Source organism: Pararge aegeria, chromosome 21, assembly GCF_905163445.1.
Source record: "Pararge aegeria chromosome 21, ilParAegt1.1, whole genome shotgun sequence".
Classification (NCBI taxonomy): domain Eukaryota; kingdom Metazoa; phylum Arthropoda; class Insecta; order Lepidoptera; family Nymphalidae; genus Pararge; species Pararge aegeria.
The window spans coordinates 8,025,710-8,147,898 of NC_053200.1; the positions used below are offsets into that span (position 1 = coordinate 8,025,710).

The 122,189-nt window shown below is 35.5% G+C and overlaps 4 protein-coding genes across 4 annotated transcripts; 2 read left to right on the forward strand and 2 right to left on the reverse strand.

The window, feature by feature from the left end:
- Window positions 1–4,750: 4,750 nt before the first annotated feature.
- Window positions 4,751–21,775, reverse strand: LOC120633376 (putative glycerol kinase 5). Its single transcript, XM_039903578.1, has 11 exons — window positions 21,574–21,775; window positions 20,921–21,014; window positions 20,023–20,192; window positions 19,248–19,337; window positions 13,825–13,939; window positions 12,391–12,593; window positions 10,482–10,713; window positions 10,046–10,140; window positions 9,225–9,388; window positions 7,876–8,009; window positions 4,751–7,154 (listed from the first exon to the last, which is right to left on the reverse strand). The coding sequence occupies exons 1-11, from the start codon at window positions 21,673–21,675 to the stop codon at window positions 6,907–6,909; spliced, it is 1,647 nt and encodes a 548-aa protein (XP_039759512.1). The 5' UTR covers window positions 21,676–21,775; the 3' UTR covers window positions 4,751–6,906.
- A 580-nt stretch (window positions 21,776–22,355) lies between these two features.
- LOC120633046 (CREB-regulated transcription coactivator 3) lies at window positions 22,356–55,043 on the forward strand. The gene is made up of 12 exons (XM_039903103.1): window positions 22,356–22,536; window positions 25,868–26,043; window positions 32,253–32,416; window positions 33,246–33,345; window positions 34,089–34,257; window positions 34,997–35,140; window positions 36,379–36,426; window positions 38,952–39,062; window positions 39,932–40,027; window positions 47,684–47,779; window positions 49,513–49,771; window positions 50,645–55,043. Exons 1-12 carry the CDS (start codon window positions 22,423–22,425, stop codon window positions 50,806–50,808), a joined length of 1,641 nt encoding a protein of 546 aa, XP_039759037.1. The 5' UTR covers window positions 22,356–22,422; the 3' UTR covers window positions 50,809–55,043.
- Window positions 55,044–57,082: 2,039 nt separating this feature from the next.
- On the forward strand, window positions 57,083–61,834 carry LOC120633045 (protein starmaker-like). Its single transcript, XM_039903102.1, has 4 exons — window positions 57,083–57,197; window positions 57,856–57,943; window positions 59,267–59,374; window positions 59,952–61,834. The coding sequence occupies exons 1-4, from the start codon at window positions 57,109–57,111 to the stop codon at window positions 61,824–61,826; spliced, it is 2,160 nt and encodes a 719-aa protein (XP_039759036.1). The 5' UTR covers window positions 57,083–57,108; the 3' UTR covers window positions 61,827–61,834.
- A 1,795-nt stretch (window positions 61,835–63,629) lies between these two features.
- LOC120632980 (titin) lies at window positions 63,630–121,570 on the reverse strand. The gene is made up of 4 exons (XM_039902989.1): window positions 118,593–121,570; window positions 118,241–118,500; window positions 73,274–74,838; window positions 63,630–72,907 (listed from the first exon to the last, which is right to left on the reverse strand). The coding sequence occupies exons 1-4, from the start codon at window positions 121,341–121,343 to the stop codon at window positions 63,849–63,851; spliced, it is 13,635 nt and encodes a 4,544-aa protein (XP_039758923.1). The 5' UTR covers window positions 121,344–121,570; the 3' UTR covers window positions 63,630–63,848.
- Window positions 121,571–122,189: the final 619 nt, after the last annotated feature.

Here is a 122,189-nt window from a genome sequence, read left to right on the forward strand (position 1 = left end):
ATAGTAGCATGCAATTTATAATTGTTGCGAAACGTTCCGAAAACAGTTACGTTCTCAGTCTTTTTTTTTTTTATACTAGAGCTGTAACCATTTTTTTACTGAATATCGAAATTAAACATTGTGTAGTTATCTTTACTGCAAAGAATAAGCTTGGTTCTCAAAATGGGTTCTAAATAATGAGTCTGAGATGATGTATCTGACCAAGCGGCACATGACTGAAGCGTCCCCGCGCGCGCTGCGCAGTTTTGCGTTCCTCATCTTGTAAAGTTGACTGTGCGCTCGTTTAAGTTTGATATATATTGTTTACTATTACGTTAACTATGGCTCTTCTATTTTGGACATTAATTTAAACATAGTGATTTTACTCGATTTTTGTGTTTGTTGTTATATAGTACTAACTCTGTTTCAAAATGTTGAAAAGTGGACGTATAATCAACAGCCAGTCACGCGTATTGGTTGTGAAGTTAAAGGAATACTTTGAACGAACGAACACTTTACAATACATAATAATATCAATCAAGTACTGATCCAAACTTGAATTGATTTATCGTGAGTATCGAGTACAGAGTCTTATAGTTCCATAACTAGTTACGTCGCAATGACAAATGTCAAAACGGGCCTATTACATTTTTACGACTATAGATGGTCATAAGTTATTAGCTTTAACTTAACTATTAACAATCGTCACGGCTCTAGTAGCATTATAACTTTAGGTTCTTCATGGATCAATAATATAAACAATAGGTCATGGATCTTTTCGTGACCATGTTTTGTTTCAATCGATATATTCGTAATAAAGTAGTACTTTGAATATCTTGACTTTGTACTGGTCGGCCATTTTCTTCTTCTTTTGATTAAATAGCATCCACTCAAACAACGCGTACGAGTGAATCAATCGGACAGTTGTTTTAATTACTCGTAAAACTAAAATTAAACGTATAATAAACGCGTAAACGCTCCAAAGTATTGTTTTTCGTTCTAAAAGAATATACCTGCACAACATAAAATACTTATTAGCTTAAATTGATGGGCACCTTGATCTCTTCTTGATTTAAACTTTTACCATTAACTGCATTAACATAAAACAATATTTCAAAGCCAATTCGTAGGTTTAACTTTAATCAACACCACTGAAAAGCACCAGTTGAATTTTACATATCGGAAAAAAATGTTCGACAATAGTAACTAAGTATAACATAGATAGTTAAAAGTTTTATAGTTTTTGAGGAAATGGAATCAGAGTACCAGGTTCAGGTTTTTTGTTGTCCAGTGTAAATGTTTGTTATATTTCAACACTTCATCACACAAAAAAAACATTTTATTGTAAAATAAAATTATTTATATCGTACGACCTTCTTAAAATTAAAGACAATTGTTTTTATAAATCGTATTGCGTAAATGCGGCTTAACACACTATCGATTTGCCGATGTGCTAATAATATGTACAATAATTGATCCATGATCATTATCATTGTACAATGTACATATTAACCAACCCTAAACAAACTTTTATATCGCACTATGTTTTACCGTTAATGGACATATTGAAATAATCTTATTGGTGGCAAATGTGTATAAAGTAAGTCAAATGAGTTGAATGGTGCACAAGTATATTTCATAAGGAATCAACTTGTAAAAATATTAAATAAAAAGAAGCCTTTTTATTTTTTCATAGAAACTAATTCAAAACATTCTGAGTATTTACTTATGACAAACCTATTGAAGATAAAAGACCGACGCGCGCATAGTACCTACGTACGCGCTCGTACCCAATAAAGTGGCAGGAGACACTTGATTTTACTTTTACATGTGATGTTAGGGCTGTATCTGATTTTTTTCAGTAAAAATTATGGCAATGGTTTACTCAAAAACTTTTAGCGTTTCGGTTTCACAGATAAGTCTCAGAGACAGTAAATAAACTACCTCTAAAGCCTCCGAAGTATTATTTCGGTTTTCATTCCCACGTTGTATAGTGAGCCGACTCGGCCGCAAGACAGGGCTAGAAATGGGTGCGGTGCGGAAGCCGTTTAACTTACAATTCCGAACAAGACAAATTACCTTAGTTAGTCTATACACAGAAATTAACCTATAAATCAAAAACTCTAACTAACAATAAATCATCGTCAATCTATTACCGGCCCACTATAGGGCACGGGCCGCCTTTCAGAATGATGGCCAGCGTGGCCAAACGTAGATAGGTAGACTTCACACGCCGCGCCGTTGAGAACTTTATAGATAACTTTCAGGCGTGCAACTTTCCTCACGATGTTTTTCCTCACCTTTAACGGTGAAGAAAAATATCGTGAGGTTGCAAATGATATTTTATTTGCTTAAATTAAAAACGCACATAACTCAGAAAAACCAGTGGTGCGTACCGGTTATCGAACTCGGTCTCTGCGGAAGAAAAGCCTTACCCACTAGGTTATCACCGCTCGCAACATTATAAATAATAAAAAGTAATAGAACAGCTATTGCTAGTTCAATAAATCAATAAATATTGTTAAGACCCTTAATTTATACAATTAACAATGTATATATAAATATGCTATTTTTGTTTATAATGATAAGAGAATAGTTTACTGTACTTCCTAAAAAGTATGATTATTTGACTCGAGTGGTCTCATAGTTAACTAAGCGACCATATGTTTGTGCATTGGGATTTAGTTCAGCTTTTGTGAGTAAATATCAAATATTTGCGCCACGACATATCTATGTAGCGGATTTGTATGAGAAGTTGTTGCATTTAGGAAATAGTAGATTGAATAAATACTAGTAAATCTGAACCATCAGTCAAATTGCTTGAGTAGATTTAAATTAGTTTGACTTTAAATTAAAGCTGCGTCTCGCGGTTTCATCCACGTCAGGCCTCTTCCACTCCGAGCGAAGACATGATCTAACCTAGGCCTACTGTTACAAATGTGAATTAATTAACGACTGGACTCACGTGTGATTTAGGATACCCGTTCACTGTGACAGTCTATAATTATTAGAATTATATTATTATACTGTCATATGTTATAAGCAAAAAACCTCCCTTTGGCATGTTTAAAACATGTGGAGTACAGTTATAGTTGACACACAGACCGCACTTTTTATTCCCATTTGTCCCCCTAAGGGCACAGAGCAGGCGGGACAGATAGGAATAATCCATATAGATGTAAACCTAATGGGTATAGGTTAACCGTAATTCATAATAATTATTTAGCTAAAACTAATCTTGAGCAAAATAAAAAATTATCTTTACTAAAATCAATAATAACAATACAATTACGACTACATTACATACTATGAGTATTGAATACATACTAACCCATGTGTTACAAAATAAAGGCACACTTGAAAAACACTATGGTAATAATTATATTATAATTTAGAACATATTTTTTTTCTCAATAGCATTCCTAGTAGAATAGGTCGTGTTAAGTCAGACTGAGCAGTTTGACGCTTGTAGTTTAGGAATTCGTCTTTCGTAATTAATAAAAAATTAAGCGTACCGTATGAAGCGTAGCTTATGTTATGGGTTAGTACCCATAACCAATATGGATAACAGATGAATATATTTTATGCATAATATACTTCAATACTTACAATATACAGATAAACACACAGACACTGAAAAAAGGGTCACCACACATACATTTTCCAGTTGTGAGAATCTAACCCTGCCCACTGCGCCGAACGACAGTCAAAGCTCATATTGCGTTATACATGGCGACACAGCTAATGTAATGCCATAAGTAATTTTATAGAAAATACTTGGTGCATTAAGAACAAGAAGACACGCTAAAGCGAGTCCAAAAGCGACGCCGACAAAAGAACACTTAACTCGACCCGCTGTTTCGAAACTGCAATATTTTTATCACTACTGTAATAAACCGAATAGATTTAAAAATTACCGTGGGATATTTTTGATAGATTAATGGATAGACTAGTGCTAGTGGCGATATAACATGAAAAATCCGGTAATCCGGTACCTATTCTACAGAGTTGTTATGTTTATTAAACTAAATCCACACTCAATCCACAACTTACTAATAAACGTTGTAAAATGTTTGCATAATTATGCATTTTATTGTCTTTTTCTTTCGAGATTCAACTTACTATTTTAAATAGAGAAAAAACATAATAAAAATAAGCAACAGCAAAACAATGCAACCTTTATTAGTAATGGCCTCGTATTATAAATGCGATGAATTTTGGCACATCTATAACTCAACATCACGTAGATAGAAAACGAAAATTACGTATGCACGGCTCAATAACAAAACCGATTTTAATATGACGGAGGTTACATTTATAGCCAAAAAAGTAACGGTTCGGGATATAAAACACCCAGAAAATGAAACAGATGAACTCAAGTATTTTATTTACTGGGAACATAATAATTATAAAATCGTTTTCATTTAATTTTATAAAATGCCCACTGTATTCCGGCAATAGCGGTCCTTTTACATGCCACGACTTATTAAATTTACTATTTCTAAGATTGCATTATACAAGAATGATATACTTACTATCTTAGCATGTAATAGTTGATTTGCCCTCAACATTTTAATTTCCTCTGCACATATTATATATGGCATTTAATTTATTATTCCACATTATGTGTCCACATACAAAAAGTTAATCTATTAATAATTATGATTAACTACGATTTTCCTCCAAATTATGCCTCACTTTTAATTTTTAAATATAACCTTTAGACAGTATAGAACATAATCTAAAATAAATACGAGTGTTGCTAGTTTTTTATTAGAAAAACATTAAAATGAGTATGATAAAATGTAACAACGAGGAAATTGTATAATAAATGGAAATTGAAATTGAATTCATATAACTCACCGTCGGCATGGCTGGCTTTCCCTAATCGAAATCTGATTATAATATATGTATAAAATTTACATTAGTATTATTTATAAAACCCATTTACATTAAAATGTTGTTAATTGAAATACCCGTACTCGCCCGGCAAAACACATTAACAAAGTGACGGAGGCATGGCTGAGTTGCTGGAACCAAAATCTGGCTAATCTACTGGTTTACATCATTCTATATACAGTAAAATACCCGTATTCAATTTAGATTCATATAAACTCCGTAAACATAAAATGACTTGCCAATTAAAAAACCCGTACTCACTTTAGTGGCTAACTATTTAGTTGAAATCGCTTTATGAGACTCAGTACCAGTTTTCAATTTAGGTTCATATAAAATCCATGAACATTAAATGGGTTGCAAATTCAAATACCCGTGCTTGATATGTGTGAAAAACCTTATTAAAGCTAGAAAATTACGGTTTCATGATAAATATTAAAAACAATAACGGAATGTAGGCAATACATGAGCAAAAATCGACGCTATTACTACATTAAAGATCTTAAATTTACGCAGTACCGTCTAGTTTTCTAGTTTTATGCTTAATAAGAACTCGTCATTCCTAGAATAGTTACACAAATAATTATTACTTAAAACTGTAATGTCTTCTTTAAATTACTCATTGCGACTACATAGTCAGATCACTTATACTAATATCCTCAAAAGCGACATACATTTATGTAAGAAATCCACAACCCTTAGAATTAAATCGCACTTGTGACTTTTCCATTACAAAAAGTAGCTATACCATTTTTTTTCTCTAAAAAGTTTGTATAATACACATGATTAAAGTACAACGATTAGTCCCTTATTTGACGTGGAAAATATACAATGATATTTAAAATATACTTCATTACACATTTATCTCCTTACTCATAACATTTTCATATAAATACTGAGATTATTTTCGATACTTACGGCAAATCGAATATATTTTGAAATCGATTCAAAAGGTTTGCAATTTAATGTTAATGAATAATAACTTTTGCCCGGCTTACATTGAACAAGTGTTTAATGAAGTAGATAAAGACAATGGTTTAAACTGATCAGACAGTAGCGAGACAAGTTGCACACTCACTTTTAACTTGCTCCAAATAGAATCGTTTTTTTTTTGGGAAAGGAAAACCTCGCGGATTTTGGCACTTCACTCGCCATTAGCTTATTATAAAAGTCTTATTTATTATATTACACAATAAGTGACCTGCATCAACATGGGGTTTCATGTTTCTTAGGAATATTTACGCTCCGATATGTGCTGTACTAGTCCCATAGTTTATTTAATTAGAACAACACGCCTAGAAAGGAGCTTGCGCAACATTGTGCGTATTTTGACGTTGCTCGTTCATTTTGACGGCAATATAAAATGAACAGATACAAGATAGTTTAAACAATCACTGTCCAGTTCTATCGCAGTTGTGACTAGCACTAGCACTCAGTACTCGCCACTGTCCTCGACTAATGTAAGTCGTACATTAGTTGAAGTATCAAAAATAACGATGTAAGATTTTTATGAAAATGCTAAACGTGTGAAATAACACCCGTTTTCACTAACGACGGTCAAGGCGATGCCAAAGTAGGAAGATTCCTAGGCATACTTTCACCAATGAATTTTCACTACGCAACTCATGTAACCTAACTTGTTTATGGTTCTTGCTACATGGTGTGGTACTTTGTCTTTGTATTGTCATTTTTATAATTTTTCATATAATTTATTTTTAAATCTAATTTATATTTTTTTAATCTATTGTAACTTTACACGGTATTTAACGTCGTGAGAGATCACATAAAAGCTTGTAGAACATTTTTTTCCTCTAAGTACGAAATCTAAATCACTAGGCATCCGTTAAAAGCGGATCCTAGGATTAGTGAAAACGGGCATAAGAGTCCAAGTATGATGGAGCGCTTAACCTAAAGTTGCATTAATTTATAAATATACCAACAGTACGTCTTAAAACTAGCCCCAAGGCTGGCTAAATATCATCTGTATATCGGAATGCACGCGATAAACAGAAGCAGGAACAAAAGCCACCGTTATGTGTTGCTACTGTTTCTTTTTAACTTGGTGGCCTTAAAGCTATTCTGTGGAGTTACAGAGTCACTAGAGTCCTGAACAGAGTTCTGTGAGGACTTATTCCCTAGATACCATCCGCACATTCTCTTCACTGCATCTTCCCATCGCGCTATTATCTTATCGTAAGACTTCTTCACTTGCGGTCGCGGTGAAAAGACAGTGCCAATTTTACGCAGCGACTTTAATTCGTCCTTTGATTTGAATATACCTGAAATGGATACAAAATGTTTGTAAATTTAAAATACATATAAAAATTTTCGGAACTGACAGGATTTTAAATTTTGAAATTAGTATATGGCTTTTACGTCAGTCTTATAACGACTGTAGCGCATTTTCGTGTTTCAAACGTGTCTTATTGTAATATAGACCTTCGAAAAAGTAGATCGAAACTGCAGTGTTTCCTAATAGATGGCGCTACAGTCGCTTTAAACTACTTACTAGTCGCTATAAGTATACTAATTTCGCCATTTACGGTATGCGAGCCGTAACTTAATTGGGAAAACGCTCAGGCCGCGATTGCCAGAGAGACGCAGGTACAAATCCTGTCGGTTCCAAAATTTTTATATGCATTTTAAATTTATAAAAATTGATAATTCCTCCTAGTGTAGGTAAAAATACTAATAAAAATTATTCCGTTTTTAACAATATCCTGAATCGCTTGTTCGCTTCTCATTTTGAACAAAGCTGCCGTCCCATTGGACAGTGACAGTGAGGGAATAGAGAGTGCACCAGTGTTTGCGCACACACTTGTGAGCTACAATATTTCCCGCGAAGTTTGAAAATCACTGGAGATTGATAACTGTGGCCGGAATAGTACGGAGAAACTGTGTTTAAATGGGAATTTCCTATATTTTTATTCCCGTAATGATTGTAAAGTTACAACGCGAAAACATGAAAATAAGGAATATAAATAAAGCTATTAACATCACCTAGTTGAAGCCCAACTATATGTGCGCAGCCTAGTGAAGACATTTCTACTTGCACAGGCCGCTCCACTTTCAAACCGGTCAAATCTGCTACTAGTTGTACCACGAAATCATTGTTCGATACACCGCCATCTAGTCTGTAAGAAAACCAAGCATATATGACTGTTTCTTCATATTTAATAGTTCTGATGACCACTTAAAAAAAAACATCAGTGAAGCATTTTTTAACCACTACAAATTAGCCATTGAATTCAATCTCACCTGCACGGCTAGCAAAGACAGGAGACAAAAATTATGACGTACGATTATATAGAATTTACTAAAAACTTACGAAGAGATAAAATTTACTTGTTCGCCTGCCAAAGCACTGCAACAGCGGTACAGAAATATTTCTATATAGAAGAGATCTTAGAATTTTCAATTCGGCGTTTCTACTGTCATGGCGGATCGCTAGATTTAGCAGTTTTATTCATTAGAGGTGAGTACTCTAATGAATAAAACTGCTAAATCTAGCGATCCGCCATGACAGTAGAAACGTTATATATAAAAATACGTTTCAAAATACATTAATCATATATCGATATTTTAGAAATTCTTTACCTATTATCAAACATCAATCTCTGTAACTACTTTTTTTTTTCTTTGGTGTATGCGTATTAATGAAAGTGTATTCATTCATTCGTTCATTCATCAATACACTAAAACAGTCTACTGCTTAACTAGGACTGGATAAAACGATGGGAGAAGATAATCACTTCCTTCCCCTGGGGAGAAAAATGTCTTCTGTCCATACATGATGATGCAAAGATGTTAGTGGGGTTACCTTTTAGGCGTATGGCAGTTATATAAAAAACGTCCGCGGTTTTTTACAAATCGCAGGAACCATCAGTTTTTCCAGGAGTTTTGTAAGTAAGTAATACATTTTTGCTAATGTATTAATTATAGGCAAAATTTTACTAATTTAGATAACACTGTTGCAATTTTCTTTTGATCACTTATATGTTTGAAAAAAATATAGCGTCTATGTTAATAGGTGATAGTTTAGCTTTCAATTAGTACAAAAATGGTTAAAATTTGTGCAGTATTTTCCGAGCCTATAGAGTACACAAATAATTAATCTAACAAAATAATCTTTTTCTTCCTTCTCTCATAATATTGGTATAAAATAGTATAGATATAAATAAACCGACAGTTTGAGGCCGAGGGTCTTTTCCTTGCTACGCACTTACCTCACGATTCCGCCTCCGTGGCATAATACAACTATCCAATTTTTGACGACCTTGTAAAGTGGATACAATTTTTTTTTTCATCCTGCTTTCCGATGCATATCATTAACTAAAAGGGAATGTTACCTGATAGTGCTAAAGTTGTACGTTGTTTCAGCCTGCACGCAAGTGTACAGCTGGGCAGTTCGGAAGGCCAACGATTCGAGGACAGCTCTCACGAGGTGGGCTTTCGTCGTAGACGGCTTCATACCGACGAAACCGGACGCTGCCGTGAAGTCATTATACGGCGGCTGTGAAACCGACGACTGAACTAAGTTTTTTATTTTGACACTAGCTTATAATCATAGAGATTCTAGCTCGAGTAAACGAGCTCTGTAGGAAATAATTGATGATTGTAGTTCAATAAATAAATTGGCCTCAGGCTAGTAACGACATACCACAAACAAAATGCATAATTTGGTTTTTTAAAAATGCCACGGTAACCTTTTTCATTTTTACTATATCATGTCTATGTCAGTGACACAAGGATGCAAAATCTCAAAAAAAAATTGACAATATTGATTCTCCTGCATCTTATAAAGGTTAAAGAAGTTATTTTTTAATCCTGTGGGAATAGTTCCCGGATCCTTTTCTGTGATATATACGTAATATAGATTTAAAAAAACCACACACAGATAAATAACAACACGAATCTATGCGTTAACCTAACCTAACAAAGCTTTAAAGAAGAATTCTGAAGGTCTAAAAATTATTGACTTGTCGTATGTTTTGGGGAAATTATTTCTTGTAAAGAATTAATTCTCAGAGAGACATTACAGTTTCCCAATTCGTCTCCCCAGGCTACATTTATAACACCAAATAAAAAAATAATAACACACAAAAATCTACAAATCATCTACTGTTGTTCTTAAATAAATTTTATTTTTCTTTTTCAAGAATAAACTTACCCCCAACCCACTGAACGCAGGTATAAAGAAGACGCCATCAGAATCCGGCACAGACATCGCGATCTCAGCTGTGTCTTGTGGATTATCGAACAAACCTATACATAACAATAAAATATAGTTTCTATTACTTTACAGGGTTTGTCAAAACTGCGAACGGAGAGAGAAGAATAAATGGGATGCAGATAGTAATGAAAAAGGTTTTACAAATACTCTTGATTTCCCCTTTAATTCATCTGTCATTTAATTTATCCCAGAGCTACCATCCTAAAATACCTTATGTAAATGTTAAGAATATTTATTATCCCGAATACGACTCCAAAAATCAAATGTGTTTAATAATTGCAAAACGCTCAACTCTGATATCAGAGTCCATTTAATATTCACTATTCAATTATATAAAATTACCAAAGATATAGGAAAATCCAGAAAATCTCACCAATATTTTGAGCCCATTTAATAATACTGGCAGTATCATTATTCGCTCCTTCCGCTGAGAACACAATTTCATCCCCAAGCCGCCACCCTACTACGGGATAGAGGCCCGACGCGGAAGCGTGAGGCGACCTCCCTGTGTTGATGTTGAAGAAAGTGCCCGTGCCCATAGTCAACTTAATATCACCGACGTTAAAACAACAAGAGCCCCACATTGAAGCTGTTTGGTCTGCTATCTGGAAATAAATCAATCGTTATTTCTATCTACAGGATAATGAAGGTTGGCTTGTAAGTACAGTAATAAACTTTAAATATATAGTTAACTAGCCGTACCCTGCCACGCTACGCTGTGGTACATTTTTATAGAATGGTTGATAAATGAGAAGCAAAACAAAGAATACATTACATATAAGTTTAATTTTGCAATACAATATTTTTTTATTACCACTGTCTGCGTAGATATAAAGACTCGCGGATATGTGAATGATGCAAAAAATAGATAAAAACAATCCTTGATGCGGATTATATATCATGCTAAAATTTCAGCTCGATTGGTGCAGAACTTTTTGAGTTTTTGAAGCGTACCCAAACCAACATAACATTTTTTATATATAAATAAATAAATAGATATACTACGACAATACACACATCGCCATCTTATATACATCATATCATCATCATAAATACTTATAATATACATGTAAACACCCAGACACTGAAAAACATTCATGCTCATCACACAAACATTTTCCAGTAGTAGGAATCGAACCCACGGCCTTTGACTCAGAAACCAGGGTCGCTGCCCACTGCGCCAATCGGCCGTCAAATAGATAGATATACATAATTATGCGTATTTATTAAATTATGTTAAATATATATAGTTTTTATCGCATTATGGTAAGCTTGGAAACATGGATTAGGCTTTGTACATAAATAAATAATAATGATGGCCACCGGAACTGCCTCAATGGTCTAGTGATTACCATATTAAACTATGGATCCGAGCAGTGGCGTGCAAAGAGGGTATGCAGATGATATAAAATATTGCAGATGATATCTTATATTCTTCAGTACGAGTTAAAAACTTAAAGAGTTTTTATAGCCTGTCCAGTACAGGCTATAAAAACTCTTTAAGTTTTTAACTCGTACTGAAGAATATAGGAGTATTCTTCAAGCTTTTTATAACTCTTACAAAGCCTTAAGTTTTATATAACTTGTACTGGAGATTTTTTCAGTTTACATTATCAGACCGCTTAGTGCATACCCTGTATGCACGCCTCTGGATCCGATTACCGAATCGCTATCCGCGGTTTGAACCAAAAATTAAAAAAGTTATTGTGTATTTTCTGTGAAATATTTTTTAGTACCAGTCAAGAGTTAGGAAAAAGGCCGTGGATCCCGGTTACTATCGCTTACTTGTAGTTATAGTCGTTAAAGCCCACCAACCAGCATACGAGTAGCGTTGTGGGTCTATGCTCTACTGTGAGAGACGAAGCCTGAGACCAGCAGTGGGACGTAAATGGCCAGTATAAACATTTACAATAATTATTGTTAAAATGTGTTTTCATTCATTCATTAAAATTAATGAAAACACATTTAATGTACACCAAAGAAAAAAACTAGTTACAGAGATACAAACATAGAGCAAGAGAGTACAATTTGGTGGCCTTATCTCTAAATAGCGATTTCTTCCAGGCAACCAAAGGCGTATTTTTGTATTTTCAACCAATAATTTCTAATCTAATGTAATAACATTATGGTTTATTAACCATATATCAATAGTATACAGCTACTAGCGATCCCTCGTGACTTAATCCTCGTATAACTTATATAAAGTTTCCGAAAATACTTCATTCCGCTACACCGATTGATTTTTGATATCAAGATAGATAAAGAAAATGCAGGACACTCACACAACTTCGAATAGGTATTGGATGCCCCCATATTTCAGGTGCAGTACTGGTGAAATGGTCGCCAGCTGTGTCCACCACTTTCGGTAAAGCCCGCATCGGTATCCCAAATAGGGCCATAGCCCATCCAGCCCATTGCATCGTAAAAGGATCGAAGAAACCGGTCGCCGAAGCTGATGACACATCTGACATATGGATTTTGCTTCCTAAAACATTAATTTATACATAATCATTAATATCGGATACTGAATTTATTTCTGTAAAAGTAATTCAAAATTCAAAATTCATTTATTTAAAGTATGCCTAATATGAGCACTTTTTGAAACGTCAAGTCTGTCTGTGTGTAGTGACTCTACCACCGGTTCGGAAGGCAGATTTTACCGAGATGAAGCCGGCAAGAAACTCAGCAGTTGCTCTTTTCCAATATCAACAATTTACATTTTACATTTTAAAATTCATTTTTCTATCTTGTGAGAGATGAAAGCGGAGCCGAATGCTTCCAAGCAACCTTGTCATTAAGAAATTCATCTTTTGTATAATAACCTCGCTAATGATCGCCGTAATAAGTTGTGGAACAAAAGTTTGTGATGAACACCCAATAGGAGTTGGAATTTAGTATGCAAAGTCCTATGTTTTTGACGTTAGAGACACAAAAGTTGCATTTATACATTTGTTTTTTAGTTTTTCTAATTCTAAGGTTGCCTGGCAGAGATCCCTACTTAGCGATAAGGCCGCCTTTTCTATCCTACTACGTACTCCGAGACAAACAACAACAATTATTCATTTATTTGTAAAGTCAACATCTCCCGAGGAAGCTCCGGTTTCGGAGCGAAACGTGCGTAGAGTACATTTTTGGCAAGTAAAGATTGAAGAAATTATAAATAACATCATACAGATTCTCCTGTTTTCGCAGCGTATACATAGAATTCCGCAAAGTAACGCCTGCTCCTATTCAAATATAAATACAATTAGGTTAATAATTAAGGGTGGTAAAATGGGGGATGAAGATTTCTGCAGTTATTTTTTAAATTATATCAATTCAATTATCAAGTTAGGTATGTCCATGAAACTAATATTTCGGCTTTTGGATAAAAAATAAGAAGCATTTGTGCTGCTGCCCCGAAAGGGGTGAAATATGGAATGAAAGTTTGTGTTTGTGAAATATGGTGTGAAAGTGTGTTTGTGTTTGTACTAGTCTTTCATTTTTTAAGATGTTTTTCAAGTTGACAATTCCAGAAATTTGGTATTTTGTGTTTTAGCAATTATGCTTTGAGCTTTGCCTGTAGCTTCCTTTCTGGAGATGGGCAAAGGCTCCAGGCCGCGGGAGTATTTCTTAATCTCACGGGATAAGAAACTACGCAGACAAAGTTGCTGGCATCCTCTAGTTCTGAATAATCATTTAAATTGCTCGTCATAAAGTAATTTAGCCTCCATTACCTGTCATTTTATATAATAGCCACGTGTCCAAAGTCCCGAACATAGCGTCATTGCTTTGAACCGCTGACTTGAACTCTTGTATGTTATGTAAGACCCAGCTCAGTCTCATAGTTGTCTGAAATAATAAAATTATAATATCTTACGTTTTTGTTAAAGATATATAATAAATATATGAATTTGTAATTGCCAAATTGGCAATGGCAATTACAAATTCATAATTCAAAATTCATCATTCATCATCATCATTAACAAAACCATTCGCCCACTACAGAACACGGGTTCCCAGAATGAGAAGGGTTTTTCAGGGCGTAGTAATTTTTTTTAGGGTAGGTACTTTAGCAATAACGGCTCGACCACCTTGAAGTTGACTCTACTATGGGTTCGAAAGACATATTCTACCGAGAAGAAAGCGGAAAAATGACATCTTTTCCATACATCAAAAATTTACAATCATTTTCCTATCTTGCAGTAGTTGAGAGCGGAACCAAATAACCTTGTCATTCCAAAAATCATCTACTGTATAGTAAACCTCGCTGTATTTATTGTGTTTTAACACATTATTTAAACTTATGCGTTGGTAGGACCAGAAATATTTTTATATCTATTCAATCTTGATTATAAGGTTTTCCTATTGTAAGTAGCTGGGAAAACGGAAGTTGGAAAGGGAGGTCATTTTAGAACTTTGCGGCATGTATTATAAAAAATTATGCAAAGCGCTTCCTACTTGTGCAGTACAGTGTAGATACCCAAAGTTCCATATCGTTGTTACTAAACAAAAATGTATTCTATCATACTAAGTCTTATGGCATTGTAACGGAAATCAGGAAATCAGTTTTGCTTTTTTAAATTCATTTTGCCGATAGAAGTGACAACTAAATCTTATAAATAAATACGCAGTATACATAACAGCTCATAGGAAGCGTGCGGTGAAGATGATTTGACGTGAGTTTCACGCACCATGTTATCCCAGTAAAGCTAACTGTCCCCTAAGGATTTTTTTTTAAAAACCGTAATAAACGCGGGCGAAGGACGCGTTCAACAGCTAGGCATATACCTAATATTCGAAAAAAAGTATCTTGTTAAAATACAGTTGTGTGGCAAGTGATAATAACTTAGTGTTACTTAAATATTAGCATATTATCCATAAACCTCGAGGCCGGAAAAAAATGTAAATTTGTCAATGCAATGTAAACACGAAAATAACTAAACCTATTTTGAGTATTCGTAAAAACATTGGTAAACATGAAATGTGGGAAATAGAATACACGCCTGACGCCTGTTATGTTATGTCAAGTTGAAATCTGTTTATTCCTTACAAATAGAGTAACTGCTGAACAACTGCTTAATAAATTTATGTACACATGGACTTATTATAAAAATCATCATTATCAACCCATAACCGGCCAGTGGCGTCAATAGGGGCTTTAACCAGGGCAGGCAAAAAGCAGGAAGATCGTATAAAATTATAAAATTCTAAGTTGTATGAATTTTTTAGGGTAGACATTGCATTTGTGCATATATGAAGTGCACGCCACTGTTACCGGCCAACTACAGGGCGCGGGTATCCTCCCACAATCAGAAAGGTTAAAGGAGTAGTCATCCACGCTGGCCGTGAGCAGATTGGTGAACTCCACAGGCCTTTGAGAATTCTTAGACCATGCAGCTTTTCTCACGATGTTTTCCTTCACCATTTTAATTGCTTAAAACACGCATTACTGAAAAAATTGTTAGAGGTGGGATTCGAACTCGGCCTCCCGACAGTGGAGCCTAGCCTAACCACTAGTCTATCACCGCGTTTTATAAATATAACCTTCATAAATCTTTGTCATAATGTCATTACATTCAAATCTGACCCTAGACTTCTGCCCTGACTTTGAGTTCAATATTAATACGTACGATTAAATTATAACAAGACTAACTGTTCCCCGCGGTTTTACCCGTGTTAACTATGGATCGTAAAGAAATCTAAACTAACATCATTAATGCAAATGTATGGATGGATTCTTATTGCTCAATAACGCCAGAACGGGTGAACTGATCTGGATGAAATTTATTACAGAGATATAGCCTGTAATAGCACATAGGCTAACTTTTATCCCGGAAAATGTACTGTTCCCGTGGGATAGATTTATTTTTGTTTTTCACGTAGTAAGAAATCGAAATGTTTTTCCATATTCGTAGTTCAGGGTTCAGAGGCGATAAAGAAAAACATAGTGCATACTGAAAAGCGTAGTCAGACCTATATACCTACATAATTGCAACATTCGCGTGACGAAGCCCCGTTAATGCAGGCGAGCATGAATGTGAAGCCATAGGTATTTTTTTTTGGTATTTATGCATACCACACATTGCTCGGATTTAAAGTTATTCTATTTAGGGCTCGGAAACTGTTACCGGTAAATTTTGGTTACAAAAAAAACAGTAGTACTACAGCTTTTTGTGACAGTACTCGTCCGGGGAAGTACCTTCTACCGCCACGCTTATTTATTGCCGCAAAGCAGCACTGTTGCAATGTTGTGTTCGGCTCTCAAGAGCGTGGTTGGTCGTGTAATTACAGGTACATCAGGCTAAACACCTATGCCTCAGGTTAATGGACACAGGGCGGCACGTTACAACTTACAGCAGGGCTAGCACGGGCGGGAGATAAGAATGATATACCCTGAAATTAACGTGCCCACCTGATAAATCACTGGAACATGGAAACGGAGAAGTTTACCCCCGTTTATTATATATTATTTGATGAAACTACCAAATTGATTCTTCCGTCTTGCTCCCGCTCATTACTATAAATACTCGCGTTAATACCAGATTAAAATATTTTAAACCCTTTGCCCTGAGTGTCTACAATAACAATACTTCCTTTTACAATCCCATCGTTCGCATGTGCCGCCTTTATAATGATTTAGTATCAAGTAATCGTAATATTGACATTTTTAACAAAAGGATAAATATTTTTAAAAATCAAATTATTTAGCACTATTCCACATAATCTTTAGGGAAATCATATATATATTATTTTTTAAGTGTTTCTTTTTTGTTTCAACTTAAATTTTATCTTTACTTTCTGTTTAATTTAATTCCAAGTTGTGTACACATACTTCTGGTTGTAACTTAGAACAAAACTTGTTATTACTTATATTTAGATCTACTTTTAGTTATTACCTGTTTTGTGTACCTAATAACAATTAACAATTATTTGGATATTATTTCCACTTGTGCGCCGGTGCTCTGAGAGTTCATAAAGCAGTGGAAGAAGAAAGATTTATATCCTTTACCCGGGGAGATAATTGTCTCCTGTTCATGCTAGCCGTCCAGGGACGTGTTTTCTACTTATTCTCAGGTGGGCCACCTGCTTGGTCCGGCAATTATTACTTTAAAAAAAAGTTTGTCTTTATACCTACAGGTTAATGAATTGAACCTTACCTAAGAAACCCAAATTATTATATCGGTTCTAATCTTAACTTATCGAACAATTTCATAAAGAAAATCAAATAAAAAAGAATAAAATAAAAATGATGTCACACAGCAAGATTATTCAATCTGCATCAGGGTGCCCTTGACCGCACGCAACTAATACTTAGTTACAATTTTATAAAACAGTTTACCTACTACCCGTTACTTCTACCCACTTACTCGTACATATATAAAAAGCGGTCAAGTACGAGTCATACTCGTTGTGGTATTCCGAAGGTTTTACATAAGAAAAAGAACAACGATAACTTGTGTAAACAAAAAATACATATTTTTAAAAGCCACGTTACTAACCTTCGTAGAAGTATATTACGATTATACGGTTTAAGCGGTGATAAGTAGGAGGACTTTGACTTTAATTTCGGGGGCAGGGTTCGAATCCCAGCACGTTCTTATTTGCGTTTTAAACAATTAAAATATCACTTGCTTAAATGGTGAAGTAAGAAATCCTGAGGAAACCTGCATGCCTAAATAAATAAATAAATATACTACGACAATACACACATCGCCATCTAGTCCCAAAGTAAGCGTAGCTTCTGTTATGGGTACTACGATAACTGATGAATATTTTTTTATGAATAATATACATAAATACTTATAATATATGGATAAACACCCAGACACCGAAAATCCTTCACGTTTATCAGACAAAAATTTTTCCAGTTGTGGGAATCGAACCCACGGCCTTGGACGCGGAAAGCAGGGTCACTGCCCACGGCGGCAACCGGCTGTCACGAATTCTCACTAATGTTTCTCATGGTGTGTGGAGTCCATTGATATGATGATACGGTTTATACAATTTTTACAACAAATTCTAATTAAATAAAAAACTAATTTTCAGTACCTAAAATACCTAATGTTAGTAGTTTTTGGCCCGATTACAAAGTAGAAACTAAACGTGTTTGTTTTTATGTTTGGCATAGAAGTTTGGACGTTTTTAAACTTTGAAACAATACAAACAATTATCTTCTATTCTAACGTTACAGACTAACGATAGTCTAAAATACATGCGATTAGTAACAAAATTTTACCGGCGGTAGAGTCACTACAAACTGACAGACTTAATGTTTCAAAAGTGCTAAAATAAGCCTACTTGGTGTTATACAAAGTTCAAAAACATATAATTTTGAATTTGAACCTATATTATATGTACTGCAAGCGGCATAAGCCCGTCAAGTATGTGCATCTCTAAAAAGGCAATGTTCTGAATGTCCATCGAAAGGAAAGATACCGACGGCCGACCTATCCTTTCAACCTAATCCGTAGGTACTTTAGTTCCACCTGTTGTTACGAAAACGAAAACTATTGCCATTACAAAATGAACGTCAAATTACGACATAAATTGTTGTGTTCGGTTAAGTTAAGTTGAAACAAAAGAGCAGTACGATCAATAACGAATAATGCATAATTATAAGCTTGGATCACGCGAATCCTTCCGTTTTTAGGTATTCTTTCATTAGCTATCCAATATATTTAAAGTAATTTACACTTTGTAATACGAATTTCTAAGTATTTATAGAAAAAAATGTAGATATATATGATCTGCCACGGGTACAGAAATAATTTTGTGACGCTTTTACGAGCTAAATTTTGGACCTACCTATCATTGTATATTAGTATTTCAATTTTCTGTGTGCGTGTGTTTGTGTGTTTGAAAAAAACTAAAATAAAATTGTTTTGTGTCGTTGCGGTCACCTCCTCAGTTCTAGGTTGTAGTACGTATCATGGCAGTACCGTTGAGAAATACTGTAATGCTGTTTTCAGCGGGGTTTTTTTTAGTTATAAATTACGATACGGTCTGGACCTAAGTGACATAAGACCGTGGTATTTCAAACTCTTTATATAAGACTATTGTCTTTCTATGTATTTTTCTTTATCGACCATTGGACGGCGATCGGACGACGACATTATCATCACAATTAATTAAATATAAATTAAAAAGAATTAAATACCTGATTGTTTGTAAATTTCAACACACTTCCAGCTCTGAACCTCTTGCTCCTTGATAGCATGTACAAGACATATGAGCCAACTTTGATGAGCTGCAATTAAGCTGCACGTAAGAAAACCATTTCACTCAAATATTTAACGCACCGGACTGTTTTTCCGTGCTAAATATATTCATTAGTAAAACCAAAGCAATCGCAAATGAAGTCACGGGAAATTGCTAAAATTATAAGAAACTGTCATTAAAAAGGTTTCGGGGAATGCTCCCGCCATAGAAGGACTCCGTCCCAAACTGTGTGGTCGAAGTGCAGTGCTTAATTAAAGTCCGTTAATGCTTTTATAAAACTAGCATAAATCGTAAAAGTAAGAAAATAAAAAAAGTAAGTAGTTGTCTCTACGGAACCAATTTAAAAAAACTTATTGCCTGAATTAATATTTTCAAACGAACTTTTGTTGACTGCTAACATGTTGTTTCTTTTTGCTTATCTTATGCGTCAGAATTCGTAACCCGTTTGAAGATATTTTTAAAAGGACTTGAATAAACCGTTTGGTTTAAAATAAATTAGTTTGATTTTTTCGTACATTTAAAATAATTTTTCATTAAATGAGATAAAAAAACAAATTTCAATAAATATAACGGGAAAAATATAGATTAGCTGTCGTAAAAATAGCAATCGTATTTATTATTCTGTCGCGAGCTACGAATTCTGATAATTATTATTCGGTTTTTTTTATTAACATAACCAGCGCAAACATTGGTAAAAAAAAATATTTCAGTACCCTCCAAGTGTAAGAATCATTCCATTGTTTCACTAATTCATCCGCCCTAAGGTCCTTCCACGTGATAAACCGATGAAAGGGTTTCCCAGTTTCACGTGACCATGTTATAAATGTGCTCCTCTGTGTTGATATACCCATGGCAGTTATCTGAGAAGCTGTGAGTTTTCCATCTAATGAAAAAAGAAAATATATAAAGTATTCCTTTTCCTTTTCTGTGGTGTATTATAATTTTACATTTGATTGTAGACAAACCCATAAACAATAGATAATAAACGCAAAGTTGTTAGAAATCTGCAAACTTGTTACAAAATTGCACTGTAGTATGAGACAAATATAATTTAACACTTAAGTATAATTGTAAACTTGCTGTTGCCCGCATTCTTTGTCAGTGGATGTTACTGTATGTTACAAATCCCATGGGAACCGTTTGTTTTCCTGGGATTAAAAGTAAGTTAAAGTAGCTCAAGTTACTCTCCAAACATAAAGTTAATTTGTTGTTTAGTTAGGATGTTAAAAGAGGATAAACAAAAATGATTGCATATTTATAATATTATAAGGCTTAGCTAATTATATATTACCAGATCCCTGCACCAATTCAATAGGCACATACTTTATTTATTAAAGCAGAAAGAAACATTCATAAGACAAACTTTATTCACCTCTAATTTTGTTATCCGCAAAACATCCATCAAAGTTTTAGTTTAAGGATGAAAAAAATATGAAGTATGACCATCAGCTCACAATAATGGAAAAAAAATTTGAAAGCTTTTTAAGTTAAATGTAAATAACTTATATAGTTGTGTACAGAAACTCATATTGTTACATATAATTCCTATTTCAATAAAGAATTTCAGATTTTACTTGATTCAATAGCAAATTTTTCGAAACTCAAACTTACTTTGCAAAGCTGTGGCCACAACGCCTACTATAGATTTCCATAATTCATCTGGGTCAATTTCAACATATCCAGGAATTGGATAATGTAGAACAACCTAGAAAAAATTAAAAGTTATATCTAAAAAAAATGTTATGTTATACTAGCCACTAGATATAGCATTGTCTGGATATCTTCTAAGTAATATAGTATAACAGATAGATATTTTATTTATTATTAGTATCATCATGAAATGTCACTTGAAGTAAGTACATTTAAGTGATTTAATTTGTAATTATTGAATATAACCAATTAAATAATTTCAAATTGAAGCACTCAATGTTAAATTATAAACATACTTTAGAAATACATACCATAAAGATTATGTTTTAAAAAAAGAAAAAAAAAACTAGTGTATAAATAAAAAAAATCTCTGTAATGTATGTATGTCTTAATAATTAAATAACTAGTTATTTTAATATTTAGAATAGCTTGAAAAAATATTTTTTTTAAATTTACCATAATATAAAAGAAAACAAAACTTGTATTACTTGAATATTGTTCTTTAGAAGGTGTATATAAATAAATAATTCATTATTTTTATCATAACTATCAGCTGAAGATTAATATTATAATACATAATAGATAATTTACAAAGTTGATTAAAATGAAAACACCTGATCAACCGCCTTGCCAACAATTTCAGTTCTTGAATTGTATATAACTGAACGAATAGTTGTTGTTCCTATATCCAATGTTAATATGTATTTTTCCTCCATATTTCACACAGTTCCGACTCTCACGACGGATAAAATTAGAATGCTGTTGCCGTAGTATCACTAAACATTATTGTGGATATTTAAAAACTTTGGAGATTTCGTTAGCTTTCTTCAGTTCACTGCTCAGTCAATGTTATGACTTTTCGCGAGAAATGTCAAATTATAATCAATGACAAATGACAGTTGACGTTGACAGTATTCCGCACAGATAACATAAAACACAGAATGAACGTAAATCATTGATTTAATATGTTAATACTTCATAACTACAAGCTGTATGAGCTGGATCCTTCGCCGCGGTTATTACGGTTTTTTTACAAATCCCGAAACCATTTCTTTTCCTGGGATAAAAAGCAAGCCTTCATCACTCGTTGTACCGTCCTTTCAATTTACTCCAAGCCAAAATTCAAGTTGACTGTTATCCCGCCAGTTGACCCAGTGATCAACTTTTAATTAATTTAAGTGTTTTGTTGTTAGACGACGCGACGAGTTGGCAGCTTGTTGCAAAAGTACACTGCCTACATACTCATAGCATGCATTGAGTTTTTAACATTATTATAAGTATGCTAAATTTAATAAAAGTATCATCATTGAATTTATCATTATATGTTTGCTATAGCCTGTATCTTTCCAAGTTTTTTGCAATGGTAATATTGAGTTTCTGTCTGACAGGAAGGCGCGTTTTGGTTCTATGAGTGTAGAAAATTGTGATGTAAAAAAGAGAAGAATAAATGTTTGTTGACCATCATGGCGAATCCTAGGAAATTTAGTGAAAAAATAGCCCTCCATAATCAAAAGCAGGCTGAGGAAACGGCCGCCTTTGAAAAAATTATGCGTGAAGTTTCCGACGCAACCAATAAGGTATGTCGCGACTTTGCTATTTACTCAGGCAATCGTTTCCTGGCCGTCAAATGTGCTCGCCGACGTAAACAATAATCATTACAATATGCCTATTGCGCCTCAATTACTAACTGAATATTAATCTCTTACGAATAAGTAACTATATTGTTTCCGCGTATTCAGTTCTAGCAATAATTAACAACTGTCATTGTCGAAATTGTTTTATTATTGTATATCCTTTGAGTGCACCAAACAATAACGAGATTAAGAATATGATTACTTGAAGGTTACTGTTCATAAATGATATAATATTTGTTTTAAGCACCCATTACCATCAAATATTTCATTCACTTAATAGACTTTACATCCACAGGCTTTGTAAGTTTTCAATATAGTTAGGTACCAAATGTATAAGTATTTTATTGGAATTGATAGGATTTTATATGCATCACTAATATCTAATTATTGTTATTATAATATTGCATGATTTGTTAATTTATTATAATTTTAGTACCAAAATAATTAATTCCACTAATATTATTTATATATATTCTTATAATAATCTGTAATATACCAATAGGTACGATAAAATATATGAGCACCCAATATTGTAGTGATATAGATGACTTAACCATTATGAATATAGGTATTAAAATATTGTTACCAAGTGAGATTTCACTTTATAATTAAGATTTTTAGTTTTAGTATATAAGACATTTCCACAAATCCCATTTAAAGAATAGTCATTGAAGATAGTGGTTACAGGTGAACAATAGTAGCCGTCATGAAAAAATCAAACCCCCTGAAACTGAGATAATTGAGATCTTAGTGCCAACACAACAGAGCTTGGGAACATTCCGGAGTGGCTCTCTCCCTAATGTTGCAGCACCCCAGCCGCAAACAACAGAGCCGGAAGCCACTAAGGTTCCATTTCGAACTCTACTTGTTGACTGCCCTCTATTCTTTGCGAGACCCTGCTATATTCTTATTTATAGTAGTGGTACATAGAAACATTTTGTTATGCTAGATTTGTAGTGGTTTATTTTGGATGTCAAACATATTTCTATCTCATGGCCCTTGTAACCTCGGTTCATGATTCCCCATTAGTTAAAACCTTTATAGTTAATAATAATGCCCATTAAAATATCATCATCCCACCGTTTGTTGGATTTGCTCAATTCAACAAAACCAGCTTTCAAAACCAGTTTGAGTTTTAGTGTAAAGCAACATAAAAATGTCTATGAATCAATCAGAATCACAAGAATAAAATTATTACAATACAGTACTACAGTAAATTTACATTTTGATCCAAATAGAATCAGTTATTTTGATATATTCAATAGTTTAAATCTCTGCGCTTGTAAGATCAGTCCTAGCGAAACTGTGTTAATTTTTTAAATGTAAATATATATTAAAACGAAGCATATATTTGTACATATGTATAGATTTTCTAATATTAAGGAACAATTTATTTAGGACAGTTATGGGCTACTATTACATTAGGCTAAAACTCATAAATAATGAGAATAAAACTAAAAACAGACAATTTATAAAGTTTCAAGAAATATATACTTAATATCACTAATATAATAATCAGCAATCCTCTATGCTAGTATACACATAGAATAAAGCTAAAAATATAATGTAGTTTGTAGTTATAGGAACTGTTTCATATTAGATGTTATACAAAGTTGGATATAAATACATATATGGTTTTTCTAGGCATGTTACATATTTTTCCTTGTAGAGCAGTGCTTTAGTAATTTACTATAATTATTTCAAATTCTGCCATTGATAAATGGCTCTAGCATTTGTATTTTAGCATGAATAGCCTGTTTTGTTTTTTTGTAGAGTACCATTAACCTCTATTGTTTGTCTCAAATAATTATGTATTGTTGGTAATTTATATACATTAAAGACAAGAATAGTACCATTTAAGTAATATATGAGGATATATTATTATCATTTTACCTATAGAGACAAATATACAGATCGCTTGAGCCTGTAAGTCCCAGTAGTGTAGAGAGTAGCTAAAAAAGCTTTTCTTACTAGAGTTTATTATAATAACATTACATTTGAAAGATATTTCAAACAATCTATAACTTTATTATTTTAGCCCTGTAATTTATTTTGTTAATACTGTAACTAATAATTATTTTCTTGTCTTACAAGAACTTAAAATAGCTGGACAGATGTTATTTTTTTATTCTGTTTTGTTTGTCTCAATATTCAGAACTGTATTCAGATGCATTAAGATCTCATTTAATTACAAACTGAGTTTCCATGTGATGAACACAAGGAACTCAATCAAAAATCAAACCCAAGTTTTTTTATATAAGTTTTGGTCACAATCCTTATTAATATTATAAATGTGAAAGTGTGTTTTTTGTCCTTCCTTCTCGTATGACTAAAAAACGAATCAACTTGGTTTTGGCAAAATTGATTTTAGATATAAGGATGGAGAGTAACAAAGGCTCCTTTTGTCCCAGGAAAACAAACAGTTCCCACAAGATCTGTTACAAACCGTAAACAACGCAGATGAAGAACGCAGATAACAGTTACTAATGTTGTAATGGACTACCATCTGCGAACTTCTGCAGCTCTTATTTTGACGGACTGTTGACATATGCATCATCCAATAAAATTTATGATGGAACTAAGGTTCATAAGGATGGGATGGGACTAGGTTCATAATTGGCAGGTTTACAGCAGAAGTTATTGGGTCTTAATTGTGAAGTACATATTTTTAAAGTGATCTATAATATAATATTATTTATCATTAATGAATTGGGTTTTTGAATTACTGGTACATAGTATTTCAATGTTTTATCCTGTTTCCTATCTATATGAGAATGTAACTTATGTAAGAGCAAACAATATATAGAAATCCTTTTTTTTTATGTAATTTTATTATTATAATGGTTGTTAGTACATATACTAGATCCTTAATACAAAGAAAATGAATCGTAATAAACAAGGACTGAAGTTATTTGACCTATTAAGGTAACATATAGATAATATGTTAAGTTTTTGAGATGAGGCATGAAGAAGTTTGCATAGTTTGTTGTTCAACAATGGAAAAAATTGTTTGTATTTTTTTGAATTAAGAAAATTTTAACATATAGCTGATTAAGATTTATGTTAACATCACAGGATACTTTATTAGCAAAATTTTTTCATCTACAAACAAAACCCCCTCGTTTAAAAAAAACGATTTATAAATATATATCCTCCGATCCAGCAATGTGCAGTTTAATATAAATATAACCCTATTTATACCACACAGGGGATCTGAGAGAAAATTTCGGATTTTGCGCCATTTTATTTAAGCTAAATAACTCTTTGTTAACAGCCAGAAGAAGCCTCGCTAGCGACGCAGTATGGCCTCGGTGGCAGAAGCGGGGGTGCTTCTCCCACACCCAGGTCACCGGGGCAGAGGGGTAGAGCCTCTTCATCAGGGGGACCGATGCGGAGGCCAGCGGACCGGAAACATGACACCAGTCCGTATGGAAGTAATGTTTATCTTAGGTAAGAACATAACTAACGTTATGCCACGATTTCGAAGTTTGTTTTTTTTGTATTACTTCGAGACTGAGAAAGGGGCTGGCAAAATAAATTGCCAAAATTCCTTAGTGTTTATTGCACTGCATTTCTTGTCGGCTCTTCTCAGTAGAATCTGCCTTCCGAACTGGTGGTAGAGTCACAAAGAGACTGAATTGACGTTTCAAAGTGCTTTTAAACTAGGCCTACTTGAAATAAATGAATTTTGAATTTGTGTGTACGGAATAACTGTAGTACGGAATCCTCCGAGTGGAAGTCCTACTCGCACTTAGCAGGTTTAAAAAAAAATTAGAACAGGAAGTTTAGAATCCAAATTTAATTTAATTAATTTAAAAGGTATTTTAGTTTTTTTTTGTATTACGCCAAAACGTGGGACTCGTCGACTCGACGAAATCGTCTAAATTTAGCTTCGGTAAAAAAGTTATAATATTATTGTTTATAGTCGACGTCGTACAGCGAACGATGAAATATACTTAAACTCGTTTCGGTAGGAAAATATTAGTGACGCCTAATATATTCACTAGAATATTGATCACTTGAAACTATCCATAATAGGAGTTTTTATGGTAAATTGTTGTTATTAACTACCTTTGACAGTATTTTCGTCGTTCTAAACAATTTTAAAACGAAGAGATGGTTATTTTACTAGCTAGAGTTCTTGCCTGCAATCTCACCTGGTGGTAAGTGGAAATGCAGTCTAAGGTGGTAGCGAGCTAACGTGTTAAGGGTATGGCAGTTATATGAAACCCATACCCCTACCCGGTTTCTACACGTCATCGTACCGGAACGCTGAATCGCGAACTACGGCTAGATAAATATATCCCACTAGAACCGACCAGAGCAAATATAGAAAGTATAATTTCCCAAAATGCTCACCACTATGTCACAGGGAATGAGTGAGTAAACTCAGTGGCGTGCATAGAGGGTATGCATACCCTGCAGATGATATAAAATGCAGAAAATCTCCGATAAGAGTTATAAAGTACTTAAGGATAGGCATTGTAAAAGTTATAATAACCCTAGCCTAAAGTATTTATAGCTCCTACTGGGGATTTTCTTCATTTTATATCATCTGCATACCCTTTATGCACGCCACTGAGTAAACTGAATACCAGATATTAAGTCGTAAGTTTTAAAAACAAAAGATTTGATCGAAATTGAACCAGACCCGTAACCACCAGTACTGTACCAGTAGTGTAAAATATAATAAAATAAAATAAAATTTTTTGGTTACACACGAACAATCAAGTAGACAAACACACAAACAAAAATCCAAGATGTTTTATAAAAAGTTGGTTTGACTAACATACCTAATAGTGAATAAAACTTTTACCGGAAATGCAATCAAATTTAAACCCAAGTTAAATCATTATACCTATATACTTTGGTGATCTTGAATCTGGCCCTTTACTTCCCTCCAGCGCAGACCTTGTCTGCATCAATTATTATCAAGAGACAACAAGCCACGACACGTTTGTGCACGTATGCAGTTTGTTACTTTCACTGCAATTAAGACATTCTCTGGCTATACATTTAACTTCATTTGATCAGATTTCCGATTAATTTCAATAACCTAACCTAACGTGTAAGGAACGTGTTTCATTGCATTTCACCTCCCTAGCGCAGTGGTGAACGCTAAGTAAGAGGTATCGGGTTCCACCGCCCGTGAGACCAATTTGCCTACCTATAACCGACAAACAGTGGCGTGCATAGAGGTTTTAACCAGGATAGGCATAAAACAGGAAGATCGTATAAAATTGATAAATTCTCCTTCTATACAAGTTGTATGAAATTTTTAGGGAAGGCTTTGCATTTGTGCATATGTGAAGGGCACGCCACTGCCGACAAAGCCGTGCCGCCAAGCGATTTAGCGTGCCGATTAGAAACCGATTAGAGGTATGGGATATAACTGCCATACGCCAACAGAATAGCCCGCTACCATCTTAGCCTGCATCGTCGTGGTCGATCGTCGACAAAGAGATTGTCGTGATAGGTCTACGGATTAAAAACCTGGACCATTTGGAATATTCAAGCATTTAAAAACCTTTAGATGGATGGATGTGGTATAGTGTAGTATCAGCTACACACAAATTAAAAAGCACACGAAAATACTTCTTATTCTACGTTGGAGCGGCATGCGACGGATATGATCTCATATGTGACGTGTATGCACGTCCAATGCAAACCTTGCCTTAAACAGTCTACCGTCCTGCTTCGCCCCCGAAACCTCCTGTATACTAAATTTGAAAATCGTTGGAGCCGATTCTGAGATTCCAATTATATATATGTATATACAAGAATCGCTCGTTTAAAGATATAAGATAAATAAATAAATATACTACGACAATACACACATCGCCATCTAGCCCCAAAGTAAGCGTAGCTTGTGTTATGGTTACTAAGATGACTGATGAATATTTTTATGAATTACATACATAATATACAATATTATGTATGTAATTCATAAAAATACTTATAATATACATACCCAGACACTGAAAAACATTCATGTTCATCACACAAACATGTTGCAGTTGTGGGAATCGAACCCACGGCCATGGACTGTCACAAAATTAGGTGGATTTTGGAATAGAAAATATCCAGTGTATTTCGGAATCGAAAATATCCTGGTCGTCCTGGTCTAAGAAGTGCCAACAATGAGTATCTATGTACCCCATTAGAAGGAAAAATGGATTTCGTTAAATGCAATAACAAAAGCTACCTATTTTCCGCATCGAAACAATAAATCGAACTTGTTCCACTTTTAATGTCATAACTCAATCGATTAGTTTTTTTGGTTCGTTACTAAAAAGGTAAAACGTAAGTCATATATAATGCTTATTTGAAATATAAAATAGTAATAAAATAGGCAAAATTTATAGCAATTGGAACAAAAGTTTAGACGATTCGATGATTTTTTTGGATGAGAATTGACATTAAAATTTGAGGCACACGTCACGGTTTGGCACATTTCGTCACACAAGCGAGGTTTATCTGGCTGGAGTCTTCGGCCGTGGCTAATTACCACACATCCGATAGAGACGTGCCGCCAAGCGATTTAGCGGTCGGTACTATATATATTCATCGTAGAAACCCATTAGAGGTTTACTAAGCCCATCACCAAATATTATAGAAGTTAGTCGTGTTGCACTCTAGTAGACCTTAGAGCGCTTCTCAATGACCTCAGCAGAGTTTCTAAACAGGTGGGCCTTCGTATGAACATGAGCAAGACGAAAATTAAGTCTAACGCACATATACCGACCTAGGACACACGATCCAGTTAGGTAGGTCCAATTTCGAGAAAGAGGTGAACCGCCGAATCCAACTCGGATGGGCAGCGTTCGGGAAACTTCGTGACTTCGAGTGAAATGAGGAGACCCGTAGAAGAACTTGAGTTACCGACATAGCTCAGCGAGTCGCGAAGCTGAAGTGGCAAATGTGGCAAATGTGGCAAAAAAATGTCCAGCAGTGGACGTCAATTGGTTGAGGTGATGATGATGATGATGATGATGAGTCGTGTTTAAACATAAAACTAACTCTATCATTAACAAATAACTGTATCGAATCGAAAGTAAATAAACGTTTCACTCAAATCTTAAATTGCATGACATCTAATTTCCCTGAAAGTTAGATCAATAAAATTATTTTTTACTTATCGCGTGCCGTGGGCAAAGAGAACGCTGATAAGTCAATTGGTTATTAAATTAAAACTGTGTTAGCATTGCTTAGGCTAATTAAATAATAAAACGAATTTTAAAGTCGCTGCGAGCAATTTTGAAGACGATGTTTTGGAAGGAAGTTCCATAACGCGGTTTACGATAGGAGTTTACTGGTTATAGTCGTTAGGAAAAATATTATAGAGCATATACCCACCACGCTGTTCGAATTTTGGTTTACACTTTCTCCGAGGTAGGAATTGAATGGATTTTTATTTGCACTCAAGTTTACATAGGATGTGAACATCTCCCGTTTTCTTACTCCGGTTAACTGGGGTCAAAAAACTCATTAAGTACCAGACACCACCCATTAATCGCATGCATGCTGACCAGTAGACCAAAGAAGTTTAAAAATTATATAATAGCAGTTACGCGCGTTCTTTGTCCGCGTTTATTACGTTTTTTTATTCAAATCCCCTGCAAACTGTTAGACGGCCGACTGGCGCAGTGGGCAGCGACCCGGTTTTCTGAGTCCAAGGCCGTGGGTTCGATTCCCACAACTAGAAAATATTTATGTGATAAACATTAATGTTTTTCAGTGTCTGGGTGTTTATCTGCATATTATAAGTATTTATGTATATTATTCATAGAAATATTCATCAGTCATCTTAGTACCCATAACACAAGCTACGCTTACTTTTGGCCTAGATGGCGATGTGTGTATTGTCGTAGTATATAGTATATAGTATATATATATATATATATATAAATATATAAATTCCTTGGATAAAAAGTATCCTATTACATTTCGTCCTTTCAATCAACTATATGCAAAAAAAATCAAGTCGATTGGTTGCTCAGTTAAGGCGTAAAGTAAGGACATATAAACAAACCAACACACTTTCGCATTTTTAATATAAGTGTTGTTTAAATTGAATATTTTAAAGTGAAATATACATTTTTGCAAAGCATTATAAAATTAAATTATTTTACTAAGCTCTATGAAAATTTGTGTTAACAGGGTTAGGTAGTTCGATAGTTGATTTATTAATAGTTAATTAAATATTCATACTATATATATTATGTATGAGGCGGGTGTGTCACCGGCAATATTAATACAGGTCTTATTATGATCCGTTCTGGGAAACCTCATTCATAATCAATAAATACATTGTTCGATGCAAAAGGGTAGCAAACGAAATACGAACTGACAATTATTTGCATTGGCATTGGGTAGGCTGTTTTGAAAGTTGGCTTGGAGTGACGGTTTTTTAATGGGCTTTAACATATCAGTTATATTCGTGTGATACCGGTGTAACCTATTAAGTTTAATGATATGATAATTACACCGGGTTAATAAACTGACGACTAGTTTTTTTTTTACGCCGGATTTCACGTGCCACGTGACCTTCGTAATCGGTTAAAGATGAACTAGTTTTTCGAGCAAAGAATAATTATATCGCTCGTAAGACAGGGAGTCTTACAATTCAACTTTATTTTTACCCGACTGCGTTAGGAGTAGTGTTTTCTCGAAGTTAACAATGACATCAGTGATTTTCAAATTTATTCCTACACTAAACTATATATTTATTTATATAGACAGAAAAAAAAAATCATTCTTATCCACGGGGAACATTGTGAAAAGCACAGCACTACTCTAAGAACCACTGCCGCCAAAACTTCAGATCATCGATCAGGATTCTGAGGCGATTGTCCATTACGAAGTTTCGCTCTAAATTTGTATGACATTTTTTTTTGGGTTTGTGGTAACAAAAAAAAATTGATTAAGCTCCGTTATTTAAGGCCTGTGTATCTTTTACCACATATACAAGTTGTTGCAGTAAAAATATTATTAAAAAATTCTATACTTAAATCCAACTTCTATTCTACATCACCAGCCTGAACCCAAAATCCGATTCTCACTCTAGATCGGCATCCTGTGGCATGAGGATGCCGATCTAGAGTGAGAAGTGAATCTAGAGTGCTGCTTGGCACAGTCTCATGAGACAGGAGGTCTCATAGAAGATAAAGTTTTAGAGCATGTAGGTCTATGCTCTAAAACCTTATCCCAAATGCGGGGTGGCATGCTTTACCGATGTATGTTAGTGATAATACCCGTATGCGTATAAGATGTTGGCTTTGAGGAAGCAACATGGAATAGTTTTTGTGACAACATATTAATAATACTAGCTGACCCGTGCAACTTCGTTGCACCAAATCGGTTATTCCGGGAAATAACAAATAAAATGACATTTTCTAAAAATGAATCCTAGCTAGATCGATTTATCGCCCCCGAATCTCCCTGCATACTATATTTCATGAAAATCGTTTGAGCTGATTCCGAGATTACAATTATATATATACAAGAATTGCTCGTTTAAAGATATAAGATAATGTGTGTCTAAAGAACATGCTCCCAAAGCCCCAAACGCAAGTGCCGTAAATTAAAAAACAAAAACTTTGTGAGAGGCAATGATCAAAGACCATGCTGCCTATTCAGTAGTGAATTTTCTCTTTTAGCCCCCCACCGGACAGCAATTGGCGGCGGACGAACTCAGACTCGGCGTTACACCAATCGTGCGGCAGTGAGCAACAGGTGGTTGCGCAGCCGCTGTCGCCGCATCATCACCCCATGCATTCCCACGCCCACCCACACTTGCATCCCCATCAGAACCATCGACGAGGTAAGGATAAAGAAACAGGGTTCTTCTCAGGGAAAATACAGCGCTAGTAGGAAAGTGGTTACTATATTAAACATTATCATGAATGATTTTAGAGAACTAACTGTACTAAGTTTTCATCAAAAAATTACGCGGTGACAACCATAACAACAGTAGTGTTCCAATTTAAGGTAAATTGGGTGTCACATATTAGTGTTGAGGTCCACTTTCAAATTTATAATTTTAATAAGAACTTATTGAACTCTTATAAGACTCCTCTTTCGGAGGAACCGAATTAAACTAAGTACTAGTATTGCGCTCACTTTACTCTCGCTCACTATAGCCTTAGTGAAAGATTGCTCGCTCGCAATCGAGGAGGCGTTTTCTTGTATGGAAATACTTGAAAATTAGAGTAAAATGGATCTGATCAGCGCAGATTAATGTTCAAATTTGCCTACAACTCCTTATGCTCAGCTTTTTGACAAAAGTTTGTTAAACAAAAATCAGGAGTACAGGATTTGCGACTCTAATGCCCGTTTTCACTGACGACCGACTATACAATGCCTAGAAAACGTGTATTCAAAGAAGATACCTACGCATATATTTACCTTTCAACAATTGATTTTCACTAGGCAACTCATATAACCTAACTTAGATAGTTCTTGCCGCAAAGATTTATTTTTTTGATTAGAAGACAATCTAATCAAAAAAAGAAATTAAATATCTAATGTTTTTTGATAATCGAACAGGTTCATTAACCTCATCCCTACTGTGACCTGTCAAAATTATCATCCTAAATTTATATAAAGAATTACATTTCTTTATTTATATATTATGACTTTATTACTTTCAGGTGCAAATATCAATCTTGACGTGCTAAACACGCTGGGAATGAATCCCACTAACCGTCCTCGATCATCATGTGAAATACCAAGAATACCTAACAACAACAAGTGAGTGACTCATACGATTATAGTGCAACGTGTTATACAAAAATGAATTAAATTCGACCAGACCAATCACAGTTTTGGTACTATCATATGGTGCCCTGAATTTATTATGTGTCATATTTAATTGCTCGCTCGTTTCGAAATTAAGTAAATTTATGGCTAATTAATTAACATTTCATCGAACAGTTTACTTGACCCAACTTCTATAGCCATTCTTATTTCTGCCGCCCAGCAGCATTGTTGCAATGCTGTGTTCCGGTCTGAACGGCGCCATTGCTGGTGTAATTACAGGCACATGAGGTTTAACATATTCACCTCAAGTTGATGGGCACAGGGCGTAAACCGTACTGTCACTAGATAACGCTCTTTTGGTATCATATAAATCTTTGTTTTCTTTCACGCAGTCAAATGAGTAAACGACGTCGAAAATAGAATGTTAAAATATTTAAATATTTACGTGTTGTTCTTATATGTATTAGTTTATTTTTATATTTATTAATCTTATTGTGTACTTTTGATGTTTACACTAGTTTATGTATTAGTATGTAGTTATTCGCATGTAAGTATTTAAAAAAAAGTCACCAGCAGTCTATTCTCCTCTTATTATTTCCTAATTCTAAGGTTGCCAGGCAGAGATCGACAAGGCCGACTCGTTTATTCTAATAAATAAAAAAATATCACACTTGGCACTCTCACTCTGCATTATCGATATTGAAGTTAAACGTGGATAGTTATTTGTCTTGCAGTGTATACGAAAGCGGGGGGGACGGTGGGGGTGGCGGCGGCGGTGGCGGACTGGCGTGCGGCGAGCTGCAGGTGCCGGGCGGCTCGCTGCCCGACCTCACCTCCGTGCACTTCCCCCCGCCCCACTACATGCCGCACCGGACCTCGCCCGACTACCATCAGCCCAGATACGTACGTGCCTCCGTGTCATAATATCGTAGCGAGTACGAGCTGCCGGTGCCGACCTCACCTCCGTGCACTTCCCCCCGCCCCACTACATGCCGCACCGGACCTCGCCCGACTACCATCAGCCCAGATACGTACGTGCCTCCGTGTCATAATATCGTAGCGAGTACGAGCTGCCGGTGCCGACCTCACCTCCGTGCACTTCCCCCCGCCCCACTACATGCCGCACCGGACCTCGCCCGACTACCATCAGCCCAGATACGTACGTGCCTCCGTGTCATAATATCGTAGCGAGTACGAGCTGCCGGTGCCGACCTCACCTCCGTGCACTTCCCCCCGCCACACTACGTGCCGCACCGGACCTCGCCCGACTACCATCAGCCCAGATACGTACGTGCCTCCGTGTCATAATATCGTAGCGAGTACGAGCTGCCGGTGCCGACCTCACCTCCGTGCACTTCCCCCGCCTCACTACGTGCCGCACCGGACGTCGCCCGACTACCATCAGCCCAGATACGTACGTGCCACCGTGTCATAATATTTTAGCGAGTACGAGCTGCCGGCTACGGCCTCACCTCCGTGGACTTCCCCCCGCCCCGTGCCGCATCGGAAGTCGCCTTACCAGCGCGGATACGTACGTGCCACCGTGAAAGAAAGTAAAAATAGGCGAAAGCGATATTTTCTGTTTGAGTATCATAGCACAAAAATAAGGTTTAGTATAAATTTTATTAATCATTGTCCACAGAGTCCCACGTCACCCGGTGCGTCCCCCGGGGGCGGCAGCGTGTCCCCCGCGACCGGGGGCCTGTCCCCCGCCTCCGGTTCCCCGGTCGGCGCCACGGTGCCGCTGGCCACAATTCACCAAGACCACTCTCTCTACGACACACAAGTACGCTTAATAATACTTAAGATGTACATAGAGTTCCAAGTGGTTTCCCCGGCAGCGGCAACCGGTTCCCCGCCTCGGTCTAGACAGATTTCACACACTGTCTATGTATGAGTCACCGTAACATGGAATGGAGGGTGTATTAAAAACGGTAGTCGGGGATGTGATTTTTGAGGTTATGTTTTATAGAATATCGAAATGTATTGGAAAAAAACATAGACGAACATCTCTATCGGTTAGAACCTGGATTGATATAACGCAACGCGCCGTAACGCAAAAATAGTCGAATTTTTAATTCACTAGAGTAAACTGACGTTTACGATAGAATAGAATAGAAAAACTTTATTGCAACACAACAAAAAAAAGGAAAATACAAGGAAAACAGCACGATGTTATCAAAGTCCGTATGAACAAAGTGGTGTTGGGAAAAAGAGACATAAATCTCTTAAATTAGTCAGTGATTCTTTACTACTTATAGATATGAGACTTTACTTATAATAATATTAATCTCTTACTCACAAGAGTAAGTAATTAATATGATTCGTGACTTATCTATATTGCAATTAGTTATTTATTAATACCTATTGGCATATAACTATAATTTATATTCAGAATTAATTATTATTATTATTATAAATATTAGGAATGTTCTCATTTGCTCATATGCAAGTGAACTGAATCACCAATGAATAAAGTGTCAATACCAACTGTCAGTTTACTCCAGTGGATTAAGAATCCAACTAGGTGTTTTGTCAAACTTCAACTGACAGAACCTTTCTAATGTCAGATTATGACACAACACAGTGTAACTTGTCAAACGCTGCACGACGTTTATTAATAGAGGTGTTAGAAGCCATATGTGTTATATATTTAAAGCTGAGGTCTAATTATTACATTTATTTGATATATATCACTGGATTGATTGGACAATAGAAAATGTATTAATTTTTTTTCCTTTTAGCAATAATAAAGCACGTTAAATTACTAGTTGTAATAAATGTAATGATACAAATCCATGCAAGTTCTCCAAAGTTTAAAAATAAGATAACTATGTTTTAAACAGTCACTTTTATTTGTCTTTAAATAAAAAAGATTATTTCAACAAGTGATCCAAAGAAAGACACATTACGATATTTCGTAGAATCCCCAATTCCTGTTAGATGTTTAACATTTTTGTTGTTATATTTATGTTGTGTTTATTTGCTTCCAACACCCAGTCATTTGTTTTTTGTTTATTTCAGAATCACTTATCTGTACCAAACACAAATAATTATCTTCATCATAATAAGGTTCGTTTTCTTTTATAACCTTTTTTAATACTTTTCTTCGATTACTTTTCCATCAATCTCGAGAACGCTTTCGTGCTTACGGTCAATATTTGGCATCAGAATCATTAACCTTAACTTATCCGGCGTAACTCTTCCGCTAATAAATTACGCTCAAATATTTTTTCTACATCCTTAAATTAACATTTTTTACGTCAATCTTTTAATTGCTACAAATTTGCATGTTTTTGTTATTGTTGCGTTACAATGTATAACATGAACATAAAAACAGCTTACTTTTAACTTATATAAATATCTTATTTGAAATAACAGCTTAAATGAGTGCCAGAATATGCATTCAATTATCATGCTTCTTAAATATAACTATTTACCATCGACCAAAATCAGAAATTACTAGAAACAAATTGATTTTGCACTTAAAATTTAATTACGCACGCCCGACATAAATACCACTTACTTTAATAGTATCGGTTACAACATGTCACGTGAACACATACATGTCATTTTTGCCACCAAATTTTTGTTGCGATACTAAAGTGGTCATTAGTGAAGCGCTTAGCTCTGATGTCGGAGTCCCGAAGTCTTTGAGTGGTGACGCACAACCAAGCATTGGTTGTCTCGTTGAGCATCTCAGCACAATACATTCCTACAAAATGTACATGTCCACCATTGGACGTCCATCGGTTGAAATTGTAACGATAAACGCACAAAGTTTACATGAAACGCATTGTGCGTTGAATGTAAACGTTGTGCGTTTACGTGCAACGCACAATGCGTTTCATGTAAACGTCTTGGTTGTACGCAGCTCGACTGCTATATAATACAGTAATTTTGTTACGAATGAGAAAGCTTGATACTCGATGTATTTCTAATTCAAACATGCAAAGCATCTCGTAGAAGTAGATAACATGTCGTTTTAGTCGGCGTCAGACTCTTTTCTGCGCTAATGAATATTGTCGATGTAACTTATAAAAGTGATGATAAATGATAACCACTTTTAAAACTACTTACTTATTATGTACTTTACCCAACCCAAGTGTCGTTTGTACATTATGTAAATAAGCTTTTTTTTTATCCTCGCCATTAATAGCATGTCCTGCGCTCATTATGAATAACCTGCTGGTATAAAATTAACCAATATTCCAGAGATATATAAGTCATTGGTTGTTGTAATAAATTGTTTTTTATTTAATATTTACTAATAAAAACGAAGCTTTGTCTTCGGTGCCAGTAGCAAAAGTTTTCTTGCAAATATGTCATAACGGCTTCAGTGTAAATCTGTTTTCTATTCGGTTATCTGACAACTCGATAATTTGTATCGAGTTGATTCAAATATCTTAACTTTGGCATCTCGTTTCGTAACTTGAAAACTCCTGCTAGGGGCACGGTCTATGTTGCATGTGGAATAATTCTTGTAAAGGTTTAATTAATATTAGACAGGGCTTGAAAGGAGTTTAAAAATTCCGATATGTATAAAACTGGTATCGTCATTTATGTTTTTTTTGAAGAAATTTATATATCGCTATATCAAACCGCTTTTGAAGCGGTTTATTGCATGTGTAACCGTGATCTAAAGCGTGCTTAATTGAACTTATGAAGAAAATTCGCGGTCCACCCGCTCCATGCCACATTTTTAACTGCAAGATCGAAGACTATCGATCAACGAACCCAACAATAACAACAGTCCACTACATACAGTTTCCTATTAACCAGTTACAACAAACTGTTTTAGAAACTATATCGCTATTATCAATATTGTAGAAAAACCTTTTAAGCCCTTGTTTATAGACATAAGATTGATTGTAGTCGTACTAATGTTATTGTACCTCTGGTAGGACTGGGAATCAGCCCGCCCTTTCTGAGGATAATTTTTAGAAAAGGATCGTACGCAAGTTTATTGTTTATTTACGATAAACTTTTTTAAATGAGTTCGCGTCTTTTTTAAGTTTATTTTATAAATAATGGGGTTTGTGTAAGATATGCTTTTACTTGACCACAAACATTATCTAGATAGTCTAGATTGGAACGCGGTCACCTACATTACGCCGCATATAATTGCAAGGTCGCCATTCCGTACCGTTCCACTTATAGTGAAATCTTATATAGGACCAGGTATGAAAGAAAGGGGATGCGACTCGTGCACCCATCTGCTTCTCCGACCAGTGGGTGCAAGTAGAATTCGAGCCTTACATAATGTATATATTCCTCAATATGTACATTATGTCAATCGTATCGTGCCAGACGTGAGTCTTGTGTCAGAGTAGATACATACGTACTCGGAACCGTGTGCAATGAGGAGATATGTGGGCATCTAATGAATAGATAGAAAAATTTCCCGTTCATTTGAACTAAAAACATTTTTATTTATTTATTATTTATTACATAAAGTTTCCAAAAAAATAAAAAATACATATATACAAACATCTTTGTATATTTTAGCTTTAAAGCTTATAGCAGCTTACAGCTATAATATGGTATGATCGTAATACCTATGCTCAGTAAAGTGAAGTCATTTTATCTGTTTGCAGAATATGTCATCGTTAGACCACGGCTGGATAACGTCGAGTCAATACCAATCACACTGTAGTCCGCCCTCTCAATATTCATCCACGTCGAATATCAACGTACCTTCCCCAACGGTGAGAAATTTTAATTTACAAAAGACTTAATTTCAGGAGTTGTTCGGAAATTGATAAAGACATATTCAGATAATCGTTGATTATAAATACGAAAATAAAAATAGATTAGAAAAACTTTATTGCAAACAAACAGAGAAGGAAAAACACAAAGGAAACAGTAATAGTACTTAGTGCTAGGGTGCAAAGGGCCTTATCACTAAAAGTGATCCTTTAAAGGCTACCCGAGCGTGGGAAGCCGATATAGAATTATATTTGTTTGTTTTATTCACTTAGTTACCTAATTTTAAGATCATTTTTTTATTGTTTATGTTCTCTTTTATATGTTTTTGTGTAGCGTGTACTCTATAAGTTGATTCCTATGTGTTCTTTTTTACTCAAATATAAGATTTATTATTAATATTATATAAAGGTGGAACAAACATGAACATACATACTATGTTTACGTACTAACTACAAAAATACATGTATAAACCTATATATTATACTATAATAGTATATTTATGACATATGCTATCATAAACTTTCACAATACTTAATTACATAGATAAATGCTTTACTTTTTGAGTTTCGTCCTAAGTTTTTTCGGCTATTTAATGCCCTGGGATAAATAAGTCGCAAACAAAACTAATGATGTCACAGTTTCTCAATGATCTTGGGAAACGCTTCTTATCGCAAGCCTAGCTTAGATATTCAGCTAATTTTCATCTTTCTATACAAGAAATAAAGCTTCGCTGAACAAGTTTCCACTAGTATAGCTATAGTATGAAAATAAATATTAGGGTTCCAACCTTAGCCTCTTCCTTTAGCATAAACCTCGAATGCGGGTCGGCAGGCTAACTCAGCCTTACCAAGAACATTTTTTTTTATAGATGGTGCACAGTCCAGGCAGTCCAGTAGAATCGCCGCAGACTGACTACAACAACCTTCATCAAGCGCTATTACAACCCTTCGAGCAAATCACAATGGTAAGAAAACATTACAATAGCCCTGTAATTAAGGGTAACATTTGTTCGCGCGCAATAATAGTCGTTTTCGTAAAGTCAAAGTGAAAGAAATCTTATGACCCTTATTTTAAAGTCGTTCATTCTGTGCTGCCGATTTTTATTTTACAAACTGGATGCGGAGAGCTGGCTGCAGAACTGTAAAAGAACTGAAGCTTTATAACAAGACATGTTAGGTTTATTTTTCTCTGAAGTGTCTCGATCCTCGATAACAACTACGATTGCTGCGAGTATTATACCAATGATACTCATACAATAGCGCAGAAATTAAAGTACTAAAAAGATGATATGGAAAAAGCTGTCAGTAAATAATACAAGTGTTGAGAACAGCAATCAAATTTTTTTCATCCAATGAAAAGTATGGGACTAATAATGACGCAAAAATTGCGAATATTTAGTTAGCTTTTCACCATAATAAATGAGGCGAATATTTTGCTGCAAATATTATTATATAACAAATTCTTTTCTCTTAATCATAATAAAAATCAGTGACGGATTTAGGACAGTGATAGGTTTTTAATCAAATAGTAATATTTTGGAAGCAGTGTTACATACAATGAAAAATCCAGAATTACGCAGGATGATGATTCATATATCACCTATATCATTAGGAATACCGTTAGATTATAATATATCTTAATTCTTAATCTGTCTTGCGAAATAATAAACCGTAATTGCTGCTTAAAATTTGCTGGTTTTAGGTTACGTTAGAACATTAATATAATTCGTAGGTAGGTATGATAGTTTCTAACGAGTCGTATCATTTCTTCCTTGTAAGCTACGATTTACAATCTCGCGAGATAGATTATATAATCGCTATTAATAAATTTACGTAAATTATTTAGTTACGTAAATAAATAATAAATAAATTCTTCTCGAAAATAAATAAGAGGATAACTAGGGGAGCCAGTGCTTGAATGCATATATGCAGTGCACGCCACTGCTGCAGTGATTGCAAACGTAACACACTATATATTTTTCGGTTCTTATGGCCAACCGATATGAAACTATTTTTCTACTATGTGGAAGGTTGTCAATAGACACTTGCATTTGCTATTAGTTTTATAATGGAAATATATGTAGTTTGGGATTATAGCGGTTAACCGCTAAATCTAACACACTAACGAAACACTATGAAGGTCAGAAATACATTGATATAATTAAGGGCTTTATTAATAAACGTTGCATAACGAGGGAATAGTTTTGTCACACTTCAACTGATCCACTTCCAGATGTCAGATCGTGAAAAAACACTAAACAAATATTCAGACGTTACTCCAGGGTTATTTCTAATCTGTTATTTTGAATGTATATCAAACAATGCGCCATTGTCGAATATACCATTTTCGACAGCGGCGAAGTTATAAAATAATACGAATATTGAATAATGGCATGCCTCTATTGTGGCTGCAGCGCAAATATTTTTATGAAACGCAGTTCGATTATATTCGCTGTCAATCTCCGCTTCCGAGATTTTATGGTGTATTAAAATAAAGCGCTTGCAACTGAGAGGCTATTAAATGTAGCAGCGTGAAGCGATATCCAAACATGCAGTTAATCTTATGAAATTAATATTTTTAAGAGTACATTGTTGCCACAGATATACGAAGCCAAACTGTTTTTATTGAAAGTTATATGGATTAAAAAAAAAAGAAGGTTTGTTCCATTTAAGTATTGAAAAACAAGGGTGTTATTATATATTACACACATTTTCATTTTAAACATCGGCATCCCTATAATAATGATAGTGTTTCTTTTTATAACAAATACATTGTCTTTGAAAATATTACAACGACGACGTGGTTATCGCAATGATTACTTACAATATTGTCTAAAATACCCAATTTGAGAGCTACCAGAGCGAACTTGAGGGTACCATAAAAGCAAATAACTGAATAATCTCGATAGATACTTTTTTTGAATAATCATAAAATGGGAGACAAATGAGTCAGATACATGTATAATCATCGAATTAATATCTCACTTTCATAGGAAAGTCATAACATCCATAACCCTGCCCTTATGCCGGTTGACGGGCTTAGGAAACGATCATTATTAGATTTTTATGTAAATAAGTGGGACCACTACCTATCATACTTTCCGGGGCACGGGAATAAGGTTAAGGTTATATCGACATACAAATTCGGCCATGCATCTAGTCGTTATATACTTAAACAATAGATTTATAAAAGGCGGCCGATTTAGTACCATTTTTTTCAAACGCCCGTATATGTATGAAAGTGATAGCACGACATATGACTTATAAATCTATTATTTAATCGTACGGGTTATACTTAGGTCGACATGCAAGCAGCCAGTGCAATCGACTGATTTGCACTGCCCCAGGCAACACTAACCTCACCTTTATTTGTATGTCAATCATGAAATCATAAATCTTACCATTTCAATGCTTCAATGGAATAGCAAGGAGTTGTGAGTAAATTTAGCTATAAGAAATAAACGTGGCTTTTCCATGATACCCCAATTAGTTTAGTTCATATTTATTTATAATATATATAAATTATATTTAAAAGAATTGCGAAAATATATAACATACAAAAATATAGTGAATTTATGGCACTCGCTGTGAAATAGCGGCGAACACTTGATATATAGAATTCAGCACTTAAATATCGTAAAAAATGCACCGTTTAGTAATATACAATGAAATATACATATATTTAAAATAGGTTCCACGTTTAGAATTAGGTAAATAAATCTAAAACACAGTTAAACATTGTCGATAAAAAAGTGGTGCCCTAAATACCAATCTTATAAAATCGATTTATATACCTAGTTGATTATTAATATATTTGTGCTATCAACCACAGCTTGAGGTTACTGTTTGTCTTATAACGTTTATTATAATTATTGTTTTATCTGTTTATATATGATTTTTAATAAACCATATTTATAATAAATACATGTTATTCATCGTAGACAATATACTTTTTAAATTAATGAATATGGATGGTTGAATTTTTTTTTTATCTAAAAGTGAGTAAATAACCGGTTTTTTCGTATTTTATTTATTGAGTATTTGCGATAAAAACTAACATTTTCTTCAGCTACTGCCTTAACTCAACACTTTTAGGGCCTTACAAATAAACGTAGCAAAACGTCGGAATAGTTATGCAGTGTTTTTCACGCTCTTGCATTTTAAAGGCATGATGACAATAACAGATAATCTCTAATACATATATTGTATTTATCTAATTAAATTTATTTTCTAAGTATTTATATAATTTGCAATGTTTACCAACGATACCTTTAATTTCTTCAAAAATAACATCATAGGGCAGTTTTTCAAAATTAGTCTTCATGCTTATTAAAGTATAAAGCATGACAGAATACTGCATAACTATTCCGATGTTATGCCACAATTCTCAATGCCCTCAGAGAACTAACTGTAGGTACTTTTTTAATACAAAAAAATGCCTGTTGATATAAGCTATGTTTACATTTAAGGTCAAATGGGGTCACGAAATAATTTCGTCATAGATAATGTTTAAACTGTATATGTGTAATTACAAAACACGCACACACAAACACGTGCAATTGTGATGTAAAGTCATTACAATTAGTTAGGGTTGTCTAGGGTATTATGTATGAATGTATGTATGTATGTATGTATGTATGTATGTATGTATGTATGTATGTATGTATGTATGTATGTATGTATGTATGTATGTATGTATGTATGTATGTATGTATGTATGTATTAGAGCTACTGTATATCGTGATATCCTAATCATGACCTATTTATACTTAAATCCAGTCAAAAATAAAAAGACAAGCCTTTCCATTCTAGTGGTACAGATAATTATTGAAGGGTAAGTATTTCTATTTCAGGCACAATGGTGCTGATTTTGCTATGTTTAAATCTCTTTAGTGTTAAAAGGATAGTGCAAGTATTAACGATAATGCAGGCTTGCGAGGGGACTAACAGTCAAGTTGCTAATTGAAATCCTTTGGACACATATAAAAGATATTTATTATTTTGCGTGTTCGAAAGTTAAAACCAGATAGAGTGAGACAATGACGGCCACATAGATGACAATATTAACTGGTCAAAACATAATTGTATGATAATTATTTTTTGATAATGTTGCATATAAAATAATATAAAACAATCAATCATATGACATATACTCTTCTATATAACATAGTATTAATCTGTAATATTTGGGTATAACCTTTAACTATTTATCACCCAATCATGTTATACATAAATTATTAATAATTGAATATGTATTTTCGGTTATTTGGGCTGACCGAAAATTGGATGCCATCGTTTAAGGGGCCATCCATAAATTATATGTTACATGAATTTCTCAATCGTTATTATAAACAGCACTTCGAAAAGGATTTATGTAAATTTATTTAAGTTATTTACAAAACATAAGAAGTCAAATGAAACTTTATTTTATGGGGGATGCTAATAAACGCTAAGTTACGGTTTGCACTATACTTGGCGTGTGCGGAAGGCTCCGGGTTCTAACGCCGGCGCGGGCAATTTTATAATTTTGAATTTTTAAATTTTCTCTTGTACAGTTTAGTAGGAGGCTTTAGCCGTGGCGTATACCACCCTATGGACATTAATTTAAGATTCCTCACGTGCGGCCATATTTATACGTAATAGTGACGGTTAAGACAAACATTAACCTTATCGCGTGGTTGTATATGCCTACGTATATGTGTGTAACGTTGGTGGATGTTGGCTAAGGATTGGGCGCAGCTGGTGCAGAGTCTCGTGGAGTCGGGATGGACCGCGCACGTTCAGGTCGCGGAAAACGTACGGCACCACATACACACCATACTGTCTCAATATACGTGTATATACAGTTTGGTAGACGCACATCTGATCGAGAGCGACAACCCTGACTCAATAAAGACATTAAATCACTCTTATATTTATTATTACACGGTGACTTTTTTTTGGTCTTACGAATGCGACGCAATGTGTCCAATGGCAAAATAAAGGACATTAAAATAAGGAAAACACCAAAAAAAAACGTGCATAAGAAACACCCTTGAGCGAGTGCGAGGCGCGGCGGAATCATTCGTATACCAATAATATTACTAATCCGAATTGCATTATTATTTCTAGTTAACTAAACAACTTTTATAATATCTATAGTAATACGTAAGATCCGATGATTTAAAGAGGCCCCCAATGTCAGACCATAAAAAAGTCGCCGTGTGTATACAAAACTATCCGTTAAGTACCATATGAAATATTCGTATATGACGCTTTTGTCGTTCGCAATCAGACTATCTGAAAACATAGAAGGTCGCACTTATTTTTCTTATTAGATCTCAGAATAGCACAGTTAGTTACCTCTTGCAAGTAAAATGAAATGAGTATAGTTATGATACCTATTGATATTAATACCATTTCGTTTTACATGCTTGCTTTATTTAAGTAATTCTATAGAATAGTTTTATTACTTATAAGCAAATTATTGAGTTCCATATTTACTTACGTTATTTTCCTAAACGTACAAATTGTGCACGAAGTTTTCTTATATTCATAAATATATCAATATTATAGTTTTCTATTCTATGGTGTTATAGTTGTCACGAAAAATGACGTCTGACGGTTTCACTGTGTATTGGACGATATTTACAATAATAATATGCGAATAAAAGCGTCATGCGCTTGGCTATTGTTTAATAACTTTTACCTAGTGTGCCTTATTTCATATGAAACTTACTTTCACATTTATAATGAATGAAGGGTTTGGTATTCGGAATGACAAATATTTTACTTATTTATTATTATATAATAGACTATACAGCTTTCGCTGATGCGTCTATATCATTTCTTGTGCTCTTTGTCTTTTTGATGTTGTCCAGTCTATTCTTAAACTGCTTCAGTGATACTGCAGTCACTACATCTTTAGGCAAGGCATTCCACATTTGTATAACTCTATTGCTGATAAAATGCTTGAAAGGAATAGACGATGCCTGCTGAAAACCAAGTTTAAACCATAGCCCCTTAATCTGGGGTTACTCTTTTTTGAAAATATTTCCTCAAAATTTAGAATGTTGTAATACTTATTTAATATTTTATAAGTTTCTATGAGATCGCCTCTTTCTCGCCTACTTTTGAGGGTGCTGAGTCCCAGGTTTGCAAGGCTTTGCTCATATGAAAGGTTTCTTAATTCTCTTGGCTGTTTAGTGGCTCGTCTTTGAACCTTTTCAAGCATTTCTATATCCTTAACAAAATAGGGACTCCAGACCTGAAAAGCGTTCTCCAACAAAGGTCTTACATATGTCTTATATATCTGTATTATAGTTAAGACTTTATTTACCAAAGTATATTAAAATCCATTCAGCTATAATTAAGTGAGAAGACGTAATAACACAATTACATACACAGGACAGTGGACAGGAACAGTGCATAGTCGATTCGTTGCTCTGTTGATGCTAAAATATAAAATTGAGAAATTTTGATATTTATTTTATATTTACAATAGTAGTAATTATTATTATCTCTAAGCCGCGTTCATTCGCATGAAATCGATCGAATTATCCACTGCACCGTTTGAACATCAGCGCTTATTTTTCGTGACACCTAGAATACTATTTAGTGCTTTGAAATTTAAAGATCTCTTCTAAAACTAATTCATAGCAGCATGTTTCACACGACTTATTTTTATTGCATTAAGGTTAAGTCTCGTTTTTAATTATTTATATATTATATTATTACAAATACGAAACAATCGTTTTAATTTGTATAAGTATAAAGAAAAGCACAAGCATGGCTTTACATATAATATAGTTTATTTAAAAGCGGCGCATGCTAAAATTTGTTAATAGTTTTCTTTGTCAACAGTCAAGATATTTAAATTCACATACGTTAAAAACATCGCTTATTTTTAATTCCAATTTTTTAGTTATTGTTTTGTGACTTGGTATTTTCAGGTTTAGCAATTTTTTATATCTTTTTCCAATGATTTTAAACTTATATATGCCCTGGCCTTAATTTTATACAGGCGTAATCTGGTCTCTCAGAAATGCGAGAGTTTTCATAACGTGTTAATGACTGATTAATTTCTTAAAGCAACCCTTTATAAAAAAACGCTAAAAGTTGGTATTTGAGAGCGATTTGAAACGAAATCTAATAAGTGGGTAATAAAATAAGCAGGTTTTCATGTATGAGCATTGACTAAGTTCATTGACCACAAAGTTCGATCTCGCACTTAAAATCGCCGCGAGGATTTGTTTATAGTATGAGTTTGATAGAGCGTTCGCAATACGATGTTTCAAGTTGAATTTTAGACAAGCAGCTGTTAGAAAAATTTACTGGGTTTATTGACCGTTTGGGTTCAATCTCGCACTTAAAAAGCTGCGGTGTGTTGATTAAAGAGCAGTTTGCGTTCCTGAATCAAACCAAACTGGTTTCAAGCCCAGAATTTTAGAACCTCGGCTGTAATAAAAACGCAACCTTGCCTACTGATCTTATACCAATTGACATTTAACATGAAAATCCGGGAAGTAATTCGGTGGCGGGGCATATCTACGATTGAAATCTTTGTCTTTTTGTTAGCTTTACTTTTGCTCGTATTACTCGATTTAGGACTGTATCTTTTAAAGTGTGTTTCATTGTGGCAGCTGGATTCCCCCACGTCGAACTACAACACGTCGTATATCAATCACAGTTCGCCGCATTCGCAGCAGACAACGAATTCAACGCACACATATTCTCAGGTAATCAAAAGTAATCTTAGGAACAGCTTTTAACCTTTTTTTTAATAGTTATATTTGACGGACCTAGCAGATGGCACACCTGGTAAGTGCTCAGGTAATCAAAAATAATCTTAGGAACAGCTTTCAAACTTTTTTTTAATAGTTATATTTGACGGACCTAGCAGATGGCACACCTGGTAAGTGAAAACCATGGTCTATAAACAGAGCAATAACCCACAGGGCATGCCCTGCAACTTGTCGCCCTGTGTCCATCAATTTGAGGCGTAGGTGTTAAGCCTAATGTACTTGTAATTATATCGGCAACTACGCCCTTCTGGCCGAAACACGGCGTTGCAACAATTCTGCTTTGCGGAAGAAATAAGCATGGCGTATACTTCCCTGCTCTTGGCACTTGTTCTCTTGCTGTAAGTCCTTTCTACAAAGGTTGCCTTTGCAACTGTATACTCCTTAATGTTTCTTTTCCTGTGTGTTTCCGTGCAATAAAGTGTTCCTTCTTCTTGTTCTTCTTCTTCTTCTTCCCTGTACGAGCTCTGTCACAAAAAGCTCTACTACTACTATAAACCGTACTGTACCACTGTCCATAATAGTTAACAGTATCAGCGAACCTATTTGTTTCGGTTTTATTAAATCCGTTACCGTTTTATTTTTCCGGAATAAGCTGTATCCGCTGTCCATCTCCAGAATGCTTTAGAAGCTATCATAATTTCGCTAAGATGGGTTTTTCTGATTTTCTTCATTAGATTAGATAACAAGGACTATTTTTTTTTAATCTACGGGAATTTTACGTTACGGGACATAAAAAGGAATAAACCTGGGTTATTTCTTTTCTGTCCTTCTGCAGGATGCAAGCTAAATAATACTATGTGATAAATTTCATGAAGATCGCTGCAGTGGTTTAGCTTAACAAAGGTAACAAGCAAAAACACAAATAGATTTGAGAGACATTTAATTTTATAATATTGGTATGGATTTTGTAGGGATTTCTATTTTATTGTTTCTATTTTTGATACTCTAACTATAGCCATCTCATTTATCTGTTTATTATTCGAGATCCAAAGACACCAGCGGCCCTTTAATACAAGAGTTATATATTAGAAAACTGAGCAAAGTAGTGAGTTGTAAGAAAGTAGGTATAGAAAAAAAAACCTAAAAGTACACCAGCAAAATTATTATGATCTTAATAATATTGTGTCTGTTTTAACTTTTCCAAAGAGGGTTGTGCCGACCCTAATAACGTTGGATAAGGTCAACTAACAAATTTCTGTACTAGTATTTTCAATAGCCCATAACAGCCCACTGCGGGCTAAAGGCCCAACTGGAGGGATTGCCCATAACCCACGCTGGGCAGACGGGTTGGTGATCCACTCTATCCCCATTGTCGCTTCGGACGTCACCCGCGGGAGGAGGATGGGTGCGGGCAGTGGCGTGCACTGGGTTTCTTACCAGGGTATGCATACAGCAGGAAAATTGCATAAATCGGCAAAATCCTCATTTTATACGAGTTATATAGAAATTTTAGGGTATGCAGTGCTTTTGTTCATGTATGGAGTGCACACCACTGGGTGGGGGTTTATCTGCCAGCACCACACTTCACAAAATGTAGAGTCACTACACAGACAGACTTGACGTTTCAAAAGTGCTAATATTAGGCCTACTTGAAGTAAATGAATTTGGAATTTGAATTTTGAATTTTTTGATATGGTTTGATAAATTGGTTGTTCTTTCACTTTTAGGCTTATCACAGTAATGTGTCGTTGCAGTCGTCGCACGGCGGTCACAATATGCACGGGGCGCACCACATGGCATACAGCAGCCACGGGCATCCGGGGCACGTGGACCACACGCAGTCGCAGGTGCCGGCCCCGGAACCGCGGAGGGCGCGTGACCCCGTGGCAGGGGGCGGGGCCTACTCCGCGTTACAGCCCCTCGCCTCCCCCTCTCAGCCTGCCACGCCCGCCACACCCGCGTCGATACCCGATATCATACTAACAGGTGATAACTCTTTGCAACTCAAGGGACTTACCATCGGATTTTCGGAGCGAAACGTGCGTAGAGCGTACATTGCCGAAGATCTGTTTAGTGTGGAGTATAAGGATTGAACAAAATTATAAATTACACCATACAGATTCTCCTGCTTCTTACGGACAATAGCAAATTAACCTTAATGTTAATAATATATCATGGATTTCGGCAAAGTAACGCTTGGGTCTATCCAATATCGAAGATTTACCATCGCTTTAAACAGTATTTTAAAGTGCAGCTTTTTTAGGCACTTCAAACAGTATTTAGGCACTTCAAGCCACCTATCTACCTAGAAGGGGGGTCTACCAACGCTACGTTTTGCATCATCCGAGTAAACTCATAAACCTGGTTTTATAGCTCAAATTGGTGCACCACCAGCATTTTTGTTGACAGATATTTTTTACTCTCAACAGGGTAACTTTAGGTTCATTTTTTTATCCGAATAGTATTTTTACAGTTCGATGTTTCCCCTTACTCTCAACGAGGGGATCAGATGAAACTAATTATTTCGCATCTCACTAATCTGTTCACATTATCATAACATTTATTTGTGGGATCTTAAAGACATACTTGTTTGTCTGTTGAAAATAGAAAGATAAATATTCAAAATTATTTTTCTAACAATAATTCCAATATGCCCTAATGTCCCCCAAAAACACCAAGTAAAAAGCGGGGGACAGCCCGGAAATAACTAGTTTGATCCGTCTCCTTGTCGGAATCAGGGGACAGATTGAACTTTTTATATACATGATTGTTCTTAAATAGAGCTCAACCTGCATCAAAAGTATGAAGTTTGTTTCGTAGCATTGTTATTTAATTTAATAAAAATACCTTGTTTAACAGATTATTCGGGTGAACTAGACCCCGGTATATTCGGCGGTGAAGAGGCGCAACTTCGTGCGGGATTAGACCTCGATGATCTTACGCTACTGGAGGAGCCCAGCGCCCTTCTACCCGATTCGTCAGTCGAGCACGAGTTCCGACTCGATCGACTCGGCGACTTGTAGTAGTGCGCCCGTCCCCACGTCGCGACCCCCCTCGACCTCCTCGATCGCCCCCGCTGGTGCCGCGATCCCCGGACCCCGGGTAGAGCGCCGAGCGGATGCGCCTGACGTAGGTTAACGAGGTGAGCGCGATGACTCCCTAAACTTCATGACAATTTCTATCGTTTCAAGTCTGAATTAGTGGTTATATAGGACTCGGTTTAGCCGTCGTTTAGTTTAACGAGGGTCAGTGGCAGTAAGTTTGACCGGAGATGCGATTCTAGCGACCCGACTCTTTTGGGTCATGTAGCTCAAAATGATGCAATGAAATAAACTTTTGCGCTTGAGAGTCGGAAGAACTAAAGGTGATTGGACAAGCTGGACTGTATAAAGATCTTTATAACATATCGGATAAGAGCTTTCCGGAACCCAGGTACGTGCAGAAAGTTATATGTCTTCACATTCTTCAAGGTATGTTGGCATCAGTGCTTTCTGTTAGGATCAAGGTCCACACATTGTACTAGGGCATCATAAATCCCGAGAGCACTGATGAAGCGTACGTACGTTCGATACGCATGCCAATGATACGGGCAAGAGTAAATTCATTCATACAAGTTGTATGTACCCTGACTGGGCTTTGACCTTGACTGGTCTGGCCAGGCCATAAGGGAGCGACGGCGACGCGACTCGTCACACATTCCCAGCGCGCGGCGCGAGCGTGTGCGACCGCGCCGCGCGCGTTTGATCGCGTGCCGATACTGGCACGATGTGAACCAGTTAAACTGTAACATTTATGAGTGCGAGTGTTCATTGTGGTTTAAAATGTTTTAACTCGTGTTTTTAATTCGGAGGGATAGCGGTACGTTTGTAGATTTAGATTTTCTAAATGGTGATCGATCGATTTCATCGACTACTCGTGTACAGATTGTTTATTTTTTTAATAAGTAAAGTATTTGTGAATATGTACTCGAATATCATTGGTGAATTTATTTCGGATTCGATTAAAAAAAAGTTTTGCGATTAACCGATCGACCAATGCGGTCGACCCTGTAAATATAACTCGAAAGTGTTCACTTTATAAAGTTGCATTTAAATCGCTAACGTTGCATGCTAGTTTAAAAAGCGAACGTGTCGTTTAAACAATCGTTGACGCGATTAAATTTTTTCTAAAGTTTTTAATAATATCTCTCTCGACTTTTTTATATTCTCTATCGTCTTTCAGCGATTGCTCAAGCGTTGACTGAAACTTTATCCGAATAATTCTTACCGTAGATAGTTCCACAATTTACCACAATTTTTAAATATTAAATATTCGTCAGCACAGGCTTACAAACCTTACTTGGCATTTTAAATGCTCCGTGTTACCATTTTGTATATTGTATTCGAATTTAATGTCCCAATAAGGGCTTCTTTCCTCTAGAGTTGTGCGAGGTAGCTGTCAAAGCGATGATCTAATGTAATCTGTGAAACTATATGCCCTGCCTACGGCTTTTACCAAAACTAAGCGGATCAAGTGAGATGTGCAGCAGATGCGCAAATATCCTAACAAAATTCAAAATTGCATAGCTTAGCAAATTCACCAAAAACTGCTCACGAAATACATTACGTGAGGTAACTTTTGACATATGTTTATAAATATTAAGTCAAGTCAACACGTCACAAATTAAGTCAAGAGTGGATTCGCGAAATTACCAAGGCAGTAAAGATTACTTTTGACTGTGATTCAGCAAATAAAACTAGTGTGGAAAGTACAATTAGATTGATACAAATGTTAGAGAAGTTATTAAATAAATCTTTGAAAATAATGTTTGTATCCCGTACAAGGTTTTATTAAAGTCTATACGAAATAAAAAGTAAGCCAGTAAACTGATCTTATCCATATAAAAATTGAAGATTTGTTTCAAGGACACTCCTCGTACAGCCGTGCTGAAAAGACGCCTTTATGTTTGTAAATAAAAAAAGCTGTTAATGTAAATTTTACTAAGCTTTTGTCGCAAAACATATCTGTGTATGTACGTGCGCGTGGTTGCAATTGGTAATTATTCGGTGACGTGATTTCGTCATTCGTTTGTTATATAATTAGACAATGGTGCCGATTTTGTTTTACACGAAACTCACAGGGTTAAAAGTAATGCTATCATCCTTCTCACAATGTTACTAGTATAGGATAGGACTGAAAGAACTGGCAATTTAGTCTAAAAAAAACCAACGATAAATAATTAATGTAAACACACTAAAGCTATTTGCGTGCAGGAAGAAAAGGATGGATAGCTTTGCTTTTCTTTCTCACGCAAATCAACTAACCCTTTTCGTTGACATATATTTATTAGAGCAATCTATACAACAGAATTAGCACCATTGTATACAAATTTCGATTATTATCTATAGATGTTGACGAATATTTGCATTTTCACAGTAGTAGAACTACATCTGAAGTTAAACTTTATAGTGTTTAAGTTTCGAAATATTTAGTTTAAGTTTTCAATGTGCTCGCAAACTCCGAGATTCGTGTCTCAGCACGAGGTTTTTTTTTAACATTTGTACAAATTATCTATAAAATATTGCGAGTACGAGCGATTAGTTACGTGTTTTATTTGTTTCTTTTGTTAATGCTCATTTTATTATGTTTTAAGAGTCTAGTCATCAAGTTATATGAGTTTCAAAGGAAATAGAACTTTTTTTGCGCCTCTGTTGAAATCGAAAATGTTCATTTATATACAGATTTTATGTGTCTATCTGGACAATGTTAATGTAAGGCTTTCTTGTTTACTTGTAAAACTGTTTGAATTTACGCATAAGGGTGTTTTTTTTATTGAAAAGAGTGTTTGGTTGATTTTCTTCCTAATTTTCAACAATAAAAATAAGGTTTAGCAAAGAACTTGTTGATAAATCAGCAGTGATCGCATTAGATACAGATTATTTACCTATATTTAGAAGATCACAGACTTCCTTACGTTAAATTTATTAAATCAAAATAATAATAGAATTTAAAATCTATTTCTGTTGACCAGAATTGCCAAACACAAAAGACATGTTTTTGTAGTTTTCATTAACAAACTACAAGGTCGGTATTTAAAATGAAGTCAATAATTTTTAATATTATCTTTAAAAGCGCTCCGAACTAATGAAACAAAGGCTAATTTGGCATGTCAACATAATTTACTATTTTTCATCTTAGAACTGCATATCTTTTGAATTTTTCTTGTGCAAACACTAAACCAATTCGATTATTTTGCTGTTTTGATAACATTATTAATGCAATTAACCAATTTGACATATATGATAGCAGGCGGTTGAGTGATGTTCTGAAATGAGACACAAAAATGTAGTCGTAAGGTTTCAACTATTGGCTAGGTTCTTCGAAGTTTAGGTTTAGTTTACTCTACCTATTCCGATCACTGCACATCCTTTACCAGGTGAGTGTTATATATCTTTGCCGTCAAAGCGACTGCAATGGCATTTACGAAGGATTAAGTTTTAAACTACTTGTAAAGGTTCGATCGATTCGATCATAATGTGAAATGGCGTTTATATCTTAACCCATTTTACTATATTTAAAACGAAATTTTTTTATAAGTAAACAAGTAGCCACACAATTTCAAAATGCCAAATTGTTAAAATATTATATCATTCGAGTATTTTGTTCAATTATTACAGATTTTTATAAAGGAGATGCAATCCGTCGCTTATAACGCAAGACGTAGTATATCTAATATTAAAGTATTTTTTTATACCAAAACTTAACAAACGTTAACCATTATATTTGAATCTGTTGTTGTTCATTATCGTTATTTACCTACAAAAACCAATACAATAAATAACGGTTTAAAGTTATTTTTGTAAAGGTTTTTAGCTTCACATTTTTAATGGTTGCCTTGTTTTACATCGTGAACTTGTGTAAACATAAGTGAGTATAAATTATGACTTTTTAATTTGTAAATATTTATTTTATTTTCATTATTTTAAACTGATATAATCGTTTTGCGTTAACAGCGATAAAATAGCGATTTTGCGCACACAACATAAATCAAACATGTGAAAAATATATATGTTAATACTACGACAAGATTTTATTTTTCTGGATATGCTTTACTTGTTAAGTGTACATTGTTACAATATTGCCTACAATGTTGGTATATTTTGAATATTATTTTATATTCCACCTCTAGAGTGTACTGTATGACAGATGTAGAATGTATAATTGTAATATATTATGTGATAAAGGAAATAAGCACAAGATAAATCATAGTGAAGCCTAAGTAAATGTAACTTTTTATTTCTTGAAACCATCATATCCAAAGTAGTCTGTATATAAGAAAGGTTTAACCGTAATTTTTTAATGGCCTCTGACCCTTAAAAATTAACGTTAAAATAATATCAAACAAAATTGTCTATATCATTCATCGCAAGACATCGCCCTGTACCGCTACTGCGTGTAAGAAGGATTAAGTAAAACATCATCTTGCATTTATGACATGTATCTATGGGTTTGTAACCTGCCAACCCGGATTGTAGCAGCGTGGTGGGTCTATGCTCTAAAACCGTCTTTCGTATAAGACGCCTGGCCCAGCAGTTGGGCGGAAATGACAGAAGATGATAATGTTTGTAGCTTATCTGGATTTCTTATGTACCTTTTATTGGTCAATAATAAATCAAAAATCCGCATAAAATATATTAATTTATGGTATATTATAATTTATTTATTTTTTACGCATTATTATAAATTTCCTTTCAAGGTACTGAACCCTCAGTGTGCTAGTCTTACTCGCACTTAGCTGATTTATTGTTAGTGTATTAAAAGTTTGGTTTTTGTAAATACTCTGCTACATCTTTATTGATCGTCACACTCGCTTAATTGACTACATTTATTTATTAAAAAGTGGCTTGAAATTTGAAAGTTCCGAATACCAAGTGCTGTGAGGGCCTAGACCTAGACTTAAAAGGGTTGTAGGACCATTATATAGTTTGTTTTAATACTCGTCTGGTCTCCTGTTATTTGTATTGGCCTCAATTCAAAAGCAATTGATACAAACAAAGATTTTATACGACTAACACTCATAAGAGGAAATAGAAGCTATAAAAACTGGTGGCGCAGTCAGTGTTTATTTACAACTTAAACTAAACTTACAAATAGGTTCTAAAGTAATGTTTTCTATTAATTAAATTCAAGATGAACCTTTAAAGCGTAAAGGCGATTGGGATATAAATATACCTCGAAAAATGTGTGCGTTTTCTGTATGTGGAATTGTATTTCCCGAACGGATGAACCGATTTTGATTTTGTTTTTTTTTTATGTCGAAGGTAAATAAGTCTGGAGTGTACTTTAGCTATGTTTGATGAAAATCGATACAAAATGCCGGATAGCATATTTTTTTACAACTTCCCTAATATGTTTATCAAATGAAAGGGGTTGACTAGTAGAATACTACGCACTATGACAAATTTTCAAAACCAAGATGGCCGCCACCACTATATGGTTATCAAATTAAAGGGCTTGACTAGAAGAATAATGAACACTTTATTGAATTTCGGGGATTGTTTTCATTTTTACTATCTATCACAATGTTTTTAGTTAAATTTTTATTTATCAAATAAACAAAATATAAAATCACCGAAAAAACCGCAGGGGTTTGTCCTCGCTGCCTCCTCAGTCCATTATCGGTAGGAACGTTTCCTACAAGTAGCCTAGTAGTTCCTACTTTCGGTTCCATTCCAATCGTATTCCTGGCAGATTGTGACCTGATAACATATAAATCATCGAAGTGATTAGAAGTTCCGAACGAAGATGGAACGAAGCGCAGGCGGTCCCGGCATATATTTTTTATTTCGGGGCTAATAAAAAATTTCATCGAGGACGAAGTCGCTGGCAATAGCTTACCATTAAATATTTATTATAAAAGACAAAATATCTATATAAAAAGAAATTAGTCCATTGAGTTTGTATGTGTGTTAATCTCGGAAGCAATAGGTGCTTTTATTTGATTTCCACCTCGAATGTATAATTTGCGATGGTTTACATATAGGTATGCACACATATATGAACTCTGTAAACTTTACGCTCCTTTTTTGAGCAGTCGCTTTAAAAATATAGCTTACCTCTGGAATATTGTAGCTATTTTTTTATAATCAGTTCTGTTTCATATTGTAATGAATTACATTTCTTATTTATAAAGTAATTAGAAAAAATATACCTTTAAAATGTCTTAAAATAATAGGCCACTAATAATAACTCTTCTTTAATTAAGGCAAAAAAAAAAATCAAGTGTTACTTTTATATGTCACGTTTATTGGAATTTTATTGTCAAGTACCGAAACGGGATAAAAATGCAAATTTTCCTGGTACTTTTGTTGCTCGGATCCCGCTTGATGCTGACCAGGAGTAGGCCCGGCTGTCTGGTGCAAGGAAACGACAGGTTTGAGAATTCGTCCGCCTAAAAGAAATATTCGAGTCCGCCAACCCGTATTACAGGTTTTAAGGTTCCTTAACTGTGTGAAAGTAGACCCGTTGCCTAAAACAGGACATAAATAGGATGAAGATGGAGGCGTAAATGAAGTCTTAGAGCATAGTCTTAGGCATCATGGAGTGCCCAGGATGCTTGCCGTCTAAAATTGCGCCGCAGGCTTTGCACGCCTGAAAGTATTCATAACATTATTAAATTGAAAGTGTGCTTGTTTGTTTGTCCTTCATTCACGCTCTAACTAAGCAACCATTCAACTTGATTTGTGGCATAAAGTTAGTTGAAAGGACGGAAAATAACAAGTTTTTTTTTGTCGAGGTGGAATAGCTTTATGGCTACCTCTGTCCTGCCCAGAAGTTATGTGTGAATCGTTTACCCAAACTAAAAACCATCACGGTATGTCCCATGTTTGCTTTAGTAGACGTCCGGGGAACCCTTTGTATACTTCCCAGACATCTACCAACCGCCCCAACCGATTGCCAGGGCTACTGCGCGAGTACTGAGGAGAGGATCAGGATAGCTTTATATATATTATTTATCTATATAAACAATATACTATATTGTAACAATATACTATATAAACAATGTACTATATTGTTTCTCTATTTTAAAGTGATTCAGCGGAAGCGGAATACGAAGGTAATGACGACACGGCTGCTGAGGACTACCTTCGCGAAGACCAAGAATCTACTATGGACGAAGTTTGTACCCGAGATATTTATATAATTCGATACCTACCTAATGTTTCGAGAGTTTAAAGCAATCTAGCACATTTGTGTAGCCCTATTTATTCATTACTAGTTTTAGTTCTAAAAAAAATTAAAGTATTCAGTATCGCTAAGCCTAAATGTGGGGTTTGTTCCTGTCCGCTGAGGAGTTCTGTCCTCTATCTCCAACAACATAGATCAGATCTTCACAAAATTTGGGGAAAATTAAATACATATTATAACCTCTATAGTACAAAAATAATTATTTAAATCGGTTATAATTTGTCGGGAGTTACTGTGTAAAATCGTCAAACACTTTCATCCCCTCTCTTAAAGGAACCGAGCTTAATGTCGAGATCAATCGAGTTTATTTGAGCAAAGTCTATTTTGTTTTTTTTATTTGTGCACTGCTGTCTGTTGCACCTAATAAATAAAATAAAACATTTAAACATTAAGATGCAAATACAGTACAGTTGTTTTTTTTCCTTTTCTATAATTAAATCAGTGTTGTAAAAGCAGATAAATAGTCATACCTATCAAACTTCTAGTTAAAGCCGAAGACTTAAATAATCTCGGGATGGGATTTTTGGCTCTGCTCAATCTGAGATAATTTATATTTCCTTAATTGGCTCAGTTAAGTTAACATGACCATGACCACGGGATAATTATGTTGACCCTCTGTTGTCGTCTTATTCCTACGAGATATGACGAGAAAATGGGTATAACTTGGCTTCGGAGAGTTTCCGGTTAGATTCTGGAAAAGATTGATTTATCATTGAGGTGACTATAATGCCACGTTGGAACTGATTTGGAGCGGGTTAAATAAACAAGCAAATTTTTTATTTATTTTTCATTTAACTACAATTTAGCCGTTGGCTGCAATCTCACCTGGTGGTAAGTGATGATGCAGTCTAAGATGGTAGCTGGCTAACCTGTTAGGAAGTATGGTAGTCATACTCCTAATAGGTTTCTACGCGACATCGCACCGGAACACTAAATACTTACTAACTAAATCGCTTAGCGGCACGTCTGTCGTCAGGGTGATAACTAGCCAAGACGAAAGCCTCCCACCAGACCAGACCTGATTCAGAAATAATAAATTCCCTCTGTCGTGCCTTGCCTTGTCATACTGCCAGATTAGCAATCGTCCATGTTAGTCTTCATTGACTCTTACCATTAGAGGACAATAGGATAGTTTGAGGCACAATTAATAGATAGGCTATGGAATAGATATTCTAGGTAAATACTGGCAACATGCCAGATCAAAGATAAATGCGTGATGCCAATTATTAAACAGCGCTAACTTTTTTGACTCAGCACAAAAGTGGGAGACACGAGGAAGTATTGAGGGAGCCCCATGAACAAGCTGACTCAACTGACTCTGAAGTTGCCCCCGATCGTCAAGATAAATATAAATATGAAATAGTAAGTATCCATAGAACACTTTAAAGTATTGTACTGCCTACATAATATTATAATAAAGGCAATAAGTACCCTTAAGGTAATTTTATAAACTGTCATATTTAGTTGTATATATCGAGAGCCTGATTGCATCAAGGGTAGAAAGGGTAATATTTTTGGATTTTAAGAACCTATCTTATTAAGTAAATCGTCATTGTCCTAAGAGTACCCAAAAAGTTAGGTAATAATAATAAATAATGATATAATAAAGCATTAGCACCTCAATATTCTCTGAGTTGTACGCGTTTTAAGTACCTAATTAAAATATCACTTGCTTCAACGGTGAAGGAAAACAACTTGTGGAATCATGCATGCTGAGAGTTCTTCATAATGTTCTCAAAGGTGTGTGAAGTCCACCAATCCGCACGGGGCTAGCGTGGTGGAGGCCGTACCTTAACCCCTTCATTGTGGTAGGAGACTCGTGCTCTGTAGTGGGCCGGTAATGGGTTAATGTTATGATGATGATGATATTTTTTGCATTAAAGTTTATTGTCGCGATAAAAGCCAAAAAGTTAGGTACTTTAACTTCATTAATTTATAGTTTTCAGCAAACGATTCGGGCTGCCGAAAAGGGAGACAACGTCACGGAACTACTGACTTTAAAAATGAGAATGAAAAAGACTATTCATCAGAAAAACAACGCCCAAGAAATTCCCCACAAATTGAAGAAGCTGGCAATAAAGTTCGTAGTGAAATCTATTCTCGTTCCGATATCAACCAAATGAAGCGACCACAGAGTGATTCATCCTTAAACGGGAGATCCGCTAATACCAATCCTGAATATGGTGAAATGCTGTTTGAAATGAAACCCGCTCAAACAGACAGGCAAAATAATTTAGCTGAAGAAGCTGGTGCACAATCTAGGATGCTTAAACGATATATGCATTTGAAAAACCGGGAACAAGAAAGTGTAAACCCATTAAATTACGACAGAGACCGACGTCATGCACAAAATGTTGAAGAAAAACTAATTACTGATTCCACTCGCACGCCTAATGAAAAAGAAGAGATAAATATTACAAACGAAAGCAGTGAAAATGCTATTTTTAAAAATATTAAAAAACTTTCGGAACAGGACCTAGAAGAATTACTGAATTCTCTTCCCGATGACAAAAAGGCACTTTTAAAGAAAATAATGGACAAGAGAGAAATTACTAAAAAAGCTGGTGCGGTGGATGAAAGCAACTATTTGGAAGGAAGTCAAGCTGATACTAGCAAACTAGAAGGAGGTTATTCTGTTTACTGTAACACAGAATCTTCCGTGACTTCTGATACTCCTGAAACTAGTAAACAACCTGAAAATAGTGAAAGTTTGAGCTCTAAAACTCCTGACAATGAAAGTGGTTCAAAAGGCTCAGGGAGTAAATCTGAAATTATAAATAACTCTAATATGAAAATCGATGAACCAGTTATCCTAAAAGAAAATTCTAATACGGGCTTAAAAAATGACGCTAACATTTATTCCGATGCCGAAGAAATTTTTAAAAACGAAAATAAACGTGAAACTAATAATAAAGACTTAACAAATGATAAAGCATATATAGATGATTCGAAAATCCAAGATTATCAAATAGAAGGTAAAGACTCTCACGAGTTTTTGTTAAATCAAGAGGACTTGAGTTCTGAAAATGAGGACTGGCTGAATGAGCCACAAGAAAGTAATACTCATGTTGAAACAGTTAAGAGAGCAATTTCCGGAAAAGATTCATCAGCAATACAGGATAGTATAAAATCATTAAAAGACTCATTCCCTGCTTCAAATACTTACGAGGACAATAATGTGGAATTAGAAATGGTTCCTTTAAAAAGAGTGAAAAGAACGGAAAAAGAACATCAAATAAAAAAAAGAGATTTGTCAGTTTTATCTCACGCTAATGTGCATTTTTCTCCAGAAGTTCAAAGTGAAAATAGTGAAAATGACGAGAAAACCGAATTTGAAGATTATGGAGGATTAGATCGTGAATCAAATTTGGTAAGAAATGATCAGGAAGTAAATTCATACAAGGACGTTTTAGGAAACGGTGAAACACAATACCGATCCTCACAGTTTGGTAACAGAAATTCCGTTCTATATCCAGCTATTCTCTCTGAAACACAAAAGAAAAATAAAGTGAGTCTCGGCTCGGATACTGATAGCATACTTTCAGGAATAGAAGGAGTTGACGATAACTTAATGTATAACAGTGGATTACGTGGAAAAAGAACTCTCGAAAGCTCTTATAGTAATGCTGAAAAAATTAACCTGAACCGTAGTGGTCGTACAGCAGGACCAATGAACGTCGACGTGGTGTCTGACAATTCCATTAATGTTTCGAAATACCAAGACGATGGTTTTGGGCCGGTTGCAGTGAATTCTGAAGAAGACGTAAATAGGTTTAAAAGAATAAGGCAAACTAAACAAGATTCCCTAAAGTAAAGATTGAATATTACCATTGCCTATTAAAGCATTTAATTAAAATACTTATTGATTATTTATATAAGAATTTTAAGACTATTTGAGATTACTAATAGATTTAATTAGATTTTATAAATAAAAATATACATTTTGCTACAATTCATTTGTTTTATTTCCTTATCTTTCTTTAAAATCGGTTTCACGGAACATAGTTTCAATTCGTTCTAACCGAAGGTTCCACGATATTTATAAATAATGTTACTCTAACCTCACTGATAATAATGCAGAATGACAGCTGAAAAAGTGGCGATTCCAATTATTTCTTATCTTGCTATTTCTTCCAAGGAGTATATTATTACTGAGTTCTTAACTGAAAACTGCTCAATTTCAATTAAAGCTAGTTTACTAATACTTTTTATCTACAATTTCGATAGTCGCAATGGGAAAGGTTAACCCAACAACAACAAGTGGGAAACGGCCTACTTTTAAATTTTTTATAGTGGTAGATACTCCGGGTCAACATATAGGCTACTTTTTATCCCGATGAACAATAAGCTTCTCCCGGGAAATGAGATGAAAACTTTTATCAATTTTACTTCGACGAATCGAAACGATCGAATCGATCGAATGCATGCGTACCATCCTACTTATATTATAAATTCGACAGTTTGTGAGTATGGATGTGTGGGTGTATGTATGTTTGGATGGATGATCATGTTTAAAGTAATCATTATAACCTAAAATAAGTCCGCGAGGCTAAATGTCTAACTGTTAACGACGCAATAACCGATTTTTGTTAAAATTTGTCAATCAAAACACGGGTACAATCTTAAGATGGTGACGTCCCTATCAGATCCTTATCCAAATAAATAGTTTTATAGTTGAAATTGATTATGTACCTGCAAATTCCTCTTTAAATTATACAAATTGGACGTATCGTTTAGACGTTACACCGGGTATAGTTGTTTTTGATACGGCTTTTTGCCTATTCGTAAAGATTTACACAATATTTTTACAATTTGAAATAAAATAGTTGCTCAATTCCGAGTTTGAAAATACGAATAAAATACGAAGCGTTTTGCTTCTTCCTTTCTGATCCGCACCGCAAAGGCCTGGAATGCCCTCGCATCTTCCGTCTTCCCTGATACCTATAATCTGGGTACCTTCAAATCAAGAGTGAATAGGCATCTTCTAGGCAAGCGCGCTTCATCTTAGGGCTGTAGCATCATTTACCATCAGGTGTGATTGCAGTCAAGCACTTGTCTAAATATTAAAAAAAAAAAAAAAACCTATTAGATAGTAAGTATTATTAAATCAATTTTGACTATCTCCCTGGCGCGATAGTGAGTTAGTTACCACAGCGAGTTTTAAGTTGGAGGTTCCGGATTCGATCCTCGGGCATAATTTGGGAATTTATAATTTATAAATCAGGCATGGTTTACTACCACCCTATCGACAAAGTCGCGCCACTAAGCGCTTTAGCGTTCGGTACTATGTCGCGTAGAAACCGATTAGTGTTTAATATAACGGCCATATCTCCTACCAGGTTAGCCCGTTAACGTCTTAAACTGCATCATCACTTACTAGCTGAGATTAGTCAAGGGCTAATCAGTGCAATTTCACCAAAGTAAACCAGCTATATAATTAAATAAACGATGTTTATTTTGGTAGGACTAATCTTGTTGAGTAACTAATAACTGATTTAAGTTAAAAATTGCCTAATTAAATAAAAAACACTCATTAATTTTATAAAAGTTTATTACATGGCAATGTTTGACGAACTAAAAATACAATTTAATTGTCATTGTTATATAAAATAGTCAATATAATATAATTTATTATTATGCGTTTATAATATTTATTAGAAGAATATTAAAAAGGCACATTACAATAATGCGAAACGCAAAACTAGCTATGTTAGCAAGTTACATTAAAAAAAAAAATGGTTATAAAATAAAATTGTTATTTAAGAAACAAAGTTCAAAGCTCCAGTAAATAGGGAATGAATGATATTGCTTCACGTTAGATAAAATTAACTTAATCTTATTGAGATGTTTGCTGAGTTATTTTCGATGTGTAGAATTTGTGCTCGCGGGAATCACGAGTGTGTTTGAATGGCGTGCGGGGTGATTCGATCAGCGTAGCCGGACATTTCCCATGAACGTGGGTTGTAAATTCTCGCTTGTAACTTGTTCCACCTTCTCCTAAGACGAATTGCGAAGTGTTGCCATGACGAGCGTGACGTTCTACTCTTTCTACACGCTCATTCCGTTCAGATCGGTCCACTTGGTTCGATCTGGAGAAGTTACCATAAGAGCGAGCTTCAGAGTTACCATAAAAGTCACCCCCAACTCGAAGATTATCTCTTAGAACCACACGGGGTTGCCGTTCTACAACCATTGTAGACTGACCATCTCTTTTTTCCTGACGTCTTGTATCAATATTTTCAGTATGTTGTGATATTACAGCCACATTATCTCGAGTAGAACGATGCATAGAGCTTATACTTTTTCTATCAGCACTTTGTGTTGAATTGCTTATATATTCACCACGTTCATTCAAATTAGTTATGGCTTTACGTTGCGCAGCAGCAGTCGAACTTGTTGAATGTTGAGCCTCTGTCATCGATGTGACACCCTTGCGATGAAGAACGGCATTTGTGCTTGACGAATCGGATACTAAATCAGAAGTTCGCTTATGGTGACCAGTACGCGATGTGGTTGATGCAATTGGATTATCGCCGCCACCGTGCATGGCTCTCTGAAATTCAATGCTTGTTTTCGTAACACTGTCACTCAATTGATTTCTATTAACAGTGTGCGATTGATTAACCGATGATGTTTTTGAAATATTCTGCTCCAAATGGCTCGATGATGATACATTAGACGATGAACCCATTGTACGTTGAATGTGGTTATCAGTTTGACGCTGCTGTGAATTCAAATCCTGCTCTGAAATTACATGATGCCCCGGTGAAGTTTCGGTTAACTGCCTATTTTTAGTATGTTCACCACTCACATGTTTGTGTGTTTGTCTATCATTTATAATTTGTTGATTTGATAGAGATGTAACATGTTCGCTACGGCTCGATTGCATTGTACTACGTACATTTTCTTGAGAATTAACATCAGATGTGTGGCTGAGTCGTTGGGTTTGATTTTCTGAAGTAGATGAATGCTGTTCCGGCCCCAAATTTCTTTGAGGTGTTCCCCTCCTGCTAACAGACTGTTGGGTTAACCGATCTCTATTATTTTCATCGTGTTTCTCATTCACTATGTAAGTAGTATTACAGTCATTTCGCTCAAAGTGACTATCTGAAGTATTGCGTTTGTTTATAATATTATTGCTAGTACTAATTGCATGATCTGACATGATGTTTTCTGTTGCATTTCCAGGTTGCTTATAATAGACTCCATTACGATTTTCCTGATCATATTTTACCGAAGGACTTTTTGAATCACCAGCGCTAATTGTAGTAACTTCGACATTTCGTGTTACATTTACCCATTTTCCAGCGATCAGTTTCTTCTCGGTTATTTGTTTAACAGTTTTATGTGTAGATGATGAAATATTCTTGACATTTTTTGTGTCATTAACTTTATTTTGAACATTTCTTTCCGTAGAATGCCGAGATGTTGAACGATCTGATATAGCACGGTCAGTTACGTCTTGAGAAGAACGGTTAATCTTTTTGCTTGAAGTGGTGTTAACGTTATTCTGCAATTCGTTTGCAGAGTGACTAGAGCTAGACTGTTGGATATGGGTTTCAGATTGAAAATCTTTCGATGCCTTACTTTGTGTGTCAGTGTGTTGAGTTGTATGTACATAAGATTTCTGCAACCTGCTTTCGTGATGTTCGTCAGAAGTAGATTTAGTAATATGTGATTTAATATCATGACCTGTTTGAGTTTTTACCATGCCTGTGCGTTCATCTCTAGTAGTAACTTTTGATCCGTATCTTGAACCTGAGACATCCGTTATATCTTCCTTTGATTGATGAGGTTTTCTTTTATCTCCAGTACTAACATGACGAGGAGAGTAACGATCAGTCTCATAATCAGACCTTGGACCGTCTTTAGGGTGATAAGCATCTGGTTTACCGGCACCTGGATACCCTTTAATGTCACCCTTAGTATACAGGTTGTCTTTAGGTCGAATAGGACTTGGACGCTCGCTTGGTTGCCATTGCGACTGCTGTGAGTAATCAAAGTCCCCTTCTGGCCTAAGGTTGTCTTTAGGCCGAACTTGCTCTGGTGTATCGCCCGGCTTCCATTGTGGTTGCTTAGGTCGATGAAAGTCGCCCTCTGGTCTAAGGTTATCCTTTGGACGTATTTGCTCTGGCGTATCTCCCGGTTGCCATTGAGGACGCTTAGTTTGATCGAAATCACCTTCCGGTCTTAAATTATCTTTAGGACGGATTTGGTCTGGTGTTTCTCCTGGTTGCCATTTTGGTTGCTTAGGCCGATAGAAGCCGCCTTCTGGTTTAAGATTATCTTTAGGACGAATTTGCTCGGGTGTGTCGCTGGGTTGCCATTGAGATCGTTTAGGTTGGTCGAAATCTCCTTCTGGCCTTAGATTATCTTTAGGACGGATTTGCTCCGGTGTTTCCGCTGGCTTCCATTGTGATCTCATAGGGCGATCGAAATCACCTTCCGGTCTTAAATTATCTTTAGACCGAATTTGCTCTGGCGTATCCCCTGGTTGCCACTGTGGTCGCTTAGGGCGATCGAATTCACCTTCCGGTTTAAGGTTATCTTTAGGCCGAACTTGCTCCGGCGTATCCCCTGGTTGCCAGTGTGGCCGCTTTGGACGATCAAATTCGCCTTCCGGCTTTAAATTATCTTTAGGACGGATTTGTTCCGGTGTATCCCCTGGTTGCCATTGAGATTTTAGTCGGCTTTGCATTTCACCACTTGTATGTAAATTGTCTTGAGGCTTTACCCATCTTGGTCTACCAGTTTCATCGACTTCATCAGTAGGACTTCTATGTGGTATACTAGAATCGGACAAACGTTGGTCGTTTTCAGGTCCATTATTTGGTCTTGCCAATTTTGATGTGCGGTGAACTATATACTTTGTAGTATCGTCTTGTGTACTTTTAATTGTATTATCTGTTTCTGTAACCTCCTTTATTGTGTACGACGTCTGCTTAGAAATTGGTTCTTTTGGATGTCTATCATGATAACTTTTTGGTGTGTCGCCCTTAAGCTCTCCAGGTAATTTATCCCCCTGTTCTTTTGGATACTTACCGCCTGGGTAGTAATTGATTGCTGTTTTCACACCTTTTATTTGTTTGTAGTCATCTCTACGTGTATGGTCTTCAAATACACCCTCAATCTTAAGATTATCCTCCCTTCGAGTAAGTTTTACTCTTTGTCCTTTGACAACGCGATAAGTATCAGAAGTGCGAACAGTATCCATTTTCCCTTCCATTTTAAGATTGTCTTCGTGCTTGACTATAGCCATTCTATCGCCGGTCACAACGCTATAATCATTTCTCTGTTTCATATCTATAAATTCACCTTCTATCTTCAGGTTGTCTTCTCTTCGAATTATATCAAGTCTTTCTATTTTTTGCCTGTGACGCAGATCTACTTCTCGGTCAATTGTAATGTTGTCAACATGTTTGAAAGGCTTTCTTTTTTCTGCTGGTTGAGATGGTACAACTTCAGGCTTATAGAATTTACCATCCGGTTTAAGAGTATCTTGTGGTTTGACTACCGGCGCCCTCTCTCCTTTTGTAGCACTATAATCATTTCGAGTTCGCAGATCAATAAATTCTCCCTCTGTTTTCAAATTATCTTCATGCTTTTGTATAACTATCCGCTCTGTTTTCTCTATTCTTTTGAAGTCATCTCTCGAACGTTGAACGTTGATAACACCTTCCATTTTCAAGTGATCTTCATGTTTAACAACTTCGGCACGATCACCCCGAGTTGCTGTGTAATCGGTACGTCGAACAACATTCATCTCACCTTCTGGTTTGAGATTGTCTTGAGGTATTTTCTGTACAGGTCTTTCTCCTAAAGGAGAGGATCTCGGTTTTTCAGGACGAACAAATTCACCTTCCGGTTTGAGATTATCTTTAGGTTTCTTAACTTCAACCTTTTCCGCTGGACGCCAGTCGTCACGCTTAGGAGTATCAATACTACCCTCTGGCTTCAAATTGTCTTGTGGCTTCTTTGGCGTCTGTCTTTCAGCTGGTTTCCAATCTTCCTGTTTAGGTTTCTCGAATTCTCCCTCAGGCTTTAAATTATCTTTTGGTTTTCGAACTTCAGGCTTTTCAGCAGGGCGCCATTTATCTTGTTTAGGAGTTTCAAACTGGCCTTCTGGTTTGAGATTATCTTTAGGCTTTTTCGGTGTCTGACGTTCAGCAGGCCGCCAATCGTCTTGCTTGGGCTTTTCGAATTCACCTTCAGGCTTCAGGTTATCCTGTGGTTTTCTTATATCTGCTTTTTCAGCTGGTCGCCACCGCTCTTTTTCAGGTGTTTCAAATTGACCTTCTGGTTTCAAATTATCCTTAGGTTTTTTGGGTGTCTGACGATCTGCAGGCCGCCATTCTTCAGACTTTGGTTTATTCTCGAATTCACCTTCTGGCTTAAGATTGTCTTCAGGTTTCTTTTGTTTGGGACGTTCTGCTGGTTGCCATTCATCGGGTTTTCGTTGTTCAAACTCCCCTTCGGGTCGTAAATTATCATGTGGTTTTTTCACTATTGGTCGCTCTGCTGGCCTCCACTTACTTTTTTCTGGGGTTTCAAATTCACCTTCTGGCTTCAGGTTGTCTTCGGGTTTCTTTTGCTTGGGACGTTCGGCTGGTTGCCATTCACCAGGGTGTCGTTGCTCGAAATCGCCTTCTGGATGCAGGTTATCTTGTGGTTTCTTTTGTTTAGGGCGCTCAGCAGGTTGCCATCTTTGTTTATCAGGAGTTTCGAATTCACCTTCTGGTTTAAGATTGTCTATAGGTCTTACTTGCTCAGGTCTCTCAGCAGGCCTCCATCTTTCTTTTTTAGGCGACTCAAATTCACCTTCTGGCTTAAGATTGTCTTCAGGTTTCTTTTGTTTTGGACGTTCTGCTGGTTGCCATTCATCAGGTTGTCGTTGCTCAAAGTCACCTTCCGGTCGTAAATTATCTTGTGGTCTCTTTTGTTTAGGCCGCTCAGCAGGTCGCCATCTTTCTTTATCGGGCGTTTCAAATACACCTTCAGGCTTAAGATTATCTTTGGGTCTTATTTGCTCAGGTCTCTCAGCAGGTCTCCATCTTTCTTTTTCAGGGGATTCAAATTCACCTTCAGGCTTTAGATTGTCTTCCGGTTTCTTTTGCTTGGGACGCTCTGCTGGTTTCCATTCATCAGGTTTTCGATGCTCAAAGTCACCTTCAGGTCGTAAATTATCTTGTGGTTTCTTTTGTTTAGGCCGCTCAGCAGGACGCCATCTTTCTTTATCGGGAGTTTCAAATTCACCTTCAGGCTTAAGATTATCTTTAGGTCTTATTTGTTCAGGTCTCTCGGCAGGCCTCCATCGTTCTTTTTCAGGGGATTCAAAGTCACCTTCGGGCTTGAGATTATCTTCCGGTTTCTTTTGTTTGGGACGTTCTGCTGGTTTCCATTCGTCAGGCTTTCTATGTTCAAAGTCACCTTCGGGTCGCAAGTTATCTTCTGGTTTTGTTGCTTTAGGTCGATCTGCAGGTCGCCATCTTTCTTTCTCAGGAGTCTCAAATTCACCCTCTGGCTTGAGATTGTCTTTAGGTCTCTTTTGTTCAGGTCGCTCAGCAGGCCGCCATTTTTCTTTTTCTGGGGTTTCAAAGTCACCCTCTGGCTTTAGATTATCTTTGGGTTTCTGTTGCTCTGGTCGTTCGGCAGGTCGCCATTTTACTTTATCAGGAGTATCAAAATCACCTTCTGGCTTAAGATTATCTTTAGGTTTTATTTGCTCGGGTCTCTCAGCAGGTTGCCATCTTTCTTTTTCAGGGGATTCAAATTCACCTTCCGGCTTAAGATTGTCTTTCGGTTTCTTTTGTTTAGGACGTTCTGCTGGTTTCCATTCTTCAGGTTTTTGATATTCGAAATCACCTTCCGGTCGCAAATTATCTTCCGGTTTTGACGCTTTTGGTCGATCTGCAGGTTGCCATCTTTCTTTTTCAGGAGTTTCAAAGTCACCTTCTGGCTTGAGATTGTCTTTAGGTTTCCTTTGCTCAGGGCGCTCAGCAGGCTTCCATCGTACTTTATCAGGAGTTTCAAAGTCACCTTCTGGCTTAAGATTATCTTTAGGTCTTATTTGCTCAGGTCGCTCAGCAGGACGCCATTTTTCTTTTTCAGGTGATTCAAATTTACCTTCCGGTCTGAGATTGTCTTGAGGTTTCTTTTGTTTGGGACGTTCCGCTGGTTTCCACTCATCAGGTTTCCGATGTTCAAAGTCACCTTCGGGTCGCAAGTTATCTTCTGGTTTTTTAGCTGTAGGTCGTTCTGCCGGTCGCCAACGCTCTTTTTCAGGGGTTTCAAATTCACCTTCTGGTTTAAGATTATCTTTAGGTCTTATTTGCTCAGGTCGCTCAGCAGGACGCCATATTTCTTTTTCAGGTGAATCAAATTCACCTTCCGGTTTGAGATTGTCTTCGGGTTTCTTTTGTTTTGGACGTTCTGCTGGTTTCCATTCATCAGGTTTTCGATGTTCAAAGTCACCTTCTGGCCTAAGATTATCTTTAGGTTTCCTTTGCTCAGGTCGCTCTGCAGGTTGCCATTTTACTTTGTCAGGGGTTTCAAAGTCTCCTTCCGGTTTGAGATTGTCTTCTGGTTTCTTTTGTTTTGGACGTTCTGCTGGTTTCCATTCATCAGGTTTTCGATGTTCAAAGTCACCTTCTGGCCTTAGATTGTCTTTCGGTCTCTTTTGTTCAGGTCGCTCTGCCGGTCGCCAGGTTTCTATTTCTGGGGTTTCAAAGTCACCCTCTGGCTTAAGATTATCTTTAGGTTTCTTTTGCTCAGGTCGCTCTGCAGGTTGCCATTTTACTTTGTCAGGGGTTTCAAAGTCTCCTTCTGGCTTAAGATTGTCTTCTGGCTTCTTTTGCTTAGGACGTTCTGTTGGTTGCCATTCATCAGTTTTTTTCTTTTCAAAGTCACCTTCAGGTCTTAAATTATCTTCCGGTTTTGTTGCTTTAGGTCGCTCTGCAGGTCGCCACTTCTGTTTGTCAGGAGTTTCAAAGTTACCTTCTGGTTTAAGATTATCTCTAGGTCTTATTTGCTCAGGTCTCTCAGCAGGTCGCCATCTTTCTTTTTGAGGGGTTTCAAAGTCACCTTCTGGCTTGAGATTGTCTTTGGGTATCTTTTGTTGAGGACGTTCTGCTGGTTGCCATTCATCTGGATGTCTTTGCTCAAAGTCACCTTCAGGTCGCAAGTTATCTTTAGGTTTCTTTTGCTCAGGTCGCTCAGCAGGCCGCCATCTTTCTTTTTCAGGAGTTTCAAAGTCACCTTCTGGCTTGAGATTGTCTTCGGGTTTCTTTTGTTTAGGACGCTCTGCTGGTTTCCATTCATCTTGTTGCCTTTGTTCAAAGTCACCTTCAGGTCGCAAGTTATCTTTAGGTTTCTTTTGCTCAGGTCGCTCAGCAGGCCGCCATCTTTCTTTTTCAGGAGTTTCAAAGTCACCTTCTGGCTTGAGATTGTCTTCGGGTTTCTTTTGTTTAGGACGCTCAGCTGGTTTCCATTCATCTGGATGCCTTTGCTCAAAGTCACCTTCAGGTCGCAAGTTATCTTTAGGTTTCTTTTGCTCAGGTCTCTCAGCAGGTCGCCATCTTTCTTTTTCAGGGGTTTCAAAGTCACCTTCTGGCTTGAGATTGTCTTTGGGTATCTTTTGTTGAGGACGCTCTGCTGGTTTCCATTCATCTGGTTGCCTTTGTTCAAAGTCACCTTCAGGTCGCAAGTTATCTTTAGGTTTCTTTTGCTCAGGTCGCTCAGCAGGCCGCCATCTTTCTTTTTCAGGAGTTTCAAAGTCACCTTCTGGCTTGAGATTGTCTTCGGGTTTCTTTTGTTTAGGACGCTCAGCTGGTTTCCATTCATCTGGATGCCTTTGCTCAAAGTCACCTTCAGGTCGCAAGTTATCTTTAGGTTTCTTTTGCTCAGGTCTCTCAGCAGGTCGCCATCTTTCTTTTTCAGGGGTTTCAAAGTCACCTTCTGGCTTGAGATTGTCTTTGGGTATCTTTTGTTGAGGACGTTCTGCTGGTTGCCATTCATCTGGATGTCTTTGCTCAAAGTCACCTTCAGGTCGCAAGTTATCTTTAGGTTTCTTTTGCTCAGGACGCTCAGCAGGCCGCCATCTTTCTTTTTCAGGAGTTTCAAAGTCACCTTCTGGCTTGAGATTGTCTTCGGGTTTCTTTTGTTTAGGACGCTCTGCTGGTTTCCATTCATCTGGTTGCCTTTGTTCAAAGTCACCTTCAGGTCGCAAGTTATCTTTAGGTTTCTTTTGCTCAGGTCGCTCAGCAGGCCGCCATCTTTCTTTTTCAGGAGTTTCAAAGTCACCTTCTGGCTTGAGATTGTCTTCGGGTTTCTTTTGTTTTTGACGCTCTGCTGGTTGCCATTCTTCTGGTTGTCTTTTTTCAAAGTCACCTTCAGGTCGCAAGTTATCTTTAGGTTTTTTCTGTACTGGGCGTTCTGCTGGACGCCATTCTTCCTGTTTTGGAGTTTCAAAGTCACCTTCTGGTTTAAGATTATCTTTTGGTTTTTTAATTTCAGGACGTCTCGGTCTTCTTTCCTCATAAGTCTGATATTCTTCTTGTGTAGTAGTAAGTGACTCAACATCTTCAGTTGAATAGAATTTTTCAAAATCTTCCTTTGTCCAAGTTCGACGCCTCTGCGGACGTTCGACTGTCATAATTTTTTCGGTAAAGTCTTTTTGATTAGACGTTACAAAGTCTATTTCCCCCTCACGAATTAAGTTATCAGTTTTCCTTGAAACCAATGTTGTTCGTTCTACAGTATCAGTATAATCAACAAATTCTGACATTGATGTAGTTTCTGTTGTCATATCGCCCTCGATCTTTGTCCACGTATTGCGTCGAACTGGTTTTGGTCTCTCAACAGGTTTCCCAGTGAACTCAGAGCGAGAAGTTGTTGTATCTGCAAAAATCAGAAACTCCATTATGAAATGTATATTGGCTACGACCGATCAATCTTATACATAATAAATAATAATTATTCTATATCTAAAACCAATAAGGAATGTTTATTACCCAATCATGCCAGAACGGCTGAACTAGATAAAATTAAGCACAGAGATAGTCTGGAAAGCTACTTTTTCCAGAAAGATGGTTATGGTTGCCGTGGGATAGATTTGTTTTTAGTTTTTCACAGAGCGAGATGATGTTCTTTGCATAGAAGTAGTTCGGGGGTCAGTAAGTCCCGGGCAACAACTGTTTAGTGTTATAAAATGAACCTCCTTGAGAGAAAATTAAGGGCAATAATAACATTTTTAACAAAACATACCTGTGAATTCTCCTTCAGTTATAATATTATCAGTACGACGTATAATGTCAGCTCTTTCACCGGTGACAACCCTGTAGTCTTCAGTTATTGTTCTTGTAGTTGTAAATTCTCCTTCAGGTTTCAAATTATCTAAAGGTTTCTTTTGTTGAGGTCTTTCTGCTGGTTTCCATTCCTCCTTTTTAGGAGTGGTGAATTCTCCTTCGGGTTTCAAATTATCTTCAGGACGTCTCATAGGCTCTCTTTCACCTGGTCGCCATTTTTCAGGTGTCTGCCTATCAAATTCACCCTCGGGCTTTAAATTGTCTTCTGGTTTCTTTTGCTTTGGCCGTTCTGCTGGTTTCCATTCCTCTTTCTTTGGCGTCGTAAAATCTCCTTCTGGCTTTAAATTGTCTTCAGGCCGTTTCACCGGTGCCCTATCACCAGGTTGCCATTCTTCAGGTTTCCTCTTTTCAAAGTCACCTTCAGGCTTAAGATTATCTTCTGGTTTCTTTTGCTTGGGTCGCTCAGCAGGTCTCCACGGTTCTTTATCAGGCGTTGAAAACTCTCCTTCGGGCCTTAAGTTATCCTCTGGTCGGCGTACAGGAGCTCTGTCTCCAGGTCGCCAAACTTCAGTCCGCCTATTCTCAAAATCACCCTCAGGTTTCAAATTGTCCTCCGGTTTACGTACTGGAGCTCTATCACCAGGGCGCCATTCCTCAGGTTTACGTCTTTCAAACTCTCCCTCGGGACGCAAATTATCTTCGGGTTTTTTAGGTTTCGGACGTTCAGCTGGTTGCCAAGGCTCTTTTTCTGGAGAAGTAAACTTGCCTTCTGGTCTAAGATTATCTTCAGGACGTCGAATTGGAGCTCGATCCCCAGGTCTCCAGTCTTCGGATTTTCGATCTTCAAAATCACCTTCAGGTTTCAAGTTATCTTCTGGTCGACGTACAGGTGCTCTATCTCCGGGGCGCCACTCTTCAGGCTTGCGTCTCTCAAATTCCCCTTCTGGGCGTAAATTGTCTTCTGGTTTTTTTGGCTTCTGGCGTTCAGCTGGACGCCAGGTTTCCTTTTCAGGAGTAGAAAATTCGCCTTCAGGTTTCAGATTATCTTCTGGTTTCTTTTGCTTAGGTCGCTCAGCAGGTCTCCACGGTTCTTTATCAGGAGTTGAAAACTCTCCTTCGGGCCTTAAGTTATCCTCTGGTCGGCGTACAGGGGCTCTGTCTCCAGGTCGCCAAACTTCAGGCCGCCTATCTTCAAAGTCACCTTCAGGTTTCAGATTATCCTCTGGTTTCTTTACCGGAGCCCTTTCACCAGGCCGCCATTCTTCTGGACGTCTCCTTTCAAATTCGCCTTCAGGTTTAAGGTTATCTTCAGGTTTTGTAGGTTTAGGTCGCTCGGCGGGCTGCCAGCGAGGACGTTCCGGTTCCTGGAAATCACCTTCAAGCCGCAAGTGGTCTTCGTGATGGACGGCCGTAGTGCGACTGATATGTTTTTCGTCGTAATCCTGCTTGTAAGCGGAGACCACGCTCGTGTGCTCCACATCGAACAATGGCTCCGGGACATCGTTGTGTAGGCAACGGTGACGCCTGTAAATAATATAAATTTTTCTAATTAATAGATATATATAAAATAATGAAACGAGTCAAATATTAAACAAAACTATTGTGTCCACTTCTAGGAATACGGAAGTTTTAGGGTAACTGTGATAAATTAAGTGGAATCTGGTTTGTATAAGCCTCCTACTTCTTCATACCTTTTGACAAGATAAGGATGCAAGTAAAGAGGAAAACGTCGTGGTGGCGGCAGAGGCGGCAGCGTGAGCGGTTCGGCCATCGCACGCACCCATCGCGCCAGATGCTATTCACTCTATCACCTGATCACTATCGTAAGTAGTCAGTTTTCTATGAATATGCATATTCTCCTTACTTGAAGATTTATTTATGATTTACTTTTATCCTACGGTGGCCCAACACGTACTATTCGTTGGTAAAAAAAAAATCGTGTTGTGTTAAAGAAGCATGCCATATAAAGTGTCAACGGCGAGGTGCTGCGGCGGTATCAATTCAATCAATTGCGGTCGTTTCCTTGAGCAGAAAAAATATTCGAATAGCTACTTAATTTGATCAGTTGCTTATAATTCCTAAATGCAGTAATTTACAGTAGCAAGTCTACGTAAGCTATACATTTTGTTAATGAATTAGATAAATAATAAGAGTAAGGTACCTACTGCAGACCGGATAGATTTTCGACAATTATAGTCACGGTGTTAAATATTTATATGTTTAATATTAGATTTTTCTTCAGCTACAAAGTTATAAATTGTTTAAGTTTTAGGAAAAATGTAAATTAATAGTACCTATAACGTTTTAACCTGCCCTTTTGCGTACCTAAGCAAAGTAGTTCACTGCTATAAGAAAATAGAGCGCTTAATGTGTACAGTAATTTAATTTATTTAATCGTATGTTTTAAGTTTACACAAATGCTTATCCATTTTGATCTATAAGTAAGACGATCAGTGGTCAGTCAACTAATGATTAATTTGCTTGGATAGGACAGTTTAGCTAGTAGGTATTTGTATGAAACATCCATTCATGTATAATTACACAATAACACTGATTAAGTGATAGATAGAGATTAAAAAATGGGAGATCGAGAATCTGAATTGCTAATTAAATTGCTTTAAATATTTTTCTGCATATTGAAACAACCGACGCAGTTTACTATTTGATATCACCACAGGCTACATTTCGATGTAGTTACGCGCCAATCGAATAACACTAATTATTTCACCATACGTATAAATGCGTAACTCTTGATTTTACTTCTAATTCTGTTGTACAAAACCTATACATTTTACACGAGGAAAATGGAGGCAGGAGTATTGGCATAGAGCAGCTTGAGGCAACGGATTAAATCGAAGTAACAATATTTCAGTTACATGAGAAATCGTTCGCGACAACCGATCCGACGCGTAATGCTTTATGTACTGCCGTGTCCCGCGAAGCCTTTGTATTTAAATCGCTGTGGATAGCATAACATGAAAATTCATTATAAAAAAAAATTCCTTTGATTTACAGTAAATGGCTTGTCGTGTATTTACCGAATCTTAAAAATGTATTTTCATCATCATTTCCGGTCTGTTCATTTACCACTGCAGGTCACAGGCGACCTCTCTAAATAGAGAAAGGTATTTTTTATTAATTTATAGAATAGCTCTTTACTTTATAACACCTTAAGTTATGAGATTTTATACATACGTTTATAATACTGGGGAACAGTTTAGTCACTAGATGGCGTTGTTTTGTTTCTATACAAATCGTTGTTAACTTTTACGCGATCGAATAGGTAAACGGAGAAAATTCACACTAGGCACTCAGGTAAGTGATTTGCCAAGAAACTTGAATTTGAATTTGAGTTGAATTTGAGGTAAAAGGAATCTGCATTCAGATGTTTTTGGTGCTAGCTAAAACCAGGATGCAAAGCGCGTCGTACGGATCTATAGGATATCTCAACTACGTAGCGGTGCTGATGCTGCTGATCCATACGATCCCACGCAGTTTCGAGCTCGCTCTTACATTATTTGTACCATAAACTTTAATAACAAACACTAATAATATATGAGGTAAGTACCTTTGTTTTATTGTACCTTTTTTATATTGTAAAGTTTATCTCTAAAAGAGATCTCTTCCAGCCATCCTAAGATGTTAGTAAAATGATAAGTATATCTTGTACAATACTTGAGACAGGCAACTTTGTAAGGCTGTATCGTATTATTATGTAAGAATTAAACACACTAATAAATTGATATTGGTATTGCTTGCATTGCTAGGGAAGTTAACATTTGGTATATCTGTAGAACGAGCCATCTTCGGACAAACTTTTTATTCCTACTTGTTCTCTTAGAACCTAGATAGGATTATCCATCAAGACTCTTTAAAAATGATTATTAAATGGACCACTTAAAAATAATTGGAATCCAATTTTGTACCATGACGTCACATTCCGAGAAGTGGGCTTGATTGAAATCTTTAAATAGTTCTTGGTTCTATAATCTATGGCACGAAACAATATTTCAAAATTAAAAATAGTTTTTTTGCTGCAATAATGGTATGCTACAACTACATATTTCGAGTAGGAACTACCCTTATGCAAGTTATGGATATATCTTAGAAATCCTACAAATTTTTAATGAAAGCTGTCGCTTAGATACGAAAGGCATTTAATAAACAGTAGGCATTCTTCGCCCTGTCTCATTTCTTATTTTCTTTTCATTCTAGCGATTTTACTTTTTAGGGTCCGTTATCAAAATGGTTAAAACCGGCTAAGTGTGACTAGGACTTGCTCACGAAGAGTTCCGCACCATGGTGAATTGACTTCTTCGCTTGCTCAAATTCAAATTCAAAATTTCTTTATTTATGTAGGCCTATTACAGGCACTTATGAAGCGTTCATACATATGTGTTTACATAATTGTAAAAGGATGGTGATAACTTTGTTCGCCAACTTAAATCTAAAGCTACGAGGGTTCCAAACGCGCCCTGGTCTAAGAAGAGCCCACAACAAACTTAGCCGGGTAATTTTTATTTTAGTGTTATTACCATCTCACAGTAAATTTATATGAAGCTATGAAGCTAGAGCAATTAAGCTATGAAGTTTTTAATTGTTGTATGTATAATCCACCAATCCGCGCTGGGCCATAGTGGTAGACTACTGCCATAAACCCTTCTCACTGTGGGACGAGACCTGGTAACCTATAGCCGACCAGTAATGGGTTGATATGATGATGATGATGATGTATACTGTTTTTATTATAGGTACCACTGCCGCGAAAGTTATCGGCGATTGCTTTCTCGTTTAAACTTTGGTAAGTACAACTTTCCAATCGATATTTCTTTGCTTAGTCTTTTCCTATGCTAAAAACCCTTTTGTGGTTGCTTTTCGAAAACGCTTATAATGTTATATTATTAAAAATGTTTTACTTTCCGCGCATTATCTCTCAAACAACAACCTCAACCTCGAAAACTAAGTGTAAAGTATAGGTAAATATACCACGCGCTGTAAATAATCAATAAAATCGGCTTAGCTTAGCTGACTTTATTGGTTATTGCTGAATAATAATCTGAACAAATACAAAGATAGTTAGCTAAATTGGGGAAAATGACATCTGTCAAATTTCAAATAATCATAAACGCTTAGTACCTATGCCGGCAGCTGTTTCAAAACTTCAATTTTATGTACTTATATATATATTGATACCGGTTGAGATCATCTTTAGGTATGTATGTATATATTTTATTACATAACTTTAATCGAATTACTGTTATACATAAACAGGCTTATTGGATAGGTAGATATACCTAACTTATACGACTTCGACTTTCTATAACTCGCTTCCCACATAACATTTGTATTTGACCGGTTAACAAACCCCTCTAAATTATAATTGCGAGCGAAAGGATAAATTAACGGATGCTCTTCTGCAGAACAAAGAAGCTTTAGTAAATCAGTGGGCGGTCGTTCGGCTTCGGGAGGCCGAATATAGCGATGACTCAAGACACGCAATCCTCATAACTGGTAGGTTCCGTGCCGCTCCGGAACGCTTCTTCAACTTGCAATGTAGCTCCATTACAATTATTACCCTGAGTGATCATTGCCAACTACCTCGTTAGCCTATGTCCAGTGGGGTAAACTTTACGTATAAATTACAAATTCATTTATTTAAAGTAGGCTTTTTTTATGTTAATCGTGGCTATAAACAGATCAACACTTCAGGAGCACGTCTTGCAACATGTGTTATGCCTCATGTTCCTGTAATTACAACGGCATCTAGCGGCAGCGCCCTTCAAACCCAACACGTTGCAACAACGCTGCTTAGCGGCAGAAATAAGCATGACGATAGTACTTCCCCGGACGAGTACTGCCCTAAAAAGCACTACTACTACTAGGTACAAGCTCTTTTGAAATGTCAACTCCTTCTTTGGTGACTCTACCACCGGTTTAGAAGGCAGATTCTAAAGCGATTTCTATCGGGATGCTAGAAAGCTCAGCAGTTGCTCCTTTTAAACATCAACAATTTACATTTTATCCATATTGTATTTCCCGGAATGGACCAAAGAATTATCGATAGTTAAGTATGCTGGATTTCTCTGTGAATGAATTTGCTACTGGTATTTGTACCATAATGTATTTGTACCTCAGAGGCATTTAACGTGATCAAGGTTTATTTACCTTTTTATAAAACCATATTTGTTTTCTTTATTTGGTGCAGGTACAATAATAACGCTGGGAATTGGATGATTTCTCTACGTTTTCGGCGAGTTTCTGAGAATGAACGAAATATGTAACATATTATTATATTGACAAGCCCTATTTGTTCCAATGGTTACACAGTGTTTTTTCTACATCATTCAAATTCAGAATGACAAATTATTGATAACGGAGAGAAAAAAAAATAACTGTATCTGATCTATTTTTCTATAACTAAGTTATTACCAGCAATACTTATTAGTTTATTAGTAAGTTTGTAAGTATATAAAGGCACGTACTAACGTGCTTGTATGAGACATACCTACCTACTTGTAATTTGTCGCCTAGCGATGGAAATCAAACACAGTCTTAATCCGTTTTTGAAGCTTAGTATTGTCGATCGATACTGCCCTAAAAACTTGTTTAAGTGGCATCCTTTTCATTCAGAATTGATAAGTGGGGACATTCGCTTATTATATTATAGGCTGAGGTTTTCGGACGTATAACATATCGTGTCAATTGGTCTCAGGTATCACGTAGAAATTTTTAAATGTGTAATAGGTAGGTACTATTATTATAGTATTATCACGAAGTTCTGGCAACTTGAGAATTATTCATGAAACGCTTTGTTCCATAAATGTATCAAATCCTATTGCCGCGGAAAATGTTTAATGAAGATTAAAGATCAAGAGAACACAGTAGTTACATCAATATTAGATATAATAAAATTATGATAAGTATCCACTGATGTGAGTTTAAAATTAAAATAAAATATTTTTTACTTTATGCATACTGAAAACACTGCAGTAGTGGTTTTTATTAACTCTTCGTTTTCTATCTTTAATCTGACCTAAAATAACTGCATGAATGAAGAAAGTATGAATTTTGGTAATATTTACCTTAAAATAGTTAACATTAGACGTGTAGGTAATATCACTTTTATAAATTAGTTAGATATATCACTTGCAAGCACGTTCGATCCACATATACGAGTAGGTACTAATGGGATTGCTAATATCAAGGGATTTTGTACAGAAGAGCAGTATCAGTTATTATGTTGATAACAGTAGGGGTTTTTAATAACAACGTCCTATATCAAACATCGAATACTTTTGATTCCGGAAAAGCACCAAAAGCATCGTTCCCGCCAGACAAGGATAACATTTGTTTGATACCTACCTTTTTGATGTAATTTTCAGAGAGAAAGATAGCTTACGTCAGGAGAAAGCGTTTTATTCAGGAAAAGTGCATGCATCCTGTGGGATTTAAAAAAACAAAAGTCGTTTTAAAAGCCACGGGTTCACCTAATTTCTTTTTCACGAAAAATCGACTGACAAAGTGTATTTCCTAATCGTGTTAGGGTGTAGGTCAATCTTTATATCCATTTTTTATGACCGCTAAACTACAATTTACTAATGATAAAAATAGGCCTTAAAAGGCTATACTTATTATATTTTTATTACGTTTCAAAAGCCAACTTCATCAACCAGGAGTATTTTAAGCAGTGGATACGAGTGTATGGTGATGACTTTACAAATACGCAATTTTATGTGCCATTCCTATTCATCAATTTATTCAAATAATGTTTACAGCGAAATTGACTACACATAAAACAATAACCCTCCTTTTGGTGAAGTAGCATGCACTCTCGAACCTTAAATCGGACGATATACTACGCTACTTTTTTTTATATATTTTTTTTTTTATCAACGTTAAGTGGCAACCCTATTTTATGGTGACTTGATTACCTCATTACCCATAACAATCGTTATCGTCACTAACACTTTCAATAGATACCTTTGCATAAATAGGTACTAGAGGGAACGTTTTGGGATGCGTAAATAATTTTTAACGTTAAAAAATAATACTGAATGGAGAACCTGCTCGATTGTTGTTTAAATACACTGACCGTTATTATTCTCGGAGATAGATAGATAGTGGTTAGGACTGCCGTTTTCCTTTCGGACTAACCAAGATCGACACCCGGCACGCGCCTCTAACTTACCGAAGCGAGTTCGTTTTTAATATATGCCTTTAAAGATCACCTGATTTAACAGTGAATGAACACATCCTTAAAAAAACCTGCAAGTCTGAGGGTTCTCTATAATCCCAAAGGTTTGTGAACTCTACCAATCCACACTTGGCCAGCATTGTTGGCCCTTCTCATTCCGAGATGAGACCTGTGCTCTGCAGTGGGCTAATAATGGGTTTCATATTAACAATGAAGTTGTGAAGCTATAATACGTGTCCAACTCGAATTTGAATTACTAAAACACTTTAATTTAGTCTCAAAAGTCCGGTGAATGGGCCTGATTGCCATTGAGAAATCCTGAGATTTCCAAAAATTCTATATGGTACCCTATCTCACATAGCGCTTCAAATCGTAACAATTATTTAAGTTGTCATATGTATATAGAGGCCAGTGATTGTATATGATTCAGGATAAAATGGCGTAAACAGCCGCAGATAGGTCACACTCACAACACGAGCTGTGACCAAGCTGACCGTGACACCATTATTCGCTTGGAAATAAATCTTGGTGTCCTTATTCGATTGAATCATATTTTATTTTATTTTATACCCACAAGTTGTGTCGACGGCTTTAAATAGAATGAAAAATTTCGTTAATGAAAAATGGATTTTTGGTTATTGAATGGTTCTCGTGGAAAGCAGAAATTTTAGGCGCTATGTCGCATCCATTATTCGTTTGGAAATAAATCTTGGTGTCCTTATTCGATTGAATCATATTTTATTTTAATTCGATTGAATCATAGTTCTTAATTCTGTGGGTATAGTAATACTACTTTACCAGTGGTGTGCATGCATAAAGGTGCATGGCATGAAATGGAGAAATTCCCCTCGAATACGAGTTATGTAAAATAATTTGGGTAGGCAGTGCTTTTGTGCATGTATGCAGTGCACGCCACTGCACTTAAACAATAACACTGACTACTTAAGAAGCATTTAAACCCAAATAGCAGTTGCCTGGTTTTGCGAGAGAACAGATGCGCGTCTGTTCGCGATGCAGCCTGACTCAGAGCATCGGGTGACGAGATGTTGTGTCTTGACTATATTGGGCGTATTACTCAACCGGCAGAATGGCTCCAGTGAGTGAGCGTGTGTGGTTACTAATTTGTTTTTAAGTATTTGTTTGAGTTATCATGAAGCCCGAAGGTACCTACTCTACAATAAGTTCATCATCTTATCAACCGATAGACGTCCTCCACTGCTGGACATAGGTCCACTTTTGGAACGTCAAGTAAGTACGTCTGTTTGTATTGACTTAACCACACATTCTACAGAGAAGAGTCGGCGAGAAACTCTACAGCACGGCTAGCATGGACAGGAGACTATAATATCCCCGAGGGAAGGATAAAAAGTTGTCTTCTCCCACAGCTTTATCAACTCTCACAGCACTGACGCACAAGTGGAAATAATATCCAAATAATATCTATGTAATAATAAACGGGAGTTAACTTCTCCTATTCAATGTTCCCGTACTTTAGCAGGTTGACACGTTCAATATATTAGGGGATTATATCCCCCGATTATATCCCCTTGTCAGGGGATATAATTTTTATCACCTGCCCGTGCTAGCCCTGCAGGTAGTAGGTACATGGGGCAATTCCGGCACTGCACACGGCACATCATCTTGCCTGACACATTGCAAAAATATAACGGCCACATATAGCAGCTTGAATGCCATCGCCTCATCTCATGATAATATTTATTATTTCGGCGAATTGGAAATCTGAATTAGCATTTTCGTATGGCGGAGAAGCCGCCACGATGCGGTCGTCGACGCGGAACCGACGACCCCACCGTTCGTGAGAAGCACTCGCCGCGACCAAAACAACAAGTTGTACGAAGTAATTATGGCTAAGGCATCGTTCATACTTAACGTATTGTCAGAACAATCCCAACAAATATGATTCGAACCAAATCGAACGTGAATTTGACGACTTCCTTGGCGCAGTGGTGTGCGCTTTGAGAGTTACCAGGTTCGATTTTGATATTAATAATTTCTTAGTTTTCTCTGGTACGGTCTAGTCGGTGGCTTGGACTATTGGTAGCTCTTAAATTCGTTCGAAGTGAACGTAAACTCTTTATCATTTATATTTCCCTTGACAACGCTGTCTAAAATTGGGCAGCTAAGAATTATGCTGGTCTGTACAATGCCTAAGGTAAGTAGTAGGTATAGACATTAGGTAGGTACAGGGAAGCGTCGTTATTCCACAACTGCTCTAAAAGAAGACGTCGTAAAAACCAGTTTACTGCAACATGAACGTAAATATTAGACAATTTAATTTTACTAGTTTTTAGGAGATCATCCTCGTAGGAATTAAACGAGAAGATTGTTTATGGTATCTTTTGTTTTTATTCTTAGCTTACAATGTGCTAGGACTACCATGGAGTGCTAGGAGTTTAATAGTGCGAAGTGAATTAAAGCAAAGCGATATTCAACCCGATCAATTGTTAGAGCTTTTGTGAGACAGAGCTCCTCCGGGAAAGTACGACCTCCATTTTTATTTTGCTGAATGCAACTTTGCATGGCATTGCTGTGTTCCTGTCCGAAGCTCGTGGTTGCCGGTGTACGAGGCATGCGAGGCTTAAGTGTGATGGACACAGAGCGGCACTTTGTAGGACTCATTCCTTACATGCCCTGCGAGGTTACTCTGTTTATAAGCAACGGCAGCCATTAGGTTGGCCATCTGCTTAGTCCGTCACCTATTACTACAAAAAAACCGCGTCCTTAGCGCCCTTCAAGATACCGAACGACCGATCATAAAAACCGCGAGTCGAGCGAAATTCTGTGATTGGTCGCACGCAGGATCAGACAATACTGTTCAAGAAAATTAACACTAAAAGAAATTCACAGACTGTCTAATCTATCCTCTACCTACAGATAAACCTAAAGCCATACAAAAGCGTTAAATAGATTTATGTATTACTATACTTAAAAGGTGTTATTGCTTTTGCCCACGCCGTGTTTTAGTCAAGGTGACCCATTGTTGTGTTCAAGTGCAAAATTATTACACGGCGGAAATAACTTAACACCTATCACGATGATTACATCAGCTACCGAAAATAATCATAATAGTAGCAACGCGATTTGCGAATTGCGATAATAAAAGTTAACTTGCACCTGAATCTAAAGAAAACGCATATCATTTTACTATACCTAGGTAAACAATTGTAGAGTTTAACGACTTGTCTACGATTAAGAAAACCTATTGCTGTAATACATATAAGTAGAAGCTCCGGTATCCGTGAAAGCCAGACTGAGGTCTCGATACATTAAGGAATGGAATTGCACAAAAAATACATCCTTTTAAAGAGTCGACATCGTGGAAATGAAATTTCGCACGATATCGACTATTCTTTTTCTTTTTATTATTGTATTGATATTCTGCGTAACCTTTGTGATCCAAGAAATTATTATAATTATAATATAACTGTGTGGCAATAAATGAAATGTAAAATTATATTTAAATGTCCAAGTTGCTGCAACGGCAACCCCACAAAGAATAACGCAGCGTTGATAGTCCTCAACTAGTTGGTCTCACGGAATCAACCTGGATACAATCGGCACCCGACCCTGGCGTAAAGAAATCTCTACGAACTATTAATTTCAGCAGTGCATCGCTCGTCATGAACATCATCGTGGTGTTACATCGGCTTAGAATTAGATGATAACAACAAAATGATAAAATATGCCCCACTTGTATATAATATGAGTATACTTAGTTTTATGAAAAGTCATATATCCCGCCAATTAAGTAGTTAGTAAGCTCAGAAATATTGCTCAGTATAGCATTATTTCTGAGCTTACTATTTATGGTATATTTATGGTATTAGCAGAAAGGCCTTAAAATATTGAAACAAGTGTAGGTAATTAGATTAGTAGCACAGCCTTTGTATGGTTATTATTTTTATAACCTCTCAAATAAACTGTTTGCGGAACATTATATTATGTATGTATTTTACTAGTTTACCATTGTGTAAGGATATTTCATAAGAGGGATTTACATTGCCAAATTGGTAGCATTAAATTAGTTTTAAGGCATTTATTAGTACCACTATGAATTTCACATGTAAACCTTGAATTTCCTTACGCATTTATTGAGAAATAAGAGTAACACGTTAAATTATTGCCATAAAACCAACATTACCTCTCATTTCGTAATGTAAATCTACTGAGTCCATATACATCTCAACGTGTAAATCCGACTCTAATATCAAACGGCCACTGGTTAGACACCTCCTATTTTTATTTGTTAAGTAATACCCAATGAAAAAACTAGCACATCTGTCAGCTTACAGTGAATCTGTATTAAGCACGTATCAAATAAACAGTCGTCCAACAAAAAAATCAATCATAATAAAATCCACAGTTTGTATTCGAATTTGGCTTGCGTGATTCGAGACAGACAGACCATATTATGGTCGACGACCTTCTGTGGCTGTGATTGGATCATGAACAGCTCTACACCCACACATTCATACCAGCTATTGCATGTAAGCTCTCACCTAACCTAAACTAAATGTTCATATATTTATTACTATACTTCTATACCTCTTTCCTGTTAGTTGGCGCATTGGACCTGTTTAATTTAATGTCGAAATATCTAGAAATACGTCTCAGACATCAAACTCGTCCTCTTCCTCACGATGTTTTCCGTCACCGTTAAAGCCGGTGGTATTTAGTTGTTTTAATTAAAAAGCCCGAAAAGGTGTGCGCTGGAGTTCGAACTTTGTCACCCGAGAGGAAAGCCCTATCACCGCTTAATAGATTACTCACGAGTAGCATAACACAACCGTCACAATATCGTAATTTTGAATAACCTATTTCGTTCAGAAGTCCATTAGTTATAATAATGTAATAATTATTATAAGGTCTACTACAAAGGTGGTGAATTGTTGTTGCACATTTTAATCTCACGATTTTGAAAATAATAGAGGAAAATATTGCGTGCGAAACCATACTTATCAGCGAAACTGTGTGAAAAATGCACGTATCAGCAATGTTTTATGGTTCTGAGATATTAAAGTATTTACCCACATAATCTTATCTGGGGATATCACTGACATTTTTGAAAAGATAACCTTATTAAGTAATTGTAAAGAAAACTACTTCGTTACACAATATAACGATAAGACCCGCTTTGAAAGATCTCTTATTCGATGGTAAATTTGCGGATCACTACAAATATAACAGGGCACGGGTCTCCTCCCACAACGAAAAGGGGTTACACAAATAAACCTGATGGTAAAAGATACCAGTATCATACACAATTTGGTAGGGGAATAACAGTTTAACTAACCCCTCATCGTTTACCACCATACAATACTAAATCATAGGACGGTATAAACCATGCCGTGGGGTGACCGCAGATCAGAATACCACCACTACCACTACTACCAATTTCCACGAGTGTCGTACGAGGCGACTAAGGGAATATAACAAAGACTAAGGGAATGTAGCGTCATCATTGGCACTTCAACCGTCTACGGCGATCACCAGCCCGTCTGTCCACCGTGGTGATTATGATCAATATCAAAGTAAGGCCTTTAGTCCAGCTGTGGACTGTTATAGGCTGTTAATGAGGATGATGATGATAAGCCTTGGTACATCTTTGCCTCAGAGAGTACGGTAAGTCATCAGTCATGGCTATTCACATCCAACAACTAGCATCGGAAATCGTGAATAGTCTAACCTCTTAATCCCTCTCTGATCAGAGCACGCTTACACGTACACGTAGACCGACTTCTGCACGAAGGAAGCCAAGTAAAAACATAAATGCATACAGATAGAAATCAATATTTTCGCGCCGCTCTATCTAGAAGTAGGTAGTTAAATTATGAGTTAGGACAGAGTCATTCATTCAGAATCATTTACCGGAAAATGTTTGTCCGGTCACTATTCATATAACGAAACTTTCCACAATAGTTGGTTTAATTTGGGGAACTAGTACATTTGTATGTACTTTCTATAGTTCAAAGTAGTTTTAATGTTAATACACACTTAATGAAGAGTCTGGTGAAAAGGATAAAAGTATCTACTGCATAGCTGAGACGTACACAGCATGTAGACCCGGAAATCCTTAATCTGTTCTGCGTAGCACTTGATAATTGTAATGCACACACCTGTCAAAAATAAGAATCAAAAAGAACTCAAGAGAAGAAGAAAAGAGATTTCCTCCACTTCATAGTTGAAAGCAGTGATGGGAAACCTTTCCATCCAAAAAAAGTCTTTCCATGTAGGCCACGATAAAGGTAATTCATAAAAAAAACTGGCAAAGATGAAACGAGTGATGGGAAAGCTATTTAATGCTTATCTAAGCCCTTTTAAATAAACTAAAGAAACTTTTTAAAAGTAACTCAATATAAAAAAAATATATGCCACCACCGGGTGCAAATGTAATCAATGTGCCATCGTTGAATCGAAATCGAAACAGAACCCGTAATAGGTATCTTGCATTCGTATTACGTGTCGTATCTTCCCTTTGCCAATATACCACTGAAGTAAGTACCGCGAACTATTGCATAAAGGATATCAATTTTAACCGCCAGTCCAGCGGTTAGTCGTATGCTAGCATCTATTATTAGATCAAAATCTCAACTATAATAGGTGGCAGTCTATGACTACGTTTGTTAACTTCCTGTAAACACGACGAAGCGTATTGTGATGAAATCAGTTTAGCTACAATTGTAGCCATTTGTTCATTAATTTGTCCTACCGACCTCAAAACGTAGATACACAGGTTCCTTAGATCTTCTCGCTTTATACGGCCCCCATATATTTATCTATAGAAAAATGTGTCTGGTTTTTGTTTATTGCCTCATGTGCTTTTTTGGCCAAGCAGTTGACCCACCTGCATGATAATAAGTGGAAAACTATCGCTTATAAACACAGCAACAGTCACGTGCTTTACATGTCACACATCACGCCTCTCACACCGGAACACAGCTATGCTATTTGGCGGCAGAAATATAGCATGGCGGGGTAGTCCGGGCCCGGAAGAGCTCTGTCACTATAATCTGTACTACTCCTAAAACTACTATTAAGTTATTAAAATCAGATTTTTCGAATAATAATAAAAACACATAACAATTGGCTCTCAAACTAGCAAATTTACTAAAATAACCTACGTATATACTCGTAAATGTGTGTGGTAAATTGATAACTTTATTTTCACGGATCCTTTGTTTGACTGTAGGTAAATAGTAAGTGTAGTTATATCTAGTAGTTAAGTATGTAAGTGATCTGTGATAGAAGCCTTAGATTGAATGACCTATAGTTTCTCTTCTAGAAAACTACCAGGGATACATACACATTAAGAGTTCACAAATGTGATGAATGCACAATTAAAACGAACCTAAATACTTCTTTTAGTATTACAACCATTTACGGGTTGTCTACTGCAGCAACTTTCCATGTTCAGAAATTGAGGTCGATCTTTTTACTGTCCTTATACAGGGTATACCTATATGAACACAAAAGTGCATTCGAACTGATTCTTTATTGCTTTTACCGTAAAGGTGAGATTTAATATTGAATAACATCGAAGCTCTCGGTAAAACGATTCCAGTAGCGACTTTTGAATCACATCGTGTTTTTTATATAAAGAGTTTACAAGCATTTTTGGCCATTCAATCCATTTGATAAAAAATGCATTGTTCCTTACATAGCTCTACATTATAAAAAAAGAATTGGAAGGAACTGACTACACAGTAAAAAAAATGTGCACATTTACTACGACGGGTCACGGTTCGAACGATGGGGTTTAAATATTTGTATATACCGAAGTCTTTTCGATCTGATAGAAAAATTACATTATGCACGTTAAGAAATTAGGATGGTCCAATTTGATACATTATTATATAATGTTTAAACAGACCTACACCCCAGATTTGCGGCATCCAGATTATATTAAATCTTATCGGCAAATATACAGATAATCCTTTTTTTAAATTAATTGTCTTTATGCAAAATAGTTTAATGAGAATAAATTTAAACTGTTTGGCACTAACTGGTGCATAGATAGATAGATAAAATAAGAGCTAATAACATACCCTCAAAACTTAAAAAATCAAATGCACTTTATGCAATGTACTTAGGTATAATATATAAATATTTGCATTAACTAATTTGACTATTTTACTGTAAACTTATTTTCATTTCGATATTCCGTTGTACAATCGTCCATAATATTGTTATGGGTCCGATCGATTTAAAAACATTTAGGCACTAAAAAGATAAACAAATTGTTAGGTAATAAGGTTGCATAAACAAATTTGTATATCTTATCATTCGTAGACTTATCTCCATAAGTATAGACTTATCTATACCAAAACAGATGTTTTTATTATTTTATAGTACTTACTAAATGATTAAAATTATAATTGCAACAGTGAACTTTTCTTCTGTGTAATACACAGAATTATTTTGTTTAGCGAACCTTTGTTTTGTTTGTTTTTTTTTATAATTAGTTATAAATGTTGGACCAAGCAGATGGCCAACCTGTTGGTTAGTGCAGAACCAACGCCAAAAACAGAGCAACACTTCGCAGGGCATGTAAGGAACACGTCCATCAACCTAAGGCATCAGTATTAAGCCCCAGGTGCCCGTTATTACACCGGGAACCGCGCCCTTCAGACAGGAACACAGCATTGCAAAAATGCTGCTTTGCAGAAGAAATAAGCTTCGTGGTAGCACTTTCACGGACGAGCTGTCACAAAAAGTCAAAGTCAAAGTCAAATATTTCTTTATTCAAATAGGCACATAGATGGCACTTTTGATGCGTTATTATATACAAAATGTGTACATAGCAGTGAGTAGTGATGGCGATAACTAAAATCGTAAACTTAAAACTAAAGCTACGAGCTCTACTACCTACTACTATAGTGACACGGGCAACCACGAACTTCAGACCGGAACACAGCACTGCAAAAATGCTGCTTTGCAGAAGAAATAAGTTTCGTGGTAGCACTTCCACGGACGAGCTGTCACAAAAAGTCAAAGTCAAAGTCAAATATTTCTTTATTCAAATAGGCACATAGATGGCACTTTTGATGCGTTATTATATACAAAATGTGTACATAGCAGTGAGTAGTGATTGCGATACCTATAATCGTAAACTTAAAACTAAAGCTACGAGCTCTACTACCTACTACTATAGTGACACGGGTAACCACGAACTTCATATTATATACAAAATGTGTACATAGCAGTGAGTAGTGATGGCGATGACTACAATCGTAAACTTAAAACTAAAGCTACGAGCTTGTTAGGAAATAGGGAATTACAGCACTTTATCTATGATAAACCCGATGATTATATTAAATATATCAACAAATAATAGTTTGTATACTCATTGATAATGTATTGAAAATAGAATAATGGACTTTAGTAGACTGTCAAATAAAAGTATAGGATCTATGGCGGGAGACGCGAGTTTGACAAGTTAGATTGGCGGCAAAGAAAAAGTGAGGACGGATTTAAATTAATTAATTGAGAAAAGGAGATTAAGTAAAGTATTGTGGATAGAACGTTACAAATTGGGAATAGATGATTTATAATGGAAACGATATACTTAAGGAAATATTGTTGTGACGAAACAAGAGTCGTATGTATTGGTGATGGAGTTGAGATAAGTTGTTGGTACTATGTTGGTACCTGATGTGGCATCAGATAAGTATATCTCTTATATCCTTTGGGTTATTCAGGTATAATATATGGAGCCCTAGCATTATTTTATACAGATAGCGTATGTAGCAGAGGTTGCTCTATACAAACAACTTGTTCCAAAAGTCCTGATGTTATAAGTGATCATAGTAGTTATGTTTGACCTGTCTTATATGTCTTGTATCAAAGGGCCTAGCGTTATAACATATGATAATGTTGTAATTGTGTTTATAGGTCTTGTTTTAATTGATTGAATAAAAGAGCAACGGTAGAGTTTCTTGCCAGTGGTCTTCTCTGCCGAAGACAGCATTCCGAACTGGTAGTAGAGTCATTTGAAGGTTACAAGTAATATGAATTATAGAGAAGCTTAATATACAGTATTAGAGTCAGTCCAGTTGTTTTATTTCACTCCTTAGGAAGTCAGGTTTATAGAGTACAGACCCACAACACTGCTCTAAAGCAGGTTGGTGGGCTTTAAAGATTTCTTTTATAAAATGAATACTTTAATAGGAAGGAAGAATAATAGTCAAGAGAATAAATGATTACTGCTAAGAAACTAGGTATTTAGCTTCAATAATACTGTTAATTAATGAAAGATCTTAAGTGCCATCCTGAACATTGTTGGTATTGAAGTGAATATCTGAATACCTGGGCCTTTCCATTCTTTATATTTTTTTAGCATCAGAAGTGGGATCCTATTCATGTCCAATTTATGCCTTTCTCTAATGCAGATTTACTTTTTTTAGAACCATCCCGTCAAATGTGGACATAATAAAGAATTTGATGTTTATGATGATGCCTCAACTTTTTGCTGCTATGTGCTGAAACAGAAACACTCTGGAGACAAAGCACCATGCTTGTTGAAATTCTATATAAGGATATGTGGTCCGGAGAACCAATTGATGTGATATTTTTATTTTTTATTTTTGTTGTTTCTACTTTGCAAAGATAATACTTATTATTTGAAACTGGTATGGCCTAGTGGCTCTTTTTTACTTGGAGTCAAAAATAGAATTGATTTATATTTGTTTTGTTTGTTATAAACCAACTAGTCAAGTTAGCCAAATAAAATGTGTGATAAGTTTGATAAATTTGAAATTTCAAGTTTTATTTAACTAGTCAGGTTAACCAAATGGAATTTGTGTTAAGTTTTATTTTATTAGTCTGTCCAGGCTAAAATAAATTAACTGGTCAGGTTAGCCGAACGGAATGTGTAACAGATTTTTCTTTTAATTCTTATTTATTACATACAAGATTTCAAGTTTATATTGAGCAACTAGTCAGGTTAGCTGAGCTGTTAACTTTTATTTAGGAACTTTTCTATGTACTTCGAGATCGAAGTACTTGTCAGGAAAGCCGAGATAGGAGAGATTATGTAAATTATTCAGAACATATCAAAGAATACACATAAAACAAAACAAAACAAAACAAAAAAAAAATTTGTTGGTAGAATAGAATAGAATATGATTATGTATCAGAACAATACATATAGGGAAAATTACTAGTGAATAGCTAAATGAAATAGTTTATATGTTGGGTTGTGTGAAGAAAAGAATTAGGAGTCAGCTTAAATGTTGTGGGTTAGGTTAGGTTAGAGATCTTTCAGTATGATGTTGAGAGAAGTTCTTAAAAATGATATAAATAAAATACAATTATAAACAAAATAATGTTGCTGCTGCAAAGGAAAATATATTAGTTGCATTATAAATAATTAGATTATATTCTGTTAAACAGGTGGTTTAATTGATGTTTAGATTGAAATAAAACATTGAATAATAGAAATAACAATTGAACAAACATTGAATATACCTTGGCTTTTATGAGATGATAAAAAAAAAAGATGTAAACTAATAGAAATAATTCCATCTTAGCGTTTTTATATTAATTTATTTATATTTATCTTATATATTACTTGACTTGGACAGTGGGAAAAATATGAATATCACCAGTGGGTGATGATGTTATTGATATCACTTGAGAGTGATGATGATGTGGATATCACCAGTGGGTGATGATGTTATTGATATAACTTGAGAGTGATGTTGTTGTTGATATCACCAGTGGGTGATGATGTTATTGATATCACTTGAGAGTGATGATGTTGTTGATATCACCAGTGGGTGATGATGTTATTGATATCACTTGAGAGTGATGATGTTGTTGATATCACCAGTGGGTGTTGGTGTTTTGGTATATATTGGTTTGACTATTAGACTGTACCTATTGCATCTGTGACTAAATGAGACTAACAATGCAAATAACAGAATTGAGGAGAAATACAATTATGTGTATATTTTGATAAAGTTGGACTGGAGGCAAATGGATAAATTGTTTGAGATTTATATTGAGATGGAAATATTTGGATTGTGATTGTACATGTTAAAATGTACAAGATAAATGAAAATGAGTATTTTTGATTTACATTGTTGAAAATTAATCATTTTTTTTTTTTTACTTTGGTAGAGGTATTACATTGTTATAATTTGTTAAATGGTGTTGAATTTTGATGAAAATATTGTTTACAGTTTATTGATAAAAGTGTATACAGAATGTAACTGATTTGATGATTTTTTATGCTTATATACCATTTGAACTAATTTTATAGAGGTGTACATAAGATGATGTACTTATAAGGATGTTCTTTGAACCTAAAGACTTATGATACAATACATATACCTAAAAAGAATAACCCTATGTACTTCGCGAACGAAGTACTTGTCAGAATGGCCGTGTTAGGAAATAGGGAATTACAGCACTTTATCTATGATAAACCCGATGATTATATTAAATATATCAACAAATAATAGTTTGTATACTCATTGATAATGTATTGAAAATAGAATAATGGACTTTAGTAGACTGTCAAATAAAAGTATAGGATCTATGGCGGGAGACGCGAGTTTGACAAGTTAGATTGGCGGCAAAGAAAAAGTGAGGACGGATTTAAATTAATTAATTGAGAAAAGGAGATTAAGTAAAGTATTGTGGATAGAACGTTACAAATTGGGAATAGATGATTTATAATGGAAACGATATACTTAAGGAAATATTGTTGTGACGAAACAAGAGTCGTATGTATTGGTGATGGAGTTGAGATAAGTTGTTGGTACTATGTTGGTACCTGATGTGGCATCAGATAAGTATATCTCTTATATCCTTTGGGTTATTCAGGTATAATATATGGAGCCCTAGCATTATTTTATACAGATAGCGTATGTAGCAGAGGTTGCTCTATACAAACAACTTGTTCCAAAAGTCCTGATGTTATAAGTGATCATAGTAGTTATGTTTGACCTGTCTTATATGTCTTGTATCAAAGGGCCTAGCGTTATAACATATGATAATGTTGTAATTGTGTTTATAGGTCTTGTTTTAATTGATTGAATAAAAGAGCAACGGTAGAGTTTCTTGCCAGTGGTCTTCTCTGCCGAAGACAGCATTCCGAACTGGTAGTAGAGTCATTTGAAGGTTACAAGTAATATGAATTATAGAGAAGCTTAATATACAGTATTAGAGTCAGTCCAGTTGTTTTATTTCACTCCTTAGGAAGTCAGGTTTATAGAGTACAGACCCACAACACTGCTCTAAAGCAGGTTGGTGGGCTTTAAAGATTTCTTTTATAAAATGAATACTTTAATAGGAAGGAAGAATAATAGTCAAGAGAATAAATGATTACTGCTAAGAAACTAGGTATTTAGCTTCAATAATACTGTTAATTAATGAAAGATCTTAAGTGCCATCCTGAACATTGTTGGTATTGAAGTGAATATCTGAATACCTTGCCCTTCATTTCTCTATATTTTTTTAGCAAGCTCTACTACCTACTACTATAGTGACACGTGCAACCACGAACTTCAGACCGGAACACAGCACTGCAAAAATGCTGCTTTGCAGAAGAAATAAGCTCCGTGGTAGCACTTCCACGGACGAGCTGTCACAAAAAGCTCTACTACCTACTACTATAGTGACACGGGCAACCACGAACTTCAGACCGGAACACAGCACTGCAAAAATGCTGCTTTGCAGAAGAAATAAGCTCCGTGGTAGCACTTCCACGGACGAGCTGTCACAAAAAGCTCTACTACCTACTACTATAGTGACACGGGCAAAAACGAACTTCAGACCGGAACACAGCACTGCAAAAATGCTGCTTTGCAGAAGAAATAAGCTCCGTGGTAGCACTTCCACGGACGAGCTGTCACAAAAAGCTCTACTACCTACTACTATAGTGACACGGGCAACCACGAACTTCAGACCGGAACACAGCACTGCAAAAATGCTGCTTTGTAGAAGAAATAAGCTCCGTGGTAGCACTTCCACGGACGAGCTGTCACAAAAAGCTCTACTACCTACTACTATGGTGACACGGGCAACCACGAACTTCAGACCGGAACACAGCACTGCAAAAATGCTGCTTTGCAGAAGAAATAAGCTTCATGGTAGCACTTCCACGGACGAGCTGTCACAAAAAGCTCTACTACCTACTACTATAGTGACACGGGCAACCACGAACTTCAGACCGGAACACAGCACTGCAAAAATGCTGCTTTGCCGAAGAAATAAGTTTCGTGGTAGTACTTCCACGGACGAGCTGTCACAAAAAGCTCTATTAACTTCTACTATAATGACACGGGCAACCATGACCTTCAGACCGAAACACAGCATTGCAACAACGCTGCTGTCGTGCACAGTAGTTTCTAAACTATTTGGCCTCCCTGCTTTTGGTCGCCTTCTATAATTTCGAATACCCCGGCAACCGGAATTGTAGCGGCATAGTTGTTCAATGCTCTAGCTTCTCAATTCCTTCTCTCCTATTCGATACGAGACATGTGTAGGCAGAAGATAATGATGATCGTCTACTGGTCAACGACCTGGGTTTGCTAGGTACAGACAAAGCGCTGCGTTAGGGGTTGTATTAAATATTAGTTAGGTACTATTTCCTTGTATTAACATCCTTGAACTTACTACTTTCCTATTTCAGAAAAGTTATAAAATGACAAATTAAAGTGTTTTTACCGACACTTAATTCGAACCCGCATCATTCCGGTATTTGCAGCTTCCAAGGCTTATAATAGCGGTACTGGTGCGGGCTGCCGCGGTAGGTAACTACTTAATATTTCTGGAGAGATCTGCAGGTCTGATCTGTATTTTTTTTATCCAAATATATGAAAAAGAGCAAGTGGTGAGTTTATTGCTGACTTCCTCTCGGTAGAATTTGCCTTCCGAATCGCTAGTAAAGTCACCACAGTTATAATTAAATGATGTTTCAAAATTGTTTATTAGGCACGTAAATTAAAATGGTTTTACATCAAAAAATTTCACATGTTATAAACGTAGAGGCTAACTTGTAACAAATGAGTTAAATCTAATAAACTCTGTTCGATTTCTGCTAAAATAACTATAAATACTAAAATAGCCTTCCAATGTAACAAATCACTAACAAATGCTTATGTAAATAAATTCTTACTACTGCAAGTGTAACTGAACACGGCATGGAACCAATTTAAACGTTCGCCTCGCTATCGTTTATTTTCTTTCTATATTTACAAACGTTTGTAACTTCCTCGTTCTATATTAAATTTATGTTAGAAACGTATGTATACATATAACATAGGCTTCGATCAAAAATTTATTTTAATGCAGTCCCATATAAAATCTTACAGAAAGGTTATATCATAGCATAGCATAGAGATATCTTATAATATTTACGAAAGGTACGTAAAGATTACAAAAGATATTAGGTGAGTTATCTACTTTTAGTGCTTCTTAACAAAGTCCATCCCCCACCCAGTTACCGACAACGATGTTAACCCTGTGCTGATGTTTAATTACCTATGTCAGTCCGCATCATTACGTATATATATGAGATTTTCCCCAACATGCGTTTCCGGTTCACGAGAATACTGAATTTTGATTGAGAATATTAAACTTGGCAGAACTATTGATTTTCAAATTCGGTTCAGTGACATACTTACTACTCACGTAATACGAAGAAATACATACAGCAAATAGCTTAGTTTTTATACTATATTTAAAACAAGAGTAACAAAGATCGTGGTTATAACCAAGACATGGCAATTTTAAGGCGAATCAGAGAGCACAATTCGAATGCAAAAAAGTTGAGTCGCCATAAAGGTAAAAAGATGACGTAAGGCTGCATATCTGGCCGAGTTGAAACGTTAAGTTGTATAAAGTAAACAAGTAAGAAACGAGTTTAAGCGAGGACGTGGTGCGATGAGATCACCGATGCGAATAAGTCGGGCTGAGGTCGGGGCAACGTCATGTCTTTCTAATTGACATGCCGATTTTGCCGGCTTCGGTGACGACAAGAGTGTGATGTGTATAGGAGATACATACTGAGTGCTAAGTGTGAGATTGTCTACCTACTTATGCTGGCATAACTAGTATGCTTTAGTTGCTCACATAATATGGTAAAGCTTTTTGTGCTCGTCCGGGGAAGTACTACCAGCATGTGTTATTCTTCGGCTAAGCAAAATTTTGTAAAGCTGTGTTCTGATGTGAAGAACGTGGGTAGTCGTGTTATTTCAGGCTCATGATGCTTAACACCTACGCATAAGGTTAATGGTCACAGGGCGGCATAAACAAAACACAAAAACTCCTATTAGAAGAATGGATATAATTCCCTGTTCTAAGAAAAATATGAAGAATGATCTGTGAGCAAGCTATCTAGTCTAAATATGTTATAGTATTGATGTTATGAAGAATTATTAAATAATGCCTACTTTTTGCAGCGACTTGGATTAGGATGCATCCTTTGAACGTCAATCGCATTTGCAACGTGCGACAGAAGCGATTCGGTATCGATGCAAACGCGCGACTTTTTAGGTCAAAACGTGTGAAAGTAGAGCGAGGAATATCGATCGATTTGCCGTAGAAGGGGCACGACCGTGTCGATGCTGCATCGCGTTAAACTTTAAGCAGATCAATTATCGCGACAATACCGATGCAGAGTCGTGGTTAGTTACGTGGACGGAAGCATACGACCAGCGAACGTACTTCGATACTGTTGCGACTGCACAGAATATCTTGACTGAATAACCCAACACCTATTTACCATAACAATTCGTGAATAGACGTGACGATTGAAACACCTGAATCGAACCCAGGTATACCTAATCGTAATTCGCAGACGGACGTTTTAACAACTAGACCAACGACACGATCTATAAATTAGAAAAAAGCATAATATAATGCAATTTGTTGGTTGGTTACATTTTAAGTATTTTTTTAACCTGCAATAACTACAAAAAAAAGTCTGAAGATAAATAAGTAGGTAACATTAAATAGTTATCGCATCTCGTAATGACGCGGTTATTTAGGCTTGACATTCCTAGGTGTTCATTAACATTAACAGTTATCAGCTCAACTATTTGCCTTCAAGGATTTGAGCAACGTGCACAATCTCTTTTAAATAACAGTATTATTCGTAAGTTTTACAACAGTTTCGAATTTAATTACACATTTCGGCGTTAACGGCTAATAAGTCGGAATAAATATGGACTAGAAGTTAAATAATCACGACATCTTTGTAGTTTACGCTATATGTTGCGGTCAGTGGCGTGCATAGCCGTTGGACCCAGGGTATGCACAAGGTGTTCAGCACAAACATAAAGTAAAATTAAAATTTAGATTTTAGATAGGTATGTCGGTTTATAATCAAATTACTTTACGAAAGTTATATTTTTGATTGATTTAATACTATCGTCTATCTACTGCTAATTGAATAAAAGTACATACCTTGATTTACGTCACAAAATTATGACACACCATTCGGCAGCATTTTCTAAGCACACTGATGATGATAATATTTTTCCAACATATCATGTTTTTAGCGTCTTTATGAAAATGATTAAGATCACAATATCCTTTATCATTCCACACTTTACGTATATCGGAAAATAAAACAAAAGGAAAGCAAAATAATCGATTGGTGTGTACAAAGCCGCTTAGCCAAGAATAGTTTCGTAATATTTATTATTAAACATACGTGTTACTTTATCACCTTTTTTTGGGATATTTGTAACCTTGGTACACTCTTTCCTTTGCGAATGATTTCTAATTTTACGATATAAGTAGGGATAGAAATTAAAGTTTTCTCTAAGTACTTTTTCCAGGCACACTGAACCCAAACAAAGACCACACGAATATTTATGCACTTGAACCGTTTATTTATCATCAACGCCATACAGCATTGTTCGAAGGTAAACAATAATGGCGATCGAATATGCTAAAGATAATATTGCAATCGAAATTAGTCAAAATATGTCTTTAATTTTTTGTAAGTATGGGTACGAACGCTATTTTATTTTGATATTTTAACAATAAATAGAAACCATATTTATTGTTAACTCTCTCACTTTCCAATGATTCCTGGAAAACCTAAATTATTCATTTTTCAAAATTTAGACAGCGTTTGGTTTCATAGATTATTTTTAAAACGAAAGACTAATTCGATAATATTAGTTCCTTAATTTTCTTAAAAGACACTAAAAGGTATTTACATTTGCGAATAATGTTTTTAATTCTAAAAAAAGAATAATGACCGTTAACAACAATAACAAACCAAGCTAATCATTTTATTCATAAAAAAAAATCAAACACGTAATTGATTATCCACTTCCGTAAGCAGTGCTTATAAACACCTACACTTAGAGAATTTATGAATGGAACTGTTCACACAAGACCGATGCTAATCTTGTAAGCACACACACACATCTAGCAGAACGATTCTTTCTTTGGGCGTGCTTATTTTATTTGATATTTCAGGGCGTCATATGTCGAGTGATTCATAATAATTGATTTACCCTGCAATCGATAACATGAGATTTAAATAATAATATAGGTATTTTTACGTGTATTAAAAGGTAAATGTTTAGCGTTTACGGTTAAAAATTAAAAAACGAAGTAGAAGATTTTATTTATGCGCTATGCGCCTCGCGCGCGCTTGCTGCGCTGTCGCCTGTCTAGCGACAATTGACCTAGAAGTTTGGCCGCTCATTACTAGATGGCGCTTTCATATATTTTTAACTTAGTGTTTTTTTAATTACAAAACTTTAATGGTCCTATCTGAAGGCTCTTTAAGACCCTGAGGGTAGGGTATGCCCTGCTTATTTGCATATATGCAATGCACGCCACTGGTTGCGGTGTCTAATCAATTAAATCACAAACAGCTCATGCACGACTAACAATCCGAAAAAGGTCGTGCATAAGTTAATTAATATTTTTGATTCGCTAAAATCGAAACAAGCTATATAAAAAAACGTTCGTTAGTAAAGCTGACTAACTTTGCCTGTTTAAATGGGGAAGGCCACTGTCAATTCGTTCCGTATAGAGGGCGCCAAATGTATGGAGGGTAGAGGTAAGGAGAGTCATCTGTGTATATGAAAAAGTGTCGTCAAAATGTATTAAATTAGGATGGCGCCACATTTGCATCAGGGTAACTCTTAAAAGAAGCGCCAAATATAAATATTGCTAGAGTAGGCTTGAAAAACAAACAAGGAAGTACGGAGATACAAGGAAGTAAGGTTATATTTACCACAATATTTTGTACAACGTAAGTTGTTGAAATTCTCAATAATTAACTACTTTAGTCGATAATGACATTAAATTTTTTAACTCGGCATACTTCAATTCATCTACGATTGCTACATTCATACCATAGCCTGTGCATCCACCAACGCCATTGTGGAGGATTTTTGAACTGTTATTTAGCGCAACAACTGGACACTTTTTCAACTTTTCTCCCATATAAGATGACTCTCCTTACCTCTACCCTCCATAGCCAAATGTTCATACAAACGATCTGTCGATCTCCTTACAATTTTTACTTTTCGTTACTTTTATTGATTTACATAACAACAACTATGTATTAACAAAACCGTTTAATTTATTAATATTTAATGAATAGAACAACTCAAATATAACTATAGGTTTTTAATTTGATACATACCAAGAGATACCACAGAGCCATAACCCCAGACTGACGACAATAAGCAACTTGCAACACAAAACGTAGGTACTTTACTGCCATAAAGTTTTCACTGCTATTCCCCTATCAAAACCTTGATATTAGTGTTAGTCTAGATTGAAATGTAACCGTAATGGCTTCATCGGCCAGTTCGACAGTGAATCGTGTAGTTTCGTACGTCATTCATCAGAGCATATGATCTATGCTTTGATATAGAGTAATAGGCATGATGACAGTAACAAAGAATCGCTAAAATATTGTATTTATCTAATGCATGATTCATGTATTATGGAAAAAGCATTTTTATTTTTATTCGAAGTGCGATTGGTATTTACATTTAAAAAAAAACTGCAAAATCTAGCGATCTAAAAGGTGAAACGCCGAATTCAAAATTGTGACGTCACGTCTATATAAACCCAATTTTACACCGCTTGAACTTCGAAAACCTTTACGTGTATCTAGTATTTTGTGATTTCAAAATATCACTTGATAACTTTCTTGTTGTCAATACGAAAATGAATAATCTTTTGCAAGGATTTGCTAGGTCTAATTTGCCTGTGGCGTCACGAGTGCGGTAAGCGACCCAGCAAGCGTTTTCCCAGGAAATATTTTTTTAAATATAATTATATTTTGTTGATGTATTGTATTTTAACAGAAACCTTACAGAAAAAGGCCTTATAGAAATTAATGGTTTTGTTGACCATTAATTTCTGCCCAAAATAGGTTTTGATTTGGATATAGTTAGATACTTCCGAACATTATAGGATAGTGAATCAAAGTTAGTCATCAAGCCTCTTGCCGCCACCGTCATGGTTTGATGAACTTATCAGACAGGACTACTACTGTATACCGTATTAAAATTGGCACACATATAAAAAAGAATAACATCACAAACAAAATATTCAGATTTCTTACGATAAAAAATCCTATGAAACGTAAGCATCGCCACGCCAACAGCCGGACTAAATCACCGTATTCAATGTTCAGATCTATCTCTCGTGACTAACTTCTGCCCGGGAAACTTGATAGAACTTAACTTATACTTTGATCAATTTTTATTAGTGATCGACGCCTACTGTAGAAATTAATAATCAATCTGATCCAATATTCAGATAGAAGATAACATTAAATAGTGCTATCCTATCCCTACTACCATTGGCGTGCATAGAGCCTTAGAGGGTATGCACAGGGACTGCAGATGATATAAAATGAAGAAAATCTCCAGTACGAGTCTATATATATATATAAAAGAAAGTTGTGTTAGTTACACCAATTATAATTCAAGAACGGCTGGACCAATTTTATGATACAGTCCACTGTTGGACATTATAAAAATATAAATTAATAATTTATTGTCAATAGATTATTTTGTTGTACAAAACAGCTTTCTCTACACCCTACATCAGCGTGATAATGCTTAGGCAATTTTTCCATTGTTTTCTGTCTCAATGTTTACTCCTCATATTATTTTGTCATCGATTTGTTTTTCCGTCCACCCTTTGTGACCTGGGTCCCCGTGTCACTGTCATTTCAAACTATTAATAATTGTTTTATATTGCTTAGTCCACCAATCCGCACCGGGCCAGCGTGCCCACAAATAAAAGGATTATATTGCTCATTTGCAAAAGGGTGACATATCTAACTATAAAGGACGATTTTTATAATACTTAAAAATCACTTTTAGCTAAAATGAGGACATCCTTTATTTGGTATTGGAAAGATTCTGGACTCGTCAGATTCGTGAATTTCTCTTAAATGTAGGGATAAAGGTGGCAGTTAAAATGTGAAATTATATAGCGTTAGGTATACTTTTTGTTTGTTAATATTGACAAATAAGCGATACGGTATCTATGAGTTTATATAAGTTTCTGGTACATGTACTATATAACTAAATAAATTATTTGATCTTAAGATTTTGGATTATTAACTTCGGACGTGAGTGATTTATGAGATGTTGAAAACGGTTCTGTCTAATAGCCACACACGCTTAGGTCAATTCAGTACGAACTGGCTCAATTGAGGAGGGAGTGGGCGTAGTATTCCACTTGGCTTATTACAATTTATAACCGTCTACTGGCGTAGCGATTCTATCACTCTTGGACTCGTTAAAATGCCATAAAAGCTCATTGTGAATACCGAGTACAAGGTACATAGTAGGTATTTAGGTAGTGTGGATTTGCAAGCGCAACGAGCGATTAATCAAGGCAATGAGACAATGCATTCGTTTTAAACTAAGTACCCGAGACTTTGTTTGAGTAAAATTTCTGACAAGTAATATTTTCCATTCAACCGTTCCAACAATTAAGTAGTTCGAACATACATACAAGCAGACAATAATGTTAAAAAAACATGTGAGACGTCACGGGACGCCTAGCCTGGCAGATGTGAAACATCTAAATTGTTTTCTGTAAGTTATTGCAGATATTGCATAATTAAAAGTTAAAGAATTACAAATTTGTTCCACAAATAAAAAAAAATACAACCAAATGGATAACCACTCCTTTTTGTAAGTCGTTTAATAATTACTGTTTTATTACAAAATTAATATTCATTTTTATTGTTACATACGAAATACAAAAATTCAATCATATAGCGTGGCGATGCGTCGCCACGGCCTGTGTCACGAGAAGACGCCAAAATTCAGGAATAATGTCCGCTTATAGATGTTGTAACATCTATAGGCGGACATATATAATTTTTTTAGGAGCTTAATCCAGAATTAATAAGTTTTGAACTGGTTGCCTCTATCTAAAATTATAGTTAATTAAACTAAAATCACAAGTTTGCTTTTCATCAAATTAGTCGGTCTTTCCGGTACAAACTTGAAATTAACTTTAAAACTGACCCGCGTTGTGATTGTGTAACCAAAATCGTGTTCTCAAATGAACGGCTTAAATTATTGCTACACATTACCATTCATGATTGTGAGTGCTATTGAAAAGTTGGTCATGTCTCACTGAATTCCCAGCGTGCAATTATCATACAATGCATGTAAGCCGCGAAATATTTTCTTGGAAAGGCCGTCATTACCATACACCGCGTCTTATGTTAGATCAACGTACGTATTGTAATAAACCCTGCTTAATATTTTAAACAAGCGACCCGCCTCGGCTTCGCACGGGTGCAATGTAGATACTAAAAAAAATGGTAAATATAAAGGTAAATATGACCATGTATCACAATTTCGCTCTCGTCTCAAGTGGTTACCTATTCGACTTCGCCGGAATTTGCACATTCTTTCTATTCTCTACTGTGTGTTGTTTTTTCCTTCTTCTCCACCTTATTTAAAGGAAAAATTTGAATTCGTTGGTCGCCCTGGTGAAGTTCTCCGTACTGCAAGGAAATTGATCTTAAGGGTGCCTTCACATAATTCATCTTTCTTCCACCGATCTTTCACTGTTCAGGCTGTTAAGCTTTGGAATGCCTTGCCTCTTGAAATCCGAGAGGCACAGTCTATTACCATTTTTAAAAAACTTGTCAAAGATCATTTTCTGTCTGCATCTGCGGATCTTTAACTTGCCTATTCCCTTCTGTTTTATTTGTGGTTTGACAATATTGTATATATTTATTTATTATTGATATTAATTATATAGGTATATATTAATTATTATCACTATCTATATATTTTATTGTAAGTTTGTTATATGTACATATTATATTTGTATATATAGGTTTATGCATGTTTATTTGCAACACAGTACAGTTAAATGCACCACCTACCTCTCTTCTTGAGCTGTTTTTAGCGCCTTTGGTTGCCTGGAAGAGATCGCTATGTAGCGATAAGGCCGCCAAATTGTATACCTTTTGTTAAATTTTGACTGTTAATTTGTTATGTTTATGTGGTGTACAATAAAAGTGTATTCATTCATTCATTCATTCATACTAATGTTGGGCAGTTTGACGTAGGATTATTATATACCACAAAATGATTTGAATTTCTTGGCAATTATAATATGCGTGTACTACATATATACCTTCCTCTTGGATCACTCTATTTATTGTTGAAGACTACATTATAATCAGCGTAGTTTTAAAGACCTAAGCGTACGAAAAGAAGGAGCGATTTCGTTTTGTTCTATGTCAAGAAAATCTACGAGTACTTCCACACAATAACAAAGGGGAAAAATTAATAGCTATTCACTGTTTATGTCATAAAACATGATAACTAGTAAAATAACCAAATTGTCCTTTCACGCAACAACTTTCGCATTTATTGAGCTACGAGTTCTGTAACAGTTTTAGCACCATTTGTCATGAAACATATAGGTACCTAAGTAGGTACATAATATTGAATGGTTGGCTGGTGGGTATATTTTTAGTCTTGTTCATTGAAAAACATATCAACAATAAAGTTAAACAACACGATGTTTTGTGAAAGCATCACGTAGCAAGCAAATGGGAGCTCAGTAAAACCGCCATTAAAAATTACCATACAATACAAGTATCGAAATAATTCGTAGGAGCGATCGTGATTAATATCGTGAAATCCGCGACGGGAGATACATGATAATAGATAGATATTAAAATACAATGATATTGTAAACAGTAAACATATAGATTAATAGATATGGCGTTACTTTGCGAAATTCCATGATATGTAATAAACATTTTGAAAAAACCCGGAATAAATTAATTTGTACAGGTTTTCCTGTTTTTCGCGGATTAAAAAAAATTAAGCTCATTCATTCACTGGATTAAAAGTTGTAAACGATAGGTCTAACTTTCTAAACTCGTGTAGATTCTCGCTTGAATCCGATTCCTCGTGATTTTTAAAATAGAGCTATAACTCTAATTATTAATCATCTGGAATAATATGAGACACGACATTACAAAAGTTTCGTCTTTTACGTCAGTGTGGAATATTCTGTAAATATAAGCACACATCCAGTATCGAGAATAATAAGTACATTACATTTCATGGCCATAGGTACGTTATAAATATTTTAACACGAGTAAAGGTAAAGACAATGTCCTCCCCCAACTCCAAGGACATAGCATAATATGACTGACACCTGTATGAATATGTAGAGCGTAATCTTGTAATAGACATATATTGAACGTGTTCGAAGGTGCTTCGTGATTGTAGGCAGCAAAGATTATACTCGACTCGTTTGTATTTTAAAATGTCGTAACCTCGATGAATGAAAATAACAGAAATAAGAAATTTTATAGACAATTTTATTTTTAAATCCAGTAACAGTGCTTTAAACAAAGGTGTTTGAAATAACCGTTGTATGTCTATCCACATTCTCGCATTCTATACTTATAATAAAACTGTAACTGGAAGATTTCTGTACATTTAATATATTATGAAAATTTTGACCGGGGGATGCTTTATAATCGACACTGAGTCCAAAACAGATTTTTATTTAATTTATGTCTGTCTGTCTGTCCGGCGATCACGTGAAAACTACTGAACGGATTTAAATAAAATTTAGACATTTAATAAAAAACAAGACAAGCTTTTTAATAACTACAGAAGTTACTTCGGTGGATTGAAATGCTAGCGGGATTAATATAATTTATGTATATTTTTGTCTATTATCTTGTGTTAATGCATTATAACAAAAACAATACAAAATAAATACGTAGATAAAATAGTTCTACCATGTCACAACGTTCTGTATGTAATATCGTTGCTGCCGCACTATAACAATATATATATGCTCACTAGGTACATAGGCTTTTTTTAATATACATGAAACCCAAAAAAAAAACTTGCCAGGCCATTTTATCAAAGCTATTTTTTAAAGAAGTTACTTACAGTGCACTTAAATATATTGCTATCAGGCATGTCAAATCGACTGGTCCCGTACGTGTCGCGAATATCTAGTGCCCAATATAAGGCCTAAGCGCTAACCTAGTCACGTACCTACAGCTTGTAACAAAGGTGATGCCATATATTAATAGTACGATGGGAAAGTAACGGGTATTTAATCACGGGAAGACAAAAATAGTATTTTTTACTCGATATCATTTTTTAACTCCGATGTTATAAAGTGAAACGTTGTCTTCCACCTGATTGACCTGACATGATTTTGAATACAGGTAGTATTCAAAATCATGTCATTTTATACCTACGCAAAATATTACACCAGAGACCAGAACCAAAACATTAGACCAGATAATAAAATATAAAACCTTCCACCGACTAACTCAAAGTCGAAGATTTAAGTGGTAAGGTAGCTGCTAGCAAATGTAATATACCGCAAAGCAAGCAGGGATGCCCATTTAGGTACTCGGGTGTGACAAGAGGCTAGGCTAGTGTGTGCTCGTGACACTGGGTTGCGACACGGCATGTCGCAAAAAGGTCTTTGTACCCACATTGTAATTTGTACGAGCCATGGCTGTACAGAGCCATTGAGCAATTGTTGGGCTATTTAGAACCTATCCATGTTTGATGTTCTTAGTTACTATACAATATGAAGTAGGTATTTATGATACTGAAAACCTTTTCCAAAACTTTTTCCTGAGATTAATATTTTTGGAGTTTTGTCATAATATAATATAGTATCAAAGAGTACAGGAGCAAACCTTTGATTAAAAAAAAACAGTTGTGTTTACAATAAATTTGAAAGTCAAATGTTGTCATAGATTTGCTATGACGACAGAAAAAATATTGATGATATACTTTAAGAAATATGTTACACTCAATAACATTGCAGGTAGTGTTATAATTTTTTTGTAGGTAGCATTTATATTAAAACTAAAGTAGATATACGTTATCAAATTAAAGTTAAAAATTATTTTCTAAATCAATAGGTCTGAGTTGTGATGTACATACCATGATAAGCTGTCAATCCCGGTGATTATCACTATCATATTGTGGTTATATATATTATAATTGTTGAATGCCACCTGTTGGGGCAGCTTTTAGCGTGAAAGCTTTTAATTTCACCTTTAAGAGAGAATTCAGTGCCCAATCGGGACACTGATATTGCTGAAAAACCAGAAAATCAAATGTTTTTTTATATCATTTAACGTTTGATTAAATCCATCATCATTAACTTTCGAGATAAAATACAACGTGTTTTAACAACAATTACGAAATAATATTGAAGGATGCAAATGTATATTTCATAAGGAATCGCCCTGTAAAAGTACTATACAAATCAATACAAACGAAATCAATAAAAACCTATTGAAGATAAAAGACCGACGCGCCATAGTACCTACGCTACTAATGTCCATTTAAATTAAATTTTATAATTGATTTAATATAACTTCCGTACCGAAAACAGGTAAGCTCCCTACCATCTTAGACGGCAACATCACTCAGTGACATGGCAATCAAAGGATATATTTATTGTAGTTAAATAAAAAACACTTTAAGAGATTCGGGTACCAACTACAGTCAGTCTAGAAAAGTCTAGAAAGAAAGTACAGTCTAGAAAAACTGATTTAATGAGATTTAATGTATTTATTGAGTTAAATAACAACAGAATTGACAGCACTAATTTGTTATTAATGAAACTATAAACTTAATTTTTTTTATTTTACTTATTACTTAATTTTTAATAAGACAAGTTAAAAAAAATTAAGTTTATCTAATAAAAAAACTAAGTTTAAGTTAATCTGTTAGTCTGTAACAGATTTAGTGTAATTTCTTTTTAAATATTCTCTACACGTAAAAGTAATAAAAAGATCTTTACGCAATAGAAAATATAAGGAGTTATGTTTAGTAAGATTTAAAATATTAATTAATTTCTTTGTATTTTCAATAAACATAAAGTTGGCTAAGCAGGTACTAGTTACTAGTCGGTAGGACTACTACTGATTGGTAGTTCTATAACAAAAATTATTACTTTGCATACATTTAAGTAACTCTACTAATAATGTTATGTATTTTAAAAATGAATGAAATGAACAGCGTATTCTGTTCCGTACACTATAGGTCACTCTTTACGTGTACATTTACGTGAAAACTCCACTGTTCATATCGCGATTCGCTATTTATCATAGTTTCCACGCCGCGCCGTCTCGTCACGTGTTGCACGAAATATTTTATGTAAACAGATTTTTAATGTTGCTTTTTGACTTTTAGGTACAATAAACATATTAAATAATTGGTACAAAAGTTGCAAAGAGTATATTTTATAGCAGGGCCGTTGTTGTGTTCTATAATTACTGTGTAAACAGATTATTAATGTTGCCCTATGGCTTGTAAGTTTACGCTCAGAGTTTACGGATTGTACAAAGAGTATAAGTATTGCATTTCGATTGGTGTATTCATTACCCTGTAAAGTGTAAACTAGCTTTCAGACGGAGGAATTGAAAATAAACATTATCGAGTATATAAATAGGGTGCATCAATTATTGGAAAATGCACAGCGTATACCCACCCCTTGTTTTCACTGTCGATACTGGACAACTTTACGCGATTTTACCTAACTAGGCACTCATGCACTGGTGAGCATGTTCGACTGCTGTCCACGAGTTCCTCGGTTCGATTCCCGGGTTGGGCCAAAACCTATTGGGTTTTTCTTATATAAATACATCCATCTCGTCCGATTATTAATTATTATTATCAATCCCGTCAACCCGCATTAGAGCAGCGTAATGGATAAAAGCCCTGAATGTACGTCTCCAAAGAGTGAACTATTAACTGTACCTAACCAGTTTTGACTAACATTTTTTTAACCTTATTCCTTAGGCGTTTTCTATGGTACCTGTTTAAAGTTCACTCGCACACATTAGTCTTCATTGGCTAAACGATCAGTCATATCATGATATAAGAGGTGATTCTTGACTCTTGACTTAAAATTTCTTCACACCAACCAATTACCGGCCCACTACAGAGCACGGGTCTCCTCCCACAATGAGCAGAGTTTAAGGTCGTAGTCCACCACGCTGGCCCAGTGCGGATTGGTGGACTCCACACCTTTGAGAACATTATGAAGAACTCTCAGGTAGGATTCCTCACAATGTTGAAACAAGTGATATTTTAAATACTTAAAACGCCCATAACTCAGAAAAGTTAGAGGTGCGTGCTGGGATTCGAACTTGGTTCCCCGAAAGTGAAGTCGAGCTCCAACCGGATGCGCTATCACCGCTTCATAAAATTCCATTAAATTTCTAATAAGTAATAAATATATACAATACGTGTTATTAATACAGCGTATATGATATGTGCGTGGTAGTTTACAATGTATAAATACATATGTTATTTAACTCTACCTATGCCATGCAAATGTCATTAGACGACCTGTTTATTCAGTGATTCTAACAATAGAACGGATTATATCAATGTGTATATGAAATACCTATTGGTACCCACGGGAGTTCAAACAACTTTGACATGGTAGTTTTACTATTGTCCCTTTATATGAGGTACTTACCTACGTTTATGTTGAATTTTTACGAAAACCCATATGATGTAATTTCTAAGTTCATAATATTTCATACAGGGAATAAATTTGATATCTATTAGCTAGCTAGGTATATGGACTTACTTATAATAATGTTTCCAACAAATAGGTAATTAATATAAAATTATATTGAACTAAAGATTTTAAACTGAGATTTTGGTGGTTAATGAACATTTCTTAAAAATGTACCCGACATACTTACATACGGGAGTCCCGTCGTGACCACGATCCATGCCACTGAGTCGAAATATCGTCAAATCCAAAAATATTATCGTGGTATGTACCCGTTGAACTATATTTAAGCAATATATTGAACTATTTCAATGGAATACCAAAATAAAAAAGTAACTCTACTTTCCGATCGAAATAGTTATTTTTTTATTCTTATTTACTTAGTAACTGCCATTAATAGCAAATGATTACAAAATAAAGCAATACTATTATCTGTATGTATATATGAACGCGCTATTCTCAGGAAGTTTCAGTCCGGTTATACTCGTATATATTTTGTATGCGCTAGAGAATAGTTTTTTTTTAATATAACGCGGCTCACAGATAGTTACCTATTTAATAACACATATACTTGGAAAGTCGCGGTCAAAGAGAACAATCACGTTATGTACTGTACAGGAATTGTGGTTAAACCTTGACTTATTCATCGATTACTGCATATTTATTTATAGTCTTGCAATGAACGTTATAGTATAGTATAGTCGAACGTATAGTCATTCCGAAGAACATCCTCATACAGAGATCCCAATTAAGAACAAATAAACAACAAGTTAAGTAGTTAGGTAGGTATATTATGAATTATTATTATTTATTATATATTATAATCAGCTCGTTGTAGCGCTGTCTTAATTAAGCGGCGACGAAGTTCTTATCGCAGACATGTCACATGATATAGTGCACACTTAAACATGTCCATAAGTATTGCAGTATTAAATAATCAATGAGGGAAAATGCGTTATAATTAGATATTACCTACAATATTTGAGAATTTACCCTTTTTGCAATGTTTAAATGACAAGAAGCATAAATTTTTTAGCCAATAGTTCAAAAACAACCACATAGAATGACGAAATGTTAACATTTAGACCGAACTAACTTGTAGAGCGGGAGAGCTACGCGACGTGGTGGGTTGGAGTATAAGTATTGTAAAAAGTTTGTACTTGTGGAAAAAAATTGTATTGTTTTATAGTAGATATGTATTATGAAGTAAAAAGCAGATGGCTCAACGGTTGGTGATTTAAAAAACTTCGCCAATAAATGGAGTAACACTTCGCAGGGCATGCAAGGAACACGTTATACAAAGTTCCGCCCTGTACCTGCCCTGCATGATGATGCACCGGTTTCGGAGCGACACGTGCGTAGAGGGTACATTGCCGAAGATCTGTTTGGTGTGGATTATAAGGATTGAAGAAATTATAAATTACACCCTACAGATTCACTGCTTTTCGCGGAATATAGCAAATTAAGCTTAATTTTCATAATATATCATGGATTTCAGCAAAGTAACGCTATAGCTTCAATCCAGTATTCTATCCAATACCGCCCTGTGTCTATCAAACTGAGGCTATGGTATTATGTATAATGGCAATTTTGCTTGTAAAAACACCGTCAACCGAGCCTGTCACACTGCCGGAACACAGCAATGCTGTTTGGCGGCTGCATTAAGGATGGCAATATTATTTCCCCGGACGAGCTGTTCAAGGATTCAATTCGTATGATTTGTATATCAAACAAAACCATAATTTTTAACCTGTCAAATAAGAAAGAGAAATACTCATAAAAAGAAATAGAAGAGGAAATAGATAAAGTTTTATTTGTGAAACTCAGTTGGTGAATCCTTACCCGTAGACAATAACTATTTGGTACTTTCGTTGCTTATTTATAAAAGGGGAAGTATATGATGAATGATCCATATCAAGTAATTTTCTACATTGTACTTGGCACTGACTTGAACATATTACAGAAAATATTTATTTTCTTTTTTTAGTTGTGTTACAACATCGATTTAATTTTTCTCAAAAAAATTCTTCGCAATCAAACAAACAACAAGTAAGTTCCTACTAGAGTTTAATTTATGAAGCTATCCTAAATATGTACGTGTTTCTAAACATCAATACGGAATGTGTGGAACGGTAATATAACAGCTGTGGGCTTTGTAATTATTGTCCCATCACTTGACTAAACATTTAGAAAAATGGAATGTATTCTGCTTTCACACCACTGTTATGGATGAAAGCATATATATTTAAAAAAACATTTGACAAAAAATAACCGATTTTGTTACACAACTAAAAAGCAAGAAATAAATATTTTCTACAAAATTTTTAAGTCGTTGCCAAGTAAAAAAAGGTTATGTGTGTGTGATGTTATAACTTATATGAAACTTTTCAAATCCGTTTATAAATGACAGAAACCGTTTAAAAAATACAACCGAATTGAGATTACCCGATTAGTATTTTTAACCGACGTCATTTTCATATGAGTAGTTGATGTTATCTATTCGAGTCCAACTCACTAATCTATTTGTAACGCTTGAAATTAATAATCAATCAAAAATCTTCAAATATTTTCCAAACAAAAAAGTGCTATCCTTTTCGACTTTTTCTTGTATTTAAATGATAGATAGATTATTAAATTCATTCGAAAGACAACGATGCAGTTTCTCAATTATTTTATTAAATGATTTATTAAGAAATACTAATGAATCAGAAGTGCCAAACATTTTGGCTTGCTTGTTTACTGTAGTACCAACACTATCGCTGGTTGTATTTTGATCGATACAATGTAGGTATGTTCTTCCTTGCGGAACTCCGCAAAAATGCTGTCGTTGCTTTCCCAAGATACTAGTTATTGAAACTAGTTTTGCGATTTCTTCTATTTACAATAAAAGGCTGTTAACAAACCAGATTTAGATAAATAAAAAAGGTAGATAAAAAAAACATTGCAAATGATTTCCTATCCGTATGTCTCTTGAGATGGCATTTAACGATATCATTAAAACATTTGTAGAAATAAATATCACGAAATGGCGCAAGAGGCCAGAGAAATTAGCGCTAGGTTTTAAAGTAGATCAGCAAAAGCTTGAAGACGTATAGATTTTCTAAATCCTAAGCCCTAAAAGAGAAGAGGACTGTGCAAAGTAGCAGGAAATTAATGTTCTGGATATTGTAATCCTACATGATATTTTAAATGTGAAAGTGTGATTGTTGGTACTTTACGCTCTAACTCACCCAATTAAACCAATCCACTTAATTTTTGGAGTATAGATAGATAGTTGAATGGACGGAGAGTAACATAAGTTTCTTTGTATCCCAGAAAAACAAATGGTTCACATGGTATTTGTAAAAAAACCGTAATATTCGCTGGACGAAGAACGGTGGCATCTGCTAGTAAACAACGTACATCGTAAGGTCCATGTAACAAACGCAAATAACAATCCAGTTCGTACGCCTCCAATTTACCTGTCATTACCAATTCAACAATGCGAATTATCATGATGTCATATAAAATTATAGTAATAAAAGTTGGCACAAGGACGTGTGGAAGTAATTTCAACAGTTGGTACGGAGGTTGGTGCAATTGAGTAGGCGCCATTTGCCACCCACTTCTCGTTGGCAGTAAATAAATAAGTAGGTACGAATAGTTAGGTATGAATGAAATTGATAATATGAGCAAATAAAAAGAGCCTGCCTCATTTTATTGTATCCTAGTACTTATGAACTGAAAATAAAACAAGTAACTGTAAAAACTAACTAACTTAACTGTAACTATTGTTTCTGTAAAATATCTCTAACATTTTTTTTTGCTAACCTGTTTTTTATAACGTAAACAATATTATAATTACTTGTTAGGTATTAAACATTAAAACAAATAAAATAATACGAAATTTCTTTATGAATACACAAATTAATGGTATACATTGCCTAATTAATATTAGTTAATAGAAAAATTGTATACTTTTTTTGTTGTACTTTTTTATCATGTACATTTTGTGGTGTACAAGTTTTTTTATTCATTCATTGATTCATCAATGAATACACCTTGACTGTACAAGGCATAGCAAAATAATATACAAAATATAATATACAATCAGGCTTTATGTATAGTTTTTTTTTATTTTTTTTTATTTCACTGCAAGTTAGCCTTTGGCTGCAATGCCTGATGTTAAGTGATGACCTGTATAATGTGTATAGCAGTCATACCTACCCCTAATCGATTCCTACGCAGCATCAAAACGGAACACTAAATTGCTGAACGACAGACCAAGCCAGGATAGAAATTAAAAAAGAAACCCCATATTGCTCCTGCCGGGGATCGAACTCGGGATCCACAGCGCTCACCGCTGCGCCATGGAGGTCATCGAAATATGAATTTAGTTGGTATTTTTCAACAACCTCGCAAATAGCTAGACACGTAATCAAGATCTTTGTGTATGTATAAGAGAAAAAGTTATTGCGTAAAGCCATCTCAATTCTCAGCTGTATTCGTATTTTGTTACCTTATTTTTACGTTGGAGAGTTTTGGCTTACTATACTGATAATTTGATATTGATAAAAAAAAAAGAAAACAGATGTGTAGGTATCAAATATTTTACTTTCACTAGGAAATGTAAATGTAGAGTCATGATGTCTCTGCATATAGTATACTGTGTATTCGCTTTAAGATATAGGATAAACAACATTAGGTACTATATCAACATCAGTGTAAAAGAAGAACCGGTCCTGTATTTTAAAGGCGAGGTCACGGTACGAAATCGTTAAAAAGGTTGTTGCAGAGTACCCATGAAATGTTGGCATATTTATACTTGAAAAGATTATATTCTACTAGATGTTGCCCGCGGACTTCGTCGCCTTTATTACGGTTTTTTACAAATCCCATTGGAACTGTTTGTTTTCCTGGGATAAAAGGCCTAAATATCCATCCTATTAACTACCTGTGTGCTAAAAATCTAACTTGATTTTGCTGGTTGGTTGCTTGGTTAACATAACATATTGAAATGATGCTACTTGATTAATTTATTTAATCTGTGCAAGTTTACGACATAAAAAAAACTTATGAACAAAACATTTAACTTCAATAAATCAGTAATAGATTTTATTTCAGAGAGAGAGAGAGTTCAGTCAACACTGTAGGTATCTATAAATTTCGAGGATTCCCCTTGATTTCCAATGGTTACTTTCATCGGAGCCCAACATGGTAATTCCCATGGGAAGTGTAAAATAAAAAAAGGGTATAATAACTTTTTAAATTTGGTCCACAATTATTGACAGGGAAATCAATTAACATGACATTAAAAATACAACCGGGACATAATGTAACGTAACGTTTTAAAAGTTAGTAATAAATTGATTTAATAGAACTTCTTTTAACTGCTCTTTTCTCTACTAAAAAGTCATATCATATTGAGAACAACAGGCTTTGCTCTGTAGGATTAACTGATGAACTGTGCCAATATGTAACAGAAATGACCAAAAGTACCAACTGAATATAATAGAAAAACAAAAATGTGTATTATGCACTTTATATTAACTGTATCCAATTCTTTTAAAGTAAAAAAGCATTGTTTTAAATTGCCAGACAATCTAAACGAGTTTTCGAATGAGGACGTCAAATGTCTTTTGGTTAGACACAGCCTACGCTTGATAATATAAGGACTCCACCGGTTGTGAGTCACTTGTGTTTTATCTTTACCAAATTAAGGTATTGACGACAATAAAGTCTTATTTATATTGACTTATATTTACGTCACCGTAACACCTAGAACATGGTGAGTTATGAATGAGCAATAAGGGCGACTACAGCAAGATATAATATATCTATATATATATATAAATATATATATAGAAAATAACTAATTTGCACAAAAATACAAATCGTTTGTGCAAATTAATTAGAGGGAATTAATTCTACAACATCAGGTATGTATGTTTGTGATGATTCTATGATAGATAGTGAACAAACAAAAAATCGGCAAACACCCTTGTCGAAAATCAACATAATATATTTTGAAAATAATATTTATTACTCTATCTTGAGTGCAGATGGACGCTGAGCCGATATTTTATGAAAGTGTAGATATTAAAGCCTGTCAAAATAAAGCATCTAGAAATTCATCATGCAATAAATATCAGAGCATCTAAAAATGTCACTTAATTGACTTATATATTGTATGTAGATTATAATATTGTATGGTATTAGTTTAACGCATCTACTTATACATATGAGTATAATGAAGAATATGAATGCAACAGTTATGCTAGATCAAACTAATTGTTACACTTTATCTAAATATGCCTGTGCATGTTTAAAGAATTAGGACTTCCAAAATTAATTGAAGGTCATACATACTACTAGTTTTATACTAGGCACTTAGCCAAAAAGAGTGAACAATAACATTCTAAGCAAAGTAGTCAGTGAATTTCTCCTATTTGAAGATGAGTGTAATTTTATTTATATTCATTACGAATCGTTTTATGTATTGAATAAATTTAACGTGTGATAACATGTTACAGATGCAGAACAAACGTATACAGGACATTTCTACGAGTGCTTGTTTTATTTATTTGTTTATTTTTGTACTAAAAACGAAATAAAACGAGGTATAAAAAGGTCAGAATATGTAGAAGAACAGCTCATCTCTAAAGAGCCACTTCGTTTATAAGAAAAACTTATCAAAAGAGATTTATGCCAAAAGCCGTTTTTCTATTTTGGTGATTGCGAATTTGAGTAGATTCTCAGAAACAAATAATTAGTAGTTTTATGGTCAGAATTGAACGAAGTATTGCCTGCTTCGCTAATGTGTTACAAATTGTTTCGGATATTAGATAACCTTGTCTGTCGCCTGTTGATAGGCTAAATAAGGCTTCGAGATAATATACTCAAACGTAAAGGTAAACAAACCTAATCGGTATGGCTAAACGATTTAAAGGGCGATTAAAAAATCATTAGGTACCTAAACAACATTAAATTCCAACGTTATATTATGTTTCAAAAATAAGAAAAAAAAATTGTTGATAATAAAAAGAGATCATCTTTATGAATGTGTTTTTTTTTTTTTTATATTTTTTATTTCTTATTCTTTACACTAAAAAGTTGTTTATGTTATAAAAAGTTGAGTGTGAATAAATAACATTTCATTTTTCTAAAATAGGCATGGCTCAATTTTCAAACAGCGTGCAGTGTTTATGGCATCGGTTGCACTACACTGCCTTAAAACCAACTTATAATCTACGTCGAGCCTTAAAAGGATGTAATGATAAAGAAATATGCAAACATGTCTACACCTAGATTGTCGTTAGCATAAACTATTACATGCATGAATGTATCACGTCATTCTGTATTTTAATATTTCAGTATTATGTAAAACCGATAATAACGCTTAATTCCTAATGTATAGCATCTAAAGGTATTAACGATATTGGTGTCAATCGAATACTATGTTATCCAATTTATGATAGCAGAATATTCAGATCACCAAAACTTGGATCTGTGACATAAAATAAAATTTGCAGTTTATATCCGAATCGACTTGCCGAATGCGAACTTGTGGAACAAGTTTTTTTGTTTTTAATCCCCACGCAGAACCACGGTTAACCATCACGGTTAGCTGTGTTAGCTTTTTATTTAATAAGTAAAACAAAGTAAATGGATCTACTTCATATAGTAAAAAAATAATAATTAACTCACCCACAGGTGCAGATTTCGCAAATGCATTGTTCTTTTTGGACGATTTTCTCTGGTTTTTTGGGGCCACCTTGTCTTGGCCTGGTCTCTTCTATGTAGACTGTGTCTTCTATTACGGTCCTGTCGTCGTGCACAGTTTTTCGGTCATCTATGATGGTTTCATCATAGACGGTGCTGACGACAGTATCCTCCCTCGTGGTGTCGGTAATTGCGCGATCAACCACGTCGTATTCGCGTATATCTTTCGTTGTTCGGACATCCTTCTAAAAATAAATATAGACCATTATTTTTACTTTACTTTATTACGCGTAATATTTATATCGTTGAATATTTATTAGCAACTGCGCTTACTTACCAAGTTTCTGATGTCTAACGAGCTGTTGTCGACAAAAACATCCGTTTTTATTTTCTCGTCTTCTTTAGCATCTTCGTAAGTAGTTACTTTTCTGGTTACTCCATTTTCGGTTATATAACGAGTTACTTCAATTTGACTGCGTGTTTTATCTACTTCAAATGCCCTCTTTATAGTATCACCTGATGTGGTATGTAAAACTGTTGTTTCTTCAGTGTCGATTCCTTCATAAAGGTCTTTAACATCTTCATTGATTTTAGTTCCAAATGTGACTTTATCGATTCGTTTGAAAGGATATTTATTAACGGTTTCGATAATTTCTTTTAAAACTCTGTCATCAATGTTTTTTTTATTTATAACGATATTCTTGTTGCTAACGGTAACGTCTTTATTTGTCGATGACGACTCAATAATTTTTCGCAGGTCACTTATAGATGTAAAGTCTTTTATGTCCCTTGAAGACAATATTATATTTTCTTCCGTGTCTTGTCTCTTTAGGTGATGCCTAGGCTTCTCAGGTCTTCCGAATGGTGACATTTGCTTAGGGCGTTTAGGCCTCTCATCATCAGTTTCATAGGTGAATTTACCATTCCAGGTTCCAGTACTTCTTTCATAGGATGTTAATGTATCTTTAGTTTGAGAAGTAGACGTAGAAGTACTTTCTTTCGTGAGATTTTGTTTTTCTTTTGAAATAAAATCAGTAGTTTCCGTTACATTTTTCGTATCATGAATATCTGACTGTGTATCACTAGATGTTGAGACAAAAGTATCAGAGTATATATTTTTATCACTAGTGGAACTAATACGTTTGTTGTGGATATCTGCTTTATCTGCAGTGTACTCGGTTATAGCTGGTTTACGAGTAAAATCGCCACCATAAGTGTTGCTTGTAGATGCTATCTGCTTCCCATCCTTATACAAAACTGATTCTTCAGTAGCGTAAGTACCACTTTTAGGTACACCATCTTTTCCAGTATCATAAAAAGCCTCTTTATCTAAAACTTGACGCGTGTATTCATGTTGTGGTTTTATTCCAGTGCCACTTATTTGATGGCTCTTTTCGTGAGTAGAGTGGTCCTTGCTGTCTCCCCATTCTCTATGAGAACTGTCAACTAGTTTCTGCTTTCCATTTACTACTTCGAATACATACGAAGATGTAGATTCTTGTTGAGCACTGCTTGTGTTGCTTTTTAGAATTTTCGTAGAGTAATTAAGATTTTTCGTATCAGAAACTTGCAAAATATCTCCTACTTTGCGAAGTTGATTTTGTACAGTCGAATCATAACCATAGAAATTAGATGAATCCGTTTCATTAGCATTGCGTCGCCTAGTACTATTAATTTCATTATTTACTTTGTTGCTCTGTACTCTACTTTCAACTATATTTTTATCAGTTTGACGACTTTCAAAGTCTGCAGTTGCAGAATAATCAACATGGTCTCGAGATTTGGTAGAATGATCAACATGGTCTCGAGATGTGGTGGTGGATTGAATATTATCTTTCGAGGTAATCTGATCTCGCGTAATGCTATGTTGCTTTTGAATGGAATTATCTTTTTGTGATACACTACTATCATGGCTCATAATCTCTCTTCCATCTTTCACAAATTTAGAATTTTCTCTTACAGTCATTTCATTTATTGGCTTACCATCTTTTCCAACTGTATCATATTTAGATTTCATATCATAATTCTGCACGCTATGAGCGGATTCTGGTTTTATGCCCGTCCCACTGATACTGGCATAATCTTCTTTAGTAGCATGTTCTTGAGCATCACCCCATTCTCTCTTTGAGCTGTCAATTATACGTTCTTTTCCATCAACAATTTCAACTACATATGAAGACGAAGAAGATTTTTTCACATTACTACTTTTAGATTCACTTGAATGAGATGTGCTACTAAATTCTTTTGTTTTGACGTTCTTATCCAGGCTGCCTTCTCCGCCGTAAAAATTTGAACGATCAGATTTTACTGTCTGATCTCTCCTAGATGAATCAGAAAGATTCTTACGTTCATTCTCGCGATTATTAACATTTTGTGAACCAACTGAAGTCGTACCATGGCTCGTGATTCGCTCTTTACTTGCCCGAGATTGTTGATCCATTAAATTTTGCCGTTCTGATTGAATAAAAGATTCTGTTGCATTGGCTCCATGAGATCTTGACATAAATGTATTACTAGACCCTGTTACATTGTGCGCCGAGTTATCTATAAATGCAGTGTTAAGAGTCTGATTATTAACAGAAGAATCGGTCGTCCGGTCAAAATGTTGGCTGTGGCTAGAGCCAGAACGCTGAATTGATGTCGAAGAGGACTGGTGTATTTCACTTGTAGAACTCTGCTGATGTGATGTAGAGGATGACTCTTGAACTACCGAGTTAGATACAAATTCACCACTGGTGGATTGAGCCATGTCACTCACATGATGTTCTTGAGATCTGGTCTGTGATAAATCGGATATCGATGGAGCCTCCGTAATTATGTAGTGAGGGTGGCTATTATAATGCTCGGATACAGTAGATCCACTTATAGAAGCATGATCAGAGACATCAGTTATCATAAGCGGGTCGTCTTCTTCGACCTTTACTTCAATATAGCGTACCTTCTTACCAGACGAGCTGACCTTTTGAAGTGTATTGCTGCTCTTTTGCACAGATGTCGAGGTGCTGGTCTTCTGAACACTTGTCGACGCACTCTTAGACGTCACCTCGGACGTATTTGATTGCTTAGTCTTTTTATTTTTTATAGTCATTTTGGTCCCACTATGTTACGTAAATTACAAATTAAATACACTCATACGAGAGGAGATTCTTAAATTAAAACGATTAAATAATCTTACACTCGAGGTTTAAATAAAATTATCACATAATAAAGAGTCAAACTTTTGCCATGTAACTATGTAAATATATTATGGTAAACAATTCGCGAGAGTCGTTCGTGTCGTATATCGCTGTATGCGCGCGCGCTTCTAGCGACTGGCTCGCGGAATCTGTGGCTGAGGCGAGCCGGTCCCCCCTCACGCCTTGATGTCGTCAGTCGTTACCACCACGCTTCGTCGTTTCGCCCACAAGACCTTCGCGACACGTAAGCGCTCACATCTCACTGTTAGACTCAAACCTAAAATGGTATACCTAACGTGACCATTTATTTTTTTCGCCATAGCGGGACGTAATTCGGGGTAATAAAAACTTCAATTAATTCAATTCGTTTTTTTATTAATAGAACACAATACTGTAAACATTATTGGGTAGATAGAAATATGAACATGACACCTCGTCAGGGCATTGCAATATGGCCGAAATTATTTACTATTTTAAATTTTTTTATTCAAAACGAAGAAGACTGTTAAAAGGTCGTATTACATGTTAGCTAAGTTACTTAGCCTTAGTGACTCAAAACTGCTTCGTTGATCGATACTTCGCAAGTCCAACTACAGTTCACTGTCCTGGGTTCGAATCCTGGCACAGGTCATAATTGTTTCGTATTGTGTATTTCTGTTAAGAATTTTGAGTACCAGGCCGGAGTTAGGAAATTGGCAGTGTCTATTGCCAACCCCCGTGCCTTGGAGAGCACGTTAAGCCGTCAGTCTCAGTTATTT

What these genes read in the sequence shown, in the direction of transcription:
- LOC120633376 (XM_039903578.1), bottom strand. Translation starts at nt 21,675, where the DNA reads ATGGAGGAAAAATACATATTAACATTGGATATAGGAACAACAACTATT. An exon ending in TGTGGCCACAGCTTTGCAAA is followed by an intron (nt 20,193 to 20,920) that starts GTAAGTTTGAGT and finishes TTTTTTCATTAG; the next exon opens with ATGGAAAACTCACAGCTTCT. An exon ending in TACAACTTTAGCACTATCAG is followed by an intron (nt 8,010 to 9,224) that starts GTAACATTCCCT and finishes GTTTTCTTACAG; the next exon opens with ACTAGATGGCGGTGTATCGA.
- LOC120633046 (XM_039903103.1), top strand. Translation starts at nt 22,423, where the DNA reads ATGGCGAATCCTAGGAAATTTAGTGAAAAAATAGCCCTCCATAATCAA. An exon ending in CCATCAGAACCATCGACGAG is followed by an intron (nt 32,417 to 33,245) that starts GTAAGGATAAAG and finishes TATTACTTTCAG; the next exon opens with GTGCAAATATCAATCTTGAC. An exon ending in AGAATACCTAACAACAACAA is followed by an intron (nt 33,346 to 34,088) that starts GTGAGTGACTCA and finishes TTTGTCTTGCAG; the next exon opens with TGTATACGAAAGCGGGGGGG.
- LOC120633045 (XM_039903102.1), top strand. Translation starts at nt 57,109, where the DNA reads ATGCAAATTTTCCTGGTACTTTTGTTGCTCGGATCCCGCTTGATGCTG. An exon ending in CTGGTGCAAGGAAACGACAG is followed by an intron (nt 57,198 to 57,855) that starts GTTTGAGAATTC and finishes TCTATTTTAAAG; the next exon opens with TGATTCAGCGGAAGCGGAAT. An exon ending in ATAAATATAAATATGAAATA is followed by an intron (nt 59,375 to 59,951) that starts GTAAGTATCCAT and finishes ATTAATTTATAG; the next exon opens with TTTTCAGCAAACGATTCGGG.
- LOC120632980 (XM_039902989.1), bottom strand. Translation starts at nt 121,343, where the DNA reads ATGACTATAAAAAATAAAAAGACTAAGCAATCAAATACGTCCGAGGTG. An exon ending in TGCGAAATCTGCACCTGTGG is followed by an intron (nt 74,839 to 118,240) that starts GTGAGTTAATTA and finishes TATTATTTACAG; the next exon opens with GCGTCACCGTTGCCTACACA. An exon ending in AACTGAAGGAGAATTCACAG is followed by an intron (nt 72,908 to 73,273) that starts GTATGTTTTGTT and finishes TGATTTTTGCAG; the next exon opens with ATACAACAACTTCTCGCTCT.